A 140,225-nucleotide genomic window follows, 5' to 3' on the forward strand; every position below is an offset into this window, starting at 1 on the left:
CTGTGCCAGGGCAGGTCTAGGCTGAATGTTAGGAGGAAGTTGTTGTCAGAGAGAGTGATTGGCATTGGAATGGGCTGCCCAGGGAGGTGGTGGAGTGGCTGTGGCTGGAGGTGTTGAAGCCAAGCCTGGCTGGGGCACTTAGTGCCATGGTCTGGTTGGTTGGGCAGGGCTGGGTGCTAGGTTGGGCTGGCTGAGCTTGGAGCTCTCTTCCAGGCTGCTTGATTCTATGATTCTATTATTTACAGCTTAGCACAATCCACAAGCAGAAGTTATAGACAGAAGTAGACAAGTTAAAGGTAATGCAGCAACACAGCAGCCCTCCCAGAAACCAGAGTGCCCAGGAGGGGCTCTCAACCACCCTTCCACCTTCTCCTCATCCCTCTACCTTACCCCAGACTTTGCCTTATGCTCAAGGTGAGTTTGGAGGATCAGCCAGGGGGGTTAGAAAGCAGAAGGATTGGTTACACAGACAGCAGGTCAGAGAGAAAGAAGTGCAGCCCAAAGCCAGAGAGCAAACTGTTATCTGTGTTTGTGTTCCTGATTTTATCCGTCTCAGCAAGCCTATGAGTGCAGCAGCCATCACCATTGGTTCCTTTTCACAGCCTAGCATCTCATTCTTCTCACTAAAACATCCCAGCTAGGCTCAAACTAGCACATATATACACATATATAAACGTGGATGGAGAAAAATATTACCCAGCTTTGTGGCCAGGTCTCTACATCTGTTGCAGGTTCATACCTGCAGAGATCAGGGTAGCATCAGAGGGTAGCATCAGAGCCTCTGCGTTCAGAGCTGTCCCTCCCAGTGGCTGCATGCTCAGCTCCAGGCCAAGGAGCTTGCAACAGCAATGCAGTAGAAAAGCAAATTTCCTTCCCCTTTGCTTCACAGTTGCCAGCCCAGTATGAAACTGTGACACCCAGTATGAACCTGGGACACTATGAAACCAAAGGGGACACCCTGTGAAAGCCAACCAGAAAGGCATCTGTCTGAGCACTGGCTATGGAATAAAAGCAAAAGGCAGTTAATAAATGCATGGAGAGGACAGAAGGGAGAGGCAGAGATAGGGATTGGCTCCCAAGATGTGGGGATGTAAGGAGCACAAAGCGTTTGGGAGCGCTCAGAAGTTGCATCTGAAAAGCTCCCCTGGCTGATGTGTCAAGGAGCTTCCAATCGCCTTTCAAAGGCTTCCCTCCTCTGCGCGGCTGCTTGCTCCCTTTGTAATGGGTGGCTGTTTCTAATTATCTGTAAATGTTAAATGTTCCCTAATTCAATCGGAACAACTTGTTCACAGATGGCAAAGCCTTCATCTGCTCAGCTTTCAGCAGAGTCTCTGACTCAAGAGCCATTGATCCCTTCCTTCCCAGACAGGCTCGTTTGAGACAGGCAAAGGGTGTGGAGGCAAAAGGAGTCTGCAGTGCACAGGAACAATTCCAGGTCTTCCCCTTCTTCCCTGACAGCTCTCTCCTGTGTAAAGCATTGCTCTCTCCTGGGCAGGACACTAGTCTTGATGGTGGCAGAGGCATGGCTTGGGTTCAGCCTCTCCTCCTCTCCCCGCTGAGCTATCAACTACTCCTTGTCCAAGCGAGCATTCAGCACCACCTCATCCCACCTTGCAGGAGGTGCAAGTGGTAGTCTGGATCCCCATGCAGTTGTGTCATGGACCAGTTGTTCACAGGCTCACAGGATGTCAGGGGTTGGAAGAGACCCAAGGAGATCATCCAGTCCAAGCCCCTGCCAGAGCAGGACCATATAATCTAGCACAGATCACACAGGAACACATCCAGACAGGCCTTGAAGGGCTCCACAGAAGGAGACTCCACAACCTCTCTGGGCAGCCTGTGCCAGGGCTCTGGGACCCTTCCAGCCAAGCAGTTCCCCCTTGTGCTGAGCTGGAACCTCCTGTGCTGCAGCTTCCATCCATTGCTGCTTGTCCTATCCCAGGGAGCAGTGAGCAGAGCCTGTCCCCCCCTCCTGACCCCCAGCCCTCAGACACTGATAAGCATTGATTAAATCCCCTCTCAGTCTTCTCTTCCCCAGACTAAGCAGCCCCAGGTCCCTCATCCTCTCCTCACCAGGCAGTGCTCCAGTTCCCTCATCATCCTCGTAGCCCTCTGCTGGACCTTCTCCAGCAGATCCCTGTCCCTCTTCAACTGGGGAGCCCAAAACTGAAGGCAGTGCTCAAGTGGTTTTCCTCACCTTTCATCCCATCTCCTGCCACCACTACACTGGCTCATGCCAAGCTCCTGCCCGGCTGATGCTGATCCCATTGGACCCTGCCTGTCCTACCCTGCTGGCGCTGGTGAAGGGCACACACTGGCACTGTGTCCTCCCTCACTCCCTGCTCCTAGCACATGCACTCACCCATATCTACCCCCTTCAGATGGAGCCCTTCTTCCCCTGCTGCTCTCCAGACCTGCTGGGTAGGGCAGAAAACTGCTGCCCAGCACCCAGGAATAGCTGAGACATCCTAAAGGAATCTTTCCCCATTCGTGCCACTGACATTTGCAATTCACATTACACAAGCCTGGGGGCCTTGGGGACAAAGGAGGGGAGTAGTGAGGCTTTGTCCTTAACCCAGGGTGGGGAAATTCTCTTTCCTGAGGATGCCTAATGAGTTATCGAAGCATCCAGTCTTCCCCTCAGACCTAGAAAAGGGTCTTGCCTTTGATCAACCAGTGACTCACCATCTGCAGCCGAGGTGATTTACGGCAAATGCAAGCTATTCCTGCACATGGAAGGGGAGAAAAATAGGTCTCATCACCACTGAGAGGGTGGGAAGGATGAAAAACAAGCCGCCCACAGGATGATGCTGGCTGGGCTGCTCCTCACAGCTTGGCTGCTCCCCCCAGCCCCTCAGCGGAGTTCCTGGCTCCCTACGGCACAAACACTGCCGCGAAGGGTTGCGTGGGGGAGACTCTTCCATCTCTAACAAACGGCTGCACACCAGGAGCGCGAAAGAACAGCTTAGATGATGCTCTTCGCGCTGCACAGGGGTGGGGGGTGCTGGGCACCGATATGCCAGCAGAGAGGGGCCGGAGAGCTTCGCCAGCCGCTGCTGAGCTCACTCTGGTCATGCCTCCAGCTCTGAACCTGATGCTTCCAGCACCCACCGCTGCCTTTCTCATGGCATGGCCAAAACCTGAGCACTTCCAGACCAAGAATCTGTGTTTCCTGGGGAATCTTTTTATTTTAGGGGTTTGGCTGGAGTCTGGGCGTTGGGTTTTGTGTGTTGGGGTTTAGGTTTATTCTATTTCCTTCTGGTTTAGTTTGTTCTCTTCTATTTTATTCTATTCCATTTTATTCTGATTTATTCTAGTCTATTTTATTCTACTCAATTTTCTTTTCTTTTATTCTATTTTATTCCATTTTACTTTATTCTGTTCTAATTTTCATTCTATTCTATTCCATTTTTTTTTAATTCTGCTCAGATTTTTATTCTATTCTATTCCATTTTATTTTATTCTGCTCTGATTTTTATTCTATTCTATTCTATTCTATTCTGTTCTGTTTTTTATTCTAGTCTATTTGATTTTATTATGTTCTAATTTTTATTCTGTTCTATTCCATTTTTTTATTCTATTAGTTTTTTTAAATTCTATTATATTCCATTCCATTCTATTCTATTCTATTCTATTCTATTCTATTCTATTCTATTCTATTCTATTCTATTCTATTCTATTCTATTCTATTCTATTCCATTTAATTCTGGCTTATTCTATTCAATTCTATTCCATTTTGTTCTTGTTTATTCTGTTCAATTCCATCCCATTTTGTTCTGGTTTATTCTATTCAATCTCATTCCGTTTTGTTCTGTCCTATTCTATTCCATTTTTCTTTATTCTATTTTTTTATTCGATTCCATTTTATTTTATTTTATTTTACTCTATTCCATTTTATTTTTATTTTATTCTATTCCATTTTATTCTATTCTATTCTACTCCATTTAATTCTGGCTTATTCTATTCAATTCCATTCCATTTTGTTCTGGTTTATTCTATTCAATCCCATTCCATTTTGTTCTGTCCTATTCTATTCCATTTTACTTTTTTCTATTTTTTTTATTCTATTCAATTTTATTTTATTTTACTCTATTCCATTTTATTTTTATTTTACTCTATTCCATTTTATTCTATTCTATTCTACTCCATTTAATTCTGGCTTATTCTATTCAATTCTATTCCATTTTGTTCTTGTTTATTCTATTCGATTCCATTCCATTTTGTTCTGTTCTATTCTATTCCATTTTATTCTGTGCTATTCTACTCTGTTCTGTTCTATTCTATTCTATTCTATTCCATTTTACATTCTATTCCATTTTATTTTATTTTATTTTATTTTATTTTATTTTATTTTATTTTATTCCATTTTATTCCATTTTATTTTATTCCATTTTATTCCATTTTATTTCATTTTATTCCATTTTATTCTGGTGTATTCAGTTCTATTCCATTTTGTTCTGTTCTATTCTATTCTGTTTTATGCTGGTGTATTCTATTCAATTCTATTCCATTTTGTCCTGTTCTATTCTATTCCATTTTATGCTGGTTTATCCCATTCAATTCTATTCCATTTTATTTCATTTGTTCTGGTGGTTTGTGGGGTTATTTTTGTTGCTTGCTTGCTTGGTTTTGCTTCTGCCTCAAAAAAAAAAATCTCCATCTAAATTCTGGCACAAGAATGAATTCCTTGAAAGACTCCTAAACTCTTCCCACAACATGCCTAAGCTCCTCAAGTGTCACCTCCACCATCCCTTTACCCTTCACTTTCTGACTACAGAAATGCCTTCAGCTGCACAAGAGGCAGTGGATACAAACTGGAACCTGGGCAGTTCCACCTCAACATGAGGAAAAACCTCTACTGCAAGGGTGTTGGAGCAGGCTGCCCAGAGAGGTTGTGGAATCTCCTTCTCTGGAGACTCTCAAGGCCCATCTGGATGTGTTCCTGTGTGACCTTGTGACAGTTTGGTTGTTACCTGTGCCCCCACCTCATATGAAATCACCCAGACTAGACTCAGCCAAGCTGGAAATTGAAGAATGAAGCTTTCTATTTGCAGCTTAGCACAAGATACAGGCAGATATACACAAATAAATCCAGTTATATACAGAAAGAGACAAGTTAAAGGTAGTACAGAAACACAGCAGCCCTCCCAGAAACCAGAGTCCCCAGGAGAGGCTCCCAACCACCCTCCCACCTCCTTTCCACCCCTCTGCCTGACCCCAGACTTTGCCTTATGTTCAAGGTGAGTTTGGAGGATTGGCTGAGGGGGTTAGAAAGCAAAAGGATTAGTCACACAGACAGCAGGTTAGAGAGAGAAGTGCAGGCAGCCAGAGACACACAGCAACTCTCCTATCTATGTTTGTGTTCTTGGGTTTATACATCTCAGCAAGCCTATGAGTGAAGGAGCCATCACCACTGATTCCTTTTCACAGCCTATAATCTAATTTCTCCCACTAAAATATCCTAGGTAGCCTCAAACTAGCACAGAGCTGCCCTAGATGACCCTGCTTGGCAGGAGGGTTGGGCTCAATGATCTCCAGAGGTCTCTTTCAACCCCTACCATTTTGTGATTCTACTAAAGGCTGGAGCCAGGATTCTATTAAAAGCTGGAGCCAGTTTGGAGAAGGAAAATGTTTCATTGTTCAGGAACACAAACCCTATGAGGAGAGGCTGAGGGAGATGGGAGTTGCTTAACCTGGAGAAGAGGAGGCTGGGGGTGACCTCATTGCTGTCTGCAGCTCCCTGAAGGGAGGCTGTAGCCAGGTGGGGTTGGGCTCTGCTGCCAGGCACCCAGCACCAGAACAAGGGGACACAGCCTCAAGTTGTGCCAGGGCAGGTTCAGGCTGGATGTTGTTAGGAAGTTGTTGTCAGAGAGAGTGATTGGCATTGGAATGAGCTGCCCAAGGAGGTGGTGGAGTGGCTGTGGCTGGAGGTGTTGCAGCCAAGCCTGGCTGGGGCACTTAGTGCCATGGTCTGGTTGGTTGGGCAGGGCTGGGTGCTAGGTTGGGCTGGCTGAGCTTGGAGCTCTCTTCCAACCTGCTTGATTCTGTGACTCTATGACATCAACAGCTTCACAGCTAACATCCAGCCACCCATGAGAGACCTCCAGCACAGTGAGCTCTGCAGAATCACTGCTCTGTACCCTGTAACAACTGGCTAAGGAGAAACAAAATCATTAAAGTGTGCATTACACTCACTGGAGCAATCCTTGTGCAGAAGCTTCATGCAGAGCCCCACTGGGCAAAGTGCTCCATTGCTCAGAAGCAGTGATTAGGAAGAGTTTGTTAATGAAACAGATTTTAGTGACTAAAGGCAAGCAGAGAGAGAGGAGAGGGAGAGAGCAGACTCTTCAGCAAATGGTATAATGTGGTCTTGCTCTAGCTGAGCTTTACTGGACATAAATCACTTTGGTTCTCCCAGCCTTTATCAGCTGAGGACCTGACCCATGGGATGTGTGAATCATTGAAGGGCACAGTACCAATCACATCATAATCCAGCTCCTCAGCTTTGGAAAAGGGCTGCTGCAGATCTCAAAGCATTGTCACAGATGTCCAAAGCTGCTCCTGAGCCATTGTGATGGTTTGGGTGTTCCCTGCCCCCCCCTCCACACACACTTAGGAAATCACCCAGACTAGACTCAGCCAGCTCTGGAGATGGAATGAAGCTTCACATTTACAGCTTAGCACAACACACAAGCAGAGATTGACAATATAGACAGAAATAGACAAGGTAAAAGGTAATACAGAAACACAGCAGCCCTCCCAGAAACCTGAGTCCCCAGGAGGGGCTCCCAACTGCCCTTCCACCTTCTCCCACCCCTCTCTACCTTACCCCAGACCAAGGGTTGGCCAGGGGGGTTAGGAAGCAGGTGGATTAATCAGAGAGATAGCAGGTTAGGTTCAAGAGAGAAAATGCAACCCACAACTTGGACAGAGAGTGTCTCACTTATCTGTGTTTGGATTCTTGTTCTTATACATCTCAGCAAGCCTATGAGTGAAGTAGACATCACCATTGTTTCTCTTTCACAGCCTGTGATCTAATCCTTCTCACCAAAACATTCCAGCTAGCTTCAAACTAGCACAGCCATAAAGGTTTTCTTCACATTTCCAAACTTGCCTTCCTTCTACACTCCCTGAAAGCTCAGCTGCTTTAAATTAGGGTGATCCCCCTCCCCAAGAGCAGAGGAGGGGGTGTAAAGCGACCCTGAGTGAAAGCACAGTGAGCCCTGCTGCTCTGCTCTTGCTGGGCCATCCACCTCTGTAATGAAAATCAGCATCACCCTGTGGATAGCAGCAGAACACGACCAATTTACTCTGTCTGAGGCCCTGTTCCCAGCTCCACGGTAGATGTTTTGCCCTGCATGAGAGATGGAAGGGTGGATTTGGGCTCTTAAAAGACCCAACACGGTTCCACCAGTGCACAGATGGTGTGTACAGGAGGACTAGACACACAGCATCCCCAAGTGCAGAGAAATATGCTTCCTGTTCCCTCCCTCCCTCTTGCAATTTGTCATCCTGCTCTCCACTTTCATACCTCTGCCCCCCACCCCCCGAACAGGAGCAAAGGCTCTCTTCAGCCAGACAGATCATTCCCATTTCCTGCAGCAGAGTGCCAAGTACCCAGGTGTGATCTGCCCTTTGCATCTTTCCCTCAGTGATGTAACTCCACAAGTCTAAAGGTCCCTGGTGCCTGGAGAAGAGGAGGCTCAGGGGTGATCTTATTACTGTCTACAACTACCTGAAGGGGCATTGTAGCCAGGTGGGGGGTGGCCTCTTCTGCCAGGCAACCAGCAACAGAACAAGGGGACACAGTCTCAAGTTGTGCCAAGGTAGGTCTAGGCTGGATGTTAGGAGGAAGTTGTTGTCAGAGAGAGTGATTGGCATTGGAATGGGCTGCCCCGGGGAGGTGGTGGAGTCACCATCCCTGGAGGTGCTCAAGAAAAGACTGGATGAAGCACTCAGTGCCATGGTCTAGTTGACTGGCTAGGGCTGGGTGCTAGGTTGGGCTGGATGATCTTGGAGGTCTCTTCCAACCTGGTTGATTCTATGATTCTATGATTCTAAGTGCAAGCACCCTTGAAGCTGTGAGTCCCTGCTCATACACAAGCTCAGGGATGTTGCTGTTGCAGTGCAGAAAGGCCACAAGGAGAGGAATGAGCTGGAGCTGAAGGGGGTTGGCAAAGGGCAGAGAGGCAACTGTCCCAAAGTCTGGAGATGGAGTTCATAGCTGATTGCTTGCCCAAATGAAGGCAAGAGCTGGGCAAGTCCTTCCTCAGAATAATTCCTGCTAGATGAAGGGCAGATCATAGATCATAGGATCATAGGATGTTAGGGGTTGGAAGGGACCCAAAGAGATGTCCCAAACCACTCCAGAGCACTTCCCAGAAGATCCAGGCACCTGGTGCATGGCTTTCCCCATGGATTTCTGGTACCTTCTGTTATTGTCCATAGTGTGAGCACTTCCAGGAGCTCTAATCTCTTGCCCCATGCTGAAGCATTTGTGACAGGAGGAAATGTGGTTTGATGAGAAGAAAGTCAGGTGAGAGAACTCACCTTCCCAGCTGGAGGCTGGAAAGAAAGGGTGATAGGTGGCTGGGTGCCAGGTTGGACTGGATGATCTTGGAGGTCTCTCCCTACCTGGTTGATTCTATGATTCTATGATCTGATGCAATGGGGCAAGTGTCCTCTGTAGGGGTGAGGCAGGTTAGAGAAGCACTTCCCTTGAGCAACTGGCTGTGGGCAGGGGGTGGTGGAGACAGTCTCCCATGGGTGTCTCAGCCTTAGAATCATAGAATCATAGAATCAAGCAGGTTGGAAGAGACCTCCAAGATCATCCAGTCCAAACTATCCCCCAGCCCTATCCAGTTAACCAGACCATGGCACCAAGTGCCTCATCCAGTTGTTTTCTGTGATTCTGTGACCTCTCTGTGCAGCCACAGCTGGGCTTGGCCAGGAAGCTAAACGTGCTGTCTCCAGAGAGAAGCCCCCTCCCGTGGTGCTAGGTGGTGTACAAGCACAGAGCAGAGAAGCAGAGAGATTGCAATCAGACCCTCCCCAGGCTTTCCACACGTCCTTCAGGCACAAGTACTTCAGTCTGGCATCTCCTTCCAAATCTCAGCGTTTAGCAGTAAAAATGAAGCATGTTCCCAGCCATCATCTGATCCTCTCCATCACTCACTGCTCTGCACTGCCCACCCACCCAGCCCTACTCATCCTGAGGCTAAAACCCACTTAGCCAAGCCCTTTCCCATACAGCCCTTTATCACTAGGGATCGATTTCCTATATTGACTGAGCAGGTCCCAGCCATTAACGAGTTCATTTTCCGTCACTTAGATGCAGATGGATTCCCTCAGGAGCCTCAGGGTCACCAAAGTTTCATTAACAGGCACTGTAAAAGTATTTAAATACACTTTTAAAAATCACTTGACAAATGGAGTGAGCCTCTACAGCCCTTACTGCTCTCATCTTAAAAGATAAAAGCAACCTTTGCTGCCCAGGGAAGGACAGAAAGCTCTTAACAGCTCATCCCTGCTGTTAGCCACCTCACAATGCATCACCTCCAAAGAGGTCCAGCTTCCCATAATGATCCAGAAGGAAGCCAGCCCTTTGTTTCTCCCAGCTTTGGCTGAGCATCTTCCAACCACTGAAGGGCTTTTGGCTTCCAGCTTTCCATGTGGTGTGGTGGTAAACTGAGGCATGAAATGGAATCATGGAATCATGGAGTCATTGAATCATGGAATCATGGAATCATGGAATCATTGAATCATTGAATCATGGAATAATGGAATCATAGAATCATGGAGTCATTGAATCATGGAGTCATAGAATCATGGAACCATTGAACCATTGAATCATGCAATATGGAGTCATTGAATCATGGAACCATTGAATCATTGAATCATGGGATAATGGAATCATAGAATCATGGAGCCATTGAATCATGGAATCATGGAATCATGGAGTCACTGAATCATGGAGTCACTGAATCATGGAGGCACTGAATCATGGAATCAGGCAGGGTTGGAAGGGAGCACAAGGAGCAGCCAGTTCCAACCCCCCTGCCATACCCAGGGACACCCTAGCCCAGATCAGGCTGCACACAGCCTCATCCAGCCTGGCCTTAAACACCTCCAGCCATGGGGCCTCAACCACCTCCCTGGGCAACCCATTCCAGCCTCTCACCACTCTCCTGCTCATCAACTTCCTCCTCACCTCCAGGCTGTCTTCTTGCCACAGATGACTCAAAGACACACTGAATTTACCACGGATCTCCAGGTAGATGCTGGCTTAGCTGCCAGACCATGAATGAGGGAGTTTAGGATCCAGGAACATCACCAAATCTTCACCACAAGACAGGGCCATGGAAAATTCAGCCCTGCAGACAGTTTCCACTGTGAGCTCATTTGTGTCAAGAGCTCAAGCTACGCATCTGAGAAATTTGCAAACAAAAATGTAGTGTGACATTTTCCTCCCTGCTTGGAAAGAGATGACTCATTAAGTCAGAATACAGCTCTTCTTGGGTGCCCAAAATGGCAGGGTCTCACTGCACTTTGAAGCATCATCATCCCCAAAGGCAAGGAGGTAGGGCAAATAAACCTGGCTCCCCCCAAGTCCCAGGCCTGCACATGAATCCTTCCACAGAATCAACTAAGTTGGAAGAGAGCTCCAAGCTCAGCCAGCCCAACCTAGCACCCAGCCCTAGCCAAGCAACCAGACCATGGCACTCAGTGCCCCAGCCAGGCTTGGCAAGAACACCTCCAGCCACAGCCACTCCACCACCTCCCTGGGCAGCCCATTCCAATGCAAATCACTCTCTCTGACAACAACTTCCTCCTAACATCCAGCCTAGACCTGCCCTGGCACAGCTTGAGGCTGTGTCCCCTTCTTCTGTTGGTGGGTGCCTGGCAGCAGAGCCCAACCCCACCTGGCTACAGCCTCCCTTCAGGTAGCTGCAGGCAGCAATGAGCTCTGCCCTGAGCCTCCTCTGCTGCAGGCTGCACACCCCCAGCTCCCTCAGCCTCTCCTCATAGGAAAGCTCTAAATCACCACAGATGGACTGAGTTTTTCCTGGTATCTTTTTCCCATCACAACAATCCCAACCAAAGAGCTGACTGGAGTTAGCAGGCAGAGCCTGGCTCTTTGGTTTGGGTAGATGTGCCATGGGGACAAACGCTTGTCCTTAGTGCCAGGCCAGCAGCTCTCCCAAGGAGATGGGCAAAGATCCCTACCCAGTGTCTTTGGAAAGATCTCAGGATCTCCTAGGAGTTTGGCATAACAAAGGTGACCTCCTTTCTCCAGCATCTGCAGAAGAAAAGCAGAAGCTCATGGATAGAGGAGAATGATTGCTCCCACAAGAAGACAGGAGGAGGAAACTGGCCCAAGAGGAGAGGTTTGTCCTCTGAGGGAAAATAGTAATGTCATTCTGCTGGCCCCTCTGCAGCTCCTCCAGGCTGACAGAAACATCTCCCTTGGAGTCCCTCCAAATTCACATCTCTAACTCCTCACACTGCAGCAAAACTCCTCAGAATAGAAATCAGCCAGGGCCCACTTGGCACTTCCAAACCAGGCTGCAAGGAGGATTGCTCAAGGTTCACAAAGGCGATGCCTGCCCTGGGACGATGCAGGAGCTCGCAGGGGGAGCCCTGCGCTGCCTGCCTTGGGATGATGCAGAAGCTCGCAGGGGGAGCTCTGCGCTGCCTGCCCTGGGATGATGCAGGAGCTCGCAGGGGGAGCTCTGCGCTGCCTGCCGTGGGATGATGCAGGAGCTCGCAGGGGGAGCTCTCTGCTGCCTGCCCTGGGACGATGTAGGAGCTCGCAGGGGGAGCTCTGCGCTGCCTGCCCTGGGATGATGCAGGAGCTCGCAGGGGGAGCTCTCTGCTGCCTGCCCTGGGATGATGCAGGAGCTCGCAGGGGGAGCTCTCTGCTGCCTGCTCTGGGACGATGCAGGAGCTCGCAGGGGGAGCTCTGCGCTGCCTGCCCTGGGATGATGCAGGAGCTCGCAGGGGGAGCCCTGCGCTGCCTGCCCTGGGACGATGCAGGAGCTCGCAGGGGGAGCTCTGTGCTGCCTGCCCTGGGACGATGTAGGAGCTCGCAGGGGGAGCTCTGCGCTGCCTGCCCTGGGATGATGCAGGAGCTCGCAGGGGGAGCCCTGCGCTGCCTGCACACAGCCTGTGCAATGCTCTGCCTTGCTCACCCAGAGGAGATTCATTAATGTCGACAAGGTAAACTCAGCCTCTATTATTCATATCTGTATTTATCAAGTATTTATGCTGACAACCCAGAGGGTGATAAATCAGCATCACAGGGATGTGTTGATTCCTGTGGCCGACTCTGGTGCTGACATGGCTGATGCCTACCTCGCCTGGCGCAGGGGGGCAGTGGTCTTGCTGGCAGGGAAACAGCTCGTTGGTGACAGCTGGAAATTAACAGCCTGGCTGGAAGCAGGTGAGAGAAGGTGGGGACAGTCCTTGCTGGATGTGCCTTAAAAGCATAGAATCGTGGAATGCATTGGGTTGGAAGGGACCTCAAAGATCATCCAGTTCCAACCCCCCTGCCATGGGCAGGGACACCTCCCACTAGCCCAGGTTGCTCAAGGCCTCACTCAATCTGGCTTTGAACACCTCCAGGGACATCCATGACCTCCCTGGGCAACCTGTGCCAATGTCTCCCCACCTTCACTGTAAAGAATTTTTCCCATCTCCAGTCCCAGCCTGCCCTCCTTAAGCTTCAATCCATTCCCTCTCATCCTATCACATGAAGTGATTGTCAAAGTCCCTTCCCAGCTCTCCTGTAGCCCCCTTTAGGAACTGTAAGTCTGCTCTAAGGTCCCCCCAGAGCCTTCTCTTCTCCAGGCTGAACAAACCTAGCTTTCAGCCAGTCCCCACAACAGAGGTATTTCAGCCCTCTGATCATCTCTGTGGCCTCCTCTAGACCAGCTCCAGCAGTTTGGTGTCCTTCTTATGCTGAGAGCACCAGAACTGGACCATGTTTGGGTTGAATTTGCTGCAGATTCTCTGAAGTTAATACATTGGTGTTGCTTCAGAGGTGCACCTCCACAGGAGGAACTTTATAGAATCATAGAATCAGTCAGGGTGGGAAGGGAGCACAAGGAGCAGCCAGTTCCAACCCCCCTGCCATGCCCAGGGACACCCTACCCTAGAGCAGGCTGCACACAGCCCCAGCCAGCCTGGCCTCAAACACCTCCAGCCATGGGGCCTCAACCACCTCCCTGGGCAACCCATTCCAGCCTCTCACCACTCTCCTGCTCAACAACTTTCTCATCTTCCAGCTTGAACCTACTCACCTCCAGCTTTTCTCCATTCCCCTCAGTCCTGTCACTCCCTGACAGCCTCAAAAGTCCCTCCTCAGTTTTTTTGCAGCCCACTTCAGATCCTGGAAGGCCACAAGAAGGTCCCCTGGGAGCCTCCTCTGCTCCAGCCTGCACAGCCCCAACTCTTTCAGTCTGTGCTCACAGCAGAGCTGCTGCAGCCCTCTGAGCATCCTCCTGGCCCTGCTCTGGACACACTCCAGCATCTCCGCAGCCCTGTTCTAATGGGGGCTCCAGGTGGGGTCTCAGCAGAGGGGCAGAATCACCTCCTTGGCCCTGCTGGCCACACTTCTGCTGCTGCAGCCCAGGCTCTGCTTGGCTTTCTGGGCTGCAAGTGCACACTGCTGGCTCCTGTTGAGCTTCTCCTCCAGTAACACTCTCAAGTGCCTCTCCCCAGGGCTGCTCTCCAGCCACTCACTGCCCAGCCTGGATTTGTGCTTGGCATTGCAAGCAAGTTGATCTAGTTCAGTTCCTGGGACTGTAGTAGGGGGACAGTGGAGTTACCCTGCAGACAGCAATGTGCCCCTCCAGGCTCCCTGTGGCTGCTGCAGGGGCATCGCTCCTCTTCCACAGCAGCAGCTCTGCTGCCGTAGCATCAAATTTACCCTCTTGTGCTATTGACTTGACAGCCTGCAAATGAGACAGGCCTGCAAACCTCTTGACTTCTTGCCACACGCTGCAGAGATCAGGCCCCAGAAGAGCTTATGCAAGAAAAGAATCCTATTTTTCTAACTACTAAAAGCAAAGGGCTTATTTCCACTTGTAAATTTGCAGCAAGCCCTGAGCCTGATTCAAACCCAAAGCAGAGCGTGTCAGTGAATTTCCAGTTCAGAAGAAATCCTCTCTGTGGCTTTTCCCTCATGGATGACTGCACAGCTGCTTATAAACCCCTCAGTCAGAAGCCTATTCTGGGTATTGGTTTGGGACTCTGTGTCCTGCCTTCCCTGCCATGCATGGGCAGTGCCAAGGCGCTGAGGAAGGCAGGGCGACAGTGTTGTTCAATAATGCATGCTGTATTCTAATACAATAACCACTGAGGCTTGTGTGTGCTCTGAAGGAGCTGTGCCAGGGCTGGGCAGCGTTCAGATCCTCCTAGAGTCATAGAGTGATGGAGCTGAGAGTCAAGTCTTAAAGAGAAAAGAGAATTATCCTGTCTGGACTTCATTAGGGAAGGGGCTTGTAGAGATAGGATGAGAGGCAAAGGTTTGAAATTGGAGCTGGGGAGATTTAGGTTGGACATCAGGAGGAAGATCTTCACAATGAGAGTGGTGAAACACTGGGACAGGTTGCCCAGGCATGTGGCTGAGGTCCTGTCCCTGGAGGCATTCAAGATCAGGCTTGCTGTGTCCCTCTGCAGCCTGCTCTAGCTGGAAGTGTCCCTGCTGCCTGCAGTGGGGTTGGACAAGAGGACGTTTGAGAGTCTTTTCCCACCCAATGCAGTCTGTGCATCTGTGAAGCAGCAGCACCAGGAACACATGCCCTGTGAAATACTTCTGCTGATTTCATTTTCTATTTCTCCTCTCTCTTTTCTTTCTTTTCCCAGGGGCAGGGACACCTCCCACCAGCACAGGTTGCTCAAGACCTCATTCAGCCTGGCCTTGAACACCTCCAGGGAGGAGGCATCCACAACCTCCCTGAGCAGCCTGTTCCAGTGTTTTATCACCCTCACTCTTTCATTGCTTCTTAGATGTCAGCTCTATCAAGAAATATGATAGCTCCTTCTGTCAAGCCTCAGTCTCTTCTCCTTAGTGGCAAAAGGTAAGACAAGAGGAAATGGCCTCAAGTTGCACCAGGGGAGGTTTAGGTTGGACATTGGAAGAAACTCCTTCACTGAAAGGGTTCTCAAAAGATTGGAATGGACTCCTCAGGGAGGAGGTGGAATGCTCATCCCTGGAGGTGTTTAAAAGATGCACAGATGTGGTGCTGAGGGACTTAGTTTCGCACCCATCTCGGCAGAGTTAGAGTCTGGTTGGACTTGATGTTCTTAAAGGTCTTTCCCAACCTCAGCAGTTCTGTGATGCTGTGGTTCTGGGACTCCACGATTCCAGCAGCTGTGCTGAAGCAGAGGCCAACACAGTCAACGCACACTCGGCCCCCCGTGGTAAAGCCGACATCCAAGGGGTGAGATCTGCCTGTGCCGGGAGAGGCTACAGCGTGGGGCCGGATCCGCGGTGGCTGCGGGCAGACGGAGGGCACCTCCGAGCCGTGCCCACCCCTCCGGTCCCGGCTGCTCCCCGGGGCAGGGCGGCGGACACTAGATGGTGCTCGGCGGTTGTGCTTGGTGCCTGGGGACAGCTCTTGGGCTCCCCGGTGGCACCGAACGACTTCACCTTCCCTCTCCCTTGCCGGGTGCCCAGCTCGTCTGCTCCACCAGAAACGCTTCTCCTGTAGTGGGATTTGGCCCCAGTGCCCCAGTCCCCGGTAGGGTGGGATCAGCCACACACCCTCCTGCCCCACCACGGGCAATGGGATCCCTCACTCTGCAGCTGGAAGCCAGGAGAGATCTCAGGAGCACTAAGAGAATTCGGTGCCCTTTTCCTAGCCCATGAACTGGTGGATCCTTCATTCCTGCCTCTGCAAATTAAAGCCACCTGCCAGCAGTGCCATCGCTGTTAACCGGTGTGGAAGGTGTCTGTTGGCACAGAAAGCAGGGAGTGGAGCAACGAGCTTCATGGTGCAGCTGTTTGAGCTAGACAAGGATGCTGCTTGCAGCTGCTTACCAATGCAAGTGCACTCCAGCCCAAATTCACCCCCAGCATGTGGCTGCTTTGCCTTGACAGGCACTCAGCCGTGGTTAGGCATTGCCAAACTGTGCATCCTCTCAAGACCACCAGCCCTGCATTCCCTGCCTGAAGCCCCATAGCAGAACCCAGACTGCTCTCTGCAAGGCTGGGATCCCTCATCTCCCTGGGTTTCTTTTCTCCCTGTCTAATGAAGATTGCTGTTTAATTCCTGCCTCACAAGGGAGTGCTGAGGGATTGAGAGGGTTAAGGCACTCAGCTAGCATTGCAGCAAGGCTACTGCAGACCCTTGGACAAAGGGGGACAGAAAAACCTCGCTGCCGTTTGCAGGCTGCTTACAACTTGCATCAGCTTCCATCAGCTGGGAAGGCAATTTTCTCACCGGTTCGGATTTAATTTCTTCTCTGAGTGCCCGCCCTACGCCGAGAGCAGCAGGACAGGAGTGACTGTCGGCGCTGAACTCCCTTTTGAAAGGATGCTGTTTTCAGCTCCGGAGGAGTGTCTGCTGTCTGCACACTGGATACGTGTATGCATCCGTGTCAATGTAAGCATGTAGGAGGTTGCATCAGGAGAGCTCAGAAGTGAAGCCAAGCAGAGAATCTGCTCAGGAAGCCCTTTGCACCTCTGATCCTTCATTGTTGACTGTGCTGCAGACACATTATGTGTGTTTACAGATGAAAAGGCAGAAAGAAAACTGACGGCGGCTTTAAAATTCCGTTCAGCACAGCCTTCTGCACCCATCCCAAATGTTTATAAACACTGAAGTTAATGTAATCAGCACCGCAGCAAATACACACCAGGTACACAATGGAGACAGGAGTGTCAAATGCACTCCCAGCTCAGAGTGACAGGTCTCTGCTGTGGGCTCTTCATCATCATACAAAAGCAGCTGAAGATAAAAACCCGCTGAGGAATGTTTTCAAGAGCAATTCTTCCCCTACCCCGCTCCTTCCCCCCTCCTTTCAACCCCCCTCTGGTAACCATCATGGTAAAAATTAATCTAAGATGTCCATTCCCACTGAGCCTTTCAAGTGGCAGGGACTTGCCAGGCCGTGTGTGCGTGCAGAGAGCCCCTGGAAAGCAGCCGCTGCTCGGGAAGGGAAGCGACGGCACAGCCCCAGACATCAGTGGAAGAACAGTATGGGGGAATTCCAGAGGAATTCCTTCCCGGTGGCAAGCAGCAGCCTAGAGGATGGAAAGGTAATGGTCTCTGGAGGGCAATGCATCAGCCCAGCCCCATTGTCCCAGAGCAGATAGGAGCTGTTGCTTGCAAAGATTTGGATGAGCCACTTTGCCCATACTCAGCCCAGCAACCTTTCAGCCCCAGGCGAGGCTGTGTTATCAGCTTGCCAGGAAACCCCCCATCCACGGGGTCAGCGCAGAACCCTTCCCAAACCCATCCTGCCTCTTCCTGCGGGTTGCCAAAAGACCACGTTAGCAAGGGGAAGGATTTGGGGGAGGTGCATGTGGAATGTCCTATGACAGCAGCTTGCTGCAGAGACGTTACCTCACATGTCAGAATCAGCAGAAAACTCTTGCGGTGGCTGAACAGCCAAAATGCTGGGAGGACAAAACAGTGCTTGACTACAATCGAGCCTTCTTCTGCCTTTTTTTTTCGTTGTTTAATGCAGCCAAATGTTGTTTCATGCTTTAATTGCAATTTTCAAGAACTATATTAGCATGACAACTTATGTAAGCGTCGGCCAAGTTACTACACCACTTCTACTATCTGTGCCTAAAACAGATTTCACAGGGGGGTGGAGGAAGTGGCTTGCATAACTTTTGGATCTCTGCTCTGGTTTAGGCTGGTTGCTGCCTAAAAGGAGACTTCTATCTGCCCTACAAATCACAGGGTCACAGTATCACCGAGGTTGGAAGAGACCTCACAGATCATCAAGTCCAACCCTTTACCACAGAGCTCAAGGCCAGACCATGGCACCAAGTGCCACGTCCAGTCCTGCCTTGAACAGCTCCAGGGACGGCGACTCCACCACCTCCCCGGGCAGCCCATTCCAGTGTCCAATGACTCTCTCAGGGAAGAACTTTCTCCTCACCTCCAGCCTAAATCTCCCCTGGCACAGCTTGAGGCTGTGTCCTCTTGTTCTGGTGCTGGCCACCTGAGAGAAGAGAGCAACCTCCTCCTGGCTACAACCTCCCATCAGGTAGTTGCAGACAGCAATGAGGTCTCCCCTGAGCCTCCTCTTCTCCAGGATAACCAATCCCAGCTCCCTCGGCCTCTCCTCATAGGGCTGTGCTCAAGAGGTAGTAAATATCATTCTTGTATGGTTATAGGGATGCTTTTCCTTGGGGAAGGGAAGATTCCTCACTGCCCAGACCTTCAGACTACCAGAAGCTCCAGGTGGATTGGTTTCCCCCCCCCTCCCTTTGTTTCTAGTGGAATGTGTTTAAAGATTTAGGAAAGGGATTTCTGAGCCAGTCAGGCACTGGAACAGGCTGCCCAGGGAGGTGGTGGAGTTGCCATCCCTGGAGGTGTTTAAAAGGAGAGTGGATGTGGCACTTGAGGCTATGGTCTGGTGATGAAGGCTGCTGGGATGAAGGTTGGACTGGCTGATCCTGGTGGTCCTTTCCAACCACAGCGATTCATAGTGCTGAGATGTTGAGCTGAGGGATTTGGGTTAGTCAAGGACTTGTCAGTGTGAAACTAATGATTGGACTTAGTGATCTTGAAGGTCTTTTCCAATCTAAGGAACTCTGTGATTCTGAGCCTTAAAGTGGTTCAGATGTCCCTGTACTAGGAGTGGAAAGAATGGGGGCCACTTTTGAAACCTCTCACCTATTATTGCAGGCACTGTGGTGTATGCAGTATCTAGGGCTTCTCCTCCACATCTCTGCCTGGGATGTGCTTTGGAACCCCATTGCTGCAAGGGCTAGAAAGGAAGAAAGAGACAACTGACTAAAGCAGCTGATACAGCAAAGCAGAAGCAGTCCCACCAGCCCCTCAGAGAAGATGCACACAGTGACCTCCCCCAATAAAAAACCCAAACCATACTTATGATGCAATTAAATATCTTACATATGATGATCTCCCTCCCCTAGAAACAACAAAAAACTGCCAAACCAAAGTGTTCTACTCCTGCCTTCCCTGCTCACGCAGAAGTCCCCTTGGGCTGCACAGAAATTTTGGACTCACAAAAAGCTGCAGAACTGAGGCCCCATGACACTGTGTAATAAATCTTAGAAGTTAACAGCCAGAACTGTGCCAAATGTGATGGGGCTTGCTTTGTGCAGGATCATGAAAACAATACATTCTGGCTCAATAAATTAGGCCTGATACACCAGTGCTAATGGTCTGCTTGCTGTGTTGCTGCTGCTGCTGCAGTTGCTGTTGCTGCTGCTTTTGCTGTTGCTGTTGCAGTTGCAGTCTCTGTTGCTGCTGCTGCTGCTGCTGCTGCTGTTGCTGCTGCTATTGCAGTTGCTGCTGCTGTTGCAGTTGCAGTTGCTGCTGCTGCTGCTGTTGCTGCTGCTATTGCAGTTGCTGCTGCTGTTGCAGTTGCAGTTGCTGCTGCAGCTGCAGTTGCTGCTGCTGCTGCTGTTGCTGCTGCTGTTGCAGTTGCTGTTGCTGTTGCAGTTGCAGTTGCTGTTGCTGCTGCTGCTGCTGTTGCTGCTGTTGTTGCAGTTGCTGCTGCTTTTGCTGTTGCTGCTGCTGTTGTTGCTGCTGCTGCTAACAGATTTATATTTTTGTCTCAAATGTTTGAGGTCTGTGATTTAGGAGGCTAAAGCCCAAGGCTCTATCAACACCTCCCCATATTCTTGAAGAGAAGTCTTAATCATACCCTAGATGTAGCCCTGAAATGTAACTTTACTTAGCTCAAGCTATGATCAATCCTAAGGTTTGTTTTGTTTTCCATTCTGCAGTTCATTTCAGATTTGAATCTGCAACAAACTGGGGAGTGGGGATGGGGGGAATTTGTGTCTTTGCCATGTCTGTTCCGTGCCACCTGCAAGCCTTCAGGAGTAGCATTCCCCTTCCCATCCCTCATAGTGAGCAACTTGGGCAACTTCAGTGCCTCTTAAACTATCACTGCTGGCAACTTCATTGTCTCCTAAACCATCACTGCTGCCTGTGGCCAAGCAGGTGTACCAAAGAGTTGCCAAGGGTGAGAGCAGACCTGTCTGGTGCAATCCCAGCTTTGGTTAGTCTCTTTTTTTCCCCAGAGGAAAACCTTTAGCTGCTTTCACCCTGAACATGTGAAGCAAGGGTAACCAAGCCATGATGCCTTTGCCTGGGTCTGCAGAAAGTTTAAAACAATAGTGCTGAGGTCTGGCCTGACTCACACACCTCAGCAGGGTAGTTCAGGTGCTTGTGGCAGCACATTAAAAGGGAGATGGGAGAGAAGAACACTGGGTAAAAGGGGGAAAAATGACCATTGAAACATTGTGTAATGTATGGGGACTGCATCCAGCTCTGGAGCCCCTGGGACAAGAGGGATGAGGAGATGCTGGAGTGTGTCCAGAGCAGGGCCAGGAGGATGCTGAGAGGCTGCAGCAGCTCTGCTGTGAGCACAGACTGAAAGAGTTGGGGCTGTGCAGGCTGGAGCAGAGGAGGTTCCCAGGGGACCTTCTTGTGGCCTTGCAGAATCTGAAGTGGGCTACAAAAAAGCTGGGGAGGGATTTTTGAGGCTGTCAGGGAGTGGCAGGAGTGGGGGAATGGAGCAAAGCTGGAGGTGGGGAGAGTGAGACTGGAGGTGAGGAGGACATTGTTGAGCATGAGAGTGGTGAGAGGCTGGAATGGGTTGCCCAGGGAGGTGGTTGAGGCCCCATGGCTGGAGGTGTTTGAGGCCAGGCTGGCTGAGGCTGTGTGCAGCCTGCTCTAGGGTAGGGTGTCCCTGGGCATGGCAGGGGGGTTGGAACTGGCTGCTCCTTGTGCTCCCTTCCAGCCCTGCCTGATTCTATGATTCTATGACTTGATGGCAACTTAGAGAGACCTGCCCTGGAGGAGAAATGTCTCATCAGAAGTATTTCTTGAATGGAGTTAGAGGGGAGGGGAAATATTAATGTATTCATGGTGAAAGTATCCAGACAAACGCTGCAAGGACAGGAAGCCACTGAAACAACTGTTGCAAGGATGGTGCAGCTCACTGTAGCTTGCTTGTCCACACGGACAGAGAGTTGCCCTCTCAAGCTGTGGACTGCAGCTTTACAGAGGAGGTCGGAGGCTGAGATCACTGGGGCAGGTTCAGCAGCCTCCTCTCCCCAGGCAGGATGTCCAGAGGAATTCCAATATCCTTACAGCCTGTGAATCTATTCACTAAACCTCATTACCACGTAATAACTTTTGTTGTTTCGGAACAAACCTTGTCTCTGGCTAATCCGCTTTGTTACAGAGCTGCCCATCCTTCCCTCCGACAGGAATTAACTTCTAAGGGAATTAAAAGGAGGAGGAGACTGCCGGAGGGGTCCTTAGAGCTATCTTTTTATAGCTGCTGGCTGCCCCCTCCCTTTCTTTTCCACGATGTTCAGCATCCTTCCCCACTGATTCTGTCCTTTTCTGCTTGCCAGGCATTGATTTGCTCCTGTGTTGTTCTAATGGAGCTTGAAATCAACGTGACTTTGTTGTTGGGTGTTGTCATTGTTGTTCACATCTCTGTCTGGGGGTTCAGCATCCTTGTGGAGGCCGGGGCAGCTCAGGAGCCGGCGTTAAGAGGCTAAATACCTCCTCAGCACAAGATCCACAAAGGCTGTGTCTGCGTCCAGCATATTAAGGGCTGCTACACTGCACAGCAAACCAGTGCCTCCCTCCTCCAGAGCATCAGCCCTTCTGCCGGTTCTGAATCTCCCCCCCACACACACACTTAACAGAGCACACAGAACGTGGCCAGAAAAAGCTCTTTCTTCCAGCAGGCCCCGTGAAAACGCTGCGGATCACTCAGCATCCACACCCAACCCGCTCACGAGTGCATGTCTCTGCTCCACAGGAGATCTCTGCCCATTTCACACGCAGTTCATCTAAGATGTTTTTATCTGCCCTACCAAAGGCCAGACAGGTAGGGACAAGCTGGCAGGGACAGCAGCCACGGCACGGGCGTTTCACCATCTCCCAGCTCCCCAAACGAGCCTCCAGCCTACACAACGCGGGGGGCTGAAGCACCACCGAAGTGCACCTCCGGAGCCCCACCGAGAGGCTCTCAGGGCTCCGCGATCCACACACCTCCCCCACCCCTCACCCCCTGCTGCATGCACACCGGACTCTCGCCGAACAAAAGCCAGCTGCCAACAGCAGCCCGCGGGAGGGGAAGGGAGGAGAACGACGAGGGGCGAGACCGGGCCGCCCCGACCCCCACCGCTGCGCTTCCCGCAAGCGGACACAGCCCGCGGGCAAGCGCAGCCCCGGCGGAGCGGTGTTGCCCGTGGCGGCGGAGCAGGCAGTGCCAAGCCGTGCCGGGCTGAGCCGGGCTACGGGGCAGGCAAAGAGTTAACGTCGCTCGCTCCTCCGCCCAGCGCTGACATCACGCAGGAGAGGCCGAGCGCCGCCACCGCCGCCCCGCCCGGGACTGTCTGCGTGTGCGTGTGGAGCGGCCGTGCCTTGCAGCCCCCCGCCCCGCGGCCGGCCCGGCCCCGCGCCCCCCGCCCGGCCATGGACCGCCGCAGCCGGACCACCGCCGCCGCCACCGCCGCCTGAGCGCCGCCGGCGCCCTGCGCCCCGGGAAGCGGAGGGCGAAAGGCAGCGGGCGGGGGCTGCCGGAGCCCCGCCGCCGGAGCCACGGGATCGCCGCGCTCTGAGCGGCCGCTGCAGCCCGCGGAGGGCTCTCCCTCGCTTCTCTTCATTTGTTTTGCCTCCTCCCTTCCATTATTTTTTCGGCCCTTTCTTCTCCCTTTGTTTTTGTGATTTTATCTCTCCCCCCTCCCCCCCCGATACTTCCCCTTCCCCCTCGCCCAGCTCCGCGGACGTGCCCGCTCCCGCAGGAAGGCACCGGCGCTGCCCTGCGCCCACGAAGAAGGGGCCACGCCAAGCCCCCCCGGGCCCTTGAGCGGAGCTCTCCTGCGGCCGCCCGTCCTCCCTGCCGGGCGCACTGCCTCTTTGTCCTCCCGCACCGACTTTTTTATTATCGTTTTAAATTATTTTCGGTTTTAATCCGACCTGAACATCCCCGGGGGCGGGGAGGGGGGGAGGGGGGGCGCCCAGCGAGACGCTGCCAGACCGACCCCTGCCCATCTCTCCTAAGGAACTCTCATGGCTTCACAGCTGCGGACAAGTTGCCGTGCATCTTGCTGGACTATCGGAGTTTGCATCCTGGCGGCCGCGCTCCTCCCAGGTGAGCCGGTGTTCTCCGGGGAGCTGCGGGGGTCGGGTGAGCCCCGGAGAAGGGCTGCGGGCTGCCGGTAAGGGAGAAAGGGATGCGGGAAGCGCTGCGGAGCGGCTTTTTGGGAGTGCGCGCCCGGCTGTGGAAGCATCTGCCTGAGAGGTGGGAAAGGAGTTGGGGCCGATTTCACCTCCAGCTTGGAGAGGAAACAACACGATCGTTTGTTTTGGAAGCAGCTCTAGGCAGTGGGCACCGGAGTCCTGCGAGCTGAGGCGGCTTGTTTGCTTTTTGGATGGAGCGATGTCTAGCGAGGCATAGCAGCCAGGATTCCCGGGAAAGGGAGCCACGAGGCTGGGTAACGAGCGCAGATGTTTGGGAAGGAGAGCTGGAAGGTTTCAGCTATTCGGCATCCCCGCAAGCCCCACTCAACACCCACGCTTTCCACGGGCTCTTTTGCAGAGGGACTGGACCGCTCCTAGGTTTCAGACCTTCCCTGCGCTGCTTTTGCTCTTGGATGCCTGCTGGCATCTGATCCGTCCCTCGAAAGGAGGAGGTGGGCAAAGGTTTGAATTGAATTCTCCCAAGCTCGTCCAACCGATGCTGGCGGTTGCAAATCTGCCTATGTGTCCACACCCCAGGGCTTGGTCCTGCCCCGGGCTCTAGCACAGGTCTTAGAAGCTAGAGAGTGACCCACTTAGTGAAGCGCCCTGGAGGGGACTGTTTTATTCTGCTCCAGTGCAGAGCGGGTTAATGCCATCCTGGAAGGCTTTCTGGAGTCGGCTGTAGAGACATGGAAAGGAAACCAGCAGCTGGGTTTACATCACTTGTGAATGAACTGGGAAATGCGAGTAGAACCGATGTTTGCCTTTTTGAGGCTAGGTTCCTGGCAGCTGGGTCTGGAGTGCGTGACAGTGGGCACATGTGGCACCCCCAGAACCATACCCAGCCTTCGGCAGGAGTAAGAGGCAGCCTGCGTCTGCAGAAGTGGGGGTTCTGCAGCTGGAAAGGAGGAGTCGCAGGGTGGAATAGCCTCTGCTTCTCCTCTTGTTGGACTGGGGCAGCATCCTAGCAGAGTAGCCGAGCTGGATGGGCTGTGACAGAGATGTGACCCCTTAGTGAGGTCTGGGCCAAAAGACTGGCCATCCGAGCAAGTGGCAGAGCCCAGCATTCCACAGTGCTAGCGAGGACAGAAATGGTAACATCCAGGGCAGGGGAGATCAACAAGAGCCCAGTGACTTGGTGGTCAAGTTAAAACAGGTGAGGACAGAGGTGAAATAGGAGGAGATGGTGGTCAAGAAACCAGGAGATCGTGCGAAGGAAAGGTTGAGAGTGATGAGAAACCAGGTCTGGCCATACCTGTGTATTCCCAGGACAAAGATGTGCTGTGCATCGCAAAAAGAGGTGATGGAAGGGACAGCCTCGGGCTCCCTGTGCTCCTCTGTGCTTCCAGCCAGGTGCCTGGCTGAGCTCTGGCTAAAAGGAGGCTCAGAACTTTCCATACCAATCTTTGCATGCTCTTCCCTGCTTCTCACCCCTTCGCTAAGCAGCCCCATGCAGGAAACCCTACCTGCAACCCCTGGGAAAAGCACTGGAGGTGGAGCAATGCTGTGGTGACTACACTGGGCAAATCAAAAAGGGTTTCTGCTCCTTTAGTGCCCCTAGGTACTGCTTTCACCAAGGAGACACACAGACAGTAACCCTGGGGAAGCCTAGCATCTCACCTTGTCCTGCCAAGAGGGACTTTTTTTTCTCTTCCTTATCCTATTTTTGGCTGTTCTCAAGTCTTTGCTGCCAGCAGCCAGGCATTTTTGTCCCCAGCTACTCTGCAGCAGCCTGGTAGTTTGTCTTGCACTGTCCTGCTGCCAGCTCTGCCAGGATAAGTCAGTGGTGCATCTAGTGGTGCCTTGCCAAGCAAAGGGTACAGCCAGCTCTGCAATGCTCCGGGAAGATAATCCTCCCTGACCCCTGTCCGTGATCACCGAGTCCCCTGCAGCCTGTGTGGGTGAGACTCTCGGCTGGACCGGTTTGGTGGTGGATGCAGCACGTTTGCAGCAGTGACTGATGCTACATTGCCTATCTCTTCTTTCATTCGTTTGTGCGTTTGTGGTGTGGTTTGCTCTATCTCAGCCAAAACCAAGGCAGCTTAGTTGTACAGTGGATGCATCCCAGAGCTGCAGGGAAGGGATCAGCACACTGTGCTAGGTGCTGCACACAGCCACAGTGGACTGACATTCCTTACCAAACCACAGGTCTGAGGCATGCAGTGCCTCAAGTTCACAATGAAATCAGCTGAGGGTATCACAGAATTAACATCTGTAACAAGCCATATGGAAGCTTCCAATGCAGTCATGCTTGCTTACCCAGGAGAAGGGGAGAGGGGAGCTTAGGATCCTGTGCTGGAAAATGTGGTTTGGTACCCAGCACCCAAGAAAGATGAGAGGAAGGCACTACCTGCCTTCTGGAAAGCCTTTCATGCTCATCTGATCCATACCATTTCATACTGTCCCCATCCACATCTGCTCCCTCCCTCTTCTGACAATGTTAGCTTTTCTTCTGATAGGGAAATAAAAGTTCCCTGCTGTAAAAGCTGTGAGGAGTCCCTTAAAACCTGCTTTACAAATTGTCTTTAATGTGACCAGCTCAATCGTCCAGAACTGATTCAATTCAGGGTTCCTGCAGCCTTCCTTCCATGCAAATTTATCTGCCAGTCCATTTGGAACCAGCAGCCAGGTAGCAGCTCAGGCTGCAGCGTTAAGGCTCCGAGATGCTGCTATGAATAGGGCTCATGGAAAAGCTGTGGAGTGCTGGGGAGGAGAGCTCCTCAGCGCTGATCTTCAGAGGTTAGGAACACTCAGCAGTTAAATTTATGCTTTACAAGCCCTAACAATCTGTCTGTTTATCCCCACCGCGAAACTCGGTGCAGCTTGAGATGCAAGCAGGGCAGAGCAGAGGCGTCTTGAGCTTGGTCATGCATCTGCAGATCTGGGCCTCTGTTTTCTGATGCTCCCCTCTGCCTGGGGACAGATTCCTGTCTGCTGTCACTGGGCTAGCTCAGGCTTTGTGAGTCCTGCTTTGCAAAGAGCGTTGAGATCCTCAGCAGGGGAGAGCTGGAGAGGTGTCTGAAGCTTTGACACGGGGTTTTTTGCATCACCAGGCTTGAAAGCAGCATTGACTCAGCCCTAGTGACCTGGAGGCCTTGGGTCAAACTTGGCTGCAGCTGAAGGAAGGGGGAGGTTCCTTTTTGGTGAGGTACAACAGTTCTCTGGAGCGCTGGGAACAGCCAAAGTGTGTCACTGCAGGGTCTGGTCCGTCTTTTACTCAGCAGAGCTGCATCCCAAAGCAGCTTCCAGAAGACAAAAACGTTAGCAGAGTTTTATCTAGCCTTTGATTTGCATTCTTAGTTACTTTTACCTCTCCCTTTCCTATCTCCACCCACAACACAGAAACACCACCAGGCTATTTCAGGAAGCAAAAGTGTGTCTTTTGCTGGTATTTTCTCATTGAGGTGGAACCAACTCATCTCGTTTTAACCCAGCCCGAACTGATGAGCTCATGTATGTGTCAGTGTGGGTGAGGTGACAGGCTGCACTGAGAGCCAGCTCAGCCCACAAGCAGGAGGGTGTCTGCCCCATAGCCAGAGCCAGGGAAGGACTGTGGAGAATGCTCTTTGCTCCCTGGACCAGCAATGTTAATCAAGCAGCCCTCATGGGTCTGCTTACAAAGAGTCAGGCAGAGCAGGGGCATTGCCACATCCACAACACATCCAGTGTGAGGCAAATGCTCACAACTAACTGGTGGCTGACAAGATGCTGATGCTGGCAGAGCCTGGCACATCTCTCCTCACATTGCCCCTCCTCTGGGCTGTAACTGTACCAGCTACAAAGCCAAGTTTATGGGGAGGCACCAGAAGGATCCTTTGGGCACAGCTCACACCTCGGCTGAATCACAAAGGGAACCAGAAGAGCTGGTTGCTGTGACCTGCTTCCCAGGCCTGCATTTCCACTGGCACCCTTTGCCCCCTGCTAGTGCTGCTGAGGCTGGGGACAGCAGGGAGAGGCAAAAAATAACTTAGGATTCAAATCAAAGGCTAAAATAAAACTCTGGCAACTTTTTGCCTTTTAGAAGCTGCTTTGGGATACTAAAGCAGCTCTACTGAGTGCAAGATGGACCAACCCCCTGCAGTGACACACTGACTATTCCCATTAGAAGGCAGGGGAAGTGAGTGGTCAGGAGTACTTTTCCCACCTCCAGTGCCCTGAGTAGTGGCACAGCACTGCCAGCAGACAGGCACATGGGCAAGCTGTTGGTGCAGCACCAGGGGCAGATTGTTTTGAAGAGCAGAAGCCAGGCTGCCCGTGCATGCTGCGGGGATGAGTCGGTACCACAATCCTCAGGGCCCTCTGAGAAAAGGTTTGCATCTTGCACCATCTCATTGCTGGAGGTTGTGATGGCTCTTGCCATCCTGGCCTCCTTTTCACAGGCCACCAAGGCATATGGATGCAAAAAAAGCAGAAGCAAGTGAGAGAAAGACAAAGGTACTCCAAGCTGAGCACCCCCTGGAGATCTTCTTGCGTTTTCACATGCGTCAGATTAAATCAGGGCAGCTCTGATGCAGGGTGAGTTGGTGCCGCCAGCCACTGGAGCTGGGACCCACTTTGCATTGGAGACACCCATTGTGTTAATTACCAGAGCCCAGGCATCCCAGCACAGAGAATTCAGAGCTCTGCAGCAAAGGTTCCCTAACCCAAATTATTGTTTCAGGTGAAAATTTGTTTAACTAAAGAATGAAGCCTCTCATGATACTCCCTTTGCTTTCCTCCTGGCTGCTGCTGAGCCACAGATACTCTCCTGGCCTTACAGTTCCCTTTGCTTCACCCAGGGGAGGTTTAGTCCAGGCTGGTCTGATGCATGTACCCTCCCCCCCAGCACACATACAGATACCCTCCCAGCTTCCATAGGGAACTCCTCAGCTCCATACTGGAAGTGAAACTCCTTCCCAAGCTGCTCAGATGTGGAAGTGTCATCCATGGGAGGAAGGACAGCTTCCCCTCAGCCTGCAAGTGAGAGCCTGGGGCAGCCAGACAGGCACCTCCTTGTCCTTCCACTGTGCCAGGTTTAAAGTCCTGCGTTTACATTCTTGTCTCTGTCATGCACAGAAATGGGAAGCAAAATGTGCAGGCTCAAGAGCTTACCCTTCCCAGCACTCTGCTGTTTTATGTAACCTGTGCTGCCATTTCTGTCTGTCCCTGCCTCCTTGGGGACCCAGGGAAGCAAGGGGACTTTAATGCCTTGCTGTCCATTCCCTGTTTCTCCCTGTCTCTGGGGTTGATGCAGCCTTTCATGCAGGCTGGCATCAGAAGAGCTGCAGCAGCTCTCGGCTCTGCAGCAGTGCCAAGGCAGATGAACAGCAGCTACTGGCTGTGAGAAGGGGAGAAAGAGCTGCAGCCCCTTGCTGCTTGCTTAAGCCAGGAGGACAGGGGGGCTCAGATTTGGGAAGGGGACTGTTGTGCTCTTGCATGGCACAGGACTGCAGCAGTCAGTGCCAGCAGAAGTCAGGCCAATGGTCTCTTGTCTCTTTGGCATCTCTGTGGGGTGCTGGTGCGGATAGATAGGAGGAACTGACCCAACCTGATGAACCTTCTCTTCTCCATTCCTCCACCATAAAGCTGTCCCTGCAGGGGGTTTATAATCCTCCTTTGACATTATTTGGTGTGGTACAAGAGGAAAGCTTCTCTAAGCACTACCCACCCAACTCTGCCTCTCACCCTCACTCTGCTCCAACCCTGTCTTGCCTGGCTCCGAGCCAGTCCGCTTAGAGACTGGAGTGCAGCACTGCTTTCCCTCTGCATTCAGCCCACAGGTGAGAGGCAGCATCCATGTAACTTTCCTCCTGGAATGAGAGAACACAGGGCTGGGCTTTGCTGTTCCCCATCCCAGCCTATTTGCCTTTCAGACTGCAGGAAATAGCAAAGTGCCTCCATCTGCTCCCGACCGTGGAGGAATGCTGCAGAAGGACCTGCAAATCACAGCAGTGCCTCGAAGCAGCGGCAGGTACCAGATGGACCACCTAGCTAGGTGACAGCAGGTGATCCCAAGCCTGGTTAGTCAGGAGGACTCTGCCCACATCTCTCTTCTCAGCACTTCTCTCTCTACCTGGGAAAACCCTGCCATCAGGCTGATTGGGAGTCTGTTTTTCCTTTCCCATGGAGGATCCATCCCTCCCCTATGCTGGAGCGAGGCATCCGGAGGCAAGTCCAGGAGTGAGCAAGCTCACAGCCAGTGGCTAACATCCAGCTTTTCTGCTCTGGTGACAGTGAGAAGAGTGCCCAGCACAAAGCTCTGTCTGTGCAGGAGATGGCAGGGCTGGAGCAGAGAGCCATGTGGCCACCTGAAAGCAAAATCAGTCTTGCTCGTGGTGTCAGGCTACAGACATGGTGTCAGAACAGCACTGCAGTGAAAGGGTTATAACCACGTCCTGTGGGTCCAGGGGGGACACTGAATTATATCTGGTCTTAAAGTTGTCTCCTTTTTGCACTAAGAATCCCACACTTGGCAAAATCAAGTTTCATTTCTTACCCTCTGGCAAGATACACTCTGGGCTGAGAGGGGAACTGCTTGAGAAGCTTTTCACTGTCCATTTTTGCTGTCCCTAGGAAAGACAGCCCAGGGGGGCAGAGTTCTGGCTATGGACTCAGAGGCTAATGCTAAGGTGTAGAAGAGGCTGCTGGGACTCAAGAGCTCAAGCAGAGGCTTGTAATTAGAGGCTATTGTGCTGAGTGTCCTGGTGGTGCCAGGGGTTACAAACGGTCTGTGACAGGCAGAAGTCGCAGAGCTGGGGGAGAGTTTAGTTTGATGAACAGGCTTTACTCAGAGCCTCCTACAGAGAGCAGGAGAAAGGTCAGGCTTTCCATCACCTTCTCCAGGTTTCTGTGTGGAGTAGCTTGATGCACCATGGTTATGCTGGACTGTGCAAGGCACTGTTGAACTCAGGGCAGAGGAGAATGGCAAGGGAGAAAGGAACCCTGCCTTGTCCTTGAGGAGCCTAATCTAGAGCTGAGGAGCTGAGCTCAGAGTTCGGGAGTGGGTAAGATAACAGCACCCTGCAGAGTCATAACTCACTCCTCACCCAAACATGTGGCCATGACAGAGGTTCCCTTTGCCTTGAAACATCTTGCCCTGCTTCTGGGCCAGGAGCAGAAACAAAGAGCCTGACCTGGTGTCTCACTGTATCACAGTCTCAGCTTTCCTAACTGACTGCTGGAGCTGCAGCTGCTGCGCCAGAGACTGCTGCATGCTGTGTGCCCAGCACAGGCAGTGCTGAGGTGGGCAGGAGAAAGGATGCTGCCAGCACACTGAGCAGCCATACAGCCTGCACTTCACTGCTTCCACTGGAGAATTAACCTAGGCTGAGCTAGGGCTGCTTTTTGCTTAGTGAGAGGCATCTTAGGGGACTTGACTCTTTGACTTGGGCTGGATAATCAGCGCTGAGACAAAGCCTGCAGACAAGCCTAGAGTCACATCCCCGCCAGAGCAGTTGTGCCTATGCCCTTCCTAGCCTGAGGGTGCCAAAAGGAGAGCAAATGCTAAGGACAAATAATTAAAGTCAATTGAGGGGCTGTAAGTGCACACAAAAGGGAAAGATCACCTCTGTTCCTAAGAGGTTGCAGCTCACAGTATCTCCTTGCTGCTCTTGCCTGTGTCACCTTACTCAGCAGCCAAGACCTGTGTTATTTGAGGAGCAATGTTGTTTTAAGGGCTGGAACAGAAAGCACCTACTGATTTGGTGGTGTGCAGCAGGGATAGTCATAGAATCAAGCAGGTTGGAAGAGAGCTCCAAGCTCAGCCAGCCCAACCTAGCACCCAGCCCTGCCCAACCAACCAGACCATGGCACTAAGTGCCCCAGCCAGGCTTGGCTTCAATACTTCCAGGCACAGCAACTCCACCACCTCCCTGGGCAGCCCATTCCAGTGCCAATCACTCTCTCTGCCAACAACTTCCTCCTAACATCCAGCCTAGACCTGCCCTGGCACAGCTTGAGGCTGTGTCCCCTTCTTCTGTCCCTGGCTGCCTGGCAGCAGAGCCCAACCCCACCTGGCTGCAGCCTCCTTTCAAGTAGCTGTAGACAGCAATGAGCTCTGCCCTGAGCCTCCTCTGCTGCAGGCTGCACACCCCCAGCTCCCTCAGCCTCTCCTCACAGGGCTGTGCTCCAGGCCCCTCACCAGCTTCATGTTTATGCTCTTCCCCCTGTCAGCTGCACCAGCACAGTGGCCAGGGACTGAGTGGCAGGAAGGGACATCTCCTGGGTGCAGGCCAGAGCCAAGGCTGTGCCCATTTACAGTCATTTAAGACCAGGGATGTGTTGCACAGCAGCAGCCTTGCCAGGCTGGAATATTTAGCAACTGCCACAGTGTCCATTGGACACAGGACCCCTCTTGCCTCAGTGGGCAGCGCTGCTGGGTGCTGTCAGCCTGTGCATGGCACCCCACAGCTGGCCACACTGGAGCTCTGTGTGCTTTACACAGGCAGGATGAGCTCATTCTTGTGGACCGTGGGGCTGAGACTTAGATGGGAGGTGGTGAAGCAAAGGGCAGCCTGAGACCAGCCCAGGATCTGGATCTGAGGACACCTATGGTCACGGCTTCAAAGCCAAGTGCTGTGCTTGCTCCTTGTAGCAGTAAAGCACGTGGTGGCTTCTGAAAGCCTTGAGAAGAGGCTTCTTGCTTTTCTCTTCAGGGCCACAGTTGTGAAAGTCCCTCCTGCGCAGCAGCACCTGAATCTCTGCCTCTGCTGGAGTGCCACTTCTGTCCTGCTGCTTGCCCCTCTGCAGACATCTCCACCTGCTGCCAGCCCTCCCCTCCTCCCAAGCCTGCATTGGTTTTCTGTTGTCTCCCGGAGGGAAGCAGGCAGAGGAGGGTCAGAAGGGGAGGGGACCTGCTTCTATTGCTTGTGACATCTGTGGCAGACTCTTTTGCTGCCCAGCCCAGCCAAGGATGCAAAACCTAAACCTTGAGGGCAGCAGCAATGCCCTCCTTGCTGCAAGGCAGGAGGGTGGGAGCAGCCTGAGCATCTGCTGGGGAGCAGGGGGAGCCCAGGAGCTGTGTGTGTGCAAGTTTGGTGTAGAGATTGTAGTGGTGATGAGGCTGAACTTGCCAAGTGGACCTCGTGCTGGGCTTCAGCAAGAACCCAGAGAAAGTCTGAGAGGGCTTATTGGGATCTGCTTGCAGAGGGAGTGATTACAGTGTGCTCTGATCTTCAGAGCCAGCTTGCTTGGGGATTTGCTTGATGCTCTGATACCTAATGGGTGTGCTCATGTATCCCTTTGATACAAGCTGAACAGGATCCTTTGGGGAGGATGAGGGCAGTCCTGGGTAAGGGGTGAGAGGGTTTGGGGGGAGAGAGGCTTGGGCAGAGCACAGCTTGGAAAAGAAGGAATGTTCTCAGTGCCTGAGGAGCAGGGAGGGAATTAGGCACAGGACTGAGTCTGGCAGGAGGAGAGCTGCGGTGGTTGCAGAGGCAGGCAGTGTTCTGGCAGCTTATCTTTGGGTCCTCTAGGACACTCTTGAGAGCAAGGCTGAGAACTTTCACATCATTACACCTGTGGCAGGCTGTTGCCATGTGGCATTGTTCAACTTGTGGTCAGTCAACCTGTGTGCAGTCAGCCTGTGACAAGAGTTCCTAGATGAGGGTGGTAAAAGGAGCTCACCTCACTCCCACCCTGTGCAGGGAAGAAAGCACTAACCAAGCCCTGTGAGGAGAGGCTGAGGGAGCTGGGGGTGTGCAGCCTGCAGCAGAGGAGGCTCAGGGCAGAGCTCATTGCTGCCTGCAGCTGCCTGCAGGGAGGCTGTAGCCAGGTGGGGTTGGGCTCTGCTGCCAGGCACCCAGCAACGGAACAAGGGGACAGAGTTTCAAGCTGTGCCAGGGCAGGTTCAGGCTGGATGTTAGGAGGAAGTTGTTGTCAGAGAGAGTGATTGGCATTGGAATGGGCTGCCCAGGGAGGTGGTGGAGTGGCTGTGGCTGGAGGTGTTGCAGCCAAGCCTGGCTGGGGCACTTAGTGCCATGGTCTGGTTGGTTGGGCAGGGCTGGGTGCTAGGTTGGGCTGGCTGAGCTTGGAGCTCTCTTCCAACCTGCTTCATTCTATGATTCTGTGAGTCTATGAAGTGGAGGAACAATGCAGTAGCAGAGAGCAAAGCTGCCCTGGCAGTGCTGCAGAAGCCAACACGTGGATTTCCCTGCCCCACAGCTCAGGTGGCCTTGTCATGCAGAACGCCTGGGACACACTGCTCCAGCAGGCAAAGCAGCACGGGAGGTTCTGTCCAGGCTCTTAACTCCAAGGACATGTCCTTTAGTTGACATCCATCAGCAGGTCCTTGTGCCCTGCTGTCCCAGCTGTGCTGCCTGGGCCCAGCAAGCCAGGTTGCTGCTCCCTGGAGGGTGCCTCTGCACACAGCTTTGGCATCTCAGCTCCCGTGGGACATTGTCCAGACTCCCAGGAAGCAGGGACAGTGAAGAAGTCACTGCCCAGGATTCCTAGGAGCTGACTGGCATTGGCTGCTGGTTCAATTTGGAGCTGAACAAGCAATTTGCCACCGAAAGAACCTGCACCCCCTGAGTCCCCTCACCCCATTCCTTCTGGGAGTTTGAGTTCTTAGCTGGCTGCAGAACAGTGGTGGTAGGAGTGAATTCCCTGGGGCAAGTACTTCCAGCCAGCACACAGGAGAAAGGCAATAGAATCATAGAATCAACCAGGTTGGAAGAGACCTCCAAGCTCAGCCAGTCCAACCTATCCCCCAGCCCTATCCAATCAACCAGACCATGGCACTAAGTGCCTCATCCAGTCTTTTCTTGAAGACCCCCAGGGACAGTGCCTCCACCACCTCCCTGGGCATCCCCTCTTTCTTGGTGTGGCAGGAACAGACTTTCCCAAACCTACCCTGATTTTTAAATACCCTTTTTGCCTGTGGTGTAAATACTAAAATGCATTTCCCCCCCTTCCCCCATCCTCTTCCCTCTGTCCCAGAGATTAAAAATATCACTAGCCTGGGGAGGTGCATCCTTCAGTCAGATTTATAATGGCTGCTCTCAAGTGATGTGGAAAATGAGCCTCCCTCTGCCCCATCCAGCCTGGCACCTTCCAAGAATTTATTTCCTTTATTTGCCTGAGCCCAGGACTACTCAGAGCCTGCATCTCCACCCAAGCACTCTAATTATTTAAGTTTTGTTTATGGCCAGTGTCTGGGGAGCTGAGTAGGTCCAGACTGCTGATCCTTCCCTCCTCTGGGTCATTCAGCCCTGCATTAGTGCCGTTGGATAATGACCAACAAATCACAGCTGCTGTTATCTATTGCCCAATATCTATCACCCCAGCTCCATAAATTGGCCGAGCCTTCAGAGCTGGCCTGAGCAAGATGTGCATGGCCCCTGGCTGGCAGGGCTGCTGCACTCAGCCAGGGAGCAGCTAGCAAGGTGTGGGCAGGGGGTTGGCAATGAGGACCTTGCTGAGGCAGGGACTTTTGCATAGCATCTAGCATGGAAGGGATCCTGACCTAGCTGAAGCCTTTAGATGCTCTCTGTCAGCTTGGCTTGCCCTAGGGTTAAGCCTCCCATGGGAGCACAAAGCTTTGACTCATTCCTGTGCAGCCACCCGAGTCGCAGGCAGTGCCCTGTGCCATGCCCATGCCAAGCTGCCACACTGTTTATAGAAGCACAGAGTTGTTTGGCTTGGAAAACATCTCTGAGCTCATTGAGTTCAACCATCAACCTAAGCCCACCATGGCCAGCAAACCATGTCCCCAGGTGCCCTGTTTGCATGATTCTTCAACACCTCCAGGGATGGTGACTCCACCACCTCCCTGAGCAGCCTGTTCCTAGAATCGTAGAATCAACCAGGTTGGAAGAGAGCTCCAAGCTCAGCCAGCCCAACCTAGCACCCAGTCCTAGCCAGTCAACCAGACCATGGCTCTAAGTGCCCCAGCCAGGCTTGGCTTCAACACCTCCAGCCACACAGACTCCACCACCTCCCTGGGCAGTCCATTCCAATGCCAATCACTCTCTCTGGGAAGAACTTCCCCCTAACAGCCATCCTGTGATTCCCCTGCTCACTTCTGTCCCTGGCAGCTGCTGAGACCCCCTCACAGTCAGGGCAGGGGTGGCTGAGCAGTGCTGGTGAGGCAGGAGCTGACCATGGGAGGAGGCAGTGAGAAGGAGGCACCTTTCCCATGCTCCCCTTGCTTGGTCAGCATAGGCTCCTTCCTTGGCATGGCAAAGGGTTCTGCTGCTGGGCAGTGTCCAGCTCCACCATCAAGCTGGGGTTGCCTCTGGTCTTTACACCTCCTTCCCACAACACCTGCTCCACCATCACCCCTCCGTCCCCATCTCTGCCTCCTTGCTGTGCCCCTGCCCGTTCCCTTACCCAGGCTGGCTAAGGCTGGCTGCCTCATCACCCTGCTTAGCCAAAGGCAGGCCAAGAGAGTAGTGTCAGTGGGGGACTCTTTTCCCAGCCCTGTGGCCAAGCCTCCCAGCCCCAGTGTGATGCACAGGACTCTGCTCTCTGGGGCTGCGTGGCCTGGGCTGCCGTCAGGCTAAGGAGAGCGCAGGGATTGTGATTGCATTGTGGCGAGCAGCAGAGAGATGGAGCGAAGGCTGCAGCCTGCCCTAGCGTCATTCCAATTAGCAGGGCTACTGTGGGCAAAGCTTGACAGCTCTATTGATCCACACTTGGTATGGGCAGGACCTGTAATGCAGTTTGCAAAGGTTCCCCAGAGCACAGGCGCAGCTATGGAGCAGGAGCTGGGGGGAAAGGCAGATGAATGGGCAACTGCATCCTGCCAGCTGCAAGGCCAGTGCCAGCCTGGTAGCTGATCTCTCTCCAGGGTTGGATTTGCCTCAAAATCTCTGCTGAAAAACCCATTTGAACCCCTTAGGACTTCTTTCTACCCGCATGATGAAGCAGGACTTCTTGGTGTGCAATGTGGAATGAGTTCGTCGAGGCTCTGTTGCTTTGCTAGATGGCATGGACCCGAGTGAAACAAACCAGCAGCGATCTGCCTGCTGGGGAACAAAAGCTGAGGGCTGCACGGGAAGGGGGGAGGAGGGAGGAAGGGGGAGTGGAGTTTCCCTCTTGCACTTCAAGGCAACTCCTCAAGGTCAGATCCGAGGCAGGCTGGCAGAGGCTGTGGGCAGACTGTTCCTGCAGATGCTGCCTCAGCTGTACCCTTTCCCTGGCTGAGGGGAGGACTCCACTTTGCAGTTCTGCTGGTATTGATCTGAGACCTTTCGTTGGCTCTAAACTCCCTTCAGAAGAGGCTAAACCCCTTCTTTTGGGGTATTTGTGTTGTTTTGTATTCACAGGCTCACAGGATGTCAGGGGTTGGAAGAGACCCAAAGGGATCATCCAGTCCAACCCCCTGCCAGAGCAGGACCACACAATCTAGCTCAGGGCACACAGGAACACATCCAGACAGGCCTTGAAAGGCTCCAGAGAAGGAGACTCCAAAGCCTCTCTGGGCAGCCTGTGCCAGGGCTCTGGGACCCTTCCAGGAGAGAAGTTCCCCTTGTGCTGAGCTGGAACCTCCTGTGCTGCAGCTTCCATCCATTGCTGCTTGTCCTATCCCAGGGAGCAGTGAGCAGAGCCTGTCCCCCCACTCCTGACCCCCAGCCCTCAGATGTTTATAAACATTGATTCAATCCCCTCTCAGTCTTCTCTTCCCCAGACTAAACAGCCCCAGGTCCCTCAGACTGCCCTCATCAGGCAGTGCTCCAGTCCCCTACTTGCAGGGAGGCTGTAGCCAGGTGGGGTTGGGCTCTGCTGCAGGCACCCAGCAACAGAACAAGGGGACACAGCCTCAGGCTGTACCAGGGCAGGTTCAGGCTGGATGCTAGGAGGAAGTTGTTGTCAGAGAGAGTGATTGGCATTGGAATGGGCTGCCCAGGGAGGTGGTGGAGTGGCTGTGGCTGGAGGTGTTGCAGCCAAGCCTGGCTGGGGCACTTAGTGCCATGGTCTGGTTGGTTGGTCAGGGCTGGGTGCTAGGTTGGGCTGGCTGAGCTTGGAGCTCTCTTCCAACCTGCTTGATTCTATGATTCTATGACTGCATGCTGGGGACTTCAGTGTAAGTCTTCAGGTATCTGCAATGTGCTTTGCTTTTGCCACTAATTTCCTAGGTGGCTGCATCTTTCAGAATACCCTGAGCTGCTCCACTGCAGGATGCAGGTGACACAAATACCCTGAGCTGCTCCACTGCAGGATGCAGGTGACACAAATACCCTGAGCTGCCACACTGCAGGATGCAGTTGACACAAATAGCCTGAGCTGCCTCACTGTAGGATGCAGGTGACACAAACACTCTGAGCTGCCTCACTGCAGTATGTAGGTGACACAAATAACCTGAGCTGCCACACTGCAGGATGAAGGTGACACAAATACCCTGAGCTGCCCCACTGCAGGATGCAGGTGACACAAATACCCTGAGCTGCCACACTGCAGTATGTAAGTGACACAAATACCCTGAGCTGCCCCACTGCAGGATGAAGGTGACACAAATAACCTGAGCTGCTCCACTGCAGGATGAAGGTGACACAAATACCCTGAGCTGCCACACTGCAGGATGCAGGTGACACAAATACCCTGAGCTGCCCTACTGCAGGATGCAGGTGACACAAATACCCTGAGCTGCCCTACTGCAGGATGCAGGTGACACAAATACCCTGAGCTGCCCTATTGCAGTATGTAAGTGACACAAACACCCTGAGCTGCCCTACTGCAGTATGCAGGTGACACAAACACCCTGAGCTGCTACACTGCAGGATGAAAATGACCCAAACACCCTGAGCTGCCCCACTTCAGGATGAAGGTGACACAAACACCCTGAGCTGCCTCACTGCTGGTGACACAAACACTCTGAGCTACCCCACTGCAGGATGCAGGTTACAAAAATACCCTGAGCTGCCCCACTGCAGGATGCAGGTGACACAAACACCCTGAGCTGCCCTACTGCAGTATGTGACACAAATAACCTGAGCTGCCCTACTGCAGTATGCAGGTGACACAAATAACCCTGAGCTGCTACACTGCAGGATAAAAATGACCCAAACACCCTGAGCTGCCCCACTTCAGGATGCAGGTTACAAAAATACCCTGAGCTGCCTCACTGCAGGATGCAGGTGACACAAATAACTTTCCTGTTGCATGAGCAAGCACTTCACCAACTCTGGTCCTTCCCCAAGAGGGGGCAAGGAGCAATGGGAACCCAGGGCCTGTGAGCCATCCAACTTCTCACATGTGAGCAATCACTTGGTGCTGATTATAGTTGTCTGAGACAGCAGATGGGTTTAAACAAGTGTCTTTGTGCCATGGAAGCTTTCTTGTCTGTATCCTGGGTAGATTAGGGGTTTAGCCATATGCAGGAGTCTGTGGTGTTCCAAGGCTGAGGGAAACTTCCCTAGAAAGATGTGTACCAAAACAAGCCACTGCTCATTGCTGTCTGCAGCTACCTGAAGGGAGGCTGTAGCCAGGTGGGGTTGGGCTCTTCTGTCAAGCATCCAGCAACACAACAAGGGGACACAGCCTCAAGCTGTGCCAGGGCAGGTTGAGGCTGGATGTTGTTAGGAAGTTGTTGGCAATGAGTGTGATTGACATTGGAATGGGCTGCCCAGGGAGGTGGTGGAGTGGCTGTGGCTGGAGGTGTTGAAGCCAAGCCTGGCTGGGGCACTTAGTGCCATGGTCTGGTTGGTTGGGCAGGGCTGGGTGCTAGGTTGGGCTGGCTGAGCTTGGAGCTCTCTTCCAACCTGCTTCATTCTGTGATATTCTATGATATTTTTGTGGCCAAAGTTGCTGCAAGGTGCAGGAGGAAAGAAAGGTGAAAGTTGGGAGCTGGAATGCTACAGCTCCTTGTAAAAGCAAGGAAGCAGCAGGCTCAGCAGCTACCCTGGAGTCTGTCTGCATCCACCTCCTTCCACGTCCTGCCTCAGTGTGCTCCAGCCAAGCAGGCTGGGTGAATTATTACAGGACTCTGGTCAGGACAGAGAAGGAGAGAGATGGAAGGTTTCAAGTTCGATAATTGGTAATTATTAGCCAAGATTCCCATGAGACTTCCTGGGAAAAAGAGATGCTTCTCTTCTGCAGAGGTGTTTCGTGGAACATTAGTCTCTGTCCTGGCCACGCTGAGCCCTTTCCCTCTGCCTTCCTTCTGCCTCCAGTGGGATTAATAAAGAGCTGCAGGAGAGCCTCTTATCTCGGAGCTGAATAATGTTTGCAGTGCAGGGAGGGGAGGCAGCTTTGATCCGGGAAAAGGAGCAGAGGGAGGGGGGGAAAAAATGGGCTTTTGGGGCAGGAGCAGGGTGTGGGGCAGGCTGGTGCGTGGGAAGCAGGCATGGCTGCTCCTGCACCCAACCTGTTCTGCAGAGAACAGCTGTGGCTTTCCAGGGCTTGTGGGGCTGGGGAAGAAAGGGCTGAAGCCAGACGCCAAAACCAACAGCAACCAAAACCCCAACACCTGGGAACCCCCTCTGGAGGAAAGCAGGCAGGGGAAAAGGGATGCTCGTGGACAGCCCCATCCAGGCTAGGAGGTTTTGCAGCCTCCCACGAGCTGCTGCCCTGGCACAGAGCTCCTTGGCAGGGCGGTGCTGCCCAGCAGCTCCAGCTCCCCCCTTCTCCCACCGGCAAAAGCTGTCCGCATCCAAGCTGGCACCCGGGCGGGAGCCTGCAGGCGAAAGGGCCACACCTGAGAGGCAGGCCAGGCTCTGGCTCTTCTCACGGGTGTGGGCTGGGAGCCGGTTGGGCCGGGCTGGGCCCCCGAGGCCAGCATCTGAGCGTGCCAGGGCCACGGGAAAGGGAGCAGCTTGGTGCAGAGCAGTTGGCGCAGGGAGAAGCGGTTGCTGTTAGGCAGGAGGGGATGTAGCTCCCTCCCTCCCTCCCTTCCTGCAGTGCTCTCTGCAGCTTCCCAATGCATTCATCTCTCACCCTGGGACCACTTAATTCCTGTCCCCAGCCTCTTCTGGCCCTTGAGCCCTGCAAAACTGCTTCCCAGCTGGGCCAAAAGCTCGCTGGGACTCCGCGGGCAAGAAAGCAGCTGCCTGGCCCCTGCGAATCTGGGGCTGCAAACCTCAGCCACGATCCACAGGGACTGAACTTGTCTGGAGCTGAGGAAGTTGTGATAATGGTGGTAACAGCTCCAAAAGTGGCTCAGGAGAGTGAAGGTTCCTTTGTGTTCCCCAGGAGAAAATGGGCCTGAGCAGCTGAGCCAGCTGTGCTAGGAGCCAAGGTTCCTCCAGCAAAAGCCACTTCTTTTATTCCTCCCTTCCTGCACCGACATTCCTTGGCCTCTTTAGCCTGTACTTACCCACGGAGAGTCCTTCCCCCCTCCCAGATCCTGACAGCTTTTGCAGGCTTTAAGGAGCAGTTTCACACTTGCTGCTTTCCCCTCCCAAGTGCAGTCACTTTTGGGGCTGCCCACACCAAGCTGTGGCAGGTTTGCAGCTCCCTCTGCAAATCCAGCGAGGAGAGAAGGGGTCTGTGCCCCTGAGAAGGGCTCTGGGGCACACCTGGCAGCGACTCCCAAGTAGTCCAGAGGTGTGGGCATCTCCAGCATGTCTTAGATGTTGTTTGCTCCAAAGCCCCACACCGTGGCCCCACGTGGACAGGCTTGGCAGTTAATCCACAGGGAGATTAGTGGCTGGGTTTTATCTTCACCCACCCTGGTTCTCCTCCCCGGTCTGTCCAGATGAATCCATCTGGTAGACTTGGCAGGGCTGTGCCAGCTGAGCCCTGTGCCCATTCACTTCACAGACGAGAAGGTCTGTCCCCTGAGCTCACCTGCTCTGCAGTCTCCCACCTTGGGGGGGAGGTTTACTGAAGGTGGGCAGGGAGATGCACCAGATGCTTGAGAAGATGTGGCTCTTCCCACAGCCAAGCAATGGGATCATGGGTCTCAGAGGGTTCATGCCCCCTGGGAGAGGAGCATGGATGTCCCTCCCCCCTGCCAGCCTGTCCCAAGGTGTCACCAAACCCATTTATGTCTTGCCATGGCCGGAGGATGAGGGAGAGGAGCACGAGAGGGGTGACCCTCCTTGTCCTCCCTGCTGTGTGGCTGGGGTTTGCTGCTGCCCTGCCCCATAGCCCTGCATGCTCCCACTCCAGCTGGGATTTGGCTCGCCAGGACCATCTGTTCCTCTCGGCCCGTTGCCATGGTGACAGGGTGGCTTCAGATCCGGTGGCTGCACCAGCGGCGAGGCCATGATGCTGGGGAGGAGGTCCAGGCTGGGAGAAGAGTGCCTGTTCTGGGTGGATATTGGGAGAGAGGCAGGCTGCATCCCTTCCTTCTTCCCTGTGCTCCCACACAGCCATCCTGTCCCCACACTCCTCCTGCTCCCCACCCTTCCTGTCCTGTCCCCCCCTTCCCTCCAGTCCAAGCCTCCAGAGCACCTTGGCAGCAGCAGCCAGATGGGCTGTGGGTGCAGGAGTGTGCTGGGAGGTGTCCCACTCCCCGGGCATGGCAGTGGGCACTGAGCCCACAGACTGCTGCCAGGAGTGGCCATGTTCCTGCTTCTCCCCCAGCCCTGGTGCTGCTCCCCCCATTGCCATCACGGGTGCTGCTGGAGCATGCTTCCTGGCCAGGGCAGAGGCTGCTGTGGGTTCCACAAGCAGTGGTTGTGTCCCACCACCTGCCCACTTTCTGTCTGGGCTGGTGGCTCTGGGCCCATTGTAGCTCAGGATGAAGCCACCTGTGCAGTGCTGAGCACAAGGACGTTCAGGATGCCTGCTGGAGGGTGGCTTGGCTTGGGCTCATGTTCAGCCCTAACAGTGGCAGCAAGATTTTGGGTTCCTGCCTGCTGGGCTGTGGCTGGGCCCCTCCTCTGCCAATGCAAAGGTTGTGGTTGCATGGGAACAGGTTGGCTGGTGGGCAAGTTTGGACTGGCAAACAGGCTGAGATCTGCTGCTGGCAGTGCAGACATGACCTGGCCTCCTGCTCTGCCTCTACACCAGCTGAGCCTAGGCCACGCAGGCAAGCTGGGCAGATGCCCTCACCCTGCCTAAGTATGCAGCCAGGCTGTGGCAGTTTGGCTGTTAGGGTGAATGCAAAGAGCCACTTGCCAGACCCAGTCACCCCCAAGTCTTTCTCACTAAGTATGCCTTGAATAGGGAGTAAGCCTGATGCAAAGGATGCCCTGCTGTTGGTGTGCCTGTGCCTGTTGCCCTCTGTGTGCTGGTAAATGGAAGTGGAAATGGCTTTAAAAGAAAAATAAAGCCAAGCAAGAGAGAAAACAATAAATATCTGCTTGGAGGCAGGAGGCTCTGGGCTGGTGTGGGACACCTGGAAATGGAATGAATGCAAAACGACAGACTGGCAGAAAGAGAGCTGGGCATTTGTGCTGGTTTAGCATCCTGATAGAAGGTAATTCGGGCTGCAAAGGACCTCAGGAGGTCATCTGGCTACCTGCTGAGCTGGATGGGTGTGCTGAATGCTCTCTGTCAAGAGCTCAATCCCCCTTCACCTTGCTGCAGACTCCCTGGAAGCCCTGATGGCAGGGCTTGGCAGGGCTGCCAGGTTGAGTCTGGGGTGGTTCACAGAGTCATAGAATCAATTAGGGTTGGAAGGGACCACAAGGAGCAGCCAGTTCCAACCCCCCTGCCATGCCCAGGGACACCCTACCCTAGAGCAGGCTGCACACAGCCTCAGCCAGCCTGGCCTTAAACACCTCCAGCCATGGGGCCTCAACCCCCTCCCTGGGCAACCCATTCCAGCCTCTCACCACTCTCCTGCTCAACAACTTCCTCCTCCCGTCCAGGCTGCATCTCTCCACCTCCAGCTTTGCTCCATGGTTCCTGCATGCCAGTTGCAAAGTGATGGCACTGGGGCTGTGAGCAGCAGGGGCAGAGGGGCAGCAGGATGTGAGTAACACAGCAGCAAGCTGGGGGAAGCCTAAGCAGGGATTTCCTTTTGGGTCCCGTACTTGCTGGAGAGGCAGTCTGAGGTTTTCGATGATGAAGCTTTCTGTTTGTTTCTACTAAATCCAGGGAAAGGGATCGATGAGGCCAGCTCCCACTGTGTACCTTTGTGCTGGAGTCCTGCTGTGCTGTCTGCAGCCCCTGCCAGGAGATTTCCCAGCCTCTGGCTTTAGCCCTGCACTGGACCTGTCTCTGCTCCCAGAGCAGGAGGGCAACAGGGGATATTTTAGGGCTGGGTGCTAGGTTGGACTGGATGATCTTGGAGGTCTCTTCCAACCTGGCTGATTCTATGATTCTATGATTCTATGATTCAGTGCCAGGGCTAAGTCTGCTGCCTTGAAGATGAGTCTTGGTTTCCCAGCGAGAGCTGTGGGGAATGGAGTATCAGACTTGAGGCTTTGCTGACCTGTTCTGGGAGCTGAGAGGAGAAACCAGGGGCTCGTGTGGCCCTTAGGAGTGCAGAGCTGACTTAAAGTCACCTTTCTCTTGCCTTTGCATCCCTGATCTGAGTGCAGCAGGACTGAATGTCACCTGTTCCCTTGTGACTAGCGATTTACAAGCACTCATCCTGCTTCTTGTTTGCAGAGCAAATGCCCTTTTCCTGTTGGCTCTGCCCTCCTTGCAGCAGAGAATCAGCATATTCTGGTCTTGAAGCTTCTCCCAGATTTATGAGCTTGCTCTTCACCTTGAGACTAAGGCTCCTTTGCCCTGGGAAAGCTTTGAAACCCAAAACATTAATTGCTGACTTAAGCAAACGCCACTGATCTTCCAGCAAGTCAAATCTCTTTCGGTTTCCTTTTTAGGATGTGAGTTGTGGAGGCTTTTGTTTGTCATCCTCTCTGAACCCAAATGGTTCTGAACGAAATGGGATGTGGAAAAGAGCTCATTGGTGACACTTAGGGGAGACATTACCTCTGGAAACCAACAACCTCCCTCCCTCCCCTCCCCCCACACACACACACAAAATAAGCCCTGAGTTTCCTCTCCACGTGAAAAGCAAGGTTCTTTAATTGGCTTTTAATCTGGGGAAGATGAGAGCTGTTTGCATTGAATTGGTAATAGGGGATAATATCTTACCCTGAGTGATGGGTTATTTGATCTCTCTGCGTCAGAAACCTAAGCATATGGCTGTGAATTCAGGTGGGGGTGGGGGGGTGGGAAGGGACTACCAAGGCTGGCTCAGGGCCCCAAGAGGAGCACAGCTGCTTTTTTATTTCCAGCAATAATAATAAAATAGGATAGGGAAACAATCACCTTTTGTCCTGTTGTTCCAGAGCATCAAATGATACCAGGAAGCTTGGGGAAAAGCCTTCAGAGATATGCATGGGGCAGAGGAGAGGATGTGTATGGGGCAGAGGAGAGGATGTCCATGGGGCAGAGGAGAGGATGTCCATGGGGCATAGGAGGGGATGTGCATGGGGCAGAGGAGAGGATGTCCATGGGGCATAGGAGGGGATGTGCATGGGGCAGAGGAGAGGATGTGCATGGGGCATAGGAGGGGATGTGCATGGGACGTGAGGGGATGTGCATGGGGCATGAGGGGATGTGCATGGGGCATGAGGGGATGTGCATGGGGCATGAGGGGATGTGTATGGGGGATAGGAGAGGATGTGCATGGGGCATAGGAAAGGATGTGCATGGGGCAGAGGAGAGGATGTGCATGGGGCATGAGGGGATGTGCATGGGGCAGAGGAGGGGATGTGCATGGGACGTGAGGGGATGTGCATGGGGCATGAGGGGATGTGTATGGGGGATAGGAGAGGATGTGCATGGGGCATAGGAGAGGATGTGCATGGGGCAGAGGAGGGGATGTGTATGGGGCATAGGAGGGGATGTCCATGGGGCAGAGGAGGAGATGTGTATGAGGCATAGGAGGGGATGTCCATGGGGCAGAGGAGAGGATGTGTATGGGGCATAGGAGAGGATGTGTATGGGGTGTAGGAGAGGATGTGTATGGGGCATAGGAGGGGATGTGCATGGGGCATAGGAGAGGATGTGTATGTGGCATAGGAGGGGATGTGCATGAGGCATACAAGGAGACATACACTGGGCATCCAAGGGGACATAGATGGGGCATAGGAGGGGATGTACATGGAGCATACAGGGAGACATACATGGGGCATACAAGGGGTGTGACACTGCCTAGCCACTGTGTGGGAGAAAACTGAGCCACTGCTGCCAGCTGCCCACATCAGCCTGGCTTTAGCTTCAAGCTGATGGCAGCAGCCTTGCAGTGTTCCAAGCCAGGATAAGGCTGTTTCTCTGCTGGGGAACAGTGAATTGGTGGACAGGAGTTCACTGCAGTCGTATTGATGTCGTCCATAAAGGTTCACAGATTACATCAGGTTGGAAGGGACCCTCAAAGGTCATCTTATCCAATCCTCCTGCAGTCAGCAGTGATCAGGCTGCCCAGACATCAAGCCTGATGTTGAATGTTTGCAGTGATGTGGCCTCAACCACATCCCTGGGCAGCCTATTCCGGTATTTCCCCACTCTCATTGTGCAGAACTTCCTCCTGATGTCCAACCCCAATCTCCCCTGCTTCAGTTTCAAATCTCACACATGCTCACCTCCTTCTCATTAAATGCCATTGTCAGGTCTCTGCTGGTCCCACACTGGCCTCTGAAAAGGGAACAAAGGAGGGGATCAGTCAGGCAGCCCTCCCCAAGCGCTGTTGGCTCTGCAGGCAGCGCAGAGGTTCTGCAGCAAGCTCCAGAGCAGAGCTCATTGACGTCATTAGCCTATGGATTGGGCCTGCAGTGGCTCCACTCATGCAGCACAGGGAGGAGCAGTAGGTGCTGGGGGGCATGTGGGGCTCAGAGAGCAATACACTGACAGTGCTGGGTCCCTGAGCGCTGAGCCCAGTGAAACGTGCTCTTAAATGCCTCCTGGCTTCAAGCTGACTCAAGCACACAAGGGGAAACTTGTTGATGTGGATGACACTGTTCATTCCTGGCTGCTTTTGTTTGTTTTGTTTTGTTTCCTTGCTGAAGCTGCCTTTGGAGCAATAAATAGCTGTGGATCTGGCTTGTGGTCTGTGCAAGGTGGTTAATATTTAATCAGAGGTCTGAAGTTGGATTTCTTTGCTTGGCAAAAGATAAAAATTGCCTTTCTTTTTAACCCCTCTCCCCTCTTGCTTGTAGAACTGAGCAGATTGAACCAGACTTGGAAAAGAAAAGAAGCAGAAAAAAAACCCAAACCACCCCAAAGCTCAGGGTCAGCTTTTAATTAATGAATTGTTTTAAGCCTGCTCAGTGGCAGGTTTCTAAACAGCTCAGCTCCCAGCAAACCACCCTGGTAAATGCCACAGCATCTGCAGGGGCTGGCACCCAGCATAGCCCTGGTGTGAAAAGGTATTTATAGGAGAAAGCCCTGCTGACACAGGCTGGCAGAGTGTTAGCTACATCCACTCCCCCTCCTCTTCTTCCTTCTTGGGGTTTTCCTTTAGGTCTGTTAAGTAATTGGATTCTGCTCCCCAGGCTACAGGTAGGAGGCAAGAGGGTTATCCTTCCTGCAACAGGATCAAGCTTTCTTAGGAGGTCTTCCCTCTAGCTTTGTTGGTATTAGTGATCCAGGCCCTTTACAAGTGTTAGTGTGGAAACCCTGCTGCAACCTCCTAAGGGAGAAAGGTTGAGCTTTGATTTCCCCCATTAGCAATTCTTGCTGGCTGCAGAAACGTTTCCAGCTGGTTACCTACAGCTGGACTCCATGGCCAGGCTACCTGCAACGCTGCTCCACTTCTTCAGGCCAAGGTCAGACAACAGAAGAGGCACTCAGGCATTTGAGGGGGTCACTGCCAAGCTAAAATGTGGCAGCTGTAACATTTAGAGAGAAGCATCCATGGATGCTCTTTGTCCCAGGCCCTGAACTGATGGAGTACCAGAGGCAGGATAGCTGCAGCATCCAGTCTCTCCTGCTCCCTGTGGAGTTCTTGCCCTGTTTGTCCTGTCTTTGGGGATAGACACTGACACCCTTAAAATTTTACAGTTCCCCTTCTTCACATCAAGATACTCAGTCTCTTTCCAGGGAGATCAGAGAGGACCAGAGTGGACCCCGATCTAGGGCAGGGTGTCCCTGGGCATGGCAGAGGGGTTGGAACTGGCTGATCCTTGTGGTCACTTCCAACCCTGTCTGATTCTATGATTCTATGATTGAGGAGTGTTGGTGCCTGCAGGAAGTGGCAGACAAAGCCAGAAGTGCTGGGGTGTTGTCATGAGGAAGATGAGGAGCAGGGATGCAGGCTGGCCTTGGGACAGTGCTGTGCAGGAGCTCCTGCTTGGCAAGCCAGGGTTGCTCTGCAGCCTGTCACAGAGCAGCTGCTGCTTGCTCTATCCAAGCACTTGGCCTCCTGGCTGTGCAGTCAGGTGCTGAGAGATCATGATTCTATGACCTAGCCCATACCTGGAGACAGCCAGACCCCACAGCACTGTGTTGGCAGAGAGCTCAGTCGCTGCTGGGTGGATCCTGTTCCCCTCTGCAGAGCACAGCTACCAAGCTGGATCACAACCGTTCCACTTTGCAACACTTCCATCTTGATTCTGGCTTGCTGCAGGAATTTGGCAACCCATGGAGTTGTCCAGTCCATTTTGCAGTCACAGGTCTCTGGATTATTATCCCTTGAGACTAAGCAGTGGGCTGGCCAAGATGTGGCCAGCTGGTGTTCTCAGTGTGTAGGAGGGCATGGTTTATTTGCCAGGACCAAGCAGCAGCATGCCTGTGCTGGTGCCTGGTGGTCAGAACATCCTGCTTGCTGAAAGCCAGCAATTTGATTAGATCATGGGGCCCAGCAGTCCACCTTTGGGGCCAGTGCCTCACCCAGTCTTGTTTCTGAGGCTGCAAGGCTGTGTGTGTGCTGGCCTGCCAGTGGACACCTCTGCCAAGCTGAACATAAGAGGTTCCACCTAAGCAATGAGAAGGAACTTCTTTGTTTGAGGGTGACAAAGCACTAAAGACAGGCTGCCCAGAGAGGTGGTGGAGTCTCCATCTCTGGACACTTTCAAGCCCCACCTGGGATGTGGTCCTGTGACCCTGCTCTGGCAGGGGATTGGACCAGGTAATCTTTGAGGTCCCTTCCAACCTAAACCATCTTCTGATTCTGTGATCTTCAGAGGTCTCTTCCAACCCTTACCCCTGTAAAAGCACAGAGTCCTTGGTTCTGACCAGGCACTGCAGGCTGGGGCTGCAGCACAGGGCTGACCTCTTTGGGAGCTCTTTTCCAGTGCCCCCCCTTTGCACTGCCACGTTTGTCATTTACAGAGGTGATGCTCCTCCAGCCTGCAGCCCTTTCTGCACAAGGGGGGTGCAAGGGTTTGCAGGATGGGGTTGGTTAATGCTCTGCCAAGGCATCTTTTGTTCTGGGCAAGCTGCTGGGGCTTGGAAATGGAGAGCTAAGAAGTGAGCCCCAGCAAAGCTCTGCGCCCGCACTTGCTGCTGCTGCTGATTTTCAGTTCCATTTGGACCGGGGGAACACCGACTGCCCCGGTAGGAGTCAATTAAAAATCAACCCAGGCAGAGGGATCGGTGTTGGAGCTCGTCGGACGTGAAAGTTGCATCCTTTCAAGCCTGCGTTTTCGCTGCAGTTTGCCACGGGCGGCAGGAGCTAACTCGGAGCTCTCATTAGCATAGAAATGCAGTTTGCTAGCTCTGAATTCCTGGCCCCATCGCTTTGTTCCTGCTCCTGGCGGGAGCGGGGATGATGCTGCTGCCTCCCCAGCGCTCCGGTCCCCTTCCCCCCGCGATGCTCTTTGTGCGGGGGGCCGCGGGCGGGGGCGGCGGATCGGATCGCGTCGCCTCCCGCGGGGTGACACTGCTGGCCAGGGCAGGGAGGAGGCTTTGGGGCCAGGCTAGGCAGGAGGATTAGCCAGCAGACATCTGCGGGGAGGGGGCAGGGAAGGGCTGCTGTCTCCTACTGATGCTTTCGTGGCCAGAACATGGCCATGGGTTGCAGCCATCCTTGAGGCTTTTTTGCCTTCTCCTTCCCCAAGGCGATGAGGAAAGAAAAGATTTGGCTTAGCCCTGCTCCTGTGCCCCCATCCTTGAGGCTTTTTTGCCTTCTCCTTCCCCAAGGTGATGAGGAAAGAAAAGACTTGGCTTAGCCCTGCCCCTGTGCCGGGCCTGGGTGCGCTGGAGAGGGATGCTGCAGGCAGGAGAGGTTGATCATAGAGTCACAGAAGTGTTTGGGTTGGAAAAGAGCTCCAAGATCATCCAGCCCAGCCATTCACCCAACCCCACCATGGCCACCAAACCATGTGCCCGAGTGCTGTGGCCACAGGCTTCTCAAACACCTCCAGGCATGGGGACTCCACCATCTCCCTGGGCAGCCTGTGCCAATGCCTGACCAAACAGAACTCCTGAAGTGCTTCTGCTCTTACTCCTGGTCCAACCACGTATTTTTTGGCAATCCTTGCATCCTTCTGGCCGTGCTTTAGCCAGCAATAAATTGCAAGCAAGGCAGGGGAGTGCCAGGTGGGATGCAATGTGTGCCCTCCTAGGAGAAGAGACCTGGTGGGCCACCACAGGATCTTGTTTCCTCCTTTTCCTACTATTGGTACATTGATATCTTCAGCACCTCTTTCTGCTGAGATGGGAAACATCAGCAAGTCCTTGAAGCATCAGACTTGTCAGTGCCTCCTCCCCTGCAACAATTACATCTGGGTTACCACTGCTTGTATCTCATAGATAGGAGGGAGTGAGACAGAGAAAAAGCCAAGCACTGTTGGGCCAAAATGCATCATCTTCAAGTGATGAGGCTGAAATGGCATCCACAGGCAGTGCCACTTTTCACAGAGGGGCAATTTGCAAAAGGGAAAGTAAAAAGACAGGTCTTATGCTTAGGAATTTGGTCAAGAACCAGTCCTGCCCAGGAGGCTCTGGAGGAGGAGACAGATTCAGCTGATGTTTGCCTTTGTGGCTTGTGATTTTTGGGCTCCCCAGTTGAAGAGGGACAGGGATCTGCTGGAGAGAGTCCAGCAGAGGGCTGTGAGGATGCTGAGGGGACTGGAGCACTGCCTGGTGAGGAGAGGCTGAGGGACCTGGGGCTGTTTAGGCTGGAGAAGAGAAGACTGAGAGGGAATTGAATCAATGTTTATCAGTGTTTGAGAGCTGGGGGTCAGGAGGGGAGGGACAGGCTCTGCTCACTGCTCCCTAGGATAGGACAAGCAGCAATGGATGGAAGCTGCAGCACAGGAGGTTCCAGCTCAACACAAGAGGGGACTTCTTGACTGTGAGGGTCCCAGAGCCCTGGCACAGGCTGCCCAGAGAGGTTGTGGAGTCTCCTTCTGTGGAGCCTTTCAAGGCCTGTCTGGATGTGTTCCTGTGTGCCCTGAGCTAGATTGTGTGGTCCTGCTCTGGCAGGGAACTTGGACTGGATGATCTCCTTGGGTCCCTTCCAACCCCTAATATCCTGTGATCCTGTGATTTTGGGCTGTCTGGGTTAAGACCTGTTAAGGAGGCCAGCACTAACAAGCTCTCATGACACAGGGTTTCCATCTGGGCAGCCCCTTTGGAAAGCACAGGCCAAGGTCTCCTGGAGAAGTGCTTTGAGCAGTTGTCAAGTTGCCAACTTGACAGGGCAGCAAGAAAGGCTTTTCACTGGGGGATAGGTCCCTGCAAGAGCCTGCTTTGACATCAGATGGAAATATGGAGCTAATCATCCAGACTCCTCCACGTCCAAGGAGATAAATAAGCAGCACCCTGGGTGAATGATGCAGTAGAAATTTCTCTTCCTTAGCTCCATGGTCAGTGCAGACAGCCAGCTGAGATGGAGATGTCTGCAGCATGAGCTGGTTTCCACTGTGGGGCTGCTGCTGGTGCAGGCAGAGTTTCAGCTCCTCTCACCTTTCTGCCACTGCAACATTAGGAGCCCTTCCAGTAGCCTGGCATCGTTGACTGGAGATGCTAAACAGCTTTACAGAGTGGAAGATGGTTCCTGGACTTGAAGAGTTCTTTTCCCCTTCCCTCCTTCTCTCATTGTGGCTCCCAGCATTTTGAGTAGGGTGTTTATGTGACAGGAAGGGAAAATACAGGGACTGGAAGTGAAATCTGGGGAATAAATGAGAGATTTATTAATATGACAGAGCTAATTCCTGCCTCTCAAAGGTTCATCTCCTTGCCTGGCTTCCCACATGCCAGTGACTTGGTCCCAGGAGTGACATTATCACAACAGTAGGACTGAGAAGAGCCTCCTGAGGGGGAACGAAGAGCAAAACACACAGTCTGGGCAGCCAGGGCACAATGGCATCCTGGCACAATGCCACCCTGGCACTTAGGCTGGGTGTGCACAGAGAGCTGGGGATAAGACAGAGCAGGAATGACTGGATAGAAGCTAAGCCATCGCCTCCCTTTCATCTGCCTGTGCTTGCTGGGGTCATTCCCAGTACAGTGCTTCCTCTGGGACAGAACCAGTAGTGTTGCAGAGGACAGCCCAGGCCATGTGGAGTGGCTGCAAACTGGTGCCTGCATGCAGGAGCTGCTCTCCATTCATCTGGAGGAGAGGCTGACTCTCAAAGCTGAAGTCTGATTGTGTCTGGCAGCAGCTTATGTGGCACTGAGTGGCTGGGAGGCTTTGCCCTCCTGCTTGCACTCCTGCTCCTGTGAACATGTTGTTTAACACCACTATGGGCAGAATTCTGCAGTCCTAAGGGATGCCAGGACATGCTGAGGAATCCCCTGGCACTGGGAATGAAAAAGTTGTTTGTCCTCAATGTGTGCCCTGCAAAATTCTTGGCTGATTTTGCTCTGCATCACCTTTAACCTATCAGGGCTTGGGACTCCAGTTAGACTCTATTTGAACAAGGGTTCAAAGGCTTTCCAGTGTTTGTGAAGGGCAGATTACAGTGTTTGTGAAGGGCAGATGTTTCCAGGCAGGGTGGAGAGGGAAAAGTTTCTGCAGTCAGATGGGCTCAAGTGAGCCTCCTCAGCTCTCCCCTTCCCTGGATGCTGTTGCTGAGTTTTGCTGCTCTGCATTTGTCAGGTTGCTCTTTCTGGCGGTGAGGGACAAAGCTGTTGTGCTGAGGGGCCAGAAGTGCAGAGAAAATGACAGTGTAGAGGGTAGGAGGAAAGGCAAATAGAGATAGAAAGGCTAAGTCAGGTGCATTTATGTACATCTCTCAGAGTCTGCTTCCCTTTCCTCCCGGGAAGGCAAAGCTGAGAGACTGAGGGGGAGCTGTGCTGCCAGCTCTGTGCTGGCTGCCCTTGACACGCAAGAGGGAAATCACCATGCTGGCAGGGACCCCAAGGCAAGCAGTTCCAGCACAGCTTGCCTCCTCCACACGCCATCCCCCAGGAGAAGCCATGCATGCTGCCAGCAGGCCCTGGCACCAGAGCCAGGCTGAGCATCTCCAAGGAGAGCCCTGGGCTTTCCTTGGTGCAGTGCAGTGCTCCTTGTTGCTCAGAACCCTGCTGCTGGAGGGGCAGCCTTGGCTCCCAGAAAGAGCTGGAGCTCTGCTTCTTGCAACATGGGAGCTAAGCTGCAACACAAGGGGAAGTTCTCTACTCTACTCTGCTCTGCTGAGACCCCACCTGGAGTACTGCATCCAGTTCTGGAGCCTCTGTGACAAGAGGGCTGTGGAGATGCTGGAGCGCGTCTGGCCAGGGAGCAGCAGCGAAGCACCAGCGCTGCTTGCCTCCTGCTCTGCCCAACTGCTCCATGCTGAGCTCTGTCTCCAGAAAGGTTTCTCTCTTCTGGGCTGGGTTTCTTTTTTGGCTGTTTTGTTTACAGGGGAATAAACGACACAATCAAGCAGCCTGATCTTAAGTGTTGGGAGGGAGGAGGAGATTGATCCAGATCTTTATTCCTGCTGCAGTCAGCTTAGCAGTTCCCAGGATCAGGCTTGGTAGGGAGACCAAGACCCTGCTCTGCCTACAGGGAGGGCAGTTTCTATGAAAGCACAACTGGCCTTGGTGTCTGTCATGCTGCTGCTGCTGGAGCCAGATGGCTTTGCCAGTCTCTCAGCCCTTTCCTTTCCCCCCCACTGCAGTGCCATGCTTTTCCAGGCCCATCACTGTGGACAGTTACAAGGGAGCCTGTCCCTTCCTCTCTTCTTCTCTGTGCATTTGTGCTGGCTTGCTCCTTGTCCCATGTTTCTGGGTGATACCCCTTCCAGTGCAGCTCCTGACACTCCCTCGCCCCATAGCTCACCTCTCTTTGCCCAGCTGTGCTGTGGTTGGAGGGATAAAGGAGAGGGCACAGGCACATTACCTGCCCACCTGTGCCTGCCAGCACCTGAACATGCATGGCTCATAAGCTGCTGCGGTAGCCTTGGCTGAACGTGGGATGGAGAAGGTGGGCAGGGAGTGAGCGTGGGAGAAAAGGGCTTGTGTATGAAATATTCCAAGTAGGGAAAACTGGCGTGTCTGCTAGTGCTGGAAAGAAAGAGGCAGCCTTTTCTCAAGCCCTGGGGCAGAGAGCTAGGCAATAAAGGAGAAGAAACCACTAGAAATGAGATCCGCCAAGCTGACTGCCCAAGCAAGCTGAAACCTGCCTGGTGAGGAGGCTTATTCCACAGTGGGAAGGGGCAGGTTCCCAGTCAGGACTGGCTCTGCTCTCTGCAGTGCCTTTTTCATGGCAATGGAGCCCAAAGATTCCAGGGAAAGCTTAGGCTTTCACTGTCTGGAGGGGGACTCTGCCCCCAGCCCTTAACCTTGCCTTCAGGCTGCTCTGAGCTTGAGGAAGCCTGTGAGCCTCTTCTGAGTGCTGTGTCCAGTTCTGGGACCCCAGTTCAAGAGAGATGTTGAGGTGCTGGAAAGTGTCCAGAGAAGGGCAATGAAGCTGGTGAGGGGCCTGGAACACAAACCCTATGAGGAGAGGCTGAGGGAGCTGGGGGTGTGCAGCCTGCAGCAGAGGAGGCTCAGGGCAGAGCTCATTGCTGGCTGCAGCTGCCTGCAGGGAGGCTGTAGCCAGGTGGGGTTGGACTCTGCTGCCAGGCACCCAGCACCAGAACAAGGGGACACAGTCTCAAGTTGTGCCAGGGGAGGTCTAGGCTGGCTGTTAGGAGGAAGTTGTTGTCAGAGAGAGTGATTGGCATTGGAATGGGCTGCCCAGGGAGGTGGTGGAGTGGCTGTGGCTGGAGGTGTTGCAGCCAAGCCTGGCTGGGGCACTTAGTGCCATGGTCTGGTTGGTTGGGCAGGGCTGGGTGCTAGGTTGGGCTGGCTGAGCTTGGAGCTCTCTTCCAACCTGGCTGATTCTGTGATTCTATGAAATGCAAGCCCAACCCAACAGTTTCTCTCTGCAAGTCCCAACTCACAGAGCTCGTCTGGGTCCCACCTGAAGCCAAGCTAGGGCTAAAAGCAGTACATAAGCAGGATGATTCTAGCTCCACTCCAGGACCTTTCACTTGCGCTCAGCTGTGCAGTGCCCATCGGAATAGGAGTGACAGAGGAAAACCTCTTTAGTGCATCCTGCTCTGAGAGCTGAATTTTTCCTCCACAGAGGACTCAGGCAGTCCTGGATATCACTCCACAACCAGCTCCACTGGTTCTCCTTCGGGTCCCCATGCAATATTTGCAGCTGCCCTCAATTCTCACCCCAGAGGACCTGCATTTACCCTGCTCACCCTTGCTGAGGCTGGAAGAAGGGAGGGCAAAGTCCCTTCTGCACTGAATTTTCTGTCATTAGGGCTGGCAGGCAGAGAACATTCCTCAACAAGCCAGCACAGACATCCCTGCCAGCACTCACACCTCTGCCTGCTTCACACATCCCCGTGGTTAGGATGGCCTGAGAGGTACCACAGCCACGGGGACCGATTCTGTGTCCCTTCAGCTTCCCCGCTGATGTTTCTAAGTCAAGTTGCATTGCAGGGGCAAGTTGGAGCAGGCAGCCCAATTTCTCGTTGGACAGGCTTTGTTTGTGCTCTGGGAGACGTGGAAAGGTTGGCTGCAGGCTTCACCTGGGATGGGAATTGCACAGTTGTGGCCTGGGAGAGGCAGGGACATGTTGCAACTTGCTGCCCATTGCTCTCCCTCTGCTCGCTTCCTTTGCAGGGTTTTGAGCTTTGGAAATGCCTTCCTGCAAGAACAAGAAGGGGTGTGAAAGGGTGCCAGGGGGAAGCAAAGGAGGGGAAAAGGGGATCAGCAGCAGCAGGTGATTCTGTGTCACAGGAGTCAGCTTGCTGGAGTGTGAGTGTTGAGGCTGTGCAGTTTGGAGGTGCAGGGAAGCGCAGCCGTGCTCCATGCTCTGGAATTCAAGGGCTTGTAGCCTGCTGTCCCCTTGGGGGATGCCAACCTGGTGGTAGCTGAGGCAGGGCTGTGTTCACACAGGAAGATGCTCTGAGTTCCCAGCACACACACACACACACCCACCCCACCTGGATCTCTGCATTTGGGGTGCACACTGCAGTGGTGAAGGCAGCCTGCTCCTCGCCGTGTTGCTGTACCTGCTGAGAGCTCTGTGCAGCTCCTGGCTGAGTGCCTGCTGGGCAGCTTTAGAGAAGGGCAGAGGAGAACCGTGGGATAACCTGAACATGTGGCTGAGGGACTTCCAAGGCATAAATCAGCCATGAGGCAAGCCAGGCTCAGAACTGATGAGAAGGAACAGCATTGTTTCCCTTCCCATCCCTCTCTGCTGTTCACCTTCTGCTTCACGTTAAGTATTGTGAGGTTTTCTGCCAGCCTCCTCCTCTCCTCTCCTCTCCTCTCCTCTCCTCTCCTCTCCTCTCCTCTCCTCTCCTCTCCTCTCCTCTCCTCTCCTCTCCTCTCCTCTCCTCTCCTCTCCTCTCCTCTCCTCTCCTCTCCTCTCCTCTCCTCTCCTCTCCTCTCCTCTCCTCTCCTCTCCTCTCCTCTCCTCTCCTCTCCTCTCCTCTCCTCTCCTCTCCTCTCCTCTCCTCTCCTCTCCTCTCCTCTCCTCTCCTCTCCTCTCCTCTCCTCTCCTCTCCTCTCCTCTCCTCTCCTCTCCTCTCCTCTCCTCTCCTCTCCTCTCCTCTCCTCTCCTCTCCTCTCCTCTCCTCTCCTCTCCTCTCCTCTCCTCTCCTCTCCTCTCCTCTCCTCTCCTCTCCTCTCCTCTCCTCTCCTCTCCTCTCCTCTCCTCTCCTCTCCTCTCCTCTCCTCTCCTCTCCTCTCCTCTCCTCTCCTCTCCTCTCCTCTCCTCTCCTCTCCTCTCCTCTCCTCTCCTCTCCTCTCCTCTCCTCTCCTCTCCTCTCCTCTCCTCTCCTCTCCTCTCCTCTCCTCTCCTCTCCTCTCCTCTCCTCTCCTCTCCTCTCCTCTCCTCTCCTCTCCTCTCCTCTCCTCTCCTCTCCTCTCCTCTCCTCTCCTCTTTATCTGTTTTAAGCCCCTTCCTACTTGTCTGCAGATGCCTCTGCCCAGACACAACAGATGCTGGAACTACTCTAGATGCAGTCTCCATTTTGCTGAAGGATCATTAATTACCCTGATGATTAAATACAATTAAAGATCCCTAAGACCTTCTTTGCTATCAGAGCCTTCAGCACAGGCAGCTTGTAGAAACCTTCACCGACAGGAAAACAATAGGAGGACATAGCCCAGTAAATCAGGGAATCCCAATTAAAATCCATGCTTAGCTCATTAACCTAATTACACATTGTTTCGTGCCAGTCTTAGCTGCACTGAGGGGGAAGAGAGGCAGCAGTGGGGGCAGCCTGGTTACCCACTTGCTAACCCCACTGGGTGGTGGATGGTAGATCTCTGTCATCCCTTTGGCTGGGCAGATGGCCTTTGTGGGGGATCTCTAGCTGGGCTCTGGAAGTTGAGAGAGGTTTGTGCCAAGCCCTAAGAGGTGGTGTGTGTGCATCTGACGAGGGATGCATTTCCTCTTCCCTGAAATGTGCCTTTCCACACACACCCAGCTCCGTGCCCTGCTTGCCAGATGGCACATCCAGTGCTGGGCAGGAACCTTCCTGCACTCAGTGCACCCTCACCCCTTACTTATGGAGTGGCACCAGCAGGGCTGGTGGAAAAAGAGCAGCTGAACAGGGCAGTAAATAGAGATGAGGAGGAGACAGGGAAAAAGGTTGTGCTCAGCATGGAGAATCCTTCAGCTTCAGTTGAAGCTGCAGCATGCCAGACCTGCGTGACTTGCAGCTGGCTCTGCAGGAAGCCATCTGCTCTAGTTATCTGCTGTGGCACCAGACATCTCTGTCTTCCTCTCCTTCCTCCTTCTTACAGCAGGGGACACCAGGTTGCACAAAGGCCTCCCCTTTGCCCAGCCTGATGGTCCAAGATCCTGCTCCCAAAGCCCTGCACAGCCTGGCAGGCAGAAGCCTGACCTCTCACAGAACCACAGAATTAATCAGGATGGAAAAGACCTTCAGGATCATCGAGTCCAACCTATCACCTAACACCTTCTAACTGACTAAACCATGGCACTAGGTGCCTCATCCAGCCTCCTGTTGAACACCTCCAGGGATGGTGACTCCAGCACCCACCCCCAGCAGCCCATTCCAGTGCCAATCACTCTTGCAGTGAAGAACTTCTTCCTAACATGCAACCTGAACCTGCCCTGGTGCAGCTTGAGGCTCTGTCCTCTTGCTCTGTCACTGAGTGCCTGGGAGAAGAGCCCAACCCCACCTGGCTACAGCCTTCCTTCAGGTAGTTGAAGAGAGCAATGAGGTCTGCCCTGAGCCTCCTCTTCTCCAAGCTGCACACTCCCAGCTCCCTGAGTGAAATCATTGACTGCTACATCTGCCTTCCTCCTCTGCATCCTCACACACTTGGGTTTTGGTTCTTTGGTTGGGATTTTGTTTGTTTGGGGCTGTTTGTTCAGTTGTTTCTAGGTTGGTTTGGTGCCTGGGAGGAGACCAAACCCCACCTGGCTACAACCTCCCTTCAGGTTAGTTGTAGAGAGTTGTCCAAGAGCCTGCTCCCAAAGCCCTGCAGAGCCTAGCAGGCAGAAGCCTGTCCCCTCTCTGAGCATTATGCCAGGCACTGGGCAGGGAGCTGTGGTGTTCTGTGAGCACATCTGTCCCACCTGGAAGGGGATCAGGAGCATCTGAATCCAGGTGCCCATGGCTTTGTGGCTTTCCCAGGTGGAAGTCTGAGGGCTGGCTCCTGCGGTGTGCAGCTGTGCCCAGCGCTTGGCTGCCTACGTGGCAGCGTTCAAAGGCACAGGGAGGAGGTGGCAGGCCCCAGCTTGCCTGACCCAGAAGCAGCAGAATTTGGGGAAGCAAGTCAGAGCTCGAAGAGGTCAGGGTGCGGCTTCCCACCTGGCAGAGCCAGGGAAGCAGGAGCTGGGAACTCTGAGTCCCGTGGGACCAGGCGGTGACTTTGGGCAGTGCTTGTGGACATGGAGAGAGAAGGGAAGGAGGCAGGGAGCCAGGCAGGAATGCTCCTCTCAGCAGAGCAGCTTCCTGTGGGATCTGTGCAGCACAGCCATTGGCAGCTGGGAGGGGACAGATTAACCCTGGGGAAGATGGCTGGATTCCCTGGATTGACAGGGAAGATGGCAGGGATGTGAGGGGACCATTCCAGTCAGGCTGGGTCTTTGGGCAGCCAAGTCCAGTAGGAAGTGTCCCTGCCTGTGGCAGGGGGGATGGAACTGGAAGATGTTGGTACAGGTGATTCTGGCATAGGTGATCCTGCTCTGCAAGGGGATTGGACTGGATGAACTTGGTACAGGTGATTCTGGCATAGGTGATCCTGCTCTGCCAGGGGATTGGACTGGATGAACTTGGTACAGGTGATTCTGGCATAGGTGATCCTGCTCTGCAAGGGGACTGGACTGGATGAACTTGGTACAGGTGATTCTGGCATAGGTGATCCTGCTCTGCCAGGGGATTGGACTGGATGAACTTGGTACAGGTGATTCTGGCATAGGTGATCCTGCTCTGCAAGGGGATTGGACTGGATGAACTTGGTACAGGTGATTCTGGCATAGGTGATCCTGCTCTACAAGGGGACTGGATGAATGTTCAAGGTCCCTTCCAGCCCCTGACATTCTGTGATCTTTAAGATCCTTTCCATCCCAAATCAGTCTATGAGTCTATGACCGTGGTGAACTTCTGGGAGCTGGGTAAGGTGATGTAAGGTGGGGACAGCTGGAGCCCAGTGGTGCAAGCCTGCTGAGTGGGTGAGCCAGGATGATGACAAAGCCACAGTTGCCTTGCATGTTCCTGTTTAGTCCTTGGCTGAGCCATGGTGAGTGTGTTTTGCCTGGCACCAGTTTACTTGAGGACAGTGTGCATGAGAACAGCTGTTCAGAAACTTCCACAGCAGGTGCCAGCCTGAACTGAGACTGCAGAGCCAGCAAGGAGGCATAAAGGTGATCAGAGTCCTTTTAACTTCAAGAAAACAGCAACCAGAAAGCAGATTAGGAAGTTCAGGATGTGGCTTGGGTTATTTTTTTCTCCTCTTTTTCTGATTAATTTGTTTTTGCTGTGAAGAGGGAAAAAAATCCTCTCTCAACAAGCTGTGTGCCAGTTTTGTGGGGTTACTGTGCCAAACCCTGAGTCCACTGCCTGTGGCCCAGCAATGGCTGCTCCTGGGGATCATAGAATCACAGAATGTCAGGGGCTGGAAGGGACCTCCAAAGCTCATCCAGTCCAACCTCCCTGCCACAGCAGCATCTCCTAGAGCAGAGCACAGGAACACATCCAGGCAGGGTTTGAATATCTCCAGAGAGGGAGACTCCACAACCCCCCTGGGCAGCCTGTGCCAGGCTCTGGCACCCTCACAGGGAAAAAAATTCCTCCTCGTGTCTCCATGGAACTTCCTCTGCCTCAGCTCCCACCACTGCCCCTTGTGCTGGCACTGGCACCCCCCAGCAGAGCCTGGCTCCAGCCTCCTGGCACATATTGATAACCATTGATGAGGTCCCCTCTCAGTCTCCTCCCAGCAGCACAGCCCCAGCTCCCTCAGGCTCTGCTCCTAACAGAGCTGTTCCATTCCCTTCAGCATCTCTGTGGCTCTGTGCTGGACTCTCTCCAGCAGTTCTGTGTCCCTCTTGAACTGGGATGACACAGCCCAGAAGAAAGACTGCTCTCCTGAAGCTCCAGGACACTGAGCTCTGGGACACTCTCTGCAGTGATAGCAATGGAAAAGCAACAACTCAAACCCCTGCTGAAGTCACTCTGTGTTGTAATCCAGGTGGGAGGTTTGCAGCTGTGCTGCTGTGGGATCACAGACATTACCCCAGCCCAAACAACAGGCTCTAGGGTGCAGGAACAAGTTATCCCCATTGCCATAAAACTGTAGGCCAGCTCTCACAGAAGAATTTAATCTAGCAGAAGATCAGCCAAGCAGCCTTCCTGAGACATCCCAGCCTCATCTGAGGCAAGCAGGGCTTGCTTTACACATTGACCATTCTCTGCCTGGTGCTCTGCTTCCAGGTAATTAAAATGGCTTAACCCTGCAGCCCTAGCAGCTGCCTGCAGATAACTTTTCTTTATGCCCAAGGGACCCTTACTTCATTGTGGACTCCAGAGGACTGCAAGGCATGTTTAGAGGGCAGAAGGTTTTCATTACACAGTGAGGGAAGGCAAAAACTCAAATAGCTTTGTCTGGGATCAAGGAGATGGTAAAAAAGGTAGGAGAGAATCATAGAATCATAGAATCAACCAGGTTGGAAGAGACCTCCAAGCTCATCCAGCCCAACCTAGCACCCAGCCCTATCCAATCAACCAGACCATGGCACTAAGTGCCTCATCCAGGCTTTGCTTGAAGACCTCCAGCCACAGAGACTCCACCACCTCCCTGGGCAGCCCATTCCAATGCCAATCACTCTCTCTGTGAAGAACTTCTTCCTAACATCCAGCCTATACCTACCCTGGCACAACTTGAGGCTGTGTCCCCTTGTTCTATTGCTGGTTGCCTGGGAGAAGAGGCCACCCCCACCTGGCTACAATGTCCCTTCAGGTAGTTGTAGACAGTAATAAGATCACCCCTGAGCCTCCTCTGCTGCAGGCTGCACACCCCCAGCTCCCTCAGCCTCTCCTCATAGGATTTGTGCTCCAGGCCCCTCACCAGCCTTGTTGCCCTTCTCTGGACATGTTCCAGCACCAGAGAAGGGAGGGGGTGGAAAACCACCTGTGATGGTTTGGGTATTACCTGCCCTCCCTCCCCCACTTTGGAAAATCACCCAGACTAGACTCAGGCATAGAATCATAGAATGGTTTAGGTTGGAAGGGACCTCAAGGTTCAGCCAGCTCCAACCTCCTGCCATAGGCAGGGACACCTCCCACTAGAGCAGGTTGCTCAAGGCTTTATCCAGCCTGGCCTTAAACACCTCCAGGGAGGTTGTGGAGCACAGAATCACCCAATGTGATCTTCGATCACATTGGGTGATTCTGTGCTCCACAACCTCCCTGGGCAACCTGTGCCAGTGTTTCACCACCCTCACTCTAAAGAACTTCCTCCTAATATCAAGTTTCAATCTCCCCTCTGCCGCTTCAAACCCATTCCTCCTTGTCCTGTCATTACCAGACCTTGTCAATAATCCCTTCTCAGCCTTCCTGTAGTCCTCTTAAGATACTGGAAGGCTACTCCAAGGTCTCCTGGAAGCCTTCTCTTCTCCAGGCTGCACAGCCCCAACTCTCTCAGCCTGTGCTCACAGCAGAGCTGCTGCAGCCCTCTCAGCATCTTGGTGGCCTCCTCTGCACTGGCCCCAACACTTCCATGTCCCTCTTGTGTTGGGGGCTCCAGAACTGCACCCAGGACTGCAGGTGGGATGTGAGGAGAGCAGAGCCAAGGGGCAGAATCCCCTCCCTTGCCCTGTGCCCACACTGCTCTTGCTGCAGCCCAGCACAGGGTTGTGTCTGGGCTGCACTCCCACTGCAGGCTCCAGTTGAGCTTTGCATCACCCCAGACCCCCAGGTCCTGTTCCTCAGGGCTGCTCTCAGCCATTCCCCACCCAGCCTATATTGATCTGGAAACTGAAGAATGAAGCTTTGTATTTACAGCTTAGCACAAGACACAAGCAGAGATTTACAACCTCTACAGCTAGAGACAGAAACAGACAAGTTAAAAGGAATGCAGCAACACAGCAGCCCTCCCAGAAACCAGAGTGCCCAGGAGGGGCTCCCAACCACCCTTCCACCTTCTCCCACCCCTCTGCCTTACCCCAGACTTTGCCTTATGCTCAAGGTAGATTGGAGGATCAGCCAGGGGGGTTAGGGAGGAGATGGATTAGTCACACAGATGGCAGGTTAGGTTAGAGAGAAGTCCATGCAGCCCCAGACACAGACTCCCTGATCTCTATTTATGTTCTTGTTCCTATACAGCTCAGCAAGCCTATGAGTGCAGCAGCCATCAGCATTGGTTCCTTTTCACAGCCTATCAGCTAATTCTTCTCACCAGAATATCCCAGCTAGGCTCAAACCAGCACAGCACCCAACGAAGCAGACCTTAGGGATGTGAAAAGGCAGAGGGTTTGTAGATCTACAACAGGAGAGTCTGGAGTCTGGCTCTCAGTTATGCCAAGTGTCTCTGGAGTATTCCCAGAGCAAACAGTGCAATTACTTTAGATTCACACTGTGCCAGTCGAGTTGTGAGGCCTGAGGTTCAGACTCCCAAAGGCTCCTGTGCAGACTTGCATTGAAGCTGTTAAACTCTCCTAAGGGATGTGGAAGCTGAGAGGGGAAAGCCTGCATTCACTTTTCTGAGGACAGCTGTAAACTTCCTTTTCCTCTTGGCCTCCCACTCTGAGTCCTTTGCTTGAGGATCATCTCTCTGGGATGAGACTGAAAGAGGCCAAGGGCAGGTTCTGCACTTTGGCCACAACAACCCCAAGCAGCACTACAGGCTGGGGCCAGAGTGGCTGAGAGCAGCCAGGCAGAGAGGGAGCTGGGGGTGCTGGGACAGAGGAGCTTAAGAGGAGGCAGCAGTGCCCAGGTGGGCAGCAGAGCCAATGGCATCCTGGGCTGGCTCAGGAGCAGTGTGGGCAGCAGGACAAGGGAGGTTCTTCTGCCCCTGTGCTCAGCACTGCTCAGGCCACACCTTGAGTGCTGTGTCCAGTTCTGGGCTCCTCCATTGCAGAGAGCTGCTGAGGTGCTGGAAGGTGTTTGGAGAAGGGCAGCAAGGCTGGGGAGGGGCCTGGAGCAGAGCCCTGTGAGGAGAGGCTGAGGGAGCTGGGGGGGTGCAGCCTGCAGCAGAGGAGGCTCAGGGCAGAGCTCATTGCTGGCTGCAGCTGCCTGCAGGGAGGCTGTAGCCAGGTGGGGTTGGACTCTGCTGCCAGGCAGTCAGCAACAGAAGAAGGGGACAGAGCCTCAAGTTGTGCCAGGGGAGGTCTAGGCTGGATGTTAGGAGGAAGTTGTTGTCAGAGAGAGTGATTGGCATTGGAATGGGCTGCCCAGGGAGGTGGTGGAGTGGCTGTGGCTGGAGGTGTTGCAGCCAAGCCTGGCTGGGGCACTTAGTGCCATGGTCTGGTTGATTGTCTAGGGCTGGGTGCTAGGTTGGGCTTGGAGCTCTCTCCCAACCTGCCTGATCCTATGATTCTGTGATATCCACAGCAAAAAAAATCCCAGTCCTTTCCTTAGGAGCTTGTGCAGCTTGTGTAGCCCACAGCATTGAAAACAGCCTTGGGGGTAAGATTGGGCTGCCCTTGTAGGTTGCCTTCAGCCCTGCACAGAGGCAGTTAGTTTCCATTTCAGGGGTGTCATCTGTTTCTGATGAGATCTCTGCTCAGGAAGGTGTGTCTCCCCTAAATTAAGTCTCTTCATTTGCCCTTCAGGGCACACCATTCTTATCTTCTTGTACTCCTTCCTCCTTCTCACTGCCCATGTGTTTTGCTGGGTCTGGGCACAGAGTGGCATCAGCTGCAGAGCTCATTGCCTGTGCCCTCTTGCATGGCCCTGATCTTCTTGCTGCGCTGTTTAAGGGTCCCAGAGCACAGGCACAGGCTCCCCAAAGAGGTTGTGGAATCTCCTTCTCTGGAGCCTTTCAAGGCCTGTCTGGATGTGTTCTTGTGTGAGCTGTGTTAGATTGTGTGGTCCTGCTCTGGCAGGGGGATTGGACTCAATGATCTACTTGGGTCCAGGGACGGGGCCGCAAACACCTCCCTGGGCAACCCATTCCAGCCTCTCACCACTCTCCTGCTCAACAGCTTCCTCCAGCCTCACTCTCCCCACCTCCAGCTTTGCTCCATTCCCCCCACTCCTGCCACTCCCTCGCAGCCTCAAAAGTCCCTCCCCAGCTTTTTTTGAGCCCCCTTCAGATTCTGCAAGGCCACAAGAAGGTCCCCTGGGAGCCTCCTCTGCTCCAGCCTGCACAGCCCCAACTCTTTCAGTCTGTGCTCACAGCAGAGCTGCTGCAGCCTCTCAGCATCCTCCTGGCCCTGCTCTGGACACACTCCAGCATCTCCACATCTCTCTTGTTGTGCTCTGCTCTCTGCCTTAAAACTGCTGTTTGTTTCTGCCCACCTTTGCCTCCTCTGAGTTTCTCCTGATAAGCCTCTGTTGCCAGACACAGCCTCTGAGACCTCTGCCCTTAACTGCAGCTTGACTCTTTGAACTCTCTAACCCCCACACTAATAGGAGTTAATGACATTTATCTACAGACTTCTCTTTCTTTTCCCCTGCCTGCTCTGTTACTCCTCACACTGAAGTGTCTGGGCACCTTACTGCCAGGAATGGTTTATGGCATCCAAGTGGCATTAACTCTTCTTCCCATAACGAGAGAATTGCTGTTGAAACAACTCCTTCAAATCTCTTCTCCTTGGTTTCTTTTTCCCTCCCTCCCTCCCTTCCTTCCTTCCTTCCTTCCTTCCTTCCTTCCTTCCTTCCTTCCTTCCTTCCTTCCTTCCTTCCTTCCTTCCTTCCTTCCTTCCTTCCTTCCTTCCTTCCTTCCTTCCTTCCTTCCTTCCTTCCTTCCTTCCTTCCTTCCTTCCTTCCTTCCTTCCTTCCTTCCTTCCTTCCTTCCTTCCTTCCTTCCTTCCTTCCTTCCTTCCTTCCTTCCTTCCTTTCTTTCTTCCTTTCTTTCTTTCTTTCTTTCTTTCTTTCTTTCTTTCTTTCTTTCTTTCTTTCTTTCTTTCTTTCTTTCTTTCTTTCTTTCTTTCTTTCTTTCTTTCTTTCTTTCTTTCTTTCTTTCTTTCTTTCTTTCTTTCTTTCTTTCTTTCTTTCTTTCTTTCTTTCTTTCTTTCTTTCTTTCTTTCTTTCTTTCTTTCTTTCTTTCTTTCTTTCTTTTTCTTTCTTCTTTCCTTCCTTCCTTTTTTTGGTGTTCATTTCATATCCATGTGGTTATTTCTGGAAGTCTTTCTCCACTGCTATTCTGGTCAGTGTTACAGAATTGGAGATGGGACTTTTTGTCCTCTTTTCTCTTGCTGTTAGCTATTTATACCCTTCCATCCATCTTCTTAGGTAGTCAAGCATCCAGCTGTGTTCTCTCTGTCACCCTGGGCACCTAAGCAACAAGTAAAGATGTTCCTCAACAGCTGCTGGCTCAAACAATGTCTGCTCTAGAGCAGAGTGGCAAACAAGTGACACTTGAACTGCTGTGCAGCTTGTGAGCAATTCAAGCCCACTTGCTGTGCCCAGAGGTGGTGAAGCAGCAAAGGGAGCTCCATCCATGCTTGTCCCACCCTTCTTTGGAGCATCAGGACCCCAGGGGAGGTGTTCCTATCTCTTAGGACTTCTCTTTTCTGTTCTCCCTCACTTGCATGGTGGTCCTCAGCCATTCTGGGACCTGGCATAGGAGGCCAAAATAGTCCATCACATCTCACCTGCAAGCCTCCCTGCTTCTGTGTCCAGTGTTCTGGCTCCAAAGCCATTTCCCCCATCCTTGGTTGCCTCCCTGATGGAGGACAGAGCTGTCTGTGTGGTGCTGTGGTATTGGTGTTTAAGGCCAGGCTGGCTGAGGCTGTGTGCAGCCTGCTCTAGGGCAGGGTGTCCCTGGGCATGGCAGAGGGGTTGGAACTGGCTGCTCCTTGTGGCCCCCTCCAACCCTGTCTGATTCTAAGATTCTATGATTGAGGAGTGTTGGTGCCTGCAGGAAGTGGCAGACAAAGCCAGAAGTGCTGGGGTGTTGCCATGAGGAAGATGAGGAGCAGGGATGCAGGCTGGCCTTGGGACAGTGCTGTGCAGGAGCTCCTGCTTGACAAGCCAGGGTTGCTCTGCAGCCTGTCACAGAGCAGCTGCTGCTTGCTCTATCCAAGCACTTGGCCTCCTGGCTGTGCAGTCAGGTGCTGAGAGATCTTGCCCAGTTGTTCTCAGCTTTTCCAAGGGAACAAAAAAGCTAAGTTCTACTTTTGAAGGAGCCTTTTTTCCTGTTTTCTTCCCACCAGGGGAGCTGCCTGACATTTTTTGTGTGAAGTCTGCCTTTAAAAGCATAGAAAGATCTGCAGGAACTGTGTCCATGGTGCCATGTCTGCTGAAACATGCAATGCTCTGCTTTATCTTTTCTCCCTGCTTCCTCCCCCCACCCCAACTCTGCAAAGCATTTGAATTCCTTTACATAGCCTCCCATGAAGTTGTTAGCAAGTGGGAAGTCACAAACAGCAGGCAGAGGAGGAGGAGGTAGGACCCAATCCATCTATTCAGAGATGGGTTGGGTTGGCAAGGGACCTCCAAAGGTCATCCAGTCCAACCCCCTCTGCAGTCAGCAGGGACATCCTACAGCTGTGTGAAGGGACATTGTGGAGAGGCTGCTGCTGGTCTCTTAGCTGATTGGAGACAGAACAAAGGGGAATGGCCTCAAGCTGAGGCTGGGGAGGTTTAGGTTGGACATTAGGAAAAGGTTTTTTCATGGAGAGAGTGGTCAGGGACTGGAATGAGCTGCCCAGGGAAGTGGTGGAGTCACCAAGCCTTGGATGAGGAGAGACTGAGGGGTGCAGCCTGCAGCAGAGGAGGCTCAGGGCAGAGCTCATTGCTGTCTGCAGCTACCTGAAGGGAGGCTGTAGCCAGGTGGGGTTGGGCTCTGCTGCCAAAAAAAACCCCCAACCAAAACCCACCAAAACCAAACCAAATAAAAAAGGAACCATTCATTTTCCAGGTTGGACCCAGACCATTCAAACCTTATCTTCTTGAGAAGGTTGAGTTGATCTCTGCTAACCTTTGAGGTGAATTTTGAATTTCTCCCTCCCCCCCCCCCCTTTTTTTTTTTTTTTTTTGGACTGAATTTTGTCCAAATCAGCATCTTCCAGTGGATGGTTTTGGCTTGGACCAAATGACATTTTCCATCAGAACAAAACCATGCCATGCTGGAACATTCCCCACTAGCTGCAGTGTGGCTTTGCCTTTGGGTTTTTGGGTTTTAGGTTGGGTTTTTGGTGGGTTTTTTTTTCAGATGCTTCCCATTTTTATGGTAATTTCGTCAATTCTGTGAAAGTAGTTCACCTCTTGGGTCTCTGAAGCTCAGCATGACTCACTGGACCCCTCCTCAGAGGCACAGAGGGCAGTAGAATGTGCCCCACCAAGCAGCTTGCTGCTCACACTGCTGAACAGAGCTCGCTGCGCAGGGAGCAAACAGCAGAGTGCTGATGCAGTTGCAACAGAAGTCGATGCAACAGCTATGGAAGTCAATGCAACAGCTATGGAAGTCAATGAAATATGTCAATTAAGGCCAAATGAGTTATTTAACCCTCAGTCTCTGGGCCTGTTTCTCTGGCATGAGGCTGGAAATGGGATGTTGACTCTTTGGCTGGCTCCCTTCTGTTGAGCGTTAAATAGATCCTGTGAGGAACTGAGGCTTTGGGTTCTGCCTTGGCTTTCAGTTTCAGGATTAGTGAGGTTTAAAAGCAAATCTGTGAGTCAAGCCTGCCACAGGGAACCAGGCCTTGTAGCCACCCACAGCTCCTGTCACAGTTGTTAGTATTGCAGCCTTCCAGACTGGGCTAAAAAAGTGGACCATGCAGAGAGAGAGCCCCAAAACCTAAGCCCAAGCAGCAGCAAGGCAGGGTGGATGTTTGCTCATTGATCCACCAGGCTCTGGAGCTAGCTGAAAGCTGCTTAGCTGGGATGCCTCCCCAGGCAACCAGCAATAGAACAAGGGGACACAGTCTCAAGTTGTGCCAGGGTAGGTATAGGCTGGATGTTAGGAAGAAGTTCTTCACAGAGAGAGTGATTTCCCATTGGAATGGGCTGCCCAGGGAGGTGGTGGAGGCACCGTCCCTGGGGGTCTTCAAGAAAAGACTGGATGAGGCACTTAGTGCCATGGTCTGGTTGATTGGTTAGGGCTGGGTGCTAGGTTGGACTGGATGAGCTTGGAGGTCTCTTCCAACCTGCTTGATTCTATGATTCTATGATTCTATGATTCTATGATGTGTGTGAAGGGACATCTTTGTACCTGGGCATAAGAGGTCTGCTGAGTCACAGCTTGGCATTCCAACTCCTGAGTGGCATTTGTCATCCAGTTCCCCAGAGTGTTGTATCACCTCCTGCTTCCTCCCTGGGGCTACCTGGAAGCACAAAGCCACTTTGTCTGGGGAGAGGTTAATGACTTATGGAGAAGCTCTTAGTTTCTCTTCCTCCTCCACTGTCTCCAATTACCAACTGTGTACAGCTGGGGAGGGACTTTTTAGGCTGCCAGGCAGTGATGGGAGTGGAACCAAGCTGGAAATGAGGAGATTCAGAATGGAGGTTAAGAAGAAGTTCTTCAGCATCAGGGTGGTGAGAGCCTGGAAGGGATTACCCAGGGAGGTGGTGGAAGCCTCATGGTGTTTAAGGCCAGGCTGGATGAGGCTGTGGCCAGCCTGATCTAGTGTGAGGTGTCCCTGCCCATGGCAGGGGGGTTGGAACTGACTGATCCTTGTGGTCCCTTCCAACCCTGGCTGTAAGTTGCAGCACAGGAGGTTCCAGCTCAACACAAGGGGGAACTTCTTGGCTGGAAGGGTCCCAGAGTACTGGAACAGGCTCCTCAGAGAGGCTGTGGAGTCTCCTTCCCTGGAGACTTTCAAGGCCTGTCTGGATGTGTTCCTCTGTGGTCTGTGTTAGTATTGTCCTGCTCTGGCAGGATGTTGGACTGGATGATCTCCTTGGGTCCCTTCCAGCCCCTGACATCCTGTGAGCTGTGATTCCATGATTCTGTGATCTCATGAGTCTAAGGCTCCAGCTACTCCTGCTTGCCCCAGCTCAAGAGCAAGCCTTGCTCCCACTGGGAGGTGGGAAAAGGTGATGTGAATTCCTCTCTGCAGGGCAAATCATCTTCTTTCTGCTGAAGCCCCTTTGGATTCCTGCTTCTTCTGGCTTGCCCTCTGCCCTGAGCTACATCTTACAGTGCCTGCCCTTACCTTTCTGTGCAGGGAAGAGTGGATGCAACCATGTTGGTCTCCCCTGCCATTTGCAGAAGAGCCAAGCACCACCCCCACTCCCACCCCATGCATCCCAGAGCTGTGTACCAGGCACAGTGAGGCAGGGAGCATGACCCTGTGTGGGAGGGCTCCCCACTGGGCTCTGACCCTCACTCCTTACCTTCCTTCCCCCGCTTCGTATGGTCATGCTTTGGGCCAGCCCAGGCTGCCTTTAATGGGTGGTCTTGTCACTTGTTTACAGCCCTGAGTCTTGCAAGCTCAGCAGGATCCCCTAAGCCCCACCTGTACAGCTGATTTGAAGCTCAGCAATCATTCCTGAGACAGCCTGGGTAGAGGTTGTGACCTGAGTAGATAGGAGCACTGCATCTCCATCCAGTACAGAGCCCACCCCTCTGCCAGCTGCTCCCTGCTCAACCCCACCAGCTGCTGTCAGCTCTGGGGTCAGAGGGACTCCTCTGCACCTAAATCTGCCCTCTTCAGGTCTCTCTCTTTGCTCATCTCCATCTCCTTGCTGCATCTTCATCCAGCACGGAGCCCATCCTCTGGAGCTGCTCCCTGCTCAACCCCACTCTGGGGTCAAAGGGACTCCTCTGCACCTAAATCTGCCCTCTTCAGGGCTCTCTCCTTGCTCAGCTGGCATTGCTGAGCTCCAGCAGGCCATGCCAGATCCAAACCCAGGCTGGGAGGATCACAGCAGCCACTGATAAAGCAGGCAAGAGAGATGAAGCAAACCTGGAGCGCTTGGCAGCTCCTTGGAGTACTGGAATCGTGGAGCAGACTTTGTTCAGAGCTTGAATGGGACCTTTACTGTCAGCCTCAACACCTCTGACAAGCTCTTAACACAAAATACCATAGGTTTGGTCACTTTAGCTCACTGTGGAGAAAATGGGGGGCACCTTTTGGGAGCCTTTGCTCTGGTTGCTGATGTGGATATTTTGTTTGCCTGGAGGCTCTGTCAGCAGCACTGCTTTCAGCCTTCCTCTCCCTGTGCCTCAGCTCCCTCAGCCATCCAAAGGAGGGTGACCTTTGCTGTTTGCATGAGTGCTGGGTGGAGCTGCGAGGCCTTCCCATCAGTGCCCTTCATCCTGCTTCTTGAAGTGAGAATTGTCACCATGAGCTGCAGATACCCACCCTTAAATCAACCCGTTCAGGTGAGGTTGCCAGTGATTGCCTGGCTGGCCTTTGGCACATCTCTTTGCACCTCTCTTTCAGCACCTCTGATCTCCCCATCCCCAAACGTGTAGGTGTAACAATGCTTCCTCACCTCTCAGAGGGTGGGGGGATTAATTAGTTGCTGTTTGAAAGGCATTTGGAAGATGGCAAAACTTTCCACCAAGATGCAGACTAATGGCTACAGATGGGGCCTCAGTGGGAGGGGAGCCTGGTGTCAGTCACTGCACCCTGGGGGTCACAAAGCCAGGATGAGGTGGATTTTGTCAAGCGAGTTCCCTGCATGCTGATAAGAAAGCTGAGCAGCAGGAGGCTGGGAATCAGGCAGGGCAGTTTTGGTTTCTATGTACACTGTGCTTACAGCCCAACTCAACAGGAGCCAGCAGTGTGCACTTGCAGCCCAGAAAGCCAAGCAGAGCCTGGGCTGCAGCAGCAGCAGTGTGGCCAGCAGGGGCAGGGAGGGCATTCTCCCCCTCTGCTCTGCTCTGCTCTGCTCTGCTCTGCTCAGACCCCACCTGGAGTACTGCATTCAGTTCTGGAGCCCCTGGGACAAGAGGGCTGTGGAGATGCTGGAGAGTGTCCAGAGCAGGGCCAGGAGGATGCTCAGAGGCTGCAGCAGCTCTGCTGTGAGCACAGCCTGAAAGAGTTGGGGCTGTGCAGGCTGGAGCAGAGGAGGCTCCCAGGTGACCTTCTTGTGGCCTTCCAGCATCTGAAGTGGGCTCCAAAAAAGCTGGGGAGGGACTTTTGAGGCTGTGAGGGAGTGGCAGGAGTGGGGGGAATGGAGCAAAGCTGGAGGTGGGGAGAGTGAGGCTGGAGGTGAGGAGGAAGTTGTTGAGCAGGAGAGTGGTGAGAGGCTGGAATGGGTTGCCCAGGGAGGTGGTTGAGGCCCCATGGCTGGAGGTGTTTGAGGCCAGGCTGGCTGAGGCTGTGTGCAGCCTGCTCTAGGGTAGGGTGTCCCTGGGCATGGCAGGGGAGTTGGAACTGGCTGCTCCTTGTGCTCCCTTCCAACCCTGACTGATTCTGTGATTCTAGGACTTGGCATCTCCACTTGCAGTAGTAAGAAACATTTTCACTGAAAGGAGAGGGAGATCTCAGCAGTGCTTTGTGTACTGAAAGGGTAATGGGAGGTCCACAAAGATGATCAGAGGGCTGGAGACCTCTCCTGTGAGGAAAGGCTGAAAGAGTTGGGGCTGTTCAGCCTGGAGTAGAGAAAGCTTCAGGAAGACCTTAGAGCTACATTTCGATGTCTTGAAAGGGGGCTACAGGAAGGCTGGGGAGGGACTGTTTAGAAGGGCTTGGAAGTGACAGGATAAGGGACAATGGTTTGAAATGAGCAGGGGAGATTTGGGCTACACATCATGAGGAAGTTCAGCACAATGAGAGTGATGAAATCCTGGCACAGGCTGCCCAGGGCTCTGGTTGAGGACCTATCCCTTGAGACATTCAAGCTCAGCCTTGATGTGGCCCTGGGCAGCCTGCTCTAGTTGGAGGTGTCCCTGCTGCCTGCAGGGAGGTTGGACGAGATGACCTTTGAGAGTCCTTTCCAACCCGATGCAATCTGTGAAGCTGTGAAAAAACAAGAGGAAAGCAAGACCACAGAGAGCTGTGAGTGGTCAGCTTGGCTTGAAACTAAGGAGAGCAAGAGTTTTGATCTTGACAAGAATTACAGGCCTGGCCAGTACCAACATGGTTTGGCAAGGGTCCCTTTTCCACCGCATCTTGGCCAGCAGACCAGAGACTTTGTGGCCTTTAGTAGTTTCCCATGACCTGGTATCACAGTATCACACAGTATCACAGTATCATCAGGGTTGGAAGAGACCTCACAGATCATCAAGTCCAACCCTTTACCACAGAGCTCAAGGCCAGACCATGGCACCAAGTGCCACGTCCAACCTTGCCTTGAAGTGCCCCAGGGACGGCGACTCCACCACCTCCCCGGGCAGCCCATTCCAGTGTCCAGTATCTACCCTTCTGATAAAAGTGGCTGCATTTGCATGAGGACAGAGAGCCTGAGGGGTGATGAGGGTGGTGGGGGGCAGCCCCCTTAGGGCTGCCAGCTCTTAAACCTGGCTCTGAAGTCACGCCTGAGTCAGCGGAGTTTCGGCTTCGCCGCGTTCACACTGCGAGAGGCAATGTGAGTCACCACCCAGCCAAGCCCTGATTGCTCCCTGATTTCCTGCTCCAGCTCTGAGCTGTCAGCCCAGAAAGGGAAGGAAGCATCTGATGCTCCCTCTCTCTCTTTCTCTTTCTGTGCCATCGAGTTTATTTTTGGGCTTTCCCCCTTGAATCTCTTCAATCTCAAGTCCCTTCGTGGCGGAAATGAGGCTCGCTCTGGGTTGCTATCTTGATCCCCTCTTTACAGCTCTCCATTAAATGCCTCCTCCTCAGCACCTGGAGAGCTCTGACTGGGGGAATATTTAGCCCTGGACCAGGCAAGAAGGAAGTCCAAGCAAAAGGCAGGGCACTAAAAACACTCCTGTGCATTTGGGAACTCAGCCCATCAAGATAAAGTCTCAGGACAGTCTCAGCTTAATTAGCTTCCCTCTGCTCAGTTCTTCAGCTTCTTCCCCCTCCTCCACACTTGATTTTCCAGCTGTACCATTCTTTTCTGCCCTCACTTCCCCACCCAACCACCAAATAAGCATTGGCTCCAAATGTGGTCCCCTTTCTCAGTCTTCCTTCTTGTTCTCAGCCCCTTTCTCAGTCTCTCTTCTTGTTCTCAGGCCAGAGTTGGTGAGCAAGGAGACCCTGGCATGTTCCTCACTGGCAGGCAATTAGATGACTCTTGAGAGAAGAATCTTTGGGTTTTGGTTCTTTGTTCACCCTTGTCTTTGCCTGCCCAGCTGCCTGCTTTTCCTAGTGCAGAATTAAGACCAAGTCCATGCTCAGTGGTACCCCTCCAGAGGCACTAATGGTTAGGTGTGAGAAGAGACAAGTGAGTGGCCTGGAGGGGGTTTGATGGAGAGGAAGAGGTGGGAAAATCTGTGAGGTTAAACAGGAGGGAGTGCAAGTCACAGCCACAAGCATTGTAGACCAAGCTGAGAAGCTGTCTCCTCCTGGCTTATGTAGTGGGGGGCAGAAGGAAAGTGTGACTTAGCTGTAACAAGCTGCACAAGGAGGTGAGAGTTCAGCCACCAAACAGGTCTGAGTAAGAGTGCACAGCAGGGAAAGAGCTGGGGAAGGAGCTGGAGCAAAGTCTAGGTCCAAAGGGCTGGAGGGTCAGGCTGCATGGACAGGAGGGTGGGCCAGGTCCTGAGCACTGGTGCATGCCAGGTAGAGGCGAGGGGCAGCCTGGTTTGCTGCTCAGGTGTGGGAACTGGCAGCTCCTGGGCAGGATTAGCTGCCATGCATGTGGGGCGGGGCGGGCAGCAGGGTCTGGGCTGCTCCACACCGACTGAGGAGCCTTTGTGCTTTGTTGCTGAGCGTGGGGTTTTGTAGCTTTATTGCAGGAAGGCCTTTCCCAGTGCTGTGTCAGCTCTTTTAGCTGGGAGCCCTGCTCTGCCAGCCTTCCTGCTTTTGCCATGGGGCATGCTCCACTCCCCTTGACTTGGGGGGGTGAAGCAAAGCACCTGTGTGAAAGCCAGGAGGGTAGAGCAAAGAGTGAAAGCCAGGAGCAAAGGCAGGCATGGTTGTTCCTTTCCCACTCTTCTGCTCTGCAGCCCTTTTCCTAGAGAAACAGGCTGCTGCTGAGGCTGTTTGCAAGGTTGATGCAGAGACAGCAAGGGCTAGGGGGCTCCTCTGGTGTTCATCCCTGCTCCTCATTGTCTCTTTGACCTGTGGCAGGTCTCACCCTGGCATCTGCTTTTCTTTCCTCCATTTCTGTGAAGAACACCTAGGACAAACATGGCCTTGGTCTTGTTTAGGGCCTTTGTGTGAGTGTCAGTGGTGGCTGAATGAATAGACTTCGCAGAGCCTAACAGAGAACAAGAGGAGCATCAATGGATCAGGCCCTTTGGGAAAGATCTTTCATTCAAGTGGATCCTGAGGCTGCTCTGTGCTCTATTTATCCAAAGAGGAAATACTGCAGAGGCAGGAGAAGGCAACCCCTGCTATATTCCAAAGGCATCTCCACTGTCCTGTCCCAGGAAAGCCAATGAAGGGCTGGCTAAAGACCTCGCTCAATGCAAGCCATTGACTGGTCCTCAGATAATAATATCTCCGCTGTTGCTGCTATGTGCTGGTTCTGGATATGAACCAGTGACCTAGAGTAAAGGGCTCTGTGTTTCCCATTTGCAAGCCAAAGCCAAGCCTGTGCTTTTTTTTATTGAGAGGGACTTGGATGAGGGCCAGATGGGCCATTGTGCACCCTGCCATTTCCCATCAGCTCCCAGAGAGCTCCCAGCTCTCAGCTGGGGGAAGGGATGGTTGGGTCTGCAGTTTTTCTTAGGGTGCCCCCACCCATCCCCTGTGTTGTCTCAGGCCTTTCACCTTCCTGTGCAGCCACATCACCTGGAGCTATGATCTTGCCACATCTCTCAGTCACTCAGCCTCTTTCTCAGGCCCCTTGCCTTGGATGCTCTGTTTTCCTCTTCTGACCCTCTGGTGTTCGTAGCTCCACACTTCAGTGGGGCAGGACTGAGTCAGTGCATGACAGGAGTCCTCCAGTGCAAGTTGCTGATCATAGAATCATAGGATCATAGAATGTCAGGGGCTGGAAGGGACCTTGAAAGCTCATCTGCTCCAGCCCCCCTGCCAGAGCAGGATCATCCAGAGCAGATCACACTGGAGTGCAGCCAGATGGTTCTTGAACATCTCCAGAGAGGGAGACTCCACAGCCTCCCTGGGCAGCCTCTTCCAGTGCTCTGGCACCCTCACAGTGAAATAATTCTTCCTCAGGTTCACATGGAACCTCCTATGCCTCAACTTCCACCCATTGCCTGCTGGTGCAGGAAGGTGACACATAGGTGAGTCAGTGGAGACCACTCCTGCATTGCAGTGCAGCCAATGACTAAGTGAAGTGAGGCAGGCACTGGGAGAGCAGCAGGGCACTGCTTTGAAGGCCTGGCAGTCTATCCAAGGGCTCTCTGGCAAGAGGAAAGGTGTTAACCTCAGCACCTTGGTGAAGCTCCAGCTCATACCTTTGCTTCTTGTCCACCTGAAAATTCCCCTGCTGGGGCTTAGGATTTCCTTTCCCATTTCCCACCCTGCCTAACAGACCTGGGGAGTTCCTTTGGGCTGCTGGAGGCTGGTTGTGTCCCAAGGGTTGTGTTTTAGACCTTGATTGCCACTTAGAAATAGGGAAGGCTTAAAAGATGAGTTCAGAAATAACCAGGAGAAAAATATCTTTGTGTACCAACTGGAAAGCTTTGAGCTCCTGTTCCATTATTTTTTTGCACTCATGGGAAGTTCCTGGAGATCTGTTTGAAGTGTCTGTGAGGGATACTGAACCTACAGAGAGCTCTGTTTGCCCTCCTTAAGGCTCAGTGCAAGGGGATGCCTCAAAACCAGCTCCTTTGTGTAGAGTCTTTGGCAGGGCGAAGTGTCAGGCACTGTGTTGTCCCTTTGTGAAGGTCCCACTGTGACCCTTGGGTTCAGTTCTGAGTGATGCAAAGACTCTTAGGACTGTTTCCTCTGACATCTTCATCAGCCCTGATATTGCCACACCAAAGGGTTGGCTCATCACACCTCTGCCAAGGGCTGTTTCAGTGCCCTTGGGCTGAGATGAGTATCAGGGAACAAGAGGGAGAGAAAAACGGTGAGAGGCTGAGCAGAGGCAAGGTTGTGCAAAGCAGTGTGGAGTTCACATGGGTCTTAACAAAGGGGCATTGAGTGGTGGCTCACTGCTGGGACATTGCTAGTGCCTGGAGATCATTTCCAGAGCTTTCTGTATGGGGGAGCAAGGACCAGAGCTGCAAGTGTGGGAGCCTCAATCTAACAGCTCTGCAGGGGCTTTCAGGAGGAAGGGTTTTCATAGAATCAGGTTGGAAGAGAGCTCCAAGCTCCTCCAGTCCAACCTAGCACCCAGCCCTATCCAGTCAACCAGACCATGGCACCAAGTGCCTCACCCAGTCTTTTCTTGAGGACCTCCAGGGACGGTGCCTCCACCACCTCCCTGGGCAGCCCATTCCAATGCCAATCGCTCTCTCTGCCAACAGCTTCCTCCTGACATCCAGCCTAGACCTCCCCTGGCACAACTTGAGACTGTGTCCCCTTGTTCTATTGCTGCTTGCCTGGGAGAAGAGGCCAACCCCCACCTGGCTACAATGTCCCTTCAGGTGCAAGAGCCAGCAGCTGTCACTCACTCTCTTCCCTCCCCAGCACCACTCACACCCAGGCAGCCCAGACCTTCCTTTCCAGCCCACTGCCTCTGCCACAGGGCACCCTGAGTTCTGCACAGTGCCCCCAAGGCCTTGCATGACCGAGTGAGTATCTGAGCTGGGGATCGTGGGGAAAGGCATCAACACAAACCACTTCAGAGGGTAAGGTGGAGGAGGTCTCCACTAATGAGGTCTTGGCACCGACATGCCCTTGGCACCCAGCTGGGCCTCTTTGGCTGCTTTTTTGGTCCTAACAAACAACACCACCAAAAAAAAACCAACCTAAGGAGTAAAAGACAACTCAGCGCCGCCTGGGAGGTGCCAGGGTGGATGGGTGGGCACTGGGAGAGCTGGCAAAGGAGCTGCAGATGGCAGGATGCATCCCAAGCCCTTTTCTCTGCCACCTCGACCACACACACACACATCATTCAGCAGAGAGGAGAGCCAGGCAAGCCCCGGTGCTGCAAGGGCACACACACACCTCCTGTTTAATCCATCCCAGCCTCTCCAGAGGCTGATCAGTGCTGTTCTTTTCTCCTCCTCTCCCAGCCTTGCACGCTCATTGCCATCAATTATCTGTGCATTTCCCCCCATGAATTATTGAGTGTGTAACGGGGTGAGGGAAGATTCACCACCCCAGCTCTGTCATCTTGCAAACAAATGCTCCCTGGAGCACGACAGCAGCCACTTTGCCCTCTGTTTGCTGATTTAGGATGGGGAGCATGTGAGGCTGATCCAGTCGCTTGCAAAACCCCTTTACTGCATCTGTTCTCTCAACAAGCATTGGTACAAAGAGACACTGACAGCTTGTGAGAGCTGGGGGCTGTTCAGCCTGGAGAGGAGAAGCCTCCAGGGAGACCTTAGAGCATCTTTCCTGAAGGGGGGCTAAAGGAAAGCAAGGAAGAGACTTTTGATAAGGGCTTTATTGTGGTAGGACAAAAGGGAATGGATTGGAGCTTGAGGAGGGCAGATTTAGACTGGGAATTAGGAAGAAATTCTTTACAGGGAGAGTGGGGAGACACTGGCACAGGTTGTCCAGGGAGGCTGTGGAGCACAGACAATGAGGGTGAGGAGACACTGGCACAGGTTGTCCAGGGAGGCTGTGGAGCACAGACAATGAGGGTGAGGAGACACTGGCACAGGTTGTCCAGGGAGGTTGTGGATGCTCCCTCCCTGGAGGTGTTAGAGGTAGTTGGAGACAGAGCAAGGGGGAATGGCCTCAAGCTGAGGCTGGGGAGGTTTAGATTGGACATTAGGAAGTTTTTCATGGAGAGAGTGGTCAGGGACTGGAAGGAGCTACCCAGGGAGGCAGTGCAGTCACCCAGCCTGGAGGTGTTCCAGGGTGGTTTGGATGTGGTGCTTGGAGCTATGTTTTAAGGTGAGTCTTGTAGAGTAAAGTTCTAGGTTGGCTTTGGTGACCCTGAGGGGCTTTGCCAAGCTGCATGTTGCTGTGATTCTGTGTTCAAGGCCAGATTGGATGAGACCTTCATCAACCTGCTCTAGTGGGAGCTGTCTTTACCCCTGGCAGGGGAGTTAGACCTGCATGACCTTTAAGATCCCTTCCAACCCAAACCCTTCTATCGATCTGTGATTCCTCATCATTGCTGCTGAGGTGAGGGGTGTGTATGTGGGGGGGTTTGCTGCTGTGGTACAGAGCAGAGCAATGGCTTCATTTATTTCCCTGCTGAGAGGCTTGGAGGAGCAGAACATAAAAGAGCCTTACTCCTGCCTTGCAAAAGAGCCCTGAGTTACTCAGTCACCTGGAAAGGAAGCTCCATTTCCTCACAGCCTTTGGGCTTTTTTTTTGGGGGGGGGTTATTTTTTGTTTGCTTTGTTATTTCTGCTGCTGGTTGAGTGTTTGGGATTTGGTTTGGTTTTTGGTTTGTTGGTTGTTTTTTTTTTCTTCCTTTTCCCCTGAAGCCTCTAGAAAGGTTGGAATGTGTTTTTGTACAAAGTGGCTACATGTAAGGGCCTGACTGGCAGCCTTGGCAGCACTTGGTTGTTGGCAAACAGTCCTCAACTGGCACCAACTTCTTCCCTAGCCCAAAGTCTGACTCTTGATGCCTGGGCAGAGGAGGGTTCTGCAGGGCCATTCTGAGGGCTGGCTCAGGCTCAGCAGCAGCAAAGAGCTTTATCTCCAGTTTGTGTCCATGTACCATCTGCACAGATCCCATGGGAGAGGTTGGGTAGAAGGGAGAGGGTAGGACTGGGAAATGGTTGGCACCACTTGAGCTGAAGAGAAGCCCTTTGGTTTTTAACAGGGTCATGCAGTAATCTGCAGGGCAATCCTAGTGTGAAGCAAGGGCACAGTGAGGAAGTGAGGGATTGGGCTGATCTCTGCCAGGTTGGCTGGCAGTGGCTCTAAGAGGCACATCTGAAGTATTGAGTGTTGTGTTCAGTCTGGGGCACTGCAATGCAAGAGAGATGTGGAGGTGCTAAAGCAAGTCCAGAGGAGGACAACAAAGCTGGGGAAGGGCCTGGAGGATAAATCTGATGAGGAGAGACTGAGGGAGTCTGGGATGGATAGTGTGAAATAGAGGAGGCTGAGGGCAGACCTCGTTGCTATCTACAGCTGCCTGAAGGGACATTGTGGAGAGGCTGCTGCTGGGCTCTTAGCTGATTGGAGACAGAGCAAGAAGGAACAGACTCAAGCTGAGGCTGGGGAGGTTTAGATTGGACATTAGGAAAAGGTTTTGCATGGAGAGAGTGGTCAGGGACTGGAATGAGCTGCCCATGGAGGTGGTGCAGTCACCCAGCCTGGCTGTGTTTCAGGCTGGTTTGGATGTGGGGGGCTATGGTTTAAGGTGAGTCTTGTGGAGCAGGGTTCTAGGTTGGCCTTGGTGCTCCTGAGGGGCTCTGCCAGCCTGCATGGTGCTGTGGTTCTGTGATCTTGGGAGAGCATCCTTGGACAGTGGTGGCCTTCATCCTGGTGTGCTCCTCATCTGCATGCCCTGCCAGGGCAAGGCTGGGCTGTCCCAGCTCATTGCAAGGAGAAACCTCTGGGTCCTCTTCTCTCTGGGCTCCATCTCCCCTCTCACTTTGCTGGCACTACAAGGAGGTGTTGGGCCACGACTTCACTGTCATGAATGGAGCCTCTTTTATTGGGGTGTTGAAAGCCTGATTCAAAGGGAGCCGCTGAGACCTGTGGGGGGTCAGGGAGCTTGTGTGGGCGAGGAGCCAGCAGCTGTGCCAGCTCCCCAGCCTTGGGCAGGCGCTGCTCGGGGGCATGAGCCTTTCATGAAGGGGGTGGGGACCAGCTGCTGATGAATCCTCTCTCCTCCAGCCTTGGGAGAAAGAGGGAGTGCTGAGCACACCTACAGCCAGGCAGCCCTGAGATGGGCGGCAGGTTGTTCCCAGGGCCTTCACTACATGATTGCTTTTGCTCTCCAGCAAGCTCCCACACGCTCTGGGAGGCAATAAAGACTTCAGAGCCAGACTGCTTGGCAAATCTATTGCTCACCTCAGTGGGTGTGGGCAATTCTGCAAGAGGCTTTCTCACCTCCGGGGTAGAAGGAACAGCATGTGCTGCAAAACACATTGGAGACCTCTTCCTGCTCCCCATTCCCCCATTCCTTCCTCAAATCCCAGCGTGGCATTATCTAAACCCAACTTTGATGTGCACCTGGTGCCCTTATTTTAATCAGGATGGCCACTGTGGGCCACAGACTCTCACAGGGGGTTGGCCAGACTGGTGTCAGAAATGCCTTTCACTGTGTTTTAGTGCCTGCTCATCCTTCTCCAGCAGGCTGATGCCTCTGGTTGGCATGGAGGGACTTTAGCAGAGCAGGAAGGTCTCTTCCCTCTGGTTTCTGGAGGGACATGCATGGGGAAAATGACTCTGGCTGCACAGTAAGACACTGGACAGGTTGCCCAGGGAGGCTGTGGATGCCACTTGCCTTCAAGTATTGAGGGCTGGGTTGGATGAGGCCTTGAGCAGCCTGGGCTAGTGGGAGGTGTCCCTGCCCATGGCAGTGAGGTTGGAACTGGATGATCTTTAAGATCCCTTCCAACCCAAACCGTTCTCTGAATCTATGACAGTAGAACTCTGCCACCTCAGCCAGCAGCCTCCAGGGACTCTCTGGCTCCATGCAGGCAGGCACATGAGGGCACCAGTGCTTTGCAGTGGCTGTAAGCAGTGCTGAAATGCCTTCTTCAGCAGCCAGCTGCAGTGCTGGGCTGTGGGGCACACCAGCACTTGACTCAGGGATGGGGGCAAGTTCACACAGAGCTCTGGAGACTGAGTTTGGGACTCAGCCGCTGATGACTGTGGTCAGCCGATGGCATCCCACGGCCAGGCTGGATTGTTGAGGCTTGTCCTCGGGGTCACAGGCTTGGTGTGGAGGGATGGAGAAGGACAGGGAGGTAGATGTGGAGGCCAAGATGAGGCTGAGCACGGTAAGCATGGAGAGAGGAGGTAAAGTGTGCTGAGAAAGCGATCAAGGCCATGCTGGTGGCTGAGAAGACTTCTCTGTACTGCACTGGAGTGTGAGACACTGCAGGCAGGAGCCTCTTGCTCAGGTTCGTGTGTGGGTGGCACAGGGCACATCTGCCAGGGCAGCTCTGGGGGCTAGCACTGGGGGGGTTCATTGTTGTGAATGCAGCTGTGGGATGGAAGATGTTCATGAGAAGGAATGGAGCTGTAGGAGGATGCAGGTAGGGACTACTGACACGGTCGTAGGCGTCATGGGTTTAAACTCCTCTGTGCCCACAGCCAGAAGATGTTGTCTGTTTCTCTGGCTGGGCATTTTTGGTTTCCTCAGCTCCTCTCTCTGCTTACCCTTTCGTGTTCCTCACTCTTGGTACATCTTTCTGTTTGTATTACTCCTTCCTTCCCTTTACTCTCAGGCTCCCAGAATACATCCAGTTTCGGATCCTGCCAGCAGCAGAGAGCCAAACCAGCTTTTCTTGTTCTCACCACCTCCCTTCTCCATTGTGTTTATCATATAAATGCTGCCTGTATAATTACCAGAGCATTATCTCTAAACATACAGATTAGGGAAAGACACAATGGCAGCCAAAGATGAATTTCAGGGTCAGTCTGGGAGACATTTCTCTCCAGCTGTCAGGAGGGATCAGCTGAGGCAGAAGAGCAGCTCTGAACACCACTTCTGCCAAGCACTTTGCATTCTTCACTCTGCAGGAACCAAGATGAAAGGTTCCTAAATGCAGCCACTTCTGGGGTTTGAAACACAAAAGGAACCAATGCAGATGATGCAGGGGGATGGTGCAGGGGGTACAGGCAGTGCCATGAAGCTGCTCTTCTGTGGCCACTCTTGCTGCTCCAAATGCAGGCCTGAGGCTTTGCAGCTTGGTTAATTAGTGCTGCATTTCCAGTCCAATGGCAGTGGATGTCTGAGCGTGTGCTGGCATATGTTAGGGTGTGCTGTGCTGATAGCTATCACCACTGACATGGGCCTCCAGATAAGCATGCTCTGTGTATTGACAAGAGCTGCTCCAGTGCCATCCAGATTTCCAGACAAAAAGGAAGGTCCCTTCCAACCCTCTGCAGCCTGTGAGTTATTGATCTGACCTTGTGCCTTGCGGTGGTCTCTAGCCCTAGGCTGGCAGCAGAGCAATCAGGGCTGGTTGCAGTGAAGTGTGAATGCAGCTGTAGGAAGGAAGGTGTTCATGAACAGGAATGGAGCTGTAGGAGCTGCAGTTGGATGCAGGTTGGGACTACTGACAAGGTCTTGTAATGACAGGACAAGGAGGAATGGGTTTAAACTGGAAGTGGAGAGAGTTAGGAAATGGTTCTTTACTGTGAGGGTGGTGAGACACTGGCACAGGTTGCCCAGGGAGGTTGTGGCTGCTCTCTCCCTGGGGGTGCTCAAGACAAGGTTGGATGAGGCCTTGAGCTACTTGTTCTAGTAGGAGGTGTCCCTGCCTATGGCAGGGGGTTGGAACTGGATGAGTTTTGAGGTCACTTCCAACCTAAACCATTCTGTGATTCTGTAAGGTGCTGAGTGCCTGGTGCCATAGGCTGTACTTGTGTTAGCCAGGCCAAGAAGGAGCAGAGGGATTAAAGGAGTTCATGGGCCTGATGTCCAAGGACATCTCTCATTCCTGGGGACTTTTAACAAGGGCTTGTTGTGATAGGATGGAAAGGAATGGATTGAAGCCTGAGGAGGGGAGATTTAAACTGGAGATTAGGAAGAAATTCATGGCACTGAGGGTAGAGAGACACTGGAACAGGGAAGTTGAGGATGCTCCCTTGCTGGAGATGTTCAAGGCCAGGTTGGGTGAGACCTTGAGCAACCTGGTCTGGTGAGAGGTGTCCCTCCCCGTGGCAGGGAGTTTGGAACTGGTTGATCTTTTAAGCTCAAGCCATCTGTGAGAAGCTCACACACGCCCCTGTCTTCCCTTTGCCTTGCAGGACTGCAAGCTCAGACTGTCTTAGTCAATGACACAGTCTCGGGGTTCATCGGCTCCGACGTGGTCCTGCACTGCAGCTTCACCAACCCCTTCCCCAATGTGAAGATCACGCAGGTCACCTGGCAGAAAGCCAGCAACGGCTCCAAGCAGAATGTGGCCATCTACAACCCTGCCATGGGGGTCTCCATCCTCTCTCCCTACAAAGAGCGAGTGACCTTCCGGAACCCTTCCTTCAAGGACGGCACCATTCAGCTGTCGCGGCTGGAGCTGGACGATGAGGGGGTCTACATCTGCGAGTTTGCCACCTTCCCAACCGGCAACCGGGAGAGCCAGCTCAACCTCACCGTGCTGGGTAAGACACCGGGCAGCCCCTGCAGGGGCAACCACTGCCTCCACTTAAACGCACCCAGAGGAGCCTGAGACTCCTGGCCTGGGAGCGCAGGGCAAAGATCGTAGAATCATAGAGTCAAGCAGGTTGGAAGAGACCTTTAAGATCATCCAGGCCAACCTAGCACCCAGCCCTGTCCAGTCAACCAGACCATGGCACTGAGTGCCTCATCCAGTCTTTTCTTGGGCACCTCCGAGGATGGTGACTCCACCACCTCCCTGGGCAGCCCATTCCAATGCCAATCACTCTCTCTGCCAACAACTTCCTCCTAACATCCAGCCTATACTTCCCACTGGCACAACTTGAGACTGTGTCCCCTTGTTCTATTGCTGGTTGTCTGGGAGAAGAGACCAACCACACCTGGCTACAGCCTCCCTTTAGGTAGTTGTAGACAGCAATGAGGTCACTCTTGAGCCTCCTCTTCTCTAGGCTAAGCAATCCCAGCTCCCTCAGTCTCAAATTGTGCCAGGGCAGGTCTAGGCTGGATATTAGGAGGAAGTTGTTGTCAGAGAGAGTGATTGGCATTGGAATGGGCTGCCCAGGGAGGTGGTGGAGTGGCCGTGGCTGGAGGTGTTGAAGCCAAGCCTGGCTGGGGCACTTAGTGCCATGGTCTGGTTGGTTGTGCAGGGCTGGGTGCTAGGTTGGGCTGGCTGAGCTTGGAGCTCTCTTCCAACCTGCTTGCTTCTATGATTCTATGAATCATAGAATAATTGAGGGTTGGAAGGGACCACAAGGGTCATCCAGTTCCAATACCCCTGCCATGGACAGGTTCACCCTACCCTAGATCAGGCTGTCCACACACTCTAGGCTGTCCACAACTTCATCCAATCTGGCCTTAAACATCTCCAGGATACAGGCAGAGAGTTACAACATAAACAGCTATAAACAGACCTAGACAAGTTAAAAGTAATACAGAAACACAGCAGCCCTCCCAGAAACCAGAGTGCCCAGGAGGGGCTCCCAACCACCCTTCCACCTCCTTTCCACCCCTCTACCTTATCCCAGACATTGCCTTACCTGCAAGGTGAGTTTGGAGGATCAGTAAGGGGGGTTAGAAGCAGAAGGATTAGTTACACAGAAGAAGCCCAGGGAGAAAAGCACAGGCACTGACTCAGAGACACACACTCTGTGTCTCACCTAGAGTAGTTTGGGCACTTATACCATTCCCTCCCCAGGGTGGTTTGCTAGCAACTTGCAGCAGCTCTGGGTTCACCATGAGGCCTGTCACAGGGGCAGTGATGCTAGATGTTTGCTGGGTTGGAGTGGGTGGGGTAGCATTGCTTTTCTAACCATCTCTTTGCATCTCCTCCTCCTCCTCCTCCTCCTCCTTTTGCAATTCCTTGCAGCCAAGCCCACGAATCGCATGGAGGGCACCAAGCGGCCACTCATTGCCAAGGCTGGCAGGACAGAAAAGATCTTGGTAGCTACCTGCACCTCTTCTAACGGGAAGCCTCCCAGCACTGTCACCTGGGACACCAAGCTGAAAGGAGAAGCAGAGTTCCAGGAGATCAGGAACAGCAATGGCACCATCACAGTGATCAGCAGGTACCGGCTGGTGCCCAGCCGGGAGGCACACCGGCAGCAGCTCATGTGCGTGGTCAACTACCAGCTGGATCGCTTCACAGACAGCATCACCCTCAACGTGCAGTGTAAGTGAGCCTGGGCAGGGCTGGGGAGCATGGGCAGCCCCGGGGGTGGCTGCTAAAGCCTGGCCAAAGGGTGTTTTTCTGAAGGGAAGGTGATGGATGGGTGGAGGGAGGCAAAGCAGGGAGCTGCTCTCTTCTTCTGGGGGGTGAAAGCTGAAGGGATCCTTTGGATTAATCATCTGCTTTCTCTTTTTCACACCTCCCTGCCTCTGTCATGTCCCTTTGTTCCTCCTGTTCTCTCTCTCCTCACATTCCTTGTCCCATTGTCTTTCCCACCTTGCAATCTCTCTGCTCCCACCCCTGCCCCCTCATCTCTTCCTATTTCCTTTTCTCCCCTTTCCTTTTCCATCACTCTCTCCTCTTGTTTTCCACCCTGCTTCCTTGTCTTTCTCATCCCCCCTGCAGATGAGCCAGAAGTCACTATCGAGGGCTTTGATGGCAACTGGTTCCTCAACCGGAAGGATGTGAAGCTGATATGCAAATCGGATGCCAACCCCCCAGCTCACACCTACGAGTGGAAGCTGTAAGTGCCTACAGTGCTTCTGCTCTCACAGGAACATCTGAACAGGGCCACAGAGCCTCTGTGGAAACTCAGCCTCCCTCTGGTCAGTCAGGGGCTCAGCCTCATCACTGTCAGTGGTGTCTCTCCAAGGTGAAAGCCTTGTATGTGAGAGCAGAGTTGGATGCTTATATGTCCAGGAGCTGTGGTGCTTGGAGCTGATTCTGGCTGCCTGGCACAGCTCTGCCAGGTGGCCTTTGGTGCCAGGGACTGGAACTCATTTCTTTATTTGCAAACCAGACAAGCTGCTGTCTTCAGCCTTGGCCTTTCTGGCTCACCCCTCCTGTGCTGGCCTTCTTTTGAAGCTGGGTTTGTCAGATCCAAGTCCTGCCAGCCCTGTCTAGAGGGCAGCTTTTCAGGCAGGTAGTGCACCATTTGATGTGTCTAGAGCAAGGAACTTGTTTTGAGTGGATGGGCTTTATCAGGAAGATTTGCATGGCCTGTGGCCCCAGCTGGCAGAGCTGGGGTTGGAGTTTTAGTTGGGTCACACACAGCCACCTCCCCTCTGGATGCACAGAGTTTATCCTCTGTCTTTCAGTTAGGTCTTCTCCCAGCATCTTCCAGTTGAGACTCAGGAGGGAAGGGCAGTGGGTAAGGATCATACACTCCCCCTCACCACAGGGCTTGGAATGGAGCTTGTTATCACAGCAGTGCAACCTCAATACCCAGGATAGCTTCCTCTTCCCATTCCCCTGGAATAACATCCTGCCCTGGTGATGTGAGGCAGCTAAGACATGACAAGGTGAATGATTTGCCCTAAGTGCTTGCACTGTAATTTGCACTAAGTGCTTGAGGAGCTAGGAAAGAACCCAGGATTTCCCTTCCATAAAGGGGCACAAATAGCACAAAATTGATCTGCTTCTGAAGAAAAAAAAACCACATCCCTTTCCCTGGAATCAGCCCCAGCTGTAAGCAAGAGCTCCCATTTGGAGCACTCATCCCCACGCAGCTGACATTAAACAGAAGCAATTCCCTGTCCTCCAGGGTTTCAGCTTTTGGCTGAACCAGACTAAAGGGACTGAAAAGTGAGCAAGGAGTGTCTGGGGAGTCAAATGGGGATTGATGCAACCTGATGTGGTTCTCTCTTCCCTCTTTTTCTTTTCTATAAGCACTCGTGGAGCCTTAAGAAAATAAAAGGCAAGATCAAATGGATCCTTTCTTCTTTTCAGCTGGCATTTGTCGCCAGCAAAGAGGCTCTCAAAATGACTTTGCAAGGAGCTAGGCATAGTCTCTCTCATTTTGCTTCCCAGATCAAACTGCTCACAGTCAGAGTCTGAAGAGGATTGTTTTTCTTGCCTTTTTTCCTAGTTCATGTCCCCAGCTCTCTCCCTCTGTTGGTTCTGCCACTTTGACTTAAACTCCGAGGGGGTTCTCTGGCTTCCTCGCAACACTGCCAGCAAAGCGTTAGAGGCAAAGATGCCCCTTGTGGCACCCTAGGCAGGAGAGATGCCAGTTTAGGCTCTCTGCGTGTGGCAGGGCTGGCAAAATGAGCAGAAGGGAGCCTGGAGACAGCAGGCAGATTTTCTCCCTGCTTTTGGGCAAGTCGTTTCTTCCCTTTGTTCTACCGCTGCTGAAGGCTGAGCGCTTGCTGAGCTCCTGGACATCAGGCTGGCCATGGCTGGAGCTCTGTGCCCATGCCCAGACACAGCCAGCAGCACAAGCAGCCCCTGATCTCACAGTATCACAGTATCACAGTATCATCAGGGTTGGAAGAGACCTCACAGATCATCAAGTCCAACCCTTTAGCACAGAGCTCAAGGCCAGACCATGGCACCAAGTGCCACGTCCAGTCCTGCCTTGAACAGCTCCAGGGACGGCGACTCCACCACCTCCCTGGGCAGCCCATTCCAGTGTCCAATGACTCTCTCAGGGAAGAACTTTCTCCTCACCTCCAGCCTAAATTTCCCCTGGTGCAGCTTGAGGCTGTGTCCTCTCGTTCTGGTGCTGGCCACCTGAGAGAAGAGAGCAACCTCCTCCTGGCCACAACCTCCCCTCAGGTAGTTGCAGACAGCAATAAGGTCACCCCTGAGCCTCCTCTTCTCCAGGCTAACCAATCCCAGCTCCCTCAGCCTCTCCTCGTAGGGCTGTGCTCAAGGCCTCTCCCCAGCCTCGTCGCCCTTCTCTGGACACGCTCAAGCATCTCAGTGTCCCTCCTAAACTGGGGGGCCCAGAACTGAACACAGCACTCAAGGTGTGGTCTAACCAGTGCAGAGTCCAGGGGCAGAATGACCTCCCTACTCCTGCTGGCCACACCATTCCTGATGCAGGCCAGGATGCCACTGGCTCTCTTGGCCACCTGGGCACACTGCTGGCTCTCTGTTGGAGCAGTCTGCTCCTCTAATGCAGTTCATAGAATCATAGAATCAAACAGGCTGGAAGAGACCTCCAAGCTCATCCAGTCCAACCTAGCACCCAGCCCTATCCCGTCAACTAGACCATGGCATCAAGTGCCTCATCCACTCTTTTCTTGAACACCCCCAGGGATGGTGACTCCACCACCTCCCTGGGCAGCCCATTCCAATGGACAATCACTCTCTCTGTGAAGAACTTCCTCCTCAGTTGATCTGATTTCCACTGGAACTGTATCAAATGCACTACCAGAGGATCTGTTGTTTCTTTTCCATAAGGAAATCCATCCCTCTATCCCTTCAAAAAAAAACAAACCCAAACCAAACCAAAAGAAGGGACAGAAATGGAAGTTCTGCAATCACATAAAGAAGTACATTAAAAAGCCCAACTCCTGCTGTGCTAGGGATGCTGAGGGCAGGCTGAGAGCTGAAGCACAGAGTAACCAGGTGCCAAACAGCTCAGCCAGTTGATGCTTCTGTAGCCCAGGGCAGAACAGAGGCTTAGGCACCACCTAGGCTCCAAGACAACAAGGGCTGCAGGTGTCAGGGCTGAGCAGGGCACAGCAGGGCTGCAGCTGAGCATGGCATGTCCGTTGCACACCTGATGACAAATTCAGCTCTGGTTTTGGGAAGAGCACATCTCTGAGGCAGCCACTGAGTCGATCCCTATGTGCTGGTGTGATTGATGATGTTTGGTTTGTTTTAAGCACTGGTAAGAGTTGTTTTCCTAAGGATTCTCTGTGAGCTCTGTGTGTGTGTCCATTTGTCTGTCTTTAGCCTGCAGAGGTTTCTTGACTTACAGCTAAGAGGCTGAGAACATCAATACTGTGCTTTGAGAAGGGCTGGTGGGGAGTGAAATGGAGAGAGAGGAGGACTGAATGAAAGAGCACAGGTCCTTAGGACAAAGAGCACTTCAGTCTGATGCCTCAGCCTCTCCCTTTTTTGCACATTTAGGGGGTCAGTTAGACCTGAGTATGAGATTATTGATCTGAGAGGGTGGAAAAGGAAAACTGGAGTGCAGCTGGAGGCAGGAGAATGAAGGCAGAAGAAAAGGGAAGTAGAGAATAAGAGCAAGTGAGGACTGAGGGGGGGAAACAGAGGTGGAAAAGGAGGAAGAAAAACCTGAGGTGCAGATTACCCCCCTGGATCTTTCAGCTCAGACACCTGTTCTCCCATTCTTTGCCCCAAGCTACTTGTGAGGAAGAGGCAGACCAAGCAGAGGGGATGAAGGCCTGATAATTAACTGTGCTGCAGCCAACCACCCAGGGATGTGGCACATGTGTGTGTATAGGGGGGTAAGGAGTGGGAACAAGATCCATGACCTTCCCCTTCCTTCCCACAGTGCCACTTGAGTAATATCAAACTGCTCCTTCATTTCTTTGGCTGGGGCTGACAGGGAAACAGCCACCAAGCATCCTGGGTTTATCCACATGCTCAGATGTGCCTCTTCTCCTTCCTGAGGGTCAAGAAGCAGCAACTCTGGCCAGCCTGATCTAGGCTAGGGTGTCCCTGCCCATGGCACGGGGGGTTGGAATTAGATGATCCTTGTGGTCCCTTCCAACCCTGCCTGATTCTGTGATTCTCTTCTATGGTTCTAACTGCTGCTGCTGTTTTGCTCCTGCATGGGATGTAAAAAGCAACCACACTCATCCAGCCTGTGGTGAGAAACAACCAGGGGAAGTGTTAGAGGAGGCAATATCCTTCTTCAGCATCCCACAGCACACCTGGGAGGTGTGCCCTTGCCTTTGGAGATGTAGGGCCCTATAGGCCAACATCCTTCCATCAGTGATGGGATCATTGGCTGAGTGTGACAGGAGGGGCAAATCTGTTTGCTCTCCAGGTGTGGACACACAGAATGTGTGCCTGTAGCCACTTCTTTCCAAACCTCATCAGTCCCCTGATCATTCCCTTTTGTTTCTCACTAACTGCTGACAAAATGTGCACACTTTTTTTTACCTTGGGAGGAAGGGAAAGAATGACTTGAGTAATTTTTAATTGCCTAAGAGAAGTAATTACTTTACTTTGCTTCAGTAATTAAGAGCAACCAGGCCACATGTGTCTTTTCCTAACACGCAGGGTTTGGGGGGGGTTCTTTTCATCTACCTTTGTTAATTTATACTCTGGGTCTCTAGGTTTAATTTTGCACTGTTCCAGCTTCACACCTACCTGATTATTCTGACCTGATGGCAGGGCTCTAAGTTATCACCACTGTGCTCCAGCTTAAGTTGCAGTTAACACTGGCTGAGCATAGCATCATAGAATCAACCAGGTTAGAAGAGACCTCCAAGCTCAGCCAGCCCAACCTAGCACCCAGCCCTGCCCAATCAACCAGACCAAAGATCACATTCTGTGCTTCTGTCATCCACAACCTCCCTGGAGATGTCCAAGGCCAGTTTGGATAAGTCCTTGAGCAACCTAAGTGAGAGGTGTCCCTGCCTACAGCAAGGGAGGTTGGAACTTAGATGATCTTCGAGGTCCCTTCCAACCTAAACCATTCCATGATTGTATGAGTATCACCTTTGGGGCCAACCATGATCTTTGCTTCCCCTAGGCCAAATGGGACCCTGCCAGGGAGTGTGGAGATCCAGAACAACACCATCTACTTCAAGGGGCCTGTGTCCTACAGCGTGGCAGGCACCTATGTCTGCGAGGCCTCCAACGCCATTGGCACACGGTCAGGCTTGGTGGAAGTCAATGTCACAGGTAGGAAACCTCTTGGTGTGCTTTGAAAGGCAGAAGAGGAAGAGGAGGAGGAGGAGGAGGAGGTGGGGAGACAACTACCAGTCAGTTCCATCTCTCTGCTGTCTGTCTGAATCACTGGTGTCTCTTTCTAGGGCTGGGGAGTTTGGTGATGCAAAGGCAGCAGTGAAGTTCTTTGCTTGGCACTGGTTTGGCACTGGTTTGGCCTGGGTTTTTTGTTTTATCTCCTTTCCTCTCGTTGTCTTTTCCTTTCTTCCACTGAGATGCATTCAATTTGTTTCCCCTCCTGCCTTGTCTTCTGCTTTGGATTCACTTGAAAGTGAAGACATGTCATGGAGCTCACAGGATGTCAGGGGTTGGAGTGACCCAAAGAGATCATCCAGTCCAAGCCCCCTTCCAGAGCAGGGCCACACAATCTAGCTCAGGGCACACAGGAACACATCCAGAGAGGCCTGGAAAGTCTCCAGAGAAGGAGACTCCACAACCTCTCTGGGCAGCCTGTGCCAGGGCTCTGGGAGCCTCCCAGTCAAGAAGTTCCCCCTTGTGTTGAGCTGGAGCCTCCTGTGCTGCAGCTTCCATCCATTGCTGCTTGTCCTATCCCAGGGAGCAGTGAGCAGAGCCTGTCCCACTCCTCTTCCTGACCCCCATCCCTCAGATGTTTATAAACTTTGATTCAATCCCCTCTCAGTCTTCTCTCCTCCAGCCTAAGCAGCCCCAGGGCCCTCAGCCTCTCCTCATGCACCATGAGGCTATTTGTTGGAAGGTAGAAGGAGTAGGATGAGGCTGTCCACTGCCACCGAGGCAGTAAAGCATGAGGTGGATGAGTCATGAGTTCAGGATGCTGTTTGGTGTTTCTGATGGCAGGAATCTCTTCTGGCTTTCCATTTGTGCTCCTTCCAATGCCAGCTTGGTCTGTGCACTTGCTCACCTGGCCAGGGTGATTACTGAGAGGCTGTGAGCAGCTTTGTCTGGGCTCCAGAAAGGAATAAGACCACAGGATGCAAGCCATGAGAAGTGATGCAATGTGCTGCTGTCTGAGACAGAAGGAATTTGATGACTTGCAACTCCAGGTAGCCACAGGAGTGAGGAGGAGACTTGGGGATATGCTTCAGTAGTGGCAGGGAGAGAAAGGGATGTCAAGGAACAGGTTAAAGAGAAGCAGCACCACAAAACTATAGCCTGCTTCCAGAGAGACAAAGTGGTACTGCAGGGCATCACCAAAGGGGAGAAGAGGCTCCTGCTGCTTTGGGAGCAGGGGAGGGAGGTTTGCACCATTCTTTGGAGGTAAAAGGAGGGATTTGTTGTACCAGTGGGTGAATGACAGGCAGTGACCAGCAGTCATGGAGCTTGTGAGGGAGATGAAAGTTCCTCTTGCAGCAGCGAGCTGGAGCATCGCCACGCTGCAGGCTCTTGGGGGTCAGAGGAGGGAGTTACTGTGTGATGAAGCAGCACTGTCTGCCTAGGGGACATCTGGAGCACTCACCAAGGCTCCCTCTGGCACCCCAGCTGGCCAGCTCAGTGCTGATCTCCTTTGGGTGCTCCCCCACAGCCCAGCATGGATCAGTGCCAGCTGGGCAGGCAGCACGCACCGTGACACATGGCCACTTTGCAAGCTGAGCTCACAGCAGGGCCCGTGGGGTGCTGCAGGTCCAGACCTGCTCCCTCTGGGGAGGGCAGCAGGACTCTGCCTGCAGCTGGGTGAGCTGGAGAGCAGCCAGCTGGCTCTGCAAATCTGCCAGCTATCTGTGCAAGTGCCACGGGCAGCAGAGTGCCTGCGAGATGGATGGCAGAGAGGGGCACTGGAACCTCCCAAATCGTGGGAAATAGAGGACAGGCTCCTAGGATTGTTAACTCTTCCTGCTGACAAGCCCAAGGCAAAGCAGGGTGCCTGCTGTTCTGCCAGCAAGCTGGCCAGAGCCACCCTGGCCTGACCTTTGGATTGATGTCTGCCTGCCTGTAATCTCAGTTTATTCCCAGTGGTCCAAACTGGGAGGGTTGAGGTCAACTGAGAGGGAAAGAAGGACACAACCCAGAGCTGCCCCACGGTGAGGGGTCAGCAGCCAAGCCATTGGGCCAGGCCACCACCACAGACAACACTGCTTTTAATAATTCATGGCATCTGAATGTGTTTATCCAGCTTTCCCTGAGGTCCTGTTAGGTCAGTTCTGGGGAGGGCTCAGCCATCCTCACTCAGCTGTTACAGGTACATTTGTTTGGGTCTTGCAGGCAATTTAGGGATTGTCACTGGACCACAAAACCTCTTTCAAGAGCTGCATGCAATAAATGGAGTTCAATTTAGTGAGCAGCCAGCCTGACCAGGGAAAAAAAAGGAACAGAAGGCTGATGCATAGAAACCCTTGCAGCTGTTTCTCCCCCTCCTGTGTGCCTGGGTCTCCCCTCTGCTGTCATCCAGCGTCCTTCCTTCCACCCCTAATGAGAAGGAATCACACAACCATAGAATGGTTTGGATTGGAAGGGACCTTAAAGATCTTCCAGTTCCAACCCTCTGCCATGGGCAAGGACACCTTCCACTAGACCAGGCTGCTCAAACCCCTACCCAACCTGGCCTTGAACAGCTCCAGGGAAGGGACATCAAGAACTTAGAATCACAGGATTGCCCTGGCTGGGAAAGAACTCCAAGCTCACCTCCCTCATGGGGAGGGTAATTTGTTCAGAGGGAGAAGGCTGAATGCTTCTATTAGAGCTACAGCACATTAAAGAGATTGATATGTGCAAATAGAGTATTTTATTCCAGCAATCTGTTCCTTTAATAGCTTCTCCTGCCTTGCAGGACCTTTGTCAGTGGCAGCCAAGCCATGCAGTGTGACGTAGTTATTTGCTGCAGGCAGTTGGGTGACACAACCCAAGGCTGTGGGTACAGACTGCATGAGTGTCCCTGCACATGGATTTGGTGATCATCAGCAGAGAGCTGCTCGAGTACACAGGCACTTGTGTGTGACCCTGATCTCCATCCTGGCATGCAAAAGGGCCTCCCAAACCTGCATGCCCTGTGGCACAGTCAGAAGATGGGCTTGGTTGGCTGGGCTTGTGTGCAGCACCCTACAGAGACCCCCTGGCCACTTTGCATCTGTGTGTGTTGGGGGGGGGGGCATTCATGCACTTGTGTTGCTGTCTACAACTACCTGAAGGGAGGCTGTAGCTAGGTGGGGTTGGGTTCTTCTGCCAGGCAAGCAGCAACAGAACAAGGGGACACAGTCTCAAGCTGTGCCAGGGCAGGTCTAGGCTGGATGTTAGGAGGAAGTTGTTGGCAGAGAGAGTGATTGGCATTGGAATGGGCTGCCCAGGGAGGTGGTGGAGTGGCAGTGCCTGGAGGTGTTGAAGCCAAGCCTGGCTGGGGCACTTAGTGCCATGGTCTGGTTGGTTGGGCAGGGCTGGGTGCTAGGTTGGGCTGGCTGAGCTTGGAGCTCTCTTCCAACCTGCTTGATTCTATGGTTCCATGATCTCTTCTGCCCATGGGCCTTTCAAGAACCAGGCAAACATTCCCTGTGGGGAAAGGTGGCAAGAGTTGGGGGTGTCCAGCCTGGAGAAGACTCCGGGGAGACCTTAAAGCAGCCTTCCAGTACCTGAAGGGTGCTACAGGAGAGCTGGGAAGGGACTTTTGACAAGGGAGTGATAGGCTGAGAGAGAATGGAGTGAAGCTTGAGGAAGGGACATTTAGACTGGAGATTAGGAAGAGGGTGGTGAGACACTGGAATAGGTTACTCAGGGAGGTTGTGGAGCACAGAAGCACAGAATGTGATCAAAGATCAAAGATCACATTCTGTGCTTCTGTGCTCCACAACCTCCCTGGAGGTGTTCAAAGCCAGGTTGGATGAGTCCTTGAGCAACCTGGGTTGGTGGGAGGTGTCCCTGCCCGTGGCAGGGAGTTGGAACTGGATGAGCTTCGAGGTCCCTTCCAACCCAAACCATTCTGTGACTCTATGAATCTAAAAGGAAGAATGTTAGGGATTGGAAGGGACCTCTAAAGATCATCCAGTCCCTGCCAGAGCAGGACCACCTAGAGAAGATCACTCAGAAGCTCACCTGGGTGGGTTTTGAATATCTCCAGGTGGGTTTTGAATGTGACTCCACAACCTCACAGTGCTAGAGCTGAGGGAGCACAGAAAGCAGCCTCTCCACTGCAGTGCTCCCAGCTGTTTCCTGAGGCCAGGAAGGGATCTTTTCCTCCAGGATACTGCAGCTTCCCCCATTTTCTTTGCTTGCAGCAGGGAGTTATTCACACACCACCAATGATCTCGTCCCAACAAGGTCACTGCAAGCAGCCTGTGGGAGCTCACTGGAGCCTGCTGCCATGTGGCAGCCTCTGCCAGGGCTTGGAGCATAAGAGAAAGCTCTTTCTGGGAAGCTTTAAATCCCAGGCCCAGAGCAGGAGCACCCAAAGCCCAGGCTCATGCCACACTGCACCAGCAGGCACTGGTGGCTGGGTTAGGTGTGAGGATGTAGGGCTAGGGGCTAAAGAGGTGCAAGCCTGGGCAGGGGCAGGAGGGCATCTGATGCTGCTCTCCCGGCTGGCGGGCAGCAGCCTCTGCTGCATCCTGCCCCCTGGCATCTGTGCCAACAGCCCCTGCGGGAGCAGCGCTTGATTGACAAGCAATAGGTGACCTGACAGAGAGAGATTAAAACCTAAGACACGTTTGGCATCTGGCCTAAAAGCTGTCACCCTCTGAAATGCCAGTGGCAGCTGCTAAACTTCTGGATTAGTTGCCAGTGGTTTTTCCACCCCCACTGCTTCCTCTGCGCAGGGAGGGCAGAAATTCCTGCTGGAGAGAGGACAGTCAGGAGCCCTTAAAGCCAGAGATGGGTGTGCAGAGGTTGTGAAGGAAAGAGGACAGCAGTGCTGCTGGCTTCTCAAAGTGCACCCCTGGTGTGGGCTGAGGCAGGTCCAGAGGTGTTTCCCTACCTTCACTCATCCATACGCCTGCAAACACGGGGGGTCAAAGTCCCGGGATAGTTTGGTGTGGAATGTTCTGGCAGGGAACGTTTGCCATCAGCAGTCTGTCTCTTAACAAGCCTCACGTGGTCACCACTGTGTTTGCTGAGGCCATCTGAGAGCTGGGAAGCTCCATGAACAAACTGGGCTGAAGGTTGTTGCTCCTGGAGCTGCTTCCCCTTGCAGCGGGTGTTTGATTTTCCAGGGCACAAAGGAATTCCAGGGCCTTTCCCTGGAGGAGCCTCCTGCAAGGAGCAGCTTAGAGTCATAGAATCAGTCAGGGTTGGAAGGGACCACGAGGAGCAGCCAGTTCCAACCCCCTGACATAGACAGGAACACCTCACACTAGATCAGGCTGGCCACAGCCTCATCCAGCCTGGCCTTAAAGCCCTTCAGGGATGAGGCTTCCACCACCTCCCTGGGCAACCCCTGCCAGGCTCTCACCACCCTGATGCTGAAGAACTTCTTAACCTCCAGTCTGAATCTCCTCATTTCCAGCTTTGTTCCATCCCCCCCAGTCCTATCACTACCTGACAGCCTAAAAAGCCCCTCCCCAGCTCTCTTGTAGGCCCCCTTAGGATACTGAAAGTTTCAGCTTGGGCTGACACATGTCCAGGAGGTAATTCCTCATGGAGTCTGACATTTTCCTCGATGCCCAAGGCTGCAGAGAGAACCTCAGCTGGTGCTGGGGTTTTTTTTTCCCCCTTGGCCCTCGTGATTGAAGGGAAAAGGATGGAAAAGTGACTCGAAGGCAGAATATGTCCAGGGGAAATGGTACCTTTGAAAATCTCTGAGCAGGGTGATGAGCAGAAAGGCTTTTGAAAGCTGCCTTCCCGTGGATCTGCACATCAGAGGAGAATTACTGGGTGCCTAAAAATAGGCTTTTTGTGATCTGGGCCCTTCCCACCCTTGGGAAAAGCCTCTTGTGTCCCAGTGGGTTCTCTGATGTCTAATGAGGTTTAGCTCCCACCTCTGCTAGGGATCCCGCTCGGCTCTCTCCAAGAGCATTCTGATAGGGATAATTTTGGCTCGTTCCACTCTCAGATAGCAGTGAAATTGGCCAGCAGGTTCAAAAAGCATTAGCTGAGGACGGGCAGGATGATTTGCATAGGGCTCATTTTTACTGCAGCCGTGAGAAGAAAGATGGTATTTTAAAAGCATCTATTTTGGAAGCCACTCGTGACGGGGAAGAGCCTGGTTTGTGCCTGCAGTGGCAGCGCTGCTCTGCCCCGGCTGCTCCAGGCAGGGCAAGGGCAAGGGCAAAGGCAAGGGGCTGCTTGCAGGGCAAGGGGCTGCTTGCAAGGGCAAGGGGCTGCCTGCAGGGCAAGGGACTGCTTGCAAGGCAAGGGACTGCTTGCAGGGCAAGGGGCTGCTTGCAGGGCAAAGTACTGCTTGCAGGGCAAGGGACTGCTTGCAGGGCAAGGGGCTGCTTGCAGGGCAAGGGACTGCCTGCAGGGCAAGGGGCTGCTTGCAGGGCAAAGTACTGCTTGCAGGGCAAGGGACTGCCTGCAGGGCAAGGGACTGCTTGCAAGGCAAGGGACTGCCTGCAGGGCAAGGGACTGCCTGCAAGGCAAGGGACTGCTTGCAAGGCAAGGGACTGCCTGCAGGGCAAGGGACTGCTTGCAGGGCAAGGGACTGCCTGCAGGGCAAGGGACTGCTTGCAAGGCAAGGGACTGCCCTGCAGCTCTCCACCTGGCATGCAGGGATCAAAAGGAACCTGTGGGCTGGGCCGGCTGCCAGAGCAGAGCCCAGGGTGACCTCCCAGTGTCCCCCTGCACTCCCAGCTGCCGCTCCAGAGGTCTGGCTGCTGGCACAGGGACAGGAAGCTGGGCTGAATGCAACAGCTGGCAGAGCTGGGCAGCGGGCAGATAGTGTTGCTGCTTTAATGCCTATTCACACAGCACTGCCTTCTGTTTTATGAGGGCTGGGGGAGTAGCAGGAGGAGTTGGGGGGGCGGGGAGTTTTTTTGTGCTGGCCTTAAAGCCTAACTTGTTCCCTCTCCTTCCACTCTCCTGTTTCTCCAGTCTGCTTTTCACAGCAGCTTTAATCCTCTCCAGGCTCTTCCTAATGGATTTTTCACGTGGGGCCCTCAGCACACTCAGGCATGGCAGCAGGTTCCAGAGATTTCACGCACCTCTCCAGCACAAAAAGGGGATCCTTTTCCCACACTCTGCTGCCCTTCTGCTCTCTCTGGCACCCCAGACCCAAAGCTGGGTGGGCAGAGCTGTCAGTGCTCCTTTGTGGGGCAGACAGTAGTGGGGGGGGGTGAGGTGTGGAGTGACCCTACAAAGAACCAGCCCTGCCCGGAGCTGTTCCTTACCCTGGCACGGTGGTAGGAGGCTGCAGGCATGCCAGGCTGTGCCCAGCAGCTGTGGGCATCCTGCCAAGGACTGGCTCTGGGCAGGGCTGATGGAGGCAGCCAGCTGCAGGGTGAGCCAGGCTGGGGTGCAGGGTAGGGAGGACGCTGCTGCCGCTCACCACCTGGCCTTGCCAAGGGCACCTTGTCACAAGGCAAGGTGGAGCCCAGCCCGGTGCCCAGCTCTGTGCCCAGCTCAGCCCGGGCTGGCTGCTGGCTGCAGCCCTGCGGCCACGGTGCGGTGCCCGGGCAGCGCCCGCAGCCGGCAGCGGGTCTGTGCCGGTCTGTGCCGCCATCCAGTGGCAGTGCCAGGTGGGTGCCCTCCCTGCTCCCGAGCAGCCTTGCTCCTCTTCCTCCTCTTCCTCCTCCCAGCTGGGATACTTCTGCCTCGGCCCTCCCAGTCCCTCCGCTGGCACCCCCGGGCAGTGCAGTGTGTGGGAGAGCTGTGCAGGTAAGGATGCTCTGACTGGAGAGGGGGCAGAGAATCCCAGCCCGGTGGGGTTGGAAGGGACCTCTGGAGACCATCTAGAGCAGCCCCTCAGTAGCTCACAGCAGGTGGCCCAAACCCACAGTGGCCTCTCCTCAGGAACCTCTCCAGAGAAGGAGACTCCACAACATCTCTGGGCAGCCTGCTCCAGCCCTCCAGTACCCTCACACCAGTTTCACCTCCTCCTCAGGTGGATCCTCCTGGCTTCCAGTTTGTGCCCATCGCCCCTTGTGCTGTCCCTGGGCACCACCAAAGAGAGTCTGAGGGGTAGAGAGGGGAGGATTTGGGCTGCCCATCTTCCTTCTGTTTGGGTTTGTTTTCTCTGGCACAGGAACTGGGCCACTGCAAGGAGGATGGGGGTGGGATCCGAGCAGAAAATAGTTCCACCCCTGAGCAAAGTGTGAAATCCAAGGCAGTGCTGTGGCAGTGTTCGTGTCCACGGCGCTGGCAGGGGGGTGGCACGTGGGTGAGTGCTGCCTCAGGGGTGGGCAGCACCAGGGGCAGGGAAAAGTGGAAATCTGTATGAGAAAGGTAGAAAAAAAAACATGTTCCCTTTTCACTTCTTGCATCCAGCCCAGGCTGGTGAGGAGGATTTGAATAGCCATGTGGTCCAAGCTCCTTTTGCCCTTGTGCAGACTTCCCTTCCCTCCCAGATCTGTGTTTTCCAGAGCTGGGAAGCAGAGGGGATGAGTGTGGTGTTAGGGACCCTGCACCCAACATGCACAACATGCCTTGGGCTGGTCAGGGTGGGCTTTGGGAACCCATAGGTCCATCCCTGACTTTGTGGGGAAAAGTGAGGGAAGAAGAAGCTTCAGATTTGAGCTGTGTGTGTGGGAAAGTAAGAGACAGTTCCAGGGGTGTGGGCCAGCTGGCTGGGATGGGCTTTCCCTGCACCCTTAAGGGGTAGACCCTTGCTGTGTTTGGGGAGTTGGAGTTGCAGAGGCTGTGGTGGCAAGGAGCAGGCCTGGGCAGATGGCATGAACAGAGCTAGAAAGAGTTGTGTGGAGCACGTTTGTGTGGTTGGAGCTGAGCCCTCAGCCGCCAGGATCACCAGGGGATGGGAGTGACTCTTCTTCTTGTCTCTGCAGAGAGGCTGTGCATGAGGCAGCTGCCTGTGACAAGCCTTCTGTGGGTGCAAAGTGTGGTTCTGGCTTTGCAGGTGCCAGTCCCAGCTCCTTGTGCTGCAGTGCATGTCCTCATCTCTGCTCTGAGGGCTGTCTTTGGAACAGGGCTGGCTCCTGCCGGCGCTGCCTCTTCTTCCTCATTCTGGCAGCAGCAGGGAACTCTGCATCTGATCTGCCTGTTCCCTCAGCTTGTTCTGCCTGCTGTGCTGCTCTCTGTGTGGTTTCAGGCTGGTGAGGCTTTGCTCAAGGCAAGGCAGCACTGCAGAAATCCAGACCCTGTTGTTGGGATGATCACTCAGGCAAAGCTGGAATGAAACAAAAAGTTTGTGCTGCAGGGGTCAGGCCAGTGACTGCTCAAAGTCAGTGCCCTGGTCCAAAATCTGCAGCTGTTTCAGGATCTACCTCTACCCAGAGGAAGCTCTTTCCTCCCTTCTTCCTTAGCAGCCAGGCTAAGCTGTACTGCAGGGAAGCTCACTCCCTGCCCAGCTCTTGCTTGTTGAAGGCTTCCTGCTCTGATGCAGTAATGTGGCTGCTGGCATCAGGCAGTCCCACAGGCACATGAAGAAGGGGTCAGGAAGCAGAGTTTGCCTCACATTCCTTTTGGATTTGCCACCTTTGATCCCTGTAGGCCTGTCCTGGCTGCTCTTCTGGAAGGGTATGCTGAGGCTGTTAGTTGGTCCATGCCTCTCCTTGCCTGCCAAGGTAAAAAGAGAGGACCAGAAGGCTCCAGAGCTGCAGTGAAAGCTTGGGGCTGGCAGACAGGCTTTGGGGGTGGAAAAAGTGGTGTGAGGGTCTGAGCATGGTGTGTGAGGGTAAGGCTGCCAGAGGGGCATTAACCAGGTGTCTGCTGTGTAAATTCAGAGGCATGTGAAGGACTGAGGCATGGCCATGGATGCTCAACAGGCAGTGTGTGAAAGCTGCGTTTGGCCAGGGTCTGCTACTGTGCCCAGGGAAGGTTAGGGAGGTTGATTAAAGTCCTGGATGAAACTTCATCTGTGCCAAGGTGAAGATGTTGAACTGTATAAAAGAGAAGGGAGCTTCTTTCTCTTCTTCACTTGTGAGTTTGTTTCTTGCTCTTTTGAAATAGGTCAGGGTAACTGTAGGCCAGGATTAGCATCAGCAAGAGCACTGTGCTGGCCACTGCAGCAGCAGAAGAGAAGAGAAGCAGTGGGAGGTGTGTGTCCCTGTGCTGCAGAGCGCAGCTGGGTCAGCAAGCAAGTTCAGGAGCCAGCTGTGACCCTGAGCTGCCTCTGGCGCAGAGGAGTTGTGGGGTGGCTTGGTGGGAAAATCACAAGGTGCTGCACAGCCCTGTTGGGGTCAGACCGGACTGGGATGCCAGACAGAGGGGATGCAAAGCCAGCAGGTCCAGTGCGGCGTCTACAGGAGCAGTGGCGGCAGCTTGGCGCTGGGTGGGTGAGGTTTGGGTCTCGCTCCCCGGCAGTAATGCTCTGGTGAAGTGGATCTGAAGTGTCACCCGGTGAAACGGAAAGCACCTGGACTGAAGACACTAGGCTTGTGGGATCAGAGCACATCTGGAGCGGAGCGGGGAGGGGAACACTGCTTGCAGCCTGCTGGGCTCCCTGCATGAGGCTTTGGCCAGCATGGCACGGCAACACCGCCCCCCCCCCCCTCGCTAAAGCTGCAGCTGACCCCCTGAGGACACACCCTTGCCCCTTGCCCTGCTTTTTCCCTCCCCTGTTCCTTACCCTCATCTTCCCACCCCCACCCCCCCCCTCACCCCTCGAAAGCGGCAATGAGAGCATGGCGGGAGGGCAGCGTTTCCGCATGGTTTGACACTGTTCCCCCTTCCATCTGTCTTTTCCTACCCAGAATTTCCCTACACCCCGTCTCCAATCGATGATCGCAAATCCATGGTGCAGCCGAACATCCCCACACCAGTGATTGGGGGCATAGTGGGAGGAGTCTCGCTGGTCCTGCTGGTGGCCGTGGTGCTCTTTGTGGTCCTCCGGCGCCGCCGTCACACCTTCAAGGGTGACTACAGCACAAAGAAGCACGTGTACGGCAACGGCTACAGCAAGGCTGGCATCCCGCAGCACCACCCCCCCCATGGCCCAAAACCTCCAGTACCCCGACGACTCGGACGACGAGAAGAAGCCAGGCCCCCTGGGCAGCAGCACCTACGAAGACGAGGATGAGGATGTGGGAGGCGAGCGCAAGCTGGGCGGCCCCAACAAGTACGAGGAGGATGCCAAGCGGCCTTACTTCACGGTAGACGAGGGGGAGGCTCACCCTGAGCCTTACGACGAGCGGACACTTGGCTTCCAGTACGACCCCGAGCAGCTCGACATAGCAGAGAACATGGTCTCACAGAACGACGGCTCTTTTATTTCCAAAAAGGAGTGGTACGTGTAGCTGGGCACCCCGTGGCTGCACAGCACCCCCCCACCGCACACACACAGCCTCACACCCCCCACCCCCCTCCACGAGCGATGCCCTCCCGCTCGCCCCGCATCCCCACCCAGCCCAGCGGAGCGCAGCAGCGCCCGGCAGCACCCGGCAGTGCCCAGCGGAGCCCAGTGGAGCCCAGCAGTGCTCAGCAGCACCTAGCGGAGGCCAGCAGCGCTCAGCGGAGCCCAGCAGCGCTCAGCAGCGCCTAGCAGAGCCCAGCAGAGCGCAACGGAGCCCAGCAGTGCCCAGCGGAGCCCAGTGGAGCCCAGCAGCGCTCAGCAGTGCCTAGCGGAGCCCAGCAGCGCTCAGCAGAGCCCAGCAGCGCTCAGCAGAGCCCAGCAGTGCCCAGCAGAGCGCAACAGAGCCCAGCAGCACCCAGCGGAGCCCAGTGGAGCCCAGCAGCGCTCAGCAGTGCCTAGCGGAGCCCAGCAGCGCTCAGCAGAGCCCAACAGCGCCTAGCAGAGCCCAGCAGAGCCCCAGCAGTGCCCAGCAGAGCGCAACGGAGCCCAGCAGCGCCCAGCGGAGCCCAGTGGAGCCCAGCAGCGCTCAGCAGTGCCTAGCGGAGCCCAGCAGCGCTCAGCAGAGCCCAGCAGCGCCTAGCGGAGCCCAGCAGAGCCCCAGCAGTGCCCAGCAGAGCGCAACGGAGCCCAGCAGCGCCCAGCAGAGCCCAGCGTGCCCCAGCCCCCGCACACACAGCCCCAGCCCGGGCGCTCAGCAGAGATTCTGGACGCTCCCAGCATTGGCAAGAAAAGGAGGGCAGGCTGGGGTGAGCAGGGAGGGAGGGCAGCTTTGCTTACAAATCATTTTGGGGAGTGTGGGGGCGGGGGTGGGGCGGGGGGAGGGAGGGAGGGGGCGCCTAGGGGAGGTGGGAGGTTGGGTAATTATTTTCTCGGTTTTGGTTTTTTGTTTTTTTGCTTTCTTAATTTCTCCTGATGCCTTTTTCGTCCCCTTCTGTGGTGTTTGTATTGGTCGGTGGCTTAGGTGTTAACTACTTGCTTTAACGACTGTCGCCCAGCCTGTATATTACACTCTGTTTGTGTCTCCATGTCTCAGAGTGTCCTTTCAGCCCCCCCCCGCCCCACCCCCACCCCCCCAGCTTCCCCTCCCCGAGGTTCCTCCCTCCACGTTTCTTCACCCGTGGAAAAAAAACACACACTGGAATTTGTTTGTTTGTTGTCTTCTTCGTTGGGTTTTTGTATATTAGGGTTTGTTTCCTTTCTTTAACCTTGGGAGGGGGCTTAAGGGGAGGGGGGGGAGTTGTGTCTGTTAAGACAGAGGCCAGGAAAGCTGCTGGCAGTGGAAACAGAGGTGCCCACGATCAGGTGAACTGGTTTGGGGTTTGGTTGGTTTGGCTTTAGTTTTCACTTTCTTTTCAGTGGGGGTCTGGGGTAGTATTCCCCTTGCCCAGGGCACACCTGCAGGGATCCACTCCCAGTTTTGTAATGTCCCAAGGAAAAGAAATTAAGGAGAAAAAGGAGAGGGGGGAGAGGAAAACTCCTGGAGCAAACTGCAGGTGCCTGGGCTGATAGCAGGGCAGGAAATCAGAGCTGCCATTTCCCTCCTGCAATTTATTGTGTCCTGGCTTTTCACTTTCTGTCTTTGTCTGAGTGTGCTTTGAAGAGAAAGAAGAGTATTTATTGCTGGCATCGTTCCCCCTGCCATGGCTCAGAGCAACTCTGCCTCTTTTTGTTCTTCTTGCTGGTGGTGGTGGTGGTGGTGGTGGTGGTGTTGCTAGCAGCAGCCCCAGAGCAGTTAACTCTGGCACCAGGTCTGTGTGTGGCTATGCTGTGCCATGTTGTGCCATGCACCTTGCTGCCATTGCCTGGGGAAGGGGACCAAGATACCACTGTCACAGGCTGCCAGGATGTTAGGGGTTGGAAGGGGACCAAGATACCACTGTCACAGGCTCCCAGGATGTTAGGGGTTGAAAGGGGACCAAGATACCACTGTCACAGGCTCCCAGGATGTTAGGGGTTGAAAGGGGACCAAGATACCATTGTCACAGGCTCCCAGGATGTTAGGGGTTGAAAGGGCACCAAGATACCATTGTCACAGGCTCCCAGGATGTTAGGGGTTGGAAGGGGACCAAGATACCACTGTCACAGGCTCCCAGGATGTTAGGGGTTGAAAGGGGACCAAGATACCACTGTCACAGGCTCCCAGGATGTTAGGGGTTGAAAGGGGACCAAGATACCATTGTCACAGGCTCCCAGGATGTTAGGGGTTGAAAGGGACCCAAGGAGATCATCCAGTCCAACCCCCCTGCCAGAGCAGGACAATACTCTCTTAACACTTTGCTTCTGCCACAGCCTCACTGCCTTCAGCTCTGCTCTGCAGGGGCACTGCCCAGTGTCTTTGGGGGCTTCACTACAGGCTCAGGCCCCAGAGTTCTGTTATACCACTAAGACTTAATTGTCATTTGTGTTTACATGTTGTTGTGTTTTCAGGTCAGAGCACAGAGGTGCATCTCTTAACTCTCCTAGCAACAGCCTCAGCCCTTAGGTTTATTGCTTAGTCCTCGTCGATTGCCACTTTGTCAACACCATAACCCCCTTCTAAGCAAAGGCTTTGCTAGGCAGGGCCAGAGTGAGCCTGGGCTGCTGACCTTGGCCTCCTTCCCTTGAGCACTGTGATGAGGAGGCATGCATTGCTGCTGTTCTCTGCTCTGAGGGTCCATGGGGCTCTAGACTTCAGGGCCCTCTGTCTGACACTGACCATATCCTAATTAGATCCACTGGGTTGGGGATTATTTTGCTTCTCCTGGGTTGTTGGTTTGCTTATTTCACTTTTGAAGGGGGGCTTGCTTCTTCCTTCCTTCCTTCCTTCCTTCCTTCCTTCCTTCCTTCCTTCCTTCCTTCCTTCCTTCCTTCCTTCCTTCCTTCCTTCCTTCCTTCCTTCCTTCCTTCCTTCCTTCCTTCCTTCCTTCCTTTCTTTCTTTCTTTCTTTCTGATTTGATGTATAAATAAATCTTTTGTTTGAAAGGAAATGCCCAGTTTTCTGAGCTGTGTTATCATGCACATCTAAAAATAGCAGGACTAATTCCCCTCCTCCTGCCTTCTCCACTGGGTTTTGTTCCTTGAAGCCCAGCAGGTTAGCCTGCTGCAAAAGGGAGGGTGGAGAGGCAGACCCGTGCAGATGAGTCTGATCCAAGCAGCCTCCAGTGCTTTCCTCTAGCTTGTGGTGCTTGCTGCAAACAAGGTGAAGCTCAGCCTGAGCCATCCACAGGCTTTGTAGCTTGCTCTTGCTGTGGTGTAGCAGAGTAGGAAATCCAGTGGTTGTGCTGTACTCTTCCTCCTGTTCCTGCCAGCCCTCCAGGCTCACTGGCATCTGGCAGAACAGACAGTTGCTGCAGGAAGGCTGCTTTGCGTCCATCTGAAGCAGGGCAGGCAGAGATTCCCTTGGGATCTCATGGATTGGACCTTAGAAGATGTGGCTAAGCATCTCATGCCCATCCACTGCCACCAGGAGCACCCAGCAGGCAAGGAAGTGGCATCTCTTAGCTCTCTCCTTAGCTCTGGTTAGTAGCAGAGGCTGATCATTAGGGGCAGCTGCAAACTGCATCCAGTGCCTTGAAACAAGTGTAGCCAGGGCTTCAGTCCTCCCAGGTGTGAGCCCTGCCACCTGCATCGGGGCAGAGCAGCACTGCTGAGCCCTGTGCCTCAGCCCCTCCTTCCTTTGATGGAGCAGAGGATGTGCTGCAGAGCCTGCACAGCTTCTCATTCAGAGGCAATTCTCAGCCTCTCTCAAGCAGAGATTCTGCCCTTTAGATCTGAATTTCACAAGTGGGCTCTAAAAGGGGCTGTGACAATGGCAGCAGCATCAAACTCTGGGTGGTCCACGGCCAAGGGCTGAGTGGAAATTGGTGGCACAGACCCTCCTTGGCAGATTTCCCCCAGCACAGACACCTACTGCAAGGAAATGGATTTGGAAGAGCACAACCTTTCAGAGAATCTGCAGGGTCCAGCAGTGAATCTTTCATGTTCTGCATTAGTCACAGGCAGGGGCCTCTGATCTGATCTGGCAAATTCACATTGCACTGATTCCACAGCACTGCAGGGCCTTAGCCCACTGTGAAGCTGTGTCCTACAGACCAAAGGTACAAAGCTTTGCGGGCAGAGCAGACAGTGCTGGGAGGGGACAGAGCAGTGTGGCTGTTCCTGAGTTCAGCTGTGGCTTGCATGCCACAGGAACAAAGGGTCCTGAGAAATGATGCTTTGGTAGTTACTTAGCCTTGCACTTAAGAGATGTCTGGGCTCGAGATGGAGCCTCCTTGGCCTTTTCATTGCCCACTGTGCAAATAGTCTGCTGAATGGAGGCTCCAAAAGCCAGTGGGACTTAGAGAATGCAAAGGAGGTGGTGCAGCAGTGTGGCATTTCCAAGCTGGAGCTATTTACACTTCCCTTTCTGCCACATCACACTTTTTTGCTCCCCAATACTGCACCAGCACAGGTGTAGGAAAGGGCTCAGCCACTTAACTCATCAGGGTGGATCAGAAGAAGAGGTCAGAGGATTGTTTTTCATCCAGGACCTGGGCAGGCCCAGACTGCAGGATCCTTAGGTGGTGTTGCCTGGCACAGCAGTGAGGCACCTTGCAAGGTTCAGGATTCAGTGGTGCATTCCTCTCCTCTGTGGGCCCTTCAGCATCAGTCTGTTGGTGCAATTATCCCCACAGCCACAGAGAAGTGCCACCTCTGTACTGTGATTTGCTTCTTGCCATCTCTTGCAAGGTCAGCTAATTGGCCAAGAGACTCTAGGGGTGGTAATTAGCTGAGTGATTAGCCATTAATCCATAACAAGGCAAAAGAAACAGAAGTGGGGGGGGGGGATCAGACTGATGTTTCATCTGAGAGCTGTTTAGATCCAGTAATAGCATCACTCCCTTCTCTGGGCTAAAGCTCTCTGAGGGGGCCCTTGAAGGTAATTAGATCAGGTTTGCCACCAGCATCAGGAAGCAAGTGGGACCTGTCTCTGCCCCAGCACCAGGCTGAGCTCAGTGAAGATGCCAAATTGCAGGCCATGTGCATCCTGCTTCCTGGGAGGTTCTGTGGGGCAGTGAAGGTGCTGTAGAGCAGGCAGTGCTCACTGGCCAGGCTGCCTGCTGGCCCCAAGGGCGCCCTGGTGCCTGGGCTGCAAGGGGAGGCAGATGTGCAAGCTGTTCTTTCCTCAGGGGGTGATGTTGCTTCCCTGTGTGCCTCAGTTCCTTGAAATGGGCCAGATTCTGTCAAGCTGCTGATTTGAAGTGGTGCCACACTTGTGACAGCTGTGCAGATGAGCTCACAGGCTGGGCCACCTCTCTGAGGGACCCTCAGGTTGCCTCAAGTGAAAACTCCTCTACTTCTCTGCCTCCCCCCCCCCCCCCCCTTTCATCAAAGGTGCTAAGGAGATGTAGCCTTATTGGGACCCAGCAAGGAGCAAGTGGAAGCTTCTAGTTGGGAGGTGAAAGCTGTTTGTTGTGGCATCCTTGCATCCCAGCCAGCAGTACAGCATGGGGGGTGTGTGCCCAGATCCCTTTGCTAGCTGCTTGCCAGTGGAAGGCCATAACCAGCACGGTGCTTTTTCCCTTCCCAAACCCTGATCCTGGATGGCAACTTGAAGCAAAACCTGTGGTACCTCAAGATTAAGTTGGGCAGATGGGAAAGTGGAGGAGGCAGATGAGAGGGAGAGCAGCCTGAGCCCTGTGGTACAACATTCTGGGTCTCAGCACCATCTCAGCAAAGGAAATGCAGGTGACATGGAGCTGAGCCCCCAGCTCCTTCCCTGGGTGTACTGAGGGAAGCTTCTGAAGCAGAGGCATCTGTGTCACAATCCAGGAGGAGCCTGTAGTTGATGTGCAAAGACCACCCCAGCTGTTTGCCTGCTGGGGCTTATCTCTAGGATTATTCCTTGCAATTCATCCTAGTGATGTTATTTTCCCTTACTTCATTACCAGAGGTTTTGAGTTTGGTGCTTTGGGTTTCCCCCCCCTCCTTTGTTGTTAAATCATTTTCATTGAGCCAGGGAGGGGAGGGAGGGGGAGAAAATAAATTAAAAACCTTGAAGATTTCTTAGGGAGAGCAAAAAAAAAAATCATCAGATGGAAATGGTAGCATCGAATTGATTGCAGAGATGTAAGGGACAAAGGGAGGCATTTTCCTGATGTTGAGGCAAGAAAGGAACACAGCAACTGTTGAGCAGAAATCACTGAGGGTTAGAGAGAGAGAGAGATGCAAAGGATTGATCTTTAAGCAATTAGAGAAGGGAGTGCAATTAGGATGGGGGCTGCTGCTTCTCCCTGCTGGATGTTCTTCCCCTTGCCCAAGCGTGCACACAGAGAGGTTTTTGGAGCGGCAGGCACTGGTCATGATGCTAAAAGAGTGGAGGGGAAACCCTCACTGCCCAGCTTGGGGCATGTGTGGTGGTGCTGTGCAGGCTGCACAAAGCTCAGCTGGGGTTTGTTTTTTGCACACTGTGGAAGTGGAGGGAGCAGCCCAGACCTGTTGTTTTGCTCTGAGAGGAGGAGCAGTGAGGAAGGTTGGAGCTTTTTTGCCGGCAACGTTCCCACAGTCACAGCCACTCCTCTTGTAGCGCTGCTGGGGTTTGGGTCTGGTTTGAACTACTGGTCTGTGGGCTCTGGTGGGGAGAAGAGAGCTGCCAGCACCCATTGTGTGCACTGATGCCTGTTCTTTATTCCTGCACTTTACCCTCCCCAAGCCTGCAATTTCACCTCCCCCTTTCCTTTCCTTTCCTTTCCTTTCCTTTCCTTTCCTTTCCTTTCCTTTCCTTTCCTTTCCTTTCCTTTCCTTTCCTTTCCTTTCCTTTCCTTTCCTTTCCTTTCCTTTCCTTTCCTTTCCTTTCCTTTCCTTTCCTTTCCTTTCCTTTCCTTTCCTTTCCTTTCCTTTCCTTTCCTTTCCTATTCGGTGCAATTTGCAGTCCATTGGAGCAACTCCCTGAGCCAGGCAGAGGAAGCCCTGGGGCGAGGGAGGGTGCAGGGTCCCAGCGCCACCTAAAAGCCTCCTGGGGCTGCTGCTCTGCAGCACAGGGTGGGGAAAGCCAAAGGTTGGAGCTGGCAAAGGGACCAGGGCAGAACTGGAGTGGCAGGGCAGGGAGTGCTGCCTTCTGCAAGAGGTGAAGGGGAGGGTTCAGCTCACCGGCAAAGCACGGGAGGCCAAGCCTTAGCGGGGGTGGGTTTGTTCTTTGGCGCAGAGTGACTTTCCATATGCAGTTGACCTGGGGGTGAAAGGAACAAGCATATGGAGTCGGATCCTCTGCTAGCATCAGCTGGTGCTGGAGGAGCCCTTGCTGAGGAGCTGCTTTTTTCTTTTCCTCTTTTGCCTTCTTTTCTTGTTGTATTGGTTGGTTTGTGTTTAAACATTCCTTATCTCCAGGGATTTTTGTCTTTCCTCCTCCTCTTCTTTTTCTTCTACTTCTTTTTCCTCCTCTTCTTTCTCCTCTCCCTCTTCTTCTTCTTCCTCTTCTTCCTCCTCCTCTTCGCCTTCTCCTTCCCTTTCTCCTTCCCCTTCCCCTTCTCCTCCTTCTCCTTCTCCTTCTCCTTCTCCTTCTCCTTCTCCTTCTCCTTCTCCTTCTCCTTCTCCTTCTCCTTCTCCTTCTCCTTCTCCTTCTCCTTCTCCTTCTCCTTCTCCTTCTCCTTCTCCTTCTCCTTCTCCTTCTCCTTCTCCTTCTCCTTCTCCTTCTCCTTCTCCTTCTCCTTCTCCTTCTCCTTCTCCTTCTCCTTCTCCTTCTCCTTCTCCTTCTCCTTCTCCTTCTCCTTCTCCTTCTCCTTCTCCTTCTCCTTCTCCTTCTCCTTCTCCTTCTTCTCCTTCCCCTTCTCCTTCTCCTTCTCCTTCTCCTTCTCCTTCTCCTTCTCCTTCTCCTTCTCCTTCTCCTTCTCCTTCTCCTTCTCCTTCTCCTTCTCCTTCTCCTTCTCCTTCCCCTTCCTCTTCTCCTTCTCCTTCCCTTTCTCCTTCCCCCTCCCCTTCTCCTTCTCCATCCTCTTCTCCTTCTCCTTTCCTTTCTCCTTCCCTTTCTCCTTCCCCTTCCCCTTCTCCTTCTCCATCCTCTTCCCCTTCCCCTTCTCCTCCTCCTCTTCTTCTTCCTCCTCCTCCTCCTTCCCCATCTTCTCCTCCTCTTCTTCTTCCTCTTCTTCCTCTTCTTCTTTCTCCTTTTCCTTCCCCTTCTTATCCTCCTCTTCTTCTTCCTCATCTTCCTCTTATTCTTCCTCCTTCTCCTTCCCCTTCTCCTCCTTCTCTTCTTCCTCCTCTTCTTCTTTCCCCTTCCTTTCCCCTTTCCCCTTCCCCTTTCCCTTCCCCTTTCCCTTCTCCTCCTCCTCCTCCTCCTCCTCCTCCTTCTTCTTCCACTCCCTCCTCTTCTTCCTCTTCTCCCTCTAATTCTCATTGTGGAATAAAGACTACAGACAGACAAACAACCCCAACCCCACTTCTTTTATCTTTTTGCTTGTTCCTTTTTTTTTTTGGGGGGGGGGAGGGGGATGTGTGTGTGTTTGGTTTCTTTGGGGGGGTTCATTTTTGTTTGCTTTTCTCATTTTGTAATCTGTGTTGGAAATGATTTTGTATAAAATGAAAACAACAAAAAAAAAAAACAAAACAAAACAAACAACAACCCCACACCAAAATAAAATGACCAAGAACAATGTCATGGACTTGGAACTGATTTTGCTTTGGCTTTGTTTCTTGAATTATTTTTGTTCCATTTTGTTGGGTTTGGGGTTTGATTTTATTTTTTTTGTGTCCATCTTTTTGTTGTTGTTGTTGTAATTTCTTTGGTGTTTTTTTTTTTTTTGGGGGGGGGAGGAGGAGGAGGAGGAGGAGGGGTCCAGGGAGGGGGAGGTGGGGGAAAGCATTTTCATGGTTCTGATTTGTGTGGGCAGGGTGTTGCATCACCCTTCACTTGTATAAAAAAGAGAAAAAGAGGAAAAAAAAAAGACACACACACACACAAAAGCCAAACCAAACCAGCTGTGGAGAAACAAAAAAAAATGTACTTTTTTATAAATAAAGACTTTTAAAAGAAAAAAAAAAACCCAACAGGAGAGAGATTCTCTTCTTCTTCTTGAGGTTTATTCCTTTGGTGCTCTCTAGGGCTTGCGTCGTGCTGTAAAGCTGAGGTTGGGAGCTGCAGGCAGAGTTGCTGCAGCAGATTTAGCAGCTGCTTTCTAACCACCTGGGGTCTGTTCTTGGTGGGGATGCAGTAATTTGGAGTGGGAGTTGCTTGGAGGGGAAGGGGATAGGTTGGACTGGATGATCTTGGAGGTCTCTTCCAACCTGGTTGATTCTATGATTCTATGATTCTAAGGTTAAGAGATGTCTCAACTGGCAAGTGGTCTAAAGGAGGAGAGCTTGGAGTGGTCTTGCAGTATCTGAAGGGGGCTACAGGAGGGCTGGGGAGAGACTATTGACAAGGGCTTGGAATGAGAGGAGGAGGAGGAATGGGTTTGAAGTGGCAGAGGGGAGATTGAAAGTGGATGTTAGGAAGAAGTTGTTTGCAGTGAAGATAGTGAGACACTGGCAGAGGTTGGCCAGGGAGGTTGTGGTGCACAGAGAGGGAGGGTGAGGAGACACTGGCACAGGTTGGCCAGGGAGGTTGTGGAGCACAGAGAGGGAGGGTGAGGAGACACTGGCACAGGTTGCCCAGGGAGGTTGTGGAGCACACAGAGGGAGGGTGAGGAGACACTGGCAGAGGTTGGCCAGGGAGGTTGTGGTGCACAGAGAGGGAGGGTGAGGAGACACTGGCACAGGTTGCCCAGGGAGGTTGTGGAGCACAGAAGCACAGAATGTGATCGAAGATCACATTCTGTGCTTCTGTGCTCCACAACCTCCCTGGAGCTGTTCAAGGCCAGGTTGGATGAGCCCTTGAAGAACCTGTTCTAGTGGGAGGTGTCCTTGCCCATGGCAGGGGATTGGAACTGGCTGAACTTTGAGGTCCCTTCCAACCCAATCTATTCTGTGAATCTGTGGGTCTATGAAGAGGTGATGTGGGAGCATTTCCTCTTATCAATGTGAACAGTGAAATTTCCTCCTCAAAAGGTGCTGCTGGTGCCAAAGTTTAACCTGAGGTTAAAAACTGTGTAGAAAAACCTAGGGAAGAAAACTCTATCAAGAGCTGTTAAACCCTTTATTACCATGGTAATAAAGCCTTAAGGCAGAGCTTACCACCATGGACCAGTACATAAAGGGAGGCTACCAAGGGAATGGAGATTCCCTTTTGACAAGGAGTCCCTTGGAGAAGTCAAAGGGTGATGAAGACAAGTTCCTGCTGGGGACATTCCCATTGGGCTCCAGAAGAACTGAGAACAGTTAGAGAATGGAATCATCTGCCAAGGGCAGCAGTGGAGTCCCCTCCATTGGGCAGTTTGAAGACTCAGCTTGGCAGGCTGCTGAGCCAACTCATTGCAGCTCCACTCTCACCTAGAAAGGTTGGAGGAGATGATTTTTGGGTCCCTTCCAACCCTTCATTGTTATCTTTCATGGTCTTGTTGCAAAGCCACCAGGGTGAGTCAAGGATGGACAAAATGAGTTGAGTTGGAAGAGACCTTAAAGATCATCCAGTCCCAACCCCCTGCCATGGGCAGGGACATCTCCCACCAACCCAGCTTGCTCAAGGCCTCGTCCAACCTGGCCTTGAACACCTCCAGGGAGGGGACATCCACAACCTTGGGGTCCCTTCCAACCTGAGTGTAATTCTGTGAGGTGTTCAAGAAAAGACTGGATGAGGCACTTGGTGCCATGGTCTGGTTGATTGGCTAGGGCTGGGTGCTAGGTTGGACTGGATGATCTTGGAGGTCTCTTCCAACCTGCTTGATTCTGTGATTCTATGACAGTGATTCTGTCTCTAAGCCTACAAAGTTCTTAAGTTGCTGCCAGCTACAGCAGCTGGGACAGGCTCTAGGAGAAATGTCAATGCCCACTTGTCCTCTTCTCACATTTCCTCTAGGCTCTGTAATTAGCTGTGGTCAGGGCAAGGCCACTGAGCCAGGCTAAGCTTTGGTTTGCTGCTGCAGGATGCTCCTTCAGCACAGCTCTTGGCCGCAGTGATGATTGTGCATCAAAAGCACCTACGTGAGGATGCTAAGGCTCTGTTGGGAGGCAAGATCAGTCCAACTGCATCCCTGCATCTCCATCACTGCTCTCTGTGTTGGGAAGAACACTTTGCCTTGTCCCTTTCCTCCAGCTTCCTGGCTGTGACTGCATGCTACAAAGAAAGCCTTGTTCACAAAGATCAAAGCAGACAACTCTGCAAGAACCAGGCTTCTGCAAGAGAGGGGGAGACAAAGCAAGCAAGAGATCAGAGGAAGTGAGCATGTTCTTCCTTGCACTGCTGTCCACAGGCACTTTGCTCTGCTTCTGGATGAGCAGGTGGAATTCTGAATGGATTTTGGCACCTGGCTCGGGCACGTGGATGATCTGCCGAAGATCTGAGCTAAAACCCAGCGCAGAGAGAGAGAGAGGAAAAAGGATTCTGATCTTCAACTGGTTCCTTTTGTGAAGAGATGAGCTGGATGGATGAGGGAAGAGTCGAGGATTAGCCTGGAAAGGAATGGTTTGGGACAGACTGTTTGCTGCCTGGCAGCAGTGATGCTGCTGCGGAGCATGCGCCGGCGCAGCAGGAGGCTCTTTGATACCAGGCTCAGGGATCACTGTGTTGTGTGCTGCTTGGCAGGCAGGCTGCCTCCTAACCCCCTGCCACTAGCACAGCCAGTTCTCAGTCATCCTTCTGGAAAAGGAGGGGTGCACCTTGCTCTGGAAGGGGTTAAGGACAGCCTGGGGGGGGGCTTTCCTCAACTGCAAAGGGAGGAAAAGCCTGGAACACTCTTGTCAGCAGGCTGCAATGTGGCCAGGGAAGTGGTGACCACTATCTGGGCTGTATCTATCTTTGCACATATTTCACCCCTCATTTTCCCCTTATCTGCCAGCTCCTATTAGCAATGATAGATGCTGGAAGTGTTGCTTTGCTTCAGCTGCAGCCGTTCAGGTCAGTAGCCCCAGGAGTGACCGTGACAGCCATGCAGAGGGACAGCAGCCTGCAGAACTGGATCCCAGGCAGCTGGCTCAGACACATCAGCCAAGTTTGGGGGTGGAGAGAAAGAAAAGAAGCACCAGGGAGCTGGATGGGGGGGGGGGTCTGAGATGGGAAGAGGGGTGGGAGGGGCTGTCTTTGCCCATGGTCCTGCTGGGATGAGCCCCTGGGAAATGCTGCACTGATTTCCCAGGCTGTGTCTTGCAGTTAAGCGATGATGGATAAAACCCATTGCATGGGGCCCTCTTCTCAGCAGCTCTGGTTGCAGGGAGCTGAAGACAGTGGGAACAGGCTGCCATGCAGTGCCCTGAAGGATTGTGTTTCTCTGGAACAAACCAGGAACACGTTTGAGGCAGGAATGCCAGCAATGCTTGCAGCCCATGGACAAATGGAAGCGTGGCTTGGATCTCTTCTCAAAGCCACTTCTCTGCAGGCAAGCACTGCTGGCCCCAAAAGCAGCAGAGAGTCAGGGGAGCAGCTGGATGAGGGCAGGAGATGATGAACAAGAGGCTCATGTTTGCTCTTCGGCTGTATGTCAGCTGCTGAGCATGGTCCAGCAGCTGAAAGCCAGTCTAGACCAGAGCAAAAGCCATGAGATTTACCTCCCTGCAAGTGGGAGAGGTACTCAGAGCTGAGGGTTGAAACATCCATGATGAAGACACAGAGCCATGTTCCTGGCTGCTGCAAGAACATCCAGCTAGTCCTGGCTGCAAGTCAAGTTAATGTGGCCTGAGTAGGCTTTGTGGTGAGTGAGATCCCAGGGGAATCAGGCAGCCTGCTCAGTATCCCTGGGCACAGGCACCTGGGAAGGAGGTGTCCCTCCCATGTTGGGATAAATCCCTTCCACAATAGCCCAAAGCAAATCCAGGCTGGGCAGTGAGTGGCTGGAGAGCAGCCCTGAGGAGAGGGGCTTGGGGGTGCTGCTGGAGGAGAAGCTCAACAGGAGCCAGCAGTGTGCACTTGCAGCCCAGAAAGCCAAGCAGAGCCTGGGCTGCAGCAGCAGAAGTGTGGCCAGCAGGGCCAGGGAGGGGATTCTGCCCCTCTGCTCTGCTCTGCTGAGACCCCACCTGGAGTCCTGCATCCAGTTCTGGAGCCCCTGGGACAAGAGGGCTGTGGAGATGCTGGAGAGTGTCCAGAGCAGGGCCAGGAGGATGCTCAGAGGCTGCAGCAGCTCTGCTGTGAGCACAGCCTGAAAGAGTTGGGGCTGTGCAGGCTGGAGCAGAGGAGGCTCCCAGGGGACCTTCTTGTGGCCTTCCAGGGTCTAAAGGGGGCTCCAAAAAAATCTGGGGAGGGACTTTTGAGGCTGTGAGGGAGTGGCAGGACTTGGGCGGAATGGAGCAAAGGTGGAGGTGGGGAGAGTGAGGCTGGAGGTGAGGAGGAAGTTGTTGAGCAGGAGAGTGGTGAGAGGCTGGAATGGGTTGCCCAGGGAGGTGGTTGAGGCCCCATGGCTGGAGGTGTTTGAGGCCAGGCTGGCTGAGGCTGTGTGCAGCCTGCTCTAGGGTAGGGTGTCCCTGGGCATGGCAGGGGAGTTGGCCCTGGCTGCTCCTTGTGCTCCCTTCCAACCCTGCCTGATTCTATGATTCTATGAACTGCATCTCCCAGGCATCCACATTCATGGCACACTCAGGAATGCAACAGCCAAAAGGCTCCAACAGGCAGAGCACAAGGGGGAGTGACTGGGAGCTGTGAAACCAGGCTGGCTGTGAAGGGCTGGGAGCTTGAGGGGCACCAGAGACAGAGCACAGAGCATCAGCCCCAAAGAACCATTTGCCATTCAGCCCAAGGTTCCTGGAGGCAAGAGGCAATCCATACTCGAGGTCATGTCAGAGCACTCAAGGTCACATCTGCCATTGTCACCTGAAGCCAGTGCTTGAAAAGATGGGCCTGAGAGAAAGCTGCCAGTTCAGAACAGCAGTGGCTGAGTCAGTAGTGGCACATTTGTAGCAACAACTATTTTTAGGTAGCTTTTCTTCATGGTTGAAGAGTACTCTGCAGCCTTGGGTTTGATTTGCAGGAGCATATTTGTTAGAGGAAATTGCTTTATGTAAATGCATTCCAGTTGGGGGGGACCTGTGACACTGAGAAGTGCTGTCGAGCCTCAAACACCCTCCGTGGTGCCTGGCAGAAGGTGAGAGGGGCTGGTTCCCTCCTCCTCCTCCTCTAAGCAAGGCATTTCACAGCCTTCCCAGCCGCGTTCAGATGCAGGCTGCCTCTTAGAGGGTGTTTGCAAAACAAAGAGCAGCCTGCAAAGAGCAAAACCAAACTGGATGTGTGCTGCATTGCTGAAGCCTCGCAGAGGAGCTGGCAGGAACGGTGGGCAGGCAGGCAAAGCAGGGGCACAGCAAGATAGAGGTGTGCATAATTAAAAGAGAGGTGAAAATTGTCCTCTCACCGCCCCCCCCCTAAGGGTGGAGTTATTGCAAGGTGATTATTTATGGGCACCAACCACTGCAGTTGCTCCCTTTGCCTCAGCAGCTGAGGTAGATGTTGTGGCCTCAACTGACTGTTTGAAAGCAGCCCTGAGGAGAGGGACTTGGGGGTGCTGCTGGAGGAGAAGCTCAGCAGGAGCCAGCAGTGTGCACTTGTAGCCCAGAAAGCCAAGCAGAGCCTGGGCTGCAGCAGCAGCAGTGTGGCCAGCAGGGCCAGGGAGGGGATTCTTACACTCTGCTCTGCTCTGCTGAGACTCCACCTGGAGTTCTGCATCCAGTTCTGGAGCCCCTGGGACAAGAGGGCTGTGGAGATGCTGGAGAGTGTCCAGAGCAGGGCCAGGAGGATGCTCAGAGGCTGCAGCAGCTCTGCTGTGAGCACAGCCTGAAAGAGTTGGGGCTGTGCAGGCTGGAGCAGAGGAGGCTCCCAGGTGACCTTCTTGTGGCCTTCCAGGGTCTGAAGGGGGCTCCAAAAAATCTGGGGAGGGACTTTTGAGGCTGTCAGGGAGTTGCAGGGACTGGGGGGAATGGAGCAAAGGTGGAGGTGAGGAGAGTGAGGCTGGAGGTGAGGAGGAAGTTGTTGAGCAGGAGAGTGGTGAGAGGCTGGAATGGGTTGCCCAGGGAGGTGGTTGAGGCCCCATGGCTGGAGGTGTTTGAGGCCAGGCTGGCTGAGGCTGTGTGCAGCCTGCTCTGGGGTAGGGTGTCCCTGGGCATGGCAGGGGGGGTTGGAACTGGCTGCTCCTTGTGCTTCCTTCCAACCCTGACTGATTCTATGATTCTATGACTAAGCCCAGAGCAAGGTGAGTTAGAGACAGTTCCTCCTCCATCGATTGCAGGTTTGCTGAACCAACTGCAGAGCCTGCAGGAAACAGGCAGAGCTTTTTGTCTGCATGTGCAGAATTTGGGGATGAAAATGGTTTGCATGGCAAGGGGCAAGAAATGCTCCTTCTGCCTGGTTGCAAGAGAGCACTGCTCTGGAGTTTGCTGATGAGCTCAGGAGGAGCAGTTCATTGCTGGATGGGTCCCAGGAGATAAATATGGATCAAATCATAAGTGATCAAAGGGAGGAGCCTTTGAGGAGCTGTGAGAGGAAGGCCTTTCTCTTTTTCACCAGTGCCTGGTTGCCCAGGGAGGTGGTGGAGTCCCCATCCCTGGAGGTGTTGAAGCCAAGCCTGGCTGGGGCACTTAGTGCCATGGTCTGGTTGCTTGGATAGGGCTGGGTGCTAGGTTGGGCTGTATGAGCTTGGAGCTCTCTTCCAACCTGCTTGATTCTATGATTCTATGATTCTATGAGTCCATGCTTCAAGCCTTTGTCTGCCCTGAGTCCCTGTGGTGTATCTGGGGCTCTGCAATGCTCACCTTCCTCCATCCCTCTGCCTGTGAGCCACACCTGGCCCCACGGGCAGAGGGCACCTGGATGTGGCCATTGCTGCCTTATCTCACTGTTCCTCTCAGGCTCCTGCCAGCCTCTTTATCTCCCAGTTTCAGAGAGAAAATTGCCAGCTTCACACTTGTCAGGTTTAACTGATTGCCTGCCTCTTGGAGGGAGGGAGTCCATCTGTATGGCCCTGGCTGCACAGGCTCTGCTTGCCAGGAGAAATCTCTCCATCCCTTGAGGAGCAAAACATTTCATTTCCCAACTCCTGGCCTCATCTCATTGTCCTGCTGCAGCTCCCAGCCCTTTCAATTACACTTTACAGTGATAATGAGCAGTAGCTTTCTGCTGGCACACAGTTTTGTCCACCTGAGGAGCTGATCCCATCATGAACCACTCAGCCCCTGAGGTCTATAAGTTCCCAGCTGTACCTTGAGTGTCCTTCCAGGGGAGTGGGGGTGGTGATATAGAGAAGTGAGATGACTTCAGCTAAAGTCATAGGATCAAAGGATGTTAGGGGTTGGAAGGGACCCAAAGAGATCACTGATTCCAACCCTCCTGCTGGAGCAGGACAATACTAACACAGATCACAGAGGAACACATCCAGACAGGCCTTGAAAGGCTCCACAGAAGGAGACTCCACAATCTCCTTGGGGAGCCTGTTTCAGTGCTCTGTGTGTGCAGGGAACAAGGGAGAAGGCTCAGAGGTGGTTTCAGGAGATCTAAATCCTTGTCTTAGAATCATAGAATCAGGCAGGGTTGGAAGGGAGCACAAGGAGCAGCCAGTCCCAACCCCCCTGCCATGCCCAGGGACACCCTACCCTAGAGCAGGCTGCACACAGCCTCAGCCAGCCTGGCCTCAAACACCTCCAGCCATGGGGCCTCAACCCCCTCCCTGGGCAACCCATTCCAGCCTCTCACCACTCTCCTGCTCAACAACTTCCTCCTCACCTCCAGCCTCACTCTCCCCACCTCCACCTTTGCTCCATTCCCCCCACTCCTGACACTCCCTGACAGCCTAAAAAGTCCCTCCCCAGCTTTTTTGGAGCCCCCTTCAGATGCTGGAAGGCCACAAGAAGGTCCCCTGGGAGCCTCCTCTGCTCCAGCCTGCACAGCCCCAACTCTTTCAGGCTGTGCTCACAGCAGAGATGCTGCAGCCCTCTGGGCATCCTTCAGTCCCTTCTCTGGACTCCTTCCAGCATCTCCCTGGGTTTCCCAGGGAGGTGGTTGAGGCCCCATGGCTGGAGGTGTTTGAGGCCAGGCTGGCTGAGGCTGTGTGCAGCCTGCTCTAGGGTAGGGTGTCCCTGGGCATGGCAGGGGGGTTGCAACTGGCTGCTCCTTGTGCTCCCTTCCAACCCTGACTGATTCTCTATGATCTCAAGATCTCTCTTGAATGGTTATGAATGGGCAGCAGAGCAAACACTGCAGAAGAGTCCAGCAATCATGGCATGGGGACTTTGGGATGGGAAGGGCTCCTAATTAAATAGACATCAGTTACCTAACTGGTCACTTCCTGGGGTTTCGTTGCTGTCCTATTAACTCAGCTCTCATTTGCATAAGCAATAAATGTTTAATTATGTTATTAATCTGTTGGAGCTGAGCAGCTTGTGGAGGTTGATAATTGGCATTTAACTGGATAGTTCCAGCATATTAGCTGATGGTTTATAGTTCCAGTCAAGGGTTCCCAATTATAAGTGACCTAAAAAAGAAAGAGATCTGCTGGAGGGACCTGCCTTGGAAGTGTTACCTGAGCAACAGAATGAGGGCAGCTGATGTGTGCAGCTCAGAGGAATGTGTGCCCTGCTGAGACTGTGGCTGGAGTGTTGTGGCCACTGCTGGGCTTCCCAGATCAAGAGGGACAGGGATAAACTAGGGAGTGTCCAGTGGAGGCTACAAGGAAGAGAAAGGGACAGGAGGGACTGAGGAGGAAGGGTTGAATCATAGAATCATAGAAGCAAGCAGGTTGGAAGAGAGCTCCAAGCTCAGCCAGCCCAACCTAGCACCCAGCCCTGCCCAACCAACCAGACCATGGCACTAAGTGCCCCAGCCAGGCTTGGCTTCAACACCTCCAGCCACAGCCACTCCACCACCTCCCTGGGCAGCCCATTCCAATGCCAATCACTCTCTCTGACAACAACTTCCTCCTAACATCCAGCCTGAACCTGCCCTGGCACAGCTTGAGGCTGTGACCCCTTGTTCTGTTGCTGGGTGCCTGGCAGCAGAGCCCAACCCCACCTGGCTACAGCCTCCCTGCAGGTAGTTAGGAGCCTTTCATTGCCAGTAGCAAGAGGGAGAAGTAAGGAAAAGGGTCAGGAACACCAAGTCTGAGTTGCTTTCTGCATCATTGTCCCTCTCCTGGAGCAGCACTGGATGGGAGCTGTTGGGGACATGCTCCAGCTGCTCTTGCCCAGTGACTGTGGGCACAGTGACCATTCTGGCTTGGGAGAAGAGATCTGATCCTCAGCACTGTTGGCTGGGATGATGTCTGTGAGGAGCAGGGGAGGAGGCAGTGGCACTAAAGTCCAGGTCAGAGCCACATGAGTGCCCAGCAGCTTCATTCTCACACATCACTGCAGAATGGCTGGCAGCTCCCTCCCTGCTCCAGGAGGCTGAAGAATCTGTCTTTTGTCTGGGCTGCAGCAGTACTTGGGAAGCTGTGGGAGAGGAGAGAAGGGAAGGGGATGTGGGAAGAGGCACACCAGCCTTGAGCCCTGCTTTCTGCTGCAGCCAGCAGGGGAGACAAGAGAACTGAAGCCCTGTCCACTTGCTCTGCTCTTCATGCACTTCTGTCTCCATGCCAGAGGAGCAGAGTGGCTCCTCCTCACCCTGCCACCCACAGCCTGTGTCTGCACCTAACTCTCAGCAGTCTCTCTGTGGAGATGCAAACAGGGAGTTGATCTCAGCCCTTGGGCACATCCAAGAGGCAGCTGCCCCCTGCTCCATGCTGTAAGCACCCCAGAGGCAAGAGGAGACAAACCCAGCCCAGGGCACATGACCAAGCAGAGTGAGACATTCCCAGGAGTGCTGCTGAAGATTGTTGAGCAAATTAACTCTATTAAGGCAGATGATAAGACTCTGAGCTGCAGTCCCTGTACCTTCTATCTGACAGAACTCATCTGGTGGCTGCTTGTAATAGCATGACCTTAATGGACTCATCAAAGGAGCAAGGCTGTATCTCTGGCTAAACATGGGGTTGGACCCATGCTGTGCTCTGGATAGCTATAGCAGGCTGCTAAGATCAAGAGAGGCCCACTCTGGTGTAATGAGGTTCAGGATCTAGCCCCTTCATCCCTCCAGGAGAGGCAATTTCAAATGTCATCACCTCCTTGAAACCACAGCAGAAGAAATAAATTACTAAAGGGATTTGATTGTTCATTACTCTGCTGAGCTGCAAAGAAATGAAGCAGAACTAAAATCAAGGGCTAGGAGGCAGAGGAAACATCAGGAGGTTTTGCAAGGTCCATCTTTTCTCCCCAAACAAGCAGGGGCACTCTTGACAATGCTGCACCAAGCTGTGAAGCCAAGCTTGGAGCTCTGTGGAGTTGTCCAAGCAGGATGGAAAGAGGGCAGAGGGAGGTTTGTGATGGATGTGGATAGAGGGATCGTGGCTGACCCCTCTGTTAGAGCCACTGAGTGGCAGAGGGACAAGGACACCCCAGAATCCAGAGGTAATGCAGATGTTCCTTGGCTGAAGGGGAGGTGTGGGGGGGCAGCCTGTGTGTGCACACGCAGGGGAGCTCAGTTGCTGTGCGTGGACACTGCTGCAGATTGCAGCCTGTGAGCAGTCAGCTCTGCCCTGCACAGTGCTGGGCTCTATAGGATCACAGAATCAGACAGGGTTGGAAGGGAGCACAAGGAGCAGCCAGTTCCTCACCTGCCATGGGCAGGGACACCTCACACTAGATCAGGCTGGCCAGAGTCTCCTCTAGCCTGGCCTAAACATTCCTCCAGGGATGAGACTTCCACCACCTCTTTGGGCAACCCCTTCCAGGCTCTCACCACCCTTGTACTGAACAACTTCTTCCTAACCTCCAGTCTGAATCTCCCCATTTCCAGCTTTGTTCCATTCCTCCCAGTCCTATCACTACCTGACAGCCTAAAAAGCCTCCCTCCAGCTTTCTTGTAGCCCCTTCAGATACTGAAAGGCCACATTAAGGTCCCCTTGGAGCCTTCTCCTCTCCAGACTGAACAGCTCCAACTCCCTCAGTCTTTCACACAGAGCAAAGCAGCTCCAGGAGTGAAACTGAACCCAGCCCAGGAAGAGCTATCTGCAGGGGAGCTCCCACTACAGCAGCTGCTCTGCAGAGGTCTGTCCTGATGTCTGCTGGATCCCATGGGGTTAACATAGTGCTCCTCCAGCTGCTGCTGCTGTCCAAACCCCATCCTAGTTAGTGGCCACTGGGAAGCACTGCAAGGGAAGGTCACCAGGGGTTAAAGCCACATTCCAGACATGCTTTTGCTGCCAGCAGCTACTTAACCAAATGCTACTTAACCAAGGCTGACTCTGCTGCTTCCTCTGCAGGAGACCTAAGGCAGCAAGCTGGTCATTACTGGAGAGAGCTGAGATGCCTCCACCCTTGGTGAGTGGCAAAGCAATGGCCTGTGCTGGAATGCATGTGAAATAATACCCACTAATATCAAGCCCATCCATGTGCCCACTCACAGCTGGGCACACTCTTCAAAGCAAGCACCCCAGGGAGGGCTGGATCCACACACCACACTGCCAAGCTCTCCCAAAACCTCACCAGAGGTTTGCAACCTCTTGAAGTGCCAGCTGGGCTAGTAAAAGAAATTACAGAGCAAAGTAAAGTGGGCAAGGACCCTAAAAGGATGTGGTGATTGGTAGCTAGCCAGGGGGATAGCCATGCTCAGAGGCACCCAGGGGATACCCAGGCTTCAGCAGAAAGGAACTGGAGAGAATGTAGTAGGTTGCTTGTAGATAGGCCTGGCAATTCCTGCTTGTGGGAGGGAGAGGAAAGATAATACAGAAAGCAGCAGCTGCTTGTTTCCCCACCCTTGGCCACACTGGCTTCTGGCCCCACTCACATGCACAAAGTAGCCAAGACACTCCCCCAGCCACAGCACCCACTCACTGGTGGGTGCAGAGCAGCCCCATGGGGATGTGACCTCCCAGCCTGGACAGAGAGAGAGTTCCAGGGGAAGGAAGGATGCTGAAGCAGGAGGCAGCAGTGTCAGGTCTGCAGCCACAGCCTGGGACGCTCCTGTGCTGGTGTGAATGACAAACGAAGATCCCAGCAAACGCCCTGCTGGGAGGCTTCAAATTCCTTCTGCCTGACATCAGGGCAGAGAGGCAGAAGAGCAGCTCTGCCTTGGCTCTGGTGTTTAACTGCTGGCTGCACCTCCAGCCCCTGAGGTGACACAAAAGCAGAGGCACCTCTTGATAGCAAGACTGCTCCTGAGCTCTCTGTGCAGCTGGAGGAGTCTCTGGGCAGCAGGGCTGGGGAGGGCTGTGGGATCAGCTCTGCTCTTGCTGTGCTTGTGTAACCAAGTGAAGCCCAGACACCTCCTGCTCAGAAAGGCCTGCCAGCCACTTTGCCTAACCAAACTGCTCCTCCCCTGCCTGCTGAGGTCTGAGTCCCCCTCTTCCTCCCACCATCTGTTGCCAGACAAGCAGCAGAGCTGGTTCTGAACACCGCAGGGGTTAAGTGGAGCGGCAAAGTGCCAAGTGACCATGGACCATTGCTCTGTGTTTGCACAGGGACAGATTCTCCTGACTGTGAAATGCTTCCACAAGTGTTTCTTGCAGCACAGTCACCTCCACCCACAGCTAGGCAAGGATCTGAGCTGGGGCAGGGCCTGTCAGAGCAGGGCTTGGGTGTGAAGAGATGAAAGTGTGGCCAGCAGGACAAGGGAGGTTCTTCTGCCCCTGTGCTCAGCACTGCTCAGGCCACCCCTGGAGTGCTGTGTCCAGTTCTGGGCTCCTCCATTCAAGAGAGATGTTGAGGTGCTGGAAGGTGTTGAGAGAAGGGCAACAAGGCTGGGGAGGGGCCTGGAGCACAGCCCTGGGAGGAGAGGCTGAGGGAGCTGGGGGTGTGCAGCCTGCAGCAGAGGAGGCTCAGGGCAGAGCTCATTGCTGCCTGCAGCTGCCTGCAGGGAGGCTGTAGCCAGGTGGGGTTGGGCTCTGCTGCCAGGCACCCAGCACCAGAACAAGGGGACAGAGGCTCAAGCTGTGCCAGGGCAGGTTCAGGCTGGCTGTTAGGAGGAAATTGTTGTCAGAGAGAGTGATTGGCATTGGAATGGGCTGCCCAGGGAGGTGGTGGAGTGGCTGTGGCTGGAGGTGTTGAAGCCAAGCCTGGCTGGGGCACTTAGTGCCATGGTCTGGTTGGTTGGGCAGGGCTGGGTGCTAGGTTGGGCTGGCTGAGCTTGGAGCTCTCTTCCAACCTGGCTGATTCTATGATTCTAAGGTGTTGTGTTCTCCTCCTCCTTTCTGCTTCAGGCCAGGGCAAGAGGAAGGAGCAGCTTTTGGACCTGGCTCTGGCAGATGAAGGACATGCTGCTGCTGAAGGGGCAGGGTGGCACTTTGGCCTCACACACTGAGGGCCCAGTGCTACCAGATCACTATTCCAAGCATTATCTTTCCCTTCTTAATCCTTTTTCTCATCTGGACCTTTAGCTGTCCCTGCAGGGGATTTCACTTTGTGTACACAGCGAAGGGAACAGCCCCCAGACAAACCTCCCCCAGCCTGAAGATCCCTTTGAAATCCCCAGCTCCTTGCAAGCCCTGCTGTTTATCTTGCCCTTTAGCCCATCACATCTCTGCCAGCTCACATCTCTGCCTCCCCTGGGACCAGCAGTTCATTAACCCTTTGCAAACAGAAGGCATCGTGGGGCTCTGAGCCAACACTTGTGCCTGGGGGCGTGAGTGCAATGGGAGTGTGGCTCCAAGGAGCCAATCCTGCTGCTGCCTTCGAAAGCAAACTGGAGCTGTGTTTGTTCTGCCAAGCTTTTCCACTCAGTTTAATTTAGCTCTGTGAACTGGTCGTGTCTCAAGCTCCCTGGAATGTGTCAGGTGGGGTGCATGATAAATATGCATCATCTGATCTCATTGTCTTGCTCTCAAAGGTTCAGCAGGCAGAAAGAGCCCAGTTAAGTGCTAACTGCTTTCAGGGTGAGGATTCAGGGCACAGACAGGCTCCCTTTGAGCTGGCACTGTGCTAGGGCAGGATGCTTTAGATATGCAGGCTGTGTGTGGCTGTGAACAGGGATGCAGTCGAGCACCAAGGTAACATTAACTCCAGCAAGGCTGGCAGCTGGAAGGGCTACAAAGCTGCCAGCTTAAAGAAAGAAGAAGAAGAATTAGGAATCCTTCCCACTGGTTTGCAGTGTGTCTTGAGCAAGGCAGCACGTTGCTGAGTGCTTTGGCTAGCCAGCCATGAAATAGAAGGGGATTTGTTTGTGTGGGGAGGTGACAAATGGAAAGGGAACCCTGCTTTGCAGATCTCTGTGCAAACAGCTTAGCAGAGGTGTGGTGTGCTGTTGTGCTGCTTGCCTGTGAAGCACTGAGGGATCAGGTTGGAGCTAAGAGGAGGCACAGACAAGAGAAGAGTGTGCAGCTCTCTTGGAGCAAACCAACTTCACTCAGGGCTGCAGTGAACCAGGCCCAGGGGTTGATGCAGCTTCTGTGTTTGAGACACGGCTCACAGTCACCCTGGGACAGCTGAACAGATGGCAGGAAAGAGGGAAGACAGCACCAGGCCTTCCTGCCTGCCAGCATCTCTGTCCCAGCCTACAGCTGACCATGCAATTCATGCAGGACTCCATTCCACAGAGCTGCTTCTGCCCTCTTGCTCGGGCTGGATGTCACCAAGCACACACTGCAGAGAGCCAAGAGCAGCCTGGCTCTCAAGTCTTGGTCACACAATCACAGAAGCACAGAATCAGTCACAGGATCACAGCACCATGCAGGCTGGCAGAGCCCCTCAGGGTCACCAAGGCCAACCTAGAACTCTACTCTGCAAGATTCACCTTAAACCATAGCCCCAAGCACCACATCCAAACCAGCCTGAAACACAGCCAGGCTGGGTGACTGCACCACCCCCTCCCTGGGCAGCTCATTCCAGTCCCTGACCACTCTCTCCAGGAAAAACCTTTTCCTAATACCCAACCTAAACCTCCCCAGCCTCAGCTTGAGGCCATTCCCCTTTGTTCTGTCTCCAGTTCCCTGTGAGCAGAGCCCAGCAGCAGCCTCTGCACAATGTCCCTTCAGGTAGCTGTAGACAGCAATGAGGTCTGCCCTCAGCCTCCTCTGTTTCACACCAACCATCCCCAGCTCCCTCAGTGTCTCCTCATCAGATTTATTCTCTAGGCCCTTCCCCAGCTTGGTTGCCCTCCTCTGGACCCTCTCCAGCACCTCCACATCTCTCTTGTATTGCAGTGCCCAAAGCTGAACACAACACTCGAGATGTGCTCTCACCAAAGCCGACTCCAAGGGCACAATCCCCTCCCTGCCCCTGATCCCAAGAACAGCCTCACTGCTTCATGGTGCAAATGAAGCAGGGAGTGCCAGGATGGGGGGAATGGAGCAGAGCTGGAGGTGGGGAGAGTGAGGCTGGAGGTGAGGAGGAAGTTGTTGAGCAGGAGAGTGGTGAGAGGCTGGAATGGGTTGCCCAGGGAGGTGGTTGAGGCCCCATGGCTGGAGGTGTTTGAGGCCAGGCTGGGTGAGGCTGTGTGCAGCCTGCTCTAGGGTAGGGTGTCCCTGGGCATGGCAGGGGGGTTGGAACTGGCTGCTCCTTGTGCTCCTTTCCAACCCTGACTGATTCTGTGACTCTATGAAATGGCTTAGCCACCCAAGCAGCTTTAAGGGAAAAGACCTTGCAGAGGTGTGACAAGCTCTGCCTCTGCTTTGCTCTCACCGAGTCCTTCACTCCCTCCATACCAAGAGTGACTGAGGCGTTTCTCCTGCTCTGGCACACCCTTCTCTGGAAGCTTTCCACTTTATTCCTCCCTGCTTCAATTCAGGTTCCCTTTGGGCACATCTCCCTCGCTCTCCTGCAAGTGGATTCTCCAAAGCTTTCATTGTGCCTCTGTTGTTATTTGCTACTGCGCAGAGCAGCTGCAGGATTTCACCCCACGGGCACAGCTCTGTCCCTTTGTCTGGGCTTTGAAGCAGACCGTGGCTGTTTGCTGTAAATCTGAGCTGCCTGTGCAGACCCAGTACCATCAGCCCTGAGGCTGTTTGGACAAGGGTTGGGTTGTTTTGTTTTATCACAGTCAGTGCCATGCATCAGTTCTGTGCTTTGAGTCTGTCTGGTGCACCTCTCCAGGCTGGACTCTCTTGACTAGTGGCCATTCTTCACTTGCTTGGGTGATGTGAGCAGCTGGGGGGGAGTTACTGAGCACTGAGGCTGCTGAGTTCCAGGATCAGCACCTCACAGAATGGCAGGGGCTGGAAGGGAGCTCCAAAGCTCATCCAGTGCTGCCAGAGCAGGATCTCCTAAACCAGATCACACAGGAACACATCCAGGAGGGTTTTGAATGTCTCCAGAGAAGGAGACTCCACAACCCCCCTGGGGAGCCTGTGCCACAAAAAGAATTCATTTGAACTCTGGACTTATGGAAGCAGCATAGAAGCATAGAATCAGTCAGGGTTGGAAGGGAGCACAAGGAGCAGCCAGTTCCAACCCCCTGCCATGCCCAGGGACACCCTACCCTAGAGCAGGCTGCACACAGCCTCAGCCAGCCTGGCCTCAAACACCTCCAGCCATGGGGCCTCAACCACCTCCCTGGGCAACCCATTCCAGCCTCTCACCACTCTCCTGCTCAACAACTTCCTCCTCACCTCCAGCCTCACTCTCCCCACCTCCACCTTTGCTCCATTCCCCCCACTCCTGACACTCCCTGACAGCCTCAAAAGTCCCTCCCCAGCTCTTTTGGAGCCCCCTTCAGACCCTGGAAGGCCACAAGAAGGTCCCCTGGGAGCCTCCTCTGCTCCAGCCTGCACAGCCCCAACTCTTTCAGTCTGTGCTCACAGCAGAGCTGCTGCAGCCCTCTCAGCATCCTCCTGGCCCTGCTCTGGACACACTCCAGCATCTCCACAGCCCTCTTGTCATAGAGGCTCCAGAACTGGATGCATCTAAAGGGTAGAAAGCTCTTCAGCTGCTAGTAGTTACTCTGAGAAACCCAATCAGACACACCAGCAGGTGACTGGAAGGCTGCTTTAGGGGTACATAACCACTTCCCTTCCTTTCCTGTGTCTGCTTCCATCTCCAGAAGAGCCACAGGAGAACAAAGCAATGAATGAAACTGCTCTGAAATAGACTGGGGGAGGGGGTAGAGTGTCCTTCTTTTCTCCTTAATTGTAACACCACAAATTAATTCAGCTTCCAGCAGGAACAAGAAGGTCCCAACAGCCCTCAGAGGTCCTGATAAAGCTGAGCTGTTTGTTCAGCCCCTTTGGGTTCTCTGATACCTGCCTCCCTGCCAGCTGCTTCACACAAACTTTTGGGAGGGTTTTGACTCATCTGAGCATGACACACAGCAAAGGCTTTCTGCATTCTTAATTGGCAAAGCCTTTTTCCCAATCCAGTTTGGGGGCCCCTGAGCTGTCCTGCCAATTTAGTCTGATCCTGATTCACAAGCCTGGCAAACATCTTCCCAAGCCTACCCAAAAGCCCTGCCAGTGTAAGTGAATCCTCATCTGCCAGTTGTCATCATCTTCTGCTGAGGCATTCCTGGTGCCCTCCTGTTGGACTTTGCAGCACAGGGTCACAGGATCAGAGGATGTCAGGGGTTGGAAGGGACCCAAAGAGATCATCCAGTCCAAACCCTTGCCAGAGCAGGACCACACAATCTAGATCAGGGCACACAGGAACACATCCAGACAGGCCTGGAAAGGCTCCACAGAAGGAGACTCCACAGCCTCTCTGGGCAGCCTGTGCCAGGGCTCTGGGACCCTTCCAGGCAAGCAGTTGCCCCTTGTGTTGAGCTGGAACCTCCTGTGCTGCAGCTTCCATCCATTGCTGCTTGTCCTCTCCCAGAGAGCAGTGAGCAGAGCCTGTCCCCTACTCCTGACCCCCAGCCCTCAGATATTGATAAGCATTGATTAAATCCCCTCTCAGTCTTCTCTCCTCCAGACTAAGCAGCCCCAGGGCCCTCAGCCTCTCCTCATCAGGCAGTGCTTCAGTCCCCTCATCATCCTCATAGCCCTCTGATGGATCTCCTCTAGCAGATCTCTGTCCTTCTTCAACTGGGGAGTCCAAAACTGAAGGCAGTACTCAAGATGAGGTCTCAGCAGGACAGAGTAGAGGTGAAGGAGGACCTCAGTGGATCTGCTGGACAGATCCACTTAATGCCCCCCAGGATCCCATTGGCCTCTTGGCCCCCAGGGCACATTGCTGTGCCATGGATGCTCTCCACCAGCACTCCCAGGTCCCTCTTTGCAGGGCTGCTCTCCAGCAGTCACCTCCCAGCCTGTCCTGCTGCAGTTTATTATCCCTCCCCAGGTGCAGGCCTCTGCACTTGTCCTTCTTGAACCTCATTTGGTTCCTCTGTGTGCTCACAGCAGAGCTGCTCCAGCTCTCTGAGCACTCTCATGGCCCTTCTCTGGACACACTCCAGCATCTCCACATCCTTCTTGCAATGGGGGCTCCAGAACTGGATGCAGTACTGCAGGTGGGGTCTCAGCAGAGCAGAGGGAGAGAATCACCTCCCTGGCCCTGCTGGCTACACTGGGTTGGGTTGTAAGGTGCCAGCTTTCTGCCTGAGCAGAGCTGTAAGAGAGCTGTCTCAAGGCAGAAGGATTATTTACAAGGTAATGTGGCTTGTAGAGAAGGGAAGAGAAAGCAAAGTGACTGCCACTGACGAGGACAGTGGGGAGCAGGGACTCATATTCTGATGACTTCAGCATCCTGCCACTCGAAGACACACAGCTCTGAGCCCTTATTAAGGAACAGGGGAAATCAGGGTGTGGGATGCTGGCTGTGGGAGGCTCTAGGGTGTCCTTACAAGGCAGGAGAAAAGCAGGTTAGCAAGGAAAGGGATGGGGGATCAGTGTCAAAACAATTCCCAGGGCAAGTTCTTCCTGGGTAGCAATGTCTCAGCATGCTGCTGGGAGTTCAAGTGCTTTGTGCTGGCACAATAAACATGCCACTGCTCTGCTCTGCAATTTGTTGCTATTGACCAGAGAGAGGATTTCCCTGGGAAATGTTTACACACCTCAGTTCACTCCTGGATGACAGCAGCAAATCTGAAAGGTGAAGAAGGCTGGCTGTGAGGTGAGAGCTGGGAATAGGCTGTTGGCAGCAGTTCAGTGCAGGCAGTTCTGGGAGGCTTGGCTGAGATGGCTGAAGGCTGTGAGGCCATTCAGTGAGATCTGGGCAGACTGAGAGCTGGGCACAGAGGAACCAAATGAGGTTCAAGAAGGACAAGTGCAGAGTGCTGCACCTGGGGAGGGATAATAAACTACAGCAGGACAGGCTGGGAGGTGACTGCTGGAGAGCAGCCCTGCAGAGAGGGACCTGGGAGTGCTGGTGGAGAGCATCCATGGCACAGCAATGTGCCCTGGGGGCCAAGAGGCCAGTGGGATCCTGGGGGGCATTGAGTGGATCTGTCCAGCAGATCCACTGAGGTCCTCCTTCACCTCTACTCTGTCCTGCTGAGACCTCATCTTGAGTACTGCCTTCAGGTTTGGGCTCCCCAGTTGTAGAGGGACAGAGATCTGCTAGAGGAGATCCATCAGAGGGCTGTGAGGATGCTGAGGGGACTGGAGGGCATGGCTGATGAGGAGAGGCTGAGGGCCCTGGGGCTGCTTAGCCTGGAGGAGAGAAGACTGAGAGGAGATTTAATCAATGCTTATCAATATCTGAGGGCTGGGGGTCAGGAGGGGGGGACAGGCTCTGCTCACTGCTCCCTGGGACAGGACAAGCAGCAGTGGATGGAAGCTGCAGCACAGGAGGTTGCAGCTCAGCACAAGGGGGAACTTCTTGCCTGGAAGGCTCCCAGAGCCCTGGCACAGGCTGCCCAGAGAGGTTGTGGAGTCTCCTTCCGTGGAGCCTTTCCAGGCCTGTCTGGCTGTGTTCCTGTGTGCCCTGAGCTAGATTGTGTGGTCCTGCTCTGGCAGGGGGCTTGGACTGGATGATCTCTTTGGGTCACTCCAACCCCTGCCATCCTGTGACTGGTGCCCAGCTTCTGAGCTAGGCAGTGCTGAATCCACAGCTGGAGGGTGTCAGATTTCCACCCTGAACAAGTCCCACATAGGCTGTCCTGTGTGCAGCCATGGTGCAGCCATGCACAGATGTAAAGTGGGTTTCACTTGGAGGCCTTGGGAATGGGCAGCTTAGTGGAGATCTCAGCCACCACTATGACACCCACAGCCATCACTTCTGTTCAGTCCTGTCCCTAGCCATTAGGAGCAGCCAGTAGCCAGGACACTGAGAGAGACACAAAGATTAGGTGTGACAGACAAGTCCTGCAGAGCACCCTGTTCCCTCATCCCTGTCTCATTCCCTTCCCATGAATTTCTTTTCCTCCTCCTCCTCCTCCTCCTCCTCCTCCTCCTCCTCCTCCTCCTCCTCCTCCTCCTCCTCCTCCTCCTCCTCCTCCTCCTCCTCCTCCTTCTTCCTCTATTCCAATTATCTCCTTCTTTCATCACTGCTGGAGCTGTAAGTACAAAGTACCAATTAGCTAGTTTTCAAGTTTAATTAGGTTGGAAGGTAGAGTAAATTAAATCCTTTTATCACACATTTCAAAGCACTTTCCCATCAGGCCCACGGGATAGGTTTCCTTTGAATGAGGTCCATGTTAGTCACCAAGGAGCTGGTCCAAGACACAGAACCCTCCAGCCGTGGGGCAAACAGGAGAGGAAATGCAAGATGTGATGTTGCTCCCCCTCACCCCTAAATTGTACAGTCAGGACATCTTTTTTGTAAGGTTTAGGGGGCACAGAACTCTGCTTGGCCTCAATAAGTTGAACGTTGGTCCTTAGCTCTTCTAAGGTCTGCAGTGACAGCAGAACTCCTTCCTTCCAACAGCAGCAGGAGCTCAGTGGAGACACTGTGTAAAGCCCTGCAGCAGGCTTTCAAGATAGATGAATACTATCAACTAGCAGGTCCACAGGAGTTGCTCTCCTCTCCGTGGGGTGGCTGCTTGGCAGCAGCTTTGTTTCCTAACCCCCTTCTCTCTTGGAGGGCAGAAGAAAGGCAGAAAAATGGATCCAGGAATAACCACCTGATTGAAGGAGAAACTGCAGAACAGAGCAAGGAGGCAACTGGTTCTTCAGGCACAGAAATATCCAGGTTGGCAAAGCCTCTCAGGAGCACCAAGGCCAACCTAGAACCCTACTCTGCAAGATTCACCTTAAACCTTAGCCCCAAGCATCACATCCAAACCACCCTGAAACACAGCCAGGCTGGGTGACTGCACCACCTCCCTGGGCAGCTCATTCCAGTCCCTGACCACTCTCTCTATGAAAAACCTTTCCCTAATGTCCAATCTAAACCTCCCCAGCCTCAGCTTGAGGCCATTCCCCCTTGTTCTGCCTCCAACTACCTGTGAGCAGAGCCCAGCAGCAGCCTCTCCACGATGTCCCTTCAGGCAGTTGTAGACAGCACTGAGGTCTCCCCTCAGCCTCCTCTTATTTCTGGGGGGAGAGCTGCAATTGTAGCCATAAATTTCTGTTCCTCTGGAGCTCTGACTACCACCTTTCAGCACCACCTGCCCGCAGCTGGCTGCCTGAGACAGCTCCAGAGACCTTCGCTTTTGGCTTCCCTGCGTCTGCTGCTCCCTGCGCCTTTAGCAGCTGTGCCGGTTGATGCTCTGACCCTCTGCTTCCCTCTGTCTTGCAGATAAGCCACTACCTCAGGGTGCCCCAGGAGGCATTATTGGCATCGTGGGAGGAGCCGTTGCAGCAGCTCTCATCATCTCTGTGGTTGTCACTGTCATTATTGTCTACAGGAGGCAACAGAAGAACCGCAGCGAGACCGACAGTGACCTGTAAGTAACCCTGAGCTGGCAGAGCCTGGTGGTGCACTGCTGCCTCTTCCACTGCCTGCAAGCTTGACTGCAAACATCTCCCTGCCATTTCTTCCTGCCTGCCACTTTCTTCTGACTCTGTTTTCAGGCACTGGAATGTGCTGCCCAGGGAGGTGGTGGAGTCACCCACTCTGGATGTGCTTAAGGGTGGTTTGGATGTGGCGCTTAGGGATATGGTTTAAAGTGAATCTCGTAGGGGTTCTAGGTTGGACTTGGTGATTCCTGAGGGGCATTGCCAACCTGAATGTTTGTTTCTAGGATTCTTCCCCATCTTGGCATCCTCAGTGCCTCACATCCTGCTGGCTCCTGGTTTTTGAGCTCTTATAACAAGCCTTGAAGTGAAAATTGAAGCTCAACGATGCTCATCCGGATGCTGCTTTTGCTGTGGCGCATCCTTGGACATGGTGCAGCTGCTCAGGGCCACTCTCACCTCCAGCACTGGAGAGGATTCATTTGGGGTTTTTTTTGCAGAGAAATAGCTTCAGGATCCTGAAAAGAAAACTGAAAATGAGGGTAGATTTAAAGTGGAGACTAGAAAGAAACTCTTTAGAGGGAGACACTGGCAGAGGTTGCCCAGGGAGGTTGTGGATTGCAGACAGAGAGAGTGGTGAGACACTGGCACAGGTTGCCCAGGGAGGTTGTGGATTGCAGACAGAGAGAGTGGTGAGACACTGGCACAGGTTGCCCAGGGAGGTTGTGGAGCACAGAAGCACAGAATGTGATCAAAGATCACATTCTGTGCTTCTGTGCTCCACAACCTCCCTGGAGGTGTTCAAAGCCAGGCTGGATGAGCCCTTGAGCAATCTGGGCTGGTGGGAAGTGTCCCTGCCCACAGCAGGGAGTTTGAACTGGATGATCTTGAAGGTCTCTTCCAACTCAACCCATTCTATGAGCCTGAATCAGACTGGATCCCATTCTGTCACGAGAGGAGCCTCTCTGGCAGACCCTAAGCACCTCTGAGTGTATCCCAAGGAGTACAGAAGCATTAGCATCCACTCAGCATTCCACTTGTGTGGATAGGGAACCAGCCTGCAGACACAAGAGCAGGCAGCAGGCATGCCCCAGGGGCTCCTCCTTGACAGCTACTTGCTAGGCTCTGCCCAAGGCTGTGCAGCACAAATCCCAGGCAGGTAATGTAAAGCCTATAAAGCATGAACAGAGCCCTCTGGAGAGATGTTTACCCTGGACTCTTCCTCAGAAGCTCTCCCTTGCCCCTGCCTTTTCACAACCCACCCCTACTTCCTCCCCACCTCATAGGGAAGACCTAAAGGGTAGAAGTTGCTTTTATCTTCCATACTCTTCCACCCTCATTGTTGTTACATCCTGACCACATTTTGTGCTCCATTTAATCCCATTTGAGAGAGGCCATGGGAGGACAGCAGGAGAGGGAGAGAAGAGACCCAGGGAAAAACAAGAGGGGAGGCAGAAAGGCACACACAGACATGCAGGGGGAAAAAAAAACAGCACCACAAGGTGAAATGGCATCAACAGCATCAGGCTTGTGACAGAGATGCATTCAGACACTCCACTTCTCACAATGGCTCTCCACACAGGCACAGGGAAGAGCCACTTTAGCTGAGAGCAGAAATACAATGGTGCCCTGAGCTGCAGGGCTGCTGCCTCTCTTTGGAGCCTGCTCCAAAGTAGCTTTTCTTTTCTTCAGAGCCACAAAGCCAACGTTTCACAGAGCCTCAGGGACCCTTTTTACCCTTCCCCTCAGCCACACGCTCCAGCCTCATGTTGGAATCCACTGAGATGCCAAGAGAGGTCACCTGCCTTTAAACTGGGAGAGATTTAGACTAGATATTAGGAAGCTCTTTATAGTGAGGGTGGGGAGACACTGGCACAGGTTGGCCAGGGAGGTTGTGGAGCACAGAGAGGGAGGGTGAGGAGACACTGGCACAGGTTGGCCAGGGAGGTTGTGGAGCATAGAGAGGGAGGGTGAGGAGACACTGGCACAGGTTGCCCAGGGAGGTTGTGGAGCACAGAGAGGGAGGGTGAGGAGACACTGGCACAGGTTGCCCAGGGAGGTTGTGGAGCACAGAGAGGGAGGGTGAGGAGACACTGGAATAGGCTCCCCAGGGAGGTTGTGGAGCACAGAAGCACCGAATGTGATCGAAGATCACATTCGGTGCTTCTGTGCTCCACAACCTCCCTGGAGGTGTTCAAGGCCAGGTTGGATGAGCCCTTGAGCAACCTGTTCTAGTGGGAAGTATCCCTGCCTATGCTAACCCTTTCAATGATGCTGTGATGTCTATCAGAAGATCTGGTGCTCTGTCAGGAGATCTTGCAGGGAGAGGAGGGAGAGGGGCAGGCAGCTGATTAGTGGATCAGAGTTTTAATGAGTGCTGCAAAAGGATTAGACACATCTCTGCATATGGGCAGAATGTGCAGAGACAGTCTCTAGGCTGGGATTACAGTGGCTGCCAACCCTGCTCTGGGGCCAAGGCTGATCCCCTGAGCAAGAGTCAGGGTTAAATGTCCCTGTGGACATTTGTAGAGGAAGATTCTAACTCCTTCTGGGAAGCCTGTGGCAGAGGCTGCTGTTCCTGATCGACTCCTGAACTGGGGCTGGCATTACCTGCAAGAGCAGTGTGGGCAGCAGGGCAAGGGAGGGGATTCTGCCCCTTGGCTCTGCTCTCCTCACACCCCACCTGCAGTCCTGGGGGCAGTTCTGGAGCCCCCAACACAAGCAGGCCATGGAACTGTTGGAGCCAGTGCAGAGGAGGCCACCAAGATGCTGAGAGGGCTGCAGCAGCTCTGCTGTGAGCACAGGCTGAGAGAGTTGGGGCTGTGCAGGCTGAAGGAGAGAAGGCTTGGAGGAGACCTTGGAGTGGCCTTGCAGGATCTGAAGGGAGCTACAGGAGGGTTGGGGAGGGACTATTGACAAGGTCTTGTAATGAGAGGAGGAGGAATGGGTTTGAAGTGGCAGAGGGGAGATTGAAAGTGGATGTTAGGAAGAAGTTGTTTGCAGTGAGGGTGGTGAGACACTGGCACAGGTTGCCCAGGGAGGTGTTCAAGGCCAGGCTGGATGAAGCCTTGAGCAACCTGTTCTAGTGGGAGGTGTCCCTGCCTATGTGAGGTGTTGGAACTGGCTGAGCTTTGAGGTCCCTTCCCACCTAAACCATCCTATGATTACTTTGTTGATTTGCAGTGACCACTTTCCAGCAGCCTACAGCCATCTCCCAAGGCATTGGTGTGAAGTGACTCCAGAAGAGTGCCTGGAGACTGGAATCCCCTCTGCACCCTCAGGGTCTGCAGTCTGTCTTGGGGATTTGCTTGGAATTAGGAACAAGATGCTAGAAGGGAGTTTATGTCTACTAACAATCCTAATTGGGGTGAAAAAGAGGGCATGGGGGGGGGGGGGGGGGGGGGATTGCTCCTGAGAATTATCTATGGGACTACACTGGCAGGTAGCTGACAAAGACAATCAAACCTTTGGTGCAGGCAGGATCCAGCTCATTCCACTCTCTCAAAGCAAGGAGCATCTTTTCTCTTGCTCTCTAATCAGCAACCACTTCTTTGCCTGCAGAATTGATTTGCCTCCATCCCACAAACCTGCCCCTCCACCAAAGAGGAAACAGGAGATGAAAAGCCACCTGACTGCAGAAGACATCCAGGTACAACTTCCCTGCCCAGCTGAAAGTTGCTCCCTCTGGCAAGGAAAACTGAGTCCAAGCAGTGCCTGCAGTGCCTGCATTTTGGGGAAGCAGGTTTCTAAGAGCAAAGCAGTCCACAGCTTAGGTTTGAGGGGCAGAAAGTAAGGACTTGCCTGCCTAGAAGGCTGATTCTAAGAGGCTGACAGTAATGGAAAGCTGTAAGTGGGGTCCTGCCTATTGCTTTTTGTTGGGGATTGAATCCTATTTGTGATGGTGTTCAGATGGGCTCTTAAGTGTGAGGACTTTGGAGCATCCCTACCACTTTGAATGTCATGAGTGGTGAGAGGATAAAAGAGAGGACAGAAGGCAAAGAAGGAATAAGGGAGAAGGGCCACGGAGATGCTTGAGAGGGCTGCAGCAGCTCTGCTCTGAGGACAGGCTGAGAGAGTTGGGGCTGTGCAGCCTGGAGAAGAGAAGGCTTTGAGGAGACCTTGGAGTGGCCTTTCAATATCTGAAGGAGACTATAGGAGGGCTGGGGAGGGACTATTGACAAGTTCTGGCAATGAAAGGAGGAGGAGGAATGGGTTTGAAGTGGCAGAGGGGAGATTGAAAGTGAATGATAGGAAGAAGTTGTTTGCAGTGAGGGTGAGGAGACACTGGCACAGGTTGCCCAGGGAGGTTGTGGAGCACAGAAGCACCGAATGTGATCGAAGATCACATTCGGTGCTTCTGTGCTCCACAACCTCCCTGAAGGTGTTCAAGGCCAGGTTGGATGAGACCTTGAGTGATCTGCTCTTGTGGGAAGTGTCTGCCAGTTGGGACTGGCTGAGCTCTGAGGTCCCTTCCACCCTCTGTGCCTCCATGATGCTAAGGTAGGTTGTGTCACCCTTCCTGGCGATACCTTGTGGTGATGACTCCTGAGGCAGATGCTGCCCCGAGCTGTGACTGAAGGATCTCCTCAGCTCTTCTCAACCCTCCTCTCTCTCCTCTCTTACAGGTTGTTCACTTAGACAACATGAAGCACGAGGAGGAAGCCCAGAAGCTTGCTTTGCAGCCTCCATACTACGACATGGCAGCCAGTGAGCCCTCCCCCTACGCTGACAAAATGGTAAGGAGATCAGGGTGCTGCTGGTGCTGCCTGACCTCATCCTCATCCCCAGCCTGGCTGCCTTGCACACAGCTTCTCTCACCCTGTGAAATGGTGACAGGCTCCACCAGCCATGGGGGTGGACAAGCAGCCTTCACAGTCCAGGAGCTTTTCCTCTCCTGGAGGAAGGAAACATCTGCACTTGGATCTCAGCCCATCTCCTAAACACCAAACTGACTCAGAGGTCCTTGTGCTGTGCTTTCCTGGGTCCTTGCTCAGCAGAACACCCTGCTGCTCCCAGGTCTTCATCAGGGGACTGTCACAAACCCTGCTAGTCTCATCTCTACCTACATGTGACAGCTAAGCCTACAATCTTAGCCCTGGTGACTCTTCACCTCCTGCAACTGAGCTCCTGTTGGAGCCTGTAGCTGAAGGCAGCAGCAGATGCTGCAGTGAGAGCTTCACAGTGCAATTATCTGCAGGGCAGAGCGTGCCAGGGTTTGACTCTTAATTGACAACAAATTCTTTAAACCCCCTTTCTGTGTGTGTGTGGATTTGTTCAGCCTCAGAGAGGGAGATGCTAATGGGAGGCAGCAGCAGCAGTGAGATTAAGGGTCAAGCAGGGATGTTAACAGCCACGAGGGAGAAGCTGCTTCGCAGGGACTGAGGAAATGTTAGATTCAAAGGGCAAAGGCAGAGGTAGGATTAGAGTCCTCCCTTGAGGAGAAAGCAGAAAACCTTCCTCTTCCCAAGCCTCCTTTCCCTGCTCAGCCCCCCTCTGTGGGATTCCCATCTAAATGCTGCAGGTCTCTCCCCAAGCTTTCCTCCTGGAGGGGTGGTTCAGCATGCCACAAGCCAAGCCTGGTGCTTCTAGAGCTCAGCAACGTGAACCCATCTGAGACAGCAGGATAAATATCAGCCCACGCTGGAGCAGCACTTCATGAACATAACTAATTATAGCTCTCCCTCCAGTTCATCCTGGTATCAACCTTTAGTGCATATTCCTGTTCAGATCATAGCAGGACAGGGCCCAGTGACCTTTAGCTAGCAGAAGCTTACAGCAAGACAGCTGCTGAGGGCACTGGAAGTCCAAGCACAGAGCTCTGTGTGAGCTGAAGGGATGTGATCCTGTTTGCTCCATCCTAACTGAAGGTGGCTGATGCCCCTAAAGAGAAACTTCCCTTTGGAGCCCACCCTCAGAGCTGGGCCTTGTCTCCAGCTCTGTCTAATCCTTGCTGAGTGGCAGGTGAGTTTTAAATGAAAGGCAGGACACTAGAGCCAGACAGGCTGCTCTGTGGAGAGCATCTGGGAGCTGAATTTCAGGCAGGCAGGAGGACAGAGGAGCTCATTTGGGGAAATAACGAGCAGTCAGTTAATTAAGTGGCAGAGTTAGTGATGTGAGATAGGGCCTGATGTGGAGCTGCTCAGTAACCATGGGAACTGAGTTTGCTGCTCTCAATCCTGGTCTGAGAAGATGCATTTCAGTGCCCCACGTTTGGGACTCACTGCTCCTTAGCCCTGGTTCTAGCCAAGAGATGAAGGGGCTGTGGGAGCCTCATTTCATTTGGCCCATGTAGGAACTCCCTCTGTGGTCAGGACTCAGAGTCTGGGTGACCCAACCACCACTGTCACAGCTCTGCCTGCTCTTGGCACAAGTCTGGCACAGCTGTGCATTGGATCTGTCCTCTGGGCAGCTTGCCTGGCACTACCTGTAAGGGGAACTAGATGAGGCTTGCTCCCATTTCTTGCTTTCTCTCTTTGGGCAGGCTATTGGAGTCTGTGACTGGCAAGGGGAAGGAGAGTGTCATTTTGCTGCCAAGGAGTGCTGGTTTTGCTGGATTCTTCCAGCTCAGGCAGGCAGCACACACTGCACAGCCAGGACCTGTGCATCATCACACTGCACAGCTAGGACCTGTGCATCATCAGTCTGCCCAGCCACGCTCTGCAGAGGAGCCAGCTCTTGCCCTCCTCCTTGCAAGGGCCACTCACTGACATCACTTTCTTTCCCCCCTAAACATTGCAAAGGCCTCCTGTTTGTGTTGCATGCTTGCACTGCCCTGTTAGGGGATGCTAAGGGCTGGCTGGGATAGGATTCACACGGACACCTGCAGGGAACTGCAGCAGGGACAGTGGTGGCTACCAAAACCAGCACACTCAGCTCAGACTCAGCAACCACGCTGCAGCAGCAGCAGGCTAAGGGACTGGCCAAGGCAAGCTGGAACTGCACAGTTCTTGGCCTGGGTCAGTCTGAGGATGAGGAGGGAAGCACATTCCCTTCAGCTTCACTGGGTCTGTGCCACCTGGCTTGGAGGTGTGTTGAGATGCAGCTGTAGGCTGCTGCTCTGTTGTAAGTGTGGCTCCAGGAGCCATTAGAGGGCAAGGGAAAAGCAAAGCAGGATATTCTTGTTCTGCTTGTCTTTCATCTGGAGATTTTCCTTGGGAGGGGAGTGAAGAAGATGAGAGTTGAAGGGAATGGAGTCTGCAGGAACATGGGGTGAGTGCACTCAGCTTTACATCAATTGTGCAAAGCCTCCTAATTTGGGGTAAGCTAAATTCATCACAAGGCAGCACGAAAGCCACTGCC

General features: G+C 53.5%; 1 protein-coding gene across 1 annotated transcript; it reads left to right on the forward strand.

Annotated features, from left to right (window-relative positions):
• Nucleotides 1-22,702: 22,702 nt before the first annotated feature.
• Nucleotides 22,703-102,303, forward strand: NECTIN1 (nectin cell adhesion molecule 1). The gene is given in 7 exon segments (XM_064173299.1): nt 22,703-23,340; nt 83,191-83,541; nt 84,924-85,226; nt 85,629-85,746; nt 90,682-90,833; nt 101,579-101,808; nt 101,810-102,303. Coding segments are annotated over 7 exon segments (1,548 nt in total). The 5' UTR covers nt 22,703-23,258; the 3' UTR covers nt 102,122-102,303.
• The last annotated feature ends 37,922 nt before the right edge of the window (nt 102,304-140,225 follow it).

The sequence above is a fragment of the Pogoniulus pusillus genome, chromosome 38, assembly GCF_015220805.1.
Source record: "Pogoniulus pusillus isolate bPogPus1 chromosome 38, bPogPus1.pri, whole genome shotgun sequence".
In the NCBI taxonomy this organism is placed as follows: domain Eukaryota; kingdom Metazoa; phylum Chordata; class Aves; order Piciformes; family Lybiidae; genus Pogoniulus; species Pogoniulus pusillus.